General features: G+C 40.2%; 8 protein-coding genes and 1 long non-coding RNA gene across 17 annotated transcripts in view; 5 read left to right on the top strand and 4 right to left on the bottom strand.

The window, feature by feature from the left end:
• Positions 1–16,498, top strand: part of arid1b (AT-rich interactive domain 1B) — a 174,424-nt gene extending 157,926 nt beyond the window's left edge. For 3 of the 5 annotated variants that reach the window (XM_065966073.1, XM_065966074.1, XM_065966076.1), the window contains 11 exons: positions 1,727–1,921; positions 2,633–2,848; positions 3,412–3,634; positions 7,738–7,879; positions 9,292–9,461; positions 10,311–10,443; positions 10,615–10,734; positions 10,896–10,971; positions 11,782–12,511; positions 12,869–12,999; positions 13,323–16,498. In XM_065966073.1, coding sequence (XP_065822145.1) covers positions 1,727–1,921; positions 2,633–2,848; positions 3,412–3,634; positions 7,738–7,879; positions 9,292–9,461; positions 10,311–10,443; positions 10,615–10,734; positions 10,896–10,971; positions 11,782–12,511; positions 12,869–12,999; positions 13,323–15,146 — 3,960 coding nt within the window. In that variant the 3' untranslated portion in view covers positions 15,147–16,498. The remainder of the gene's footprint in view (positions 1–1,726; positions 1,922–2,632; positions 2,849–3,411; positions 3,635–7,737; positions 7,880–9,291; positions 9,462–10,310; positions 10,444–10,614; positions 10,735–10,895; positions 10,972–11,781; positions 12,512–12,868; positions 13,000–13,322) is intronic. The other 2 variants (XM_065966075.1, XM_065966077.1) reach the window with 1 other exon arrangement.
• Positions 16,499–22,873: 6,375 nt separating this feature from the next.
• On the top strand, positions 22,874–66,204 carry LOC109981297 (palmitoyltransferase ZDHHC14). 4 transcript variants are annotated; one of them, XM_065966158.1, is made up of 11 exons: positions 22,874–23,472; positions 23,910–24,205; positions 36,731–36,891; positions 48,455–48,607; positions 53,019–53,156; positions 54,503–54,551; positions 56,265–56,367; positions 56,793–56,902; positions 59,542–59,647; positions 64,352–64,374; positions 65,089–65,274. In XM_065966158.1, exons 2-11 carry the CDS (start codon positions 23,964–23,966, stop codon positions 65,138–65,140), a joined length of 1,137 nt encoding a protein of 378 aa, XP_065822230.1. In that variant the 5' UTR covers positions 22,874–23,472; positions 23,910–23,963; the 3' UTR covers positions 65,141–65,274. The 4 variants fall into 4 exon arrangements, with proteins under 4 accessions (XP_065822230.1, XP_020485676.1, XP_020485675.1 ...); XM_020630020.3 differs by lacking the exon at positions 64,352–64,374 and having other exon boundaries at positions 22,880–23,346; positions 65,044–66,204; XM_020630019.3 differs by lacking the exon at positions 64,352–64,374 and having other exon boundaries at positions 22,881–23,472; positions 65,044–66,204.
• Positions 66,205–67,288: 1,084 nt separating this feature from the next.
• lgals8b (galectin 8b) lies at positions 67,289–72,766 on the bottom strand. Of its 2 annotated transcripts, none has more exons than XM_065966159.1 (8): positions 72,582–72,766; positions 72,197–72,285; positions 71,483–71,729; positions 71,289–71,408; positions 71,154–71,180; positions 68,965–69,053; positions 68,656–68,821; positions 67,289–68,493 (listed from the first exon to the last, which is right to left on the bottom strand). In XM_065966159.1, the coding sequence occupies exons 1-8, from the start codon at positions 72,618–72,620 to the stop codon at positions 68,344–68,346; spliced, it is 927 nt and encodes a 308-aa protein (XP_065822231.1). In that variant the 5' UTR covers positions 72,621–72,766; the 3' UTR covers positions 67,289–68,343. The 2 variants fall into 2 exon arrangements, with proteins under 2 accessions (XP_065822231.1, XP_020485774.2); XM_020630118.3 differs by having other exon boundaries at positions 71,519–71,729; positions 72,582–72,764.
• A 1,049-nt stretch (positions 72,767–73,815) lies between these two features.
• On the top strand, positions 73,816–75,542 carry LOC110005703 (interferon alpha-inducible protein 27-like protein 2A). Its single transcript, XM_020660983.3, has 4 exons — positions 73,816–73,945; positions 74,097–74,126; positions 74,273–74,434; positions 74,804–75,542. The coding sequence occupies exons 1-4, from the start codon at positions 73,936–73,938 to the stop codon at positions 74,893–74,895; spliced, it is 294 nt and encodes a 97-aa protein (XP_020516639.1). The 5' UTR covers positions 73,816–73,935; the 3' UTR covers positions 74,896–75,542.
• Positions 75,543–75,618: 76 nt separating this feature from the next.
• Positions 75,619–77,163, top strand: LOC110005704 (interferon alpha-inducible protein 27-like protein 2A). The gene is made up of 4 exons (XM_020660984.3): positions 75,619–75,768; positions 75,876–75,905; positions 76,356–76,517; positions 76,698–77,163. Exons 1-4 carry the CDS (start codon positions 75,759–75,761, stop codon positions 76,781–76,783), a joined length of 288 nt encoding a protein of 95 aa, XP_020516640.2. The 5' UTR covers positions 75,619–75,758; the 3' UTR covers positions 76,784–77,163.
• Positions 77,164–80,900: 3,737 nt separating this feature from the next.
• LOC109981378 (interferon alpha-inducible protein 27-like protein 2A) lies at positions 80,901–82,196 on the top strand. The gene is made up of 4 exons (XM_020630131.3): positions 80,901–81,022; positions 81,184–81,213; positions 81,360–81,521; positions 81,981–82,196. The coding sequence occupies exons 1-4, from the start codon at positions 80,944–80,946 to the stop codon at positions 82,064–82,066; spliced, it is 357 nt and encodes a 118-aa protein (XP_020485787.2). The 5' UTR covers positions 80,901–80,943; the 3' UTR covers positions 82,067–82,196.
• Positions 82,197–84,818: 2,622 nt separating this feature from the next.
• On the bottom strand, positions 84,819–86,822 carry LOC114917397 (uncharacterized). Its single transcript, XR_010669109.1, has 3 exons — positions 85,884–86,822; positions 85,639–85,791; positions 84,819–85,308 (listed from the first exon to the last, which is right to left on the bottom strand). It is a non-coding gene; the product is annotated as an uncharacterized lncRNA (long non-coding RNA).
• Positions 86,823–91,044: 4,222 nt separating this feature from the next.
• LOC109981390 (cytosolic 5'-nucleotidase 1A) lies at positions 91,045–98,921 on the bottom strand. Its single transcript, XM_020630147.3, has 6 exons — positions 98,404–98,921; positions 97,188–97,355; positions 96,818–96,947; positions 93,631–93,753; positions 93,352–93,536; positions 91,045–92,546 (listed from the first exon to the last, which is right to left on the bottom strand). The coding sequence occupies exons 1-6, from the start codon at positions 98,515–98,517 to the stop codon at positions 92,175–92,177; spliced, it is 1,092 nt and encodes a 363-aa protein (XP_020485803.2). The 5' UTR covers positions 98,518–98,921; the 3' UTR covers positions 91,045–92,174.
• Positions 98,922–108,970: 10,049 nt separating this feature from the next.
• Positions 108,971–112,596, bottom strand: LOC109981255 (protein L-Myc-1b-like). Its single transcript, XM_065966591.1, has 3 exons — positions 112,289–112,596; positions 111,191–111,805; positions 108,971–110,445 (listed from the first exon to the last, which is right to left on the bottom strand). Exons 2-3 carry the CDS (start codon positions 111,735–111,737, stop codon positions 109,829–109,831), a joined length of 1,164 nt encoding a protein of 387 aa, XP_065822663.1. The 5' UTR covers positions 111,738–111,805; positions 112,289–112,596; the 3' UTR covers positions 108,971–109,828.
• Positions 112,597–118,380: the final 5,784 nt, after the last annotated feature.

Raw genomic sequence — 118,380 nt, forward strand, 5'->3', positions numbered from 1 at the left:
AATGTACACACATTCTGTTACAACACAGAAATATAATGCATTCACACACACAAACACACATACACACTGCATACACAATCATATTTATTATATTAAACATACAGACAAGAAACCTCACAGTGGCCTTCCCAGACACACATACATATACACCATCCTTCCCTCAAACACTGCGTCCTTAGTGCCTCCACACAAACACACACCAAAACACCCACACCCATGGCGCGCACACACACACACACACACACACACACACACACACACACACACACACACACACACACACACACACAAACATCCCAATACACAATGCTGACTTCTCATTTTGCCCTACAATTGCAGCTCGGCTTGGCTCAGCTCAGCAATAACAGAAGTCTGCTCTTTGCTCTTTTCTACCCCCTCCCCTTGTTCCTTGTTTTGCTTAACAACCTCGCTTCGAAACACACACACGCACAGACACACACTAAACACAAAAGTGCACAAACATGCACACATGCCTTCTTCACATCCACTACACATCTTTTCCCTCCAAATCCCTGTCTTTTCTTTTGCTGATTACAGTGGTAGGGCGTTTTGAATTATTTAAGGCAGTCAGAGCAGCCAGAAAGACCCCCATTGCTCCCAAAAGAGATGATCTGTCTGCCGAAGGAGAGAGAGAGAGACGGGAAAAGAGAGAGAGGGAGAAAGATAAGGTTTTGCTGACATGAGCATTTTGCACACAGACCAGAAGCACTTGTCAAGCTGTTGTTCCCTCTTTCCTCGTCTCACACATACACACATGCAGTAGACACAGAGACACACACACACTAATGTCAGCTACGTGACATTATTTTCACAAAGTGGAGATTGTAGGAAGATTTGCACACACACAAGTACATAGAATAAAATTATATATTGTATAGTAATCAGCATGCAACTACATTTGCATGTAAGAACACAATAGCAATAAAATATACAAAGTATCACACACACACACACACACACTCACTCACTTAATTCCTACTCTTAAGTACATTTTCTATGAACTTGTATCTACTGTGGCTATAACTCTACAACACTACAAACAGAAAAAGTGTCCTTTTTTTCCTCTACATTTATTTGGCAGCTTCAGTTAGTCATTGTTGTACAGGTTTTAGTAACAGTTACATAGTATGATCAACAAATAATTCATGATGCCTTACTTTGCACTAAGCAGAAGAAAAAGAACTTAAATTAAACCTTAACCTTAAATTAGAGTTTTGTAGTAAATGCCCCAATAAAGTGCAATTTTGTATTGAAATACTCAAGTGGAGTAGCTGTACCTCCTAAATGTATTAAACACAGTCCATGATGTATTTGTGTATGTATGGTGTGGGGGCGGCTGTGGCTCAGCTGGTAGAGTCGGTCCTCTCTCAACCCAAAGGGCGGGGGTTCAATCCCCAGCTTCTGCAGCCTCAAGTCCGATGTGTCAAGTCCAAGACACTTTACCCCAAGACACCTCGTCAGCTGTGCATGAATGTGTAAGAATGGGGTTAATGATGGCTACTTGCCATCAGTGTGTGAATGGGTAGGTGTGACATGCCGTGTAAAAGCACTTTGAGTAGTTAGAAGACTAGAACAGTGATATACAAGCTCAAGTCCATTTACCATTAATTTTATATACCTCTGTATCTATATATTTGCATTGGGGTTGCATGTTTCTAGAGAAGTTAAAGTGCCCTCTTCCCTCTGTCTCTCTCTCTCTCGTCAGCAGCTACAGGACAGCTACAGCAACAATAACAGCAGTGGCTCCCAGCAGTGCGTGTCCCAGCCGGCCACGCCAGGAGGTGCCCTGCCCGTGCCCTCCCCCCTCTCACCCAGCCCTGCCAGCCTGTCCTCCTACCACGGAGACGACAGTGACAGCATCAGCAGTCCCCCCTGGCCCCTCAAGACCCCCTCCAGTCCTGTAAGAGAACTCGAAACACTGTGGTTCCTTATGGATGTGTGCATTTACTGAATTAGAACATGAAGAACAGCAAATCATAGACTAGAACAAATCAAGTAACTTTTCTGTTGTTGTAATAGAGCTCTTGGGTTGATTTGTTAATTTACCACTTCAGAATTATCTTGTTATTTATTAAAAAGCTGGTTCTTAGACCAAAGAAGTCTCTCTAAACCTGGAAAGCAGCCAGACATAGGAATAAACTTTGTCCACCTGTTTGAACTTGAAGGAGATTATGGTTCTGTAAATAAACTTGGATTAGACACAGACTGCAGAATGAACAAAAAGCACCATAAAAATGTCTACCTTTGTTTGGTCATTCAGCCAAGGACATACTTCAGAAATCAAAAATAATGGATAAAACTTCAACGATCCCTGTGGGATGACTGGATCGTTCTAAGAAAAAACAGCGAGAAAAAGAAATATAGAATAGATTGTACATTGTACATGAAATTTTGGTTTATAATGTGAATAAATTCCCCAGTTAGCGTTTGTCATTTCCACACATGACAAGTACCGGGTGATGTCATATCAAGGGTTGACATAGACAGTTCAATCATTGTGCTTACATTCATATAGTTCAAAGCATAACATTTATTAATACACAAAAAAAGATTATAAATAGTTTTAATAAGACACATTTTATCCTCTTTTTTTCCGCTCTTCATTCACCAGAAAGCCAACCCTAACTCCTCCTCCATCAGTGGGGAGCGAATCACACGGCTGTATGAGTTTGGTGTGGAACCAGAGAGGCGGGTCTGGGTGGAGCGATACCTCACCTTTATGGAGGAGAGGGGCACACCTGTCGCCCAGCTCCCTATTGTGGGCAAGAAGCCACTGGACCTCTGGAAGCTCTACATCACAGTTCGGGAGATAGGAGGCCTCGCCATGGTAATGTATAAAAACCACAGTTACAGTCACACGCTTTAACTCAGAGGCTTAATGCATCCATGTGCATGAGCTTTTAATGTTCTCCAGCAATGTGCATTGAAACATTCTGACTCAAGAGAAAGAGATGCATGAAATCAATCTTGGCTAAAATAGATTTTATCTACGCTTGTGAGTGTGCACGATGGCTGCGTCACTGTGTCAGTCAGTTGTGCACCTCCTCCCAAATTAACGCACCACGGATGCAATTGGCAGTATTTACGGTACATGAACAGTAGGAGCAGTGTGTGAGTGGAGGGGATGTGACAGGGCAGCAGGTACACCAATGGCAGAAGGTGTTGGGGACAGACTGATAGAGTAAATCAGCAATTTTCCACATTTGTATGATGTGTAACATGCCAGTCAAACTTACAGAAGTTGATGAGGAAAACTGCAAAGCTTAACCGAAAAAAAAGTTAGGGAGTGTTACGTCCTACTACAGAGAATTGTTCAGAATTGTATTGCGGTCAGTGGTCCTCATTTGACTTATAAATATCTTGTCATTCCCTGGACCCTCAACCTCTCAGGTAAACAAGAACAAAAAGTGGCGCGAGCTGTCCGGCACCCTGAATGTGGGAACATCCAGCAGCTCGGCCAGCGCACTCAAGAAGCAGTACATCCAGTATCTGTTTGCCTACGAGTGTAAGATGGAGAGAGGAGAGGAGCCGCCTGCAGACAGCAGCAGCAGCAGCAGCAGCATGGCTGGAGGGGACAGCAGGAAGCAGGTCAAGATCCAGCCACCCTCACCCGGTAAGTCTTGATAAAACATCCCTACCTTGCTTTTTTTTTTTTTTTAACCACGACACCCTCACATCTGTCTGCAGCCAAACAACAGGTGGTGCAGATCCAACTGCAGGTGTGAGGGATCATCAGAGAAACACTGATCTGTATCCTAGACGTTGTACTGTACAATGTCACCACACTATAGAGAGCTGAGTAAGAAACCAAGTGAAGGTAGCGGCCATGCTAGGATAATAGACGGCCAAAAACCTGCAGAATTATTAGCAGCATGTGTAGTGTCACAGAAAGATCCATTAGCTGGTTGTGTATGTTTTCCCTGTGTAGGTTTTTATTAGTGGATGAGGTTGCAGCATATAAGCTATGGGTTTAGTTGAACAAAGGAGTAAAAAGGTGATGTAAGAAGTCAGAGCTATGTTATGATAGCTGATGTGCACATCAGGGGAATCACAGTGAAAACACAGTATTATAGTGATTCAATGGCAGAAAAAACATTCTTGTGTAACATTGCAAAGACACTTCCCCGAGAAGTCGGCCTCCAATATGGCCACCAGATAATACATTAAAGCACCAACAGTGAACTTGTGATTTTATAAGTGATGGGAGAAAAACAATTCCTTCCTCTCTATGCCTCATTTGCTTATTTCGAAGATAATTTAAACATTGCACTTAGTTTAAGATCAGACAGTGTAAAATTAACAACATAGCACAAATCTAGCAAGTTAAAGGGCAGAACAATGACACGGTTGGTGCTTCTGTTTGTGTACGTTACCTGTTCACACTGTGTGTCTGCTCACAATTATGACGTTAAGGATCAGAGGAGTAGAGAGAAAGAGTCAGAGCGATATAGAGCAGTAAGGTCCCGTCTCTAATTTGCAGCTGAGATGAGAAAAGTGACCCTGGCTTTTAAATAGAACATCAGAGCACTTCACCTGCCTGAGACGCTGCAGATTGCTTTTCCCACTGGGTGGGAAAGATCATCTGCCGTCATTTGCATACACACACACATATGCACATACATGGAGTATATATGATCCCTATACACACACACATCATCATTAAAGTGTACGTGTTTCCTGTTGCTCATAACACTTTATAATTCAGCCCGCACTCCTCTCCTCGAGGGGATCTTACCATGTTATCATTTTTGTTCACATCAGCTGATGAGATGGTTGCACACACAGTCTGAGATTTCCACATTATGAAATATGTAAAGGTCAGTTCTCCCGGGGTTTGGACCACCTTTTAGATATGCAGCTTTTAACTGTTAAGTGCTCATAACCGCAACACTTAACCAAAGTAATATCTACTGCATATTTTTTATATGACTTGCATATAAAAGAAAATGTGGTTCTATTTCCAGTTGAGCATCTACAGCTCGTGCTATTAAACAGATTCCATGTTGGACAAGACCAAAAGAAAGCTTCTTCTATTAAATATTCAACAAATGAGGTCATGTATTTAAAACTGACATGTTTTATGTTTTCCGGTTTAATACAGGGAACATGCTTTAACAAGTTTAGCAGGAGAGAAAACAAAATATTATTACAGGATTTGATTCTTAACATGTCAAGAATACCTTAGTGCTAACATTTTAATTTCTCCACCACAAATATAGTGAAGATTTGAGTACTTCTATATAAGATAATTTAATAAACATTATTGAAGAACAAAACATAAAAACACATCATCACTTTTGGGAAACTTCATTTTTCGAATTAATCTTCTGCTTGAATGTTTTAATATCAAATGTCATTAATGATGAGGAATCAAAGGAAATCAGAGGAAAGAGTGAATTACTGGTGAGAAGTTGTAACATTTAAATCATAAGAAAAAAACATTCAAACCTTTTTATGTCGAACATTTCAGCTGCTGTCGCTCTCAGTTTTACCTTCAAATCAAGTGGTAAAGATAATTTGCCTGATAATTATACACTTTGTTTAGAGTGTGTATAATTGTCTGAGAGCTCTTTTCTTGCTCCAAATGAAACTTGGCTTGTTCCCAGACATCAGCAATTACTCTGAATGTAATCATAAGCAATATATTTAATATGGGAAGTTACAAAAAATAAGACCAAAGAAGAAAACGATTGCAGGATAAAAAGAGGATACGGACACTACATATAAAAAAATCACTCAAATGTATCCATAACTTAACAACAGGAAATGACAATTTCTTGTTGTTAAGTTATGGATATATTCGAGTCAAACACATTTATGGTAATTTCTGATGTAAAATATCTGAAAACTTGTAGTTCAAAAGGTCCAATGTGTTTACTCTTTATACATCTGTCTTGGTCTAGTATCAACGCTTCCCTGATCCAGAGTGCCCCACTGACTCCCAGCCAGCCTATATATAGACTGACAGTCCAATGATGTCACTGCGAGAGCTTGTCCAGCGGGCTGCTGGGGGTGGTGGGGTGCAGTGTTTGTGTGGATGTGGAGGTGGAGTGGTGGTGGGGATGTGTGGAGTGATTAATGAGGACTGGAATGTAGAACGTAAACAAACGCGACCTCGTCGTCACCTTTCATTCACAAAACCGGCTCAGCTGACTGACTTTTTTTTCAACCCCCCTTAACCACTCACCACCAACCCCTCTGTATTATGTCACCCACTGACACACATAGACTTTCCTGCACACACACACACACACACACACACACACACACATTAAACGTCATACACACACTCACACTTTTTCCCCCTCATCGCCTGCTCTGTCATTCTTTTCTCCCTCTAAATGTGGAGCAGAGGCCACTTGAGTTCAAGCTTTCCTTCACCTCCCCTCCATCTTCGTCCCCCCCCCCCACCCCTCAGTATTATTTCTGTCTGCCAGCTCTTGAGGAATGGCGAACCTCTTAACCTTGTCTACACCGACCATTGTTTGCACTTTTCCATGTACGTGTGCATGTGAGTGTATGTGTGTGTGTGTGCACGTTCATGTTTATCTGAAGCAGGATATCCCAGAATGTGACAGAGGATCCCTAATGCTCGCTGCTCCTTCTTTGCCCTCTCTTCTACCTCTGCTCTGTTTCATGGGATGATCACCTCTCCTTTTCTCTCTCTCTCTCTCTCTCTCTCGCTCTCTCTCCCCATCTCCTATGATGTAGAGGCTATCATTGAATAATTCAGATTTAACATTCATTTTTAAAGCTTCGTTTTTTTCTCCCCAGTGGAAACGTGCAGTGCAGGCGAAGGCCAAAAAGAAAGTCTTCTTACGCTAAACGCTTATTATTAAGATACTGTCATATTCTCTTTCTCCCAGTCTTGTTTTCTTTAAACCTGCTTCTGGGAATTTCTATCCCTTGGTTTTATCTGGTTGGGGGTTCTTCATGTGTGTGGCTGTTGTAGCTCGGATGTCTTATATTTTCATCTGAAGTAAGAAATATACAGAATTGTGTAGTCATAACTAGAGAGCACACTGGCCCAATTTCAACCCCAGATTTTGTCTCTGTGTGAGGAGAAGGTCACAAGAACACGCTTTCTCGGGCTCACTCGTATTAAAATGATGTTTGCAGAAGTATTAGCTTAATATTAATTTAATTAATTTGATTTTCTTCCTGTTCGCTTGCTGTAGATATTTTCTTCTGATTAAAAAAAAAACATGTCAAAAATTCTGACATCTATGCACCCAGCTCAGCCTTCCAAATAACCCCTCACCACGTCATTGGAAAACAGATGAAAGCCAGCCACCTTCAAACAGTTGCTAAATACAGATCTGCTGTGACCGCCTATATGGGCAATCCCCTTTGGGAAATCCTTACCTACTCTTTGCCGTGTCCTTTCCTCCTGCCTCCTTCCCTTTTTCCTTTTCCTCGTAAAGCAGCCACCTCGGCTATCATCTTCTCCGCCCTCATGTTGGCTGTTTGCTGAAGCTCAGTTCTCATGTAGGGCATCACAGTCAGTGCTTTGGCCTTAAGTCCAAAGTTATCTCTCTAACACAGCACCTTGCTGCAGCAGAAAGCCTGCTATGGCCAGTCAAGCTCAATCCAGCATCAAGAACGTCTTTGAAGCTTCTTGGGGGGGGGGGGGGGGGGGGGGTGGCTGCAGTTTTGACTGAATTTTCTAAAACATCTAGCTAAAGAAATAACCATGAGGATGCTTTTGTTTTTCAGCTAATTCAGGCGGCTCCCTCCAAGGCCCTCAGACACCTCAGTCCTCTGGCAGCAGCTCTACAGCAGAGGCAGCAGGGGATCTGAAACCCCCCACACCTGCCACCACCCCTCTGGGACAGGTTACAGCCCTGCCCCCCAACAGGTAACACACCGACAGAATACAGTACTAACACTACTACAGTTATGGTACGATCTAATCCACAAAGCTGCTCTTAATACTGCTGTAACCGAGACTTGCTTTAAAACTCTTACTGCTTCTATTACATTACACTGTGATATCCCCATCATTCAGCAAAACATGCTCCTTTTGTATAAACAAGGATTATGTGTTGTTGTTTGTACAGATCTAAATTGTGAACATTGCCTCAATTTAAAAAAAAAAGTATTGTTTAGGAGGGATATACCTAAAGGCAAAGATGATATAGTTATTATAGCATTATACATAAAACTGTTTTCAAGTGATTTAGCTGAGATTACAAAAAAAAAGCTGTTAATTGTGTGTTGCTCTATGCATGATGTTTTAAAGCCGTTATTTTTTTCATGCCTTTTATCCCTACTGATTTGTTGTTGTTTTATAAAAAGGTTTGAGCATCTTTGTTTGTGCAGCGAGGGATAGTGCACACAATTCTCTGTTTGCTTTGCTTGTGATAATATGAGGGAGCAGTTTAATGTGCTCTAGCAAGTGTTGTTTCTCCACTAACAGGTTTTATTCTGTGTCATGTGAACAAGAAAGAAACTAAACACAGTTACCCCACCCTGGACTAGGTGTTGCTACTTTCCTTTTTTAATGGTATACTAAAGTAAGATGTCTATTTAATGCAGCTTATTACATTGTACTCCCCTATACATACTTTGTTATTTTGGTTCAAGGTTTACATATGAACAACTGTATATTATCTGTTTATACATTATGGGACTTTATGACATAACATATTCTATTACGCTTCTTAATTATTATTTTTTTAAGATTTATTTTTGGGCTATTTACGCCTTTATTCTACAGATAAGACAGTGGATCGAGTCAGAGACTCGGGTGAGAGAGAGTGGGGGATGACATGCTGGGAGGGAGCCACAGGTTGGATTTTGAACCCGGGCTCCCCGCTCTCGAGGGCTGGGCCTCTGTACATGGGGCGCAGTTACTAACCACTAGGCAACCGGCGCCCCCGCTTCTTAACATTTTTAAGCTACATCTTAGTTTGCTGCATATAGAAATTAATCTGTAATAATAAAATCATATTAATCACACTGTCCGGCCTCTTTCTGCAAAAGAAGTACTGTTAAGTACTTTTTTATGCAAAATGTCTTATTACCTTTTTTGAAATGAAATTTTAAAAACACAGGTATTTCATTTTAGAGTAAAACTTGTCTCATTAAAACAATTCAAATACATTTCCAGATTATTATAAAGAGAATAAATTAAATACATTTTCCCAGCATTTTCTCAGTGTGTTCAGTCCTTTTCTCACACAGCTTCCACTGTCTCCCCTCTCTCTCTCTCTCTCTCTCTCTCCTCACTCTCTCTCTCCTTCCTTCTTTCTTCCTCACCTTGTCCAGGAGCAGTGTGAGTGTTCAGGACCCCTTCTCAGAGGTGAGCGACCCTGCCTTCCAGAAGCGTGCTACCTCTCTGCCCCCCTCAGCTCCCTACCAGCAGGGCCTCAGCATGCCTGACATGATGATGAGAATGCAGTACGACAGCAAGGATCCCTTCGCTGGGATGAGGAAGAGTGAGTGAAGCACAAGCTGTGACAACCTTTTACCCAACACTGAGCCCTTCCACTTGTCTCCACATTTTCACAGAACATATCGAGACTGTTTGCAGTAAATTCTAAGAACCAAATGTATCAATTACTTGTATTTTCATTTAAACTTACACAGATCCTCTACACTAAGATAATCATATGTAATGCTGTATAATAATAATGCATTGCTCTTTGTCAAAATGACTCATGTTTCCCCAAAGTCATTTGTCTTTCATCTGTCTCGTTGGCCTAATTCATTGTCTAGTCACCATGTTGTCTCAGATCAGGACAGATGTGTGTTTTAATATCAGAGCTATGAAAGAGATGAGAACTGATTGTTACACCACACGTCCCTTTATGGAAAACACAGCAGCTCGTCTGATCTTTTTCTAGCTTAGCCTTCGTCTCATCCTAACTTTGTTCAGCCTTTTCATCCTCCTCGTTTCCAACCTTTCATCCTTTCCATCCCGCTGAGAAGCACCTGTTTTGACCAACTCATGTGGTTTAGTTTTCAGAACAAACAGGAGTTTTAGAAAGGATAGCGGCTCCTCTGAAGACTGAGGAGAATGGAGTCTGAATGAATAATCTGCTCGATGTTGGCTGCATAACAACAGTTGCAGCCTCAGAACAATAGGTTTAAACACTGAGCGTGGTGAATATTCTTAGAGGAAGGCTGCCACCTGGTGGCAACTTCAGCCTCTGCTGTTTATTTGAGTTAGTCTTCCATTTTTTAATTTAAACATGGGGTTTGTTTCCATTTTGTCTAGGTTGTGTAGATTCTCTTACTTAAAAAAAATCACCAGAGATTTTTCAATCTTATTCTCTACCTCACAGTGGCAGGAGCTGATCCCTACATACCCGGTCAGATGCCCGGCAGTGGTATGCAGGAAATGTATGGTCGACCTCCACCAGCCTTGAGCATGAGCCAACGCTCTCAGTACCCCTACGGGCCAGGCTACGACCGGAGGTAGGCGAACAACTAAACGGAAGAGGGTGCTAAACCCATATGTTGTCTTTGTGATTTCATTTAATATCATAATGTAGTTTTGTATCACAGAGAGAATATTTACCAGTCGTGTTTGAGATAAATACTACAAATGTGTACAATAGAAGTATTTTCCCTTTGTTTGATTCTTAGGCCGGACCATGTGATGGGCATGGAGGGGAGTATGGGTCCCCCTGGCAGTCAGAACAACATGGGACCATCTAACAGTGAGGGCAGTATGTACTCTCCCAGCAGATACCCTTCCCAGCAAAGGTCAGCATCCTTGTTGTGTGTGTGTTTGTGTGTTTGTGGTATATCACACTACTGCTTAAACAAAAACATATTTTAAATATTAGCAGATGTATTTGTGTGACTTTGCTGATAATTTTTAAACAAGTGAGTGATACAATCCTCTTCCCTCTGTCGTGTTTCAGACATGATGGCTACAGTCAGCAGTTTCCTGCCATGCCATACGGGATGCACCCAACAGGGATGTACCCACAGCAACAGGTGAGAGAGAGCTTGTTCCTTTATATTGAGCAGAGTTTTACAGTGTACACTGGGACTTTGTGTTTTAAATGAAAATCTTTATAAACAGCCAAGCAAGACAAGAGGTTGGATTCATTTTGATTGGGAAATGTCCAATGAGTGCCTCGGTTTAATGTATAGTTAATCTACTATATGAATACATCTATTTCCTCATATAATACATTTAAGTCCATTTAAGTCCAAAGGAGGATGCTGTGTTTTTGTTTAGCCACCTTCTTACTCTCTGTTTGCCTTTCAGATAGAAATGTTTGACTTTTTGGCACCATTTTTCTAAAGATTATTTGGGGGTTTGATGCCTTTATTCAGAGGGAAGGAACGTTTGTAGAGTAGGAAACTGGAATGAGAGAGTGGGGGATGACATGCCACAAAGTGCCAAGAGTCAGAGTTGTTTATTTGTTTGGATCTCCATTAGCTGTACCCGAGAGCTCAGCTATTCTTCCTGGTGTCCACATGAACTGAACAGTTGAACACATGGGGCGCACATTACTGCTAGCCTATAAGCACACCATGAATCTTCTTCATTTTAGCAGATTAGCTGTGTTTTGGGTTTTTGTTATCTGTACATACATACATGCATTAACCCATTTTTTTAAAAATTCCTAACACTAACACTTTAGTACTTTGGGCTACACAAATTGGGTTATGGCTATTGTTAATAATATTTTTAACTTCTGTAAAATGTCAGAAGTAGTGGAATGAGGAGAAGGGATGTGCAAAGTGTGTTTCCTAATGGAAAATCTAGACTAAATTTTGACACCTTTGCTTCTTCAGGGCTACAAGAGACCCATGGACGGCATGTACGGCCCCCCACCCAAGAGGCATGAGAGCGACATGTACGCCATGCAGTATGCCAACCAGCAGCCGGACATGTATAACCACTACGGCGGGGGGTACTCTGAACACAGACCCCTCCAGGGACAGTTCCCCTTCCCTTATACCCGTGACCGCATGGCCCCCTCTGGTCAGAGCCAGCACAGTATGATGGGCGGGGGGCCCACTCCAAACCATGCTTCAGATGGCCCCAACATGTGGCCCTCCAGGACAGACCTTGGCTATCCCTACCCCAACAGACAGGGCCCCCCCTCACAAATGCCACCATATGGCTCAATCAGCAGAGATGAAATTGACGGACGGCCCGGGCAGGAGCCGTGGCACCGTCAGTCTCCCTACATTTCATCATCAGGTGGGATGCCACCCCTGTCTTCACGCCAACCATCTCCTTATTCCAACTCTTCAGCCATGGCCAACCACCTGCCCAGAGCCCCCAGCCCAGGGGCCTTCCAGCGCTCCATGGACTCTCGAATGTCGCCCAGCAAAGCAGCGTTTATGTCGCCCATGAAGATGCACAAGCCAGGGATGAGCATGATGGGCCCTCAGGTTGGTGGGCCCCTCGGTCAGTTTCCTCCAAATCTGAGGCGGGACCTCAACTACCCACCAGGATCTGTGGAGTCCACCATGCTGACCCTGAAGCCCAAACGCAAGATCAGCTCCAAGGACACTGGTGAGATAGAGTCCCATGTTGTCTTCTATTCATGTTTTGATTGGATCGTGTGTTGGTTGAGTCTCTGAATCTCTTTGGATAGAGTTTATAATGTTTAATTTTTGACAAGTCGCCACAATTTTGGCAATAAGCCTGAAAAATGTAACAATTTTAGTATCTTCATTCATTAAAAAAAAAACATTTCAAAGCTAAACAAGAATTTATGGAAGAGCTAGCAAAACCATGTGGTTCATTTTTTTTCTCCAAATGACCTGACACTGATCTACTCTGTGTAGCAACCCTTTCATCATTTAAACAATGTCTGATCACCATTTTTTTTTCTTCCTGGCTCCAAAAATCCCGCTGTTTTAATCCCAGGAACGCCTGAGGCCTGGCGCGTAATGATGTCTCTGAAGTCAGGCCTGCTGGCAGAGAGCACATGGGCTCTAGACACCATCAACATCCTGCTGTACGACGACAACACGGTGGCCTCTTTTAACCTCTCCCAGGTAAAACCAGAATCACCACTGCTAAGAAACAAAAGGCTTCATGTAGCCTGCTAACACATGCTGACAGGGTGACATACAATATGTCTCTTTAAACCTGATTTTGTAGATTTTCTCCTGTTGTAAGGATCCATAGAGGAGGACATATTCAGAGAGCCATTATGCCAGCCTGTCGCTTTAAAGTGGTTAAATGGATTCCAGATATCATAACAACTTAAAAAGTTATTGAAAGTAATTATTGGCTTGAAATCAACATCTCAGACTGGTTGGGAACAAGTTTGAATTTCTTTTGATTAGATTATCATGGTTTTGTCTTGTCTGAACAGTTGCCTGGATTCCTTGAGCTGATTGTCGAGTATTTCCGTCGTTGCCTGATCGAGATCTTCGGCATCCTAGAAGAGTTCGAGGTAGGGGCCGTGGCTCAGAAGCCTATATTGGAGCCTGCTGGTGACCAGAAAGAAGAAGCCATCCCTGTCCTGGACACAGACTCTACTGTCCATCCTGAACCTAAATCTCCACATGCACCAGAGACGCAAGTGGAGCAAGCAGGAGGCGTCATGGAGGAAGCGTTACAGGTCACTGCAGAGCCAGAGTCGGCTGAGGTGAAAGCTGAGAAGGAGGAGTCTGAGGTGAGTGTAAAGAAGGACACCCATGAAGAGGACAGAGAGGAAGAGGGAAAAGAAGAAGAGACTGAAAAAGCATCCGAGAGCAAAAAGGAGTGTGTAGACCAGCCTGTTTCAGAGCTAGAACCCAAACCTAAACAAGCCAGTAAATACGATAAGCTACCAATCAAGATTGTCCACAAAGAGGACCTTCTTCAGGACAGGACAGAGCACTTAGGCTACGTCACTGAGTTCACCAGTGGGTTGCTTCACTGGCAGGCAGGTGGAGGCGATTCCACCGCACACATTCAGACACTGTTTGAGCCCCGGAGTGATCCCCCTGCTACAGCGGAGAGCAAGACGAGCAAAGACAAGAACGAGGAAAACATGGGGGACGATGGAAATAAACAACCTTTGAAACATATCACAGCTACCATCGATGATGTTCTCTGTGCACGGGTGGACGCTCTTTCTTACTCCCACCCTGCGCGCTCCTTGCCATCTTACCCCTTTAGGGTGCATTCAGACGGAGAGAAAGACCACATCACCCTGCTGGAGGATGAGCCTCGCTGCCTAGACGAGGCTCCGCTCTCCACGACCTCAGCCTGGCAGGAGTCTCTGGCCAAGCGTTGCCTCTGCGTCTCCAACATAGTCCGGAGCCTCTCCTTTATCCCGGGGAATGACTCTCAAATGTCGGGCCACCCGGCTATGGTTCTCCTTCTTGGCAGGCTGCTCCTGCTGCACCACCAGCATCCAGAGAGGAACAGGTTGCCTCCAACCTACCAGAGAGATGAGCATCAGGAGCAGGGTCTGTCCAGCAGCAAAGAGGAGTGGTGGTGGGAGTGTCTGAGTCTGCTCAGGGAGAACGCCATGGTCACTCTGGCCAACATCTCCGGCCAGCTGGATCTCTCCTCCTACCCCGACACTATCTGCCTTCCAATCTTGGACGGCCTCCTCCACTGGATGGTGTGCCCTTCAGCAGAAGCCCAGGACCCCTTCCCCTCAGCAGCTCCCCACTCTCAGCTCACGCCCCAGAGGTTAGTGCTCGAGTGCCTCTGCAAGCTGAGCATTCAGGGCGGCAATGTCGACCTCCTGCTGGCCACCCCGCCTTTCAGCCGGCAAGAGAAACTCTTCACCGTCTTGATCCGCTACGTTGGTCAGAGGAAGGCGCAGGTGTACAGGGAGATGGCCGTGGCCGTCCTCGCCCACCTGGCTCAAGGAGAACCCACAGCTGCACGTGCCATAGCCATGCAGAAAGGCAGTGTTGGTAATTTGGTAGGCTTCTTGGAGGATGGCGTTAGCATGGCGCAGTACCAACAGAACACTCACAGCCTGCTGCACATGGGGCACCCGCCTATGGACCCACCTAGCATAAACATGATGTGCAGAGCAGCTAAAGGCCTGTTAGCCATGGCTACGGTGGAGGAGAACAAGACAGAGTTTGTGCTGTATGAAAGCAGATTATTAGACATCTCCATCTCCTCGGTGCTCAACACAGGAGTGGGGTCTATAATTTGCCAAGTTCTCTTTCACTTAGGGAAATCATGACAAAAGGAGAGGCAGGACTCGCATGACGGACCCTAAGTTGGACAAAATAATTTTGTTTTCTATTTTTATTTATCAAAACGACAGAAAATGTTTGTTTTTTAAAGAAATATCCACATAAACAAAATATCTCTATATATGTATAGCTTCGGGGCCCTGTTAAAAAAATAAGTGGCTTTGGGATTTGAAAGCTCATTTTAATACAAATATTTAATACCTGCTGGTGTTGGATTGCTATGTTTGATATTTCGTTTAGCGTTTGTTTTCGTTCGGTTACTTTTTCAGCCAAAGCTGCCACCAGATTTTGGTGCTGAATTACGTGGTTCTTTTTGAGTCGACGAGTCATTGAGATGTTTTTCAGTTTTATAAATGCTAATATACTCATCAACATTTTGTTAACGGAGAGTATTTATTTAAAATGTGACACTGTACAGTAGTTTGAACTTTTTGCCAACACTCATGGGGGAAAAAACACTGACTTTTTAAAATTGTAATGTATATGTTTCCATTGCTGGAAGATAATTTGTGCAATAGGACTAGAGCAAGTTGTCCCTTTCCGATAACAACAAGGAGATGTAAATGTTTAAGGACACCTGCAGTGTGTGCTTAAGGCCATGAGGAGGCAGCATTGCACCAGCCAATCAACATGAGAGGAGCGGGTCTGTCTAAAAAAAGTACCTAATTTATCAGTCATAGCCTCAACAACGTTCACAGATGGACTTTGTGTTTGCTAAACACTTGTGTTATGTCTGTATTTTTTCATCACTCTGTATATAAATGGTACAATGGACGCATATGATGCTTTCAGTCTCAATCAAGCATAACAAGAGATGGGACTTTGTGACTATAACAAATGCTTTTATTGTTGGTAAAATTTGTTATTGTTATTATACATATTTTGTTAATGGGGTCAAATATTTGAACATTGCAGATGTACCTGATGTTTCAATGTATAAATTCCTGTATGCATTGTATTATAGCTGAGAAAACAATCGCTTTGGTAATCAAATGTGGAAGTGCCAGGGTGAGAGGATACGTAGGTGAGGTTACTTAAGAAAAAACTGAACACATTTCTGTTTGTTACTGTCCTCCATTCATGTCAAAGGGCATATTTTTGAATCTAGATAATGCTCTAAAAGAAACGTGTGAAAAGAACTTTCAAAATGTCCTGAAAGCTCATTGTAAAATTTGCCTTTTTTTCGTATGACTCCATGTCTCTCTTTTATTCAGTAAACACATTTATACTCTGTGCTGCACATGTCACAAATAAATGTATGATCAACATTGTTAAGCATCGGCGACGTTGCATTATGTCCAGACAATCTTAGGCCAATAAAACAAACATCAACTGCTGACACGGACTGCCCTTTATTGATTTCATCCAAAATAATTGAATCACAGCCATAAGTGACTCCTCCAGTCGCCAGAGAACACATAGAGGAGACCTGGTGAAAGTGTTTGCTTTGCTTCAAGTGTTGAGGCATGAAGGTAAAGCTAATCAAGTACTCGTCATTTACAATAATATTATTACTTCAAAGGTCTCTGATGTACATATAAAATGTTCCCCAACCATAAAGCTGATTTCTATTTACCAGTGCAGAAAATCAGCAGGTAGCACAGAAGTACTTTAAACCATGTACATCATTTTAATTGTTAGGTATGGATGAAACATTTTGAAATTGGAACCTTTGAAAATGTTCGATAATTTTATAGTATTGTAAAAAAATATATATTCCATAAGTTATACTTTTGTCAGAATTATTTGGACCTGTAAGAGGGTTGACTATGAGTTACAACTAAAAGCTCCTGAAGCTCATGACCTTTGTATGGGGTCATTTAGGATAGACAGTCCATCTGACTCTTGCTCTTTTTTGAGCTTCATGTGATGAGTTTGTGTTATCATTGAGGTGCTGACAAAGGCTGAGTTGTTTGCTTTTAGGATTATAAAGGGTTATCACAAAAATGCTCTGATAATGTCGGCTACATAATCAAACCTTAGTAGTAAGCAATCTTACCCCTCTGTGAGCCTGAGCAGAAAGCAACAGTCTGATGCTTTGCAGAGAAAATACTGAATTGTTTACAATCATAGATAGGCCACTCAGTTTGTTAATGTATATCTTAGTCACTGAATATTCAGTTCAAAGTATCTGTTGATATAAAAAAAAACTCTGTCACAACAATCATTTGAGGAACCAAACTGATTTATAGCCTCTTTACATCTTATTTTCTCAGTGAACTTCTCCTGTTTGGTAGAGCCTCCACCCACTTTTCTAAAAAGAACCACCCTCTTTTGTCTTCTTAAGCCTACAGTATCATATATACTCAAATGACCCTTAGAGCTGTTAAAAATAGAATGAAAAAGGCAGATTGAAACTGTATGCCAGTTTTATTTAATTATAGGCCTAATTCTTAGTTAATACCTTGGAAAACAGAGTAGGCTATATGAGTTAACAAATGTAATGATTCATAAAGCTTGAGAAAATGTCCTCCTTTTTAACTCTAAAATCCCTTTACACACTTCTGGTCAAGCATTGTATTGGAACAACAGGTATTGAAAACTCTGTGATAAAAACAATATGCCATGGGCTGTTTTTGGCCATAACATCTTTTGAGGGAAAAAAAATAGATAAACAAAAAAGAAACAAAAAACAATTAAACCATCATAAACTTATTAAACCAGTCTTGGTTTGTCATTCGTGCACATAAAGTGTATACACCAAAATAAGTACCATTTTATCAATTCATAAGAAATTATATCTCAAGACACTTTACAAAAAGAGCAGGTGTAGACCTTACTATTATATTAGTTACAAAGACCCAACATTAATCAATCATGAGCACCATACTTAGCAACATTTAACAAAACTGTTGAGGAAAATCGTCCTGCTAACAGGCAGAAACCTCAAGCAGAACCAGACTCATGTTTCACAGCCATCTGCCAAAACTGTGTTGGGCTTGGAAAGTGGGATGGAGGGAAATTAAGAAAGAAAGAGATGGATTAAGACAAACAAAGCAAATATAATACAACAATGAATCAAACAGATGTATAGATACTGGGCCAGTATTAGTATTTGTAGTATTAGCAGTAACAACAAAGTATGATAAACTGATCAGTCTAATATTAACATTAGCAACTATTATGCCAACTAATTAGTGTCATCTGGCTTCGTTGGTATAATTGTGTATCATCTGCATAACAATGAAATGTATGGAGTGCATCCTCATGATATTAGAGGAAGCATAGGTCATAGATGAAAAGAATTGGTCCAAGCACAGAACCTTGTGGAACTCCATGGTTAACCTTGGTGTGCATAGAGGACTTATCATTAACATCACAGTCTATGGTACAAACTGAGACAGGTTTAATGAATAAAGATTCCAACCAATTTAAAGCGGCCAAGTAATTTTTAAAAGGTATCTAGGATTGTTTTTATTTTCTTTGCTTAGCAAACAGAAGTAGGGAGCGTGAACGTGTTGTAGGGCCTTCTTATATTTATTATGACTATCTTGCCAAAGTAAACGACATTCTTCCATTCTGATGGAGCGCCACATTCTTCAGGGACGTTTTAGAGGGGCAGTTGAATCAAGAGTTACTCTCAGTGAATCTACAGCACTATCAACAGACTTGTCCAGCTGAGAGGGACTAATGTTCATATAAGAGATGATGATGCTGAAAGAAAAGTAGCTGGAATTGCTTCCTTAAATTTAGCTACAGCACTATCAGACGACCCTTTAGGCAGCACGTTGCTGTTAAGCAGAGTTAAGTCTGATAGGAGAAGGTCAAATATTACTAAGAAATGATCTGATAAGAAAGAGGATTTTTTCAAAAAGACTGTTAAGTTTTTAGTCTTGCTAGAACAAGGTCCAGGGTGTGGTTAAAACAATGAGTAGGTTTGTTTACATTGGAGCCATTGGAGTCAAATAAAGACATGAAAGCTATGCTAAGGCTATCAATGTCCACATGAATATTAATGACACCTATGGTTACATCTGTGCTAAGGACTAAATCAAAAAAAATTTATATTTACTCTGCAAATTCAGATAGAAAATGTCAATTATATATTATTTGTGACATGCAATGGTCAAACCGTATAATCTAAACCTGAATTTAAATTAAAAGATGATATTCTGGAACTTTAAAGTACATAACAGTAAATTAAAACATACCTTCCCTCTGCATATTATTTTCAGTTATGCATCAATAGTCTACTAAGTGTGTTAGATTTTTGTTTGGCCCCATTGAAACTTTTTACAAGGTCTGTGTCGGTCATATCTTTTTTGTTAAACACATTTCCATGTTACTAATCCTTTAACTTTCCCAAATATCAATCATGCATCAGAACAAGATAGAGACAGGGACTCAAAAGCAGACTCAAACGTGGCTGAGTTCAGAAAAAGGCAGAGTTTAATTACAGTCCAGGTCGGTATACAGGAAGGTAAATCTTCAAGGCAAACAAATCGAAAGGGAGCAGGCAAAAGGAAAAACGGCAAGGCAGGCACGGTCAAAATCACTATAAGGCTACTAGGAAAAATGCTGGAACAAGATGACACACAGGAACACACTATGAACTGGCAACATGATGGAGGAAACACAGGGATATATACACACAGACAATCAGGGGATAACGAGACACAGGTGAGCACAATCAGGGCAGGAAAACATGAGGAGCAGGATCTGAAAGACAGAGACAAGGATAAGTACAAAATAAAACAGGAACGGACAATAATACTAAATAAATGAGTAAAAAACAAAACATGACACTAGGTAACTTTACGGATCCTGTCATCATGATAATAATATAATGAGATACCAAGGCGTCATACGCATTTCACATTTTGTTCTTGAGATGCTCATCATTATTTCTCTTATTTTAATTACAGATGAATGTTTGAAAGGCACATGGGTCTGTCTCTTTATGGAAACATACAAAAGTAAACATATATCTAAAAGAAGATGCAGACTGTAGTCTACTTACTTTAATGTTTGATAGCATCTGTTTCTAAGGAAGACATTTTGAATAAAGACACAACTGTTGTCATAACACACCGGAGGCCACATACTGAGAGCATCTATTACTGTTCATTTACTTTCTGTTCTTTATTTCATCTTTTTTTAAATACAATCCTCAATTATTATTTTTTTCAAGAATTGTTAATTCCTCTTTTGCCGGAATTTGACGTCTTTCTCTGTCTCCTTTTCTCTGCCAGGGGAAGTGTGAACATAATGTCTAATCCTATTTAAGGCTGCCTTCAATAACAGATGACAATAAAGGCAACATAAAGATTGAGTTTGAAAGAATGATTGGCTGCAGAAAGGTACAGTCACTCCTTTTCTTTGTCATATCTGACACCTTAGAACAATTTATAGTAGGCTTGAGAGTCTGGGTAGCACCCTGATTAGTTTCTGTTTCTATGTTGCAGTATTGTTGTTAAATGCACCTGCGCAGAACACCAGAGCCTACATACCTGAGTGTTTTCCCTTTCAGACAGTTAAGTTCAGACGAAAAGTGGGTTGCTGTACTTTTTGGGTTATGAAGGATGCGTTTCACGTAGGCAGCCAACCGTAAGAGAAAAACCTCCCACACTCCTGTGCCTCTGAGAAGCTGAGTCATCGAGCTCTGACAGGATGGATGTGGTGGCTGAGTGGAAGCCAGGCCCATCATTGGCTCTCTGTAGCCCAGGTACGCCTTCCTGCTGCCTCTCACTGTTAACGTAGGTAAATGAATGGTTGTAGGTGAAAACAAAAATGAGTGCTGTGACCTTTTCCCGAGGATGTGTTAAAATGTGTGTGAGGTAGCTGCGATGTGTAACTAAATAAGCATCAATTAAACCAATACAGGCTGCATTAGACACTTGATATGGCTGTGTTGTTCCATCCTGTGCAGCTTTTCTAAATGAAACAATATTTCCTGAATGAATGCTGTGAGTCATGCTCAGTGTTGTTGTTGGACTCAGACACAAAGGCTCTATCATGTCTGCCCATTTCCCAATGCAAACACTGCCTTAGCTGTATGTCATCACATTGCTTACATTGCTCCAACACTCAAGGAATCTAACTGGCAGGTTTGCAGTTCATTAGCAACCATGAAAATATCCACAGCTTCCCAACAGATTTAGTGAAACATGTCCCTCGATAGCTTCACATCCTGGCCAATCATGCTCTCACAATGTTTGTAGATGCTGTAACAGGGCAAAGTCAAAGTCCTCTGCATGACCACTTTCTTTGAAATGCTTTGGCTTCAGCCGCTCTTCCTATGATGTGATGTAGTATGTGTGAGCTAGAGTTGATGTTTTCATTTCCATTCAGTTAAGTTAGCTTCATATTCAAATGTAGACTTTCATATATAACAAATGCATTGGCAAAGCATAAAAGTGAAGTGAAGATAAATGTTCCCCTCTCTGCATGAAGTTTGATTCAGAACAATTAAGCCCTCTCACGTTTCATGAAATGCAGCCAGACTTCTTTTCAGAGCAAGTGGATAATTGCACGACTGTGGGAGTGAATGAGCCAAACTGCTCGGGAGACTTCAGAGCTAAGATGAGGGTGTGTGTGTGTGTGCATATGGGTGCAAACTATGTGTGTGTGTGCATGTCAGTGCCTAGGCTGTGTGCGTGTAGGTGTTAAGAGGAGGACAGATGACAAAGGAACTGTAGGCCGATGATGAAATCATCTACTTGTGCAGGCTGAACAGGAAATTGCATCATAACAGAACTTTTTTATTGGTATTAGTGAGAGATGGGCATGCTACGTCTGTTCAGTAGAAATAAGGTTAATATGGAGAATAATGCCCCCATTTGTTGAATGATTTATAGCATCACCTTCCTGTTTCCTGTTGATTCATGCAGTAATTATACTTTCAGTTGAGCCTGTAGTGCAGAGAACATTACTGATTTTTTTCTACATTTGAGAAGAGGACATTAAAGGAGCATGAAATGGTCAATTATCTTTCCCTCTTTCAGAGACTTTCCTGTCTGGAGGGAAAGTGTATCAGCTCCTCACAAGAACATCATATTTTAAGTTTATACACCAAAGTCCAAATGAGCATACTTCTTTTTTAGCCTTTTTAGATTATTTTTTTTTTAGCCATTTTATCTTTACTTGATAGGAAAGCTGAACAGATAGGAAATGTGGGGAAAAGAGAATGTGTTAAATTCGGCCAGGATTGGTATCAAACCCTTAGGACAAGGTAGACGTACTCTCTGCCATGTGAGCTGCTGAAGTCAAACACATTTAAAGGAGTTAAGATACAGATCCTACCTCATAAACATACATTAAATAATACAATAAGGGGTACAAAATAAGTAGTAGATACATAATTTCCACTACAGGCAGTAAATTACTTTCTGTTACACAGTTGGCCTATGAGATAGCCATCACATGGCCCTTTTGGTTCCCCATTTCGACTTGATTAAAGAGAAAAAACTATATATATAAAAAAAACAAGTGTTTAGGCTCAGTAAAGGGGGGGGGTGATTTAAGTCTCTCAATGTATTTTATTTTATTTTAAATAGAGTATTGCCAATCAGAGTATTTAGCCTGTAGACCTATTGGCAGCTGGCTTTTAGCTTCAAATTCATTATTAATTGGTTTATGAATGTCAGCTAAACAATAATATTGGTGCTTATCTCCGACCCGGGCCCCCTTCCTGTACCCGCCCGTGCGTGTAGGGAACCCCTATCGGACGCTCGGAGGTCCCTGGGCCGCTGTTTGGGAACCCCTCTAACAGCCCGTCCTCCCTCTGCACCTCTCCGGTAGTGACTTCAGCCCTGGATTGGAGGGGGAGGAGCAGGCGGGGAGGCTCTTGCTCTGCTCCCATGTTGATGTTTTCTTGTTTTGCGAGGGTGGCAGCTCGGTGTGTTAGACAGGGACACGATGTGCACGGAGGAGTTCAGACTGGCCTGTCTGCACGCTTCTTGGGGGAGAGCTGCAACTTTTTTTTTTTTTTTTTTTTTTTCCCTCTGAAAACGCGACTGAATGGTGAAGATTTTTTTTATATATTTGTCGCCGTCTGTTCCTGTGAAACCCTCGGACATATGTGCTGTGCGGTCCCGCTCGACTCGTGTTGTGTGCGCACAGACTCGTAGTGTCTCTCTTGAGGATGCTGGAGCTCGTCTGAGAGCAGCCCATCGTGTGGTCTTCCTCTGGATACCCCTTCCCCTTTTTTTTTTGTAAACCAAGTTCATCAGATACTAAGGGCTTCATGTAAGTCACATTAACTTCTAAAATGGTGTTGTTCGCTTTGTCGTCGGTTCGAAACAAACCTGGATAAGGAAAGGAGAAGCTACGTGACAACACCCCGACACGACGACCAGCGTTACTTTGCTTTCGGTAAGGCAGGAACAAAAAAAAAAAAAAAAAAAAAAACCGTGCAAACATTAAGTTACCAGTCATTTCTCCAACTTGCTTAGCCATGTTAGCATTAGCAGCAATTTCGATTCAGCTGCTGTAAAATGCTAACCAGGTTCCTGGCTAACAAAGGCGCTATTTACGTCAAGCTAAAAAGGTATGTGAGCTTCAAGTGAAGTTATTTGGCCAAGTTGGTTCGCGTAAGCTTCGCCAACATGCCGGGCTTTAGTTGTAGCTTTCCTGTGTCCACAGTGGGTGAAGTAAGTTCTGATTTCAACAAGCTACTTCAATGCAATGCTAGATATTAATGACATTAATGACAGGAAGTGTTGTCTGGCACTTCACAAACTTCTTGCCAGGCCTTTTTTTTTTTTTTTTTTTTTTCATGTAAAGACTGAAATGGTTCATTCTGTTCACAGAGGCTCAGCTGCCCTGGGATTTATTCCGCTGTGGAGATTTTTCAGCAGCCATTGATGCATCTCGGGGTGTCTGAGTCCATGAGAGAGTGCGAGTACAGTCAAATAAGCACTCGCAGCTCAACACCAATGGAGACCCCTTACAAGAAAAAGACCCAAAAGAAGAGGAAGTGGGAGTCCTTCCCAGGTCGAAATAAATTTTACTGCGATGGGAGGATTATGATGGCCAAGCAGACAGGGGTTTTCTACCTCACCCTGGTCCTCATTCTAGTGACTTGTGGACTTTTCTTCACCTTTGAGTAAGTATTTGTGGAAGTATGTAGCCTACTCTTTAATTGTGCTCAAATCTGCTATTTACTTTTGCACACTGACATTGTGGATTAGGGATTTCATTTCATGAGCTCAGCTGTAAGAGAGAGAGAGAGAAAAAAAAAAGTTTAGATATAGGTCAGTTATGTCACTGGCATGGCTGAGTTTATTTCCTATGATTTCCTCTTTGCTCAGTAAAACTGGTTGGGGGATTAGTCAGAGGCTTCTCTGTTTTAGGAATGCAGAAGACATAAAACATAAAGGTAAACTACTCAGTGGATGAGTTACAAAGGTGCGGATTCCCACCTTACATTTGTTTATGGCTCATACATGCCCTTGTATGATGTTAAAAGTGGGACTTTAGGCTTTTGTACAATATTCAACATTGCTGTTTTTTTGTATTCTGGCCTTGTTGTTCAGAGTATCCTCCAGCTAAAGGGCTTGTCCTACCCAAATGGGCAAACATTAACTTAACTGAAGTATCCTCAAGCAGGATACTGAATCCTACCCTGTTGCAGGGTTGTTGTCCAGGAGGAATGGGATTTTATGTATGGAGTGTGTAATTCAACCTGTATAACGTCAACATGCTAACTAAGCAGAGAGTCGACTTACAGTTTTTGTTTCTTATCCGTCTCAATCAGTTTCCAAGAAACCAAATCCCCAACTATAGTTCTGTTAAGCAATCTCCTTAGTTGTCAAATATGCCTCACAATTCTGACTGAAGGACTTTCAGATTGGGCTTCAGTGTCAGCGTGCCAATGTGTGCCACTTACAGTCCCTTAATCACAGCCCAAAACTCCCAAAGGAGCCCTCTGTCTTTGTCCCACTGGTAGAAAAACCTGTAATCAACAGGCAGAATGTAGTACTTTACCACACTGTCTGATCCAACCCCTCATCCATACCTCATCCTAGCACAGCTGGGTCTGAAGTGCAAGATACAGCATGTAGACACACACACACACACACACACACACACACTGACCTGAGTGCTGGGGTGTACAACCAGTGAGAGAGAGTGATTACTCAGCAGTAATAAGGAGAGAGTTAATGCACTGGCATCTATCATCTTAGAAACCCCATCTTTGCTAGATAAGATTCCTGCTCCATCTTGAGATTTGTTGCTCAATCGGGCGGTCTTTATCAGGCTGAAGTGCTTTAGGGCCAGAGACCGCTTCATAAGCAAAATATGTGCTGTGGTTGATGGCTGTTGTTCGGTGTCTGGTTTGTAGAGACAACCCATGCCTAATGATCTTGGGGTTAATCAGAAGATGGAATAATTACTGTCAACAATTTTAGTCCACTTACCATTTTAGATACTTATTGAATAAGCATCACAAACTCTCTCTGTCTCTTTTTTTAGAGTGTGAGATATTCTGATTAGTCTTTATTATACCCTACAAAGCTAATTTCTTTTAGGCCTGTTGGTCTTACAAAATACGCTTTCAGAGATGAGGGGAAATTTCTTCAATCAAATAATTTACCAGTTTAATAAAAAATAATTCGTAGATAAATAATAAATTGAGATATGAATTAGTTACATGCTGTATGTTAAATTGTTTTTTTTTTTTGTCCTATTCCAAACCAGTTCCAGTTTGTGTTATTTGTGTTGTAAGTCATTCACTGGTACAATGATCTGTTCGCAGTGACCTCTGGACCACTTCATCTTTCAATACATTCACACGACAGCACATGCAGATACAGACCTATAACCCATGAGCAAAGGGCAGAATGCTAGAGGGAGGGCATTGCAGGATCAAACTTCTAAAGTCTTTACTAAAAGAACGGTTGAAAAGATGACCGTAACAGGAGGGGAAACATACTGCAGTGTCCATTTGAACCTGGACCCCCATGGAGGATGCCAGATGCTTCCTGATGATACCTTTCTCTCCTCATATAACTTCATTTCCTACACCCAGACCAGTCAGTGGAGCCCAATGTGCTGTCCTCTGTTTGTTGTGACTACAGGGGACATTTTTCAGGAGCACGATGCAACCACAAAGCCACATTTCAGCTTAGATCTGTCCTCCCTGTTCAACTGTCCGTGTCCCCAGGCTGGCCGAGTCCTCCTCCTGGCTCCCCTTTCACCCCTCCCCACTCCTCTCAGCTGAAAGCATACATTTATCGGACAGGGTGATAGTCAGCAGACCTGCACACTGCCTTCTGTTGTCATTAACTGTAATGCGTTTCGATTAGATGTGTTTTTCTAACCCCACAGTCGGTTGTCAGCATAGTGAAGCACAGCTCTTCATTCAGTTTGCAAGGGATCCTTCTGTTGAATTGCCTCTCTATCCTGTTATAGTCCTTAAATGAGGCTGTGCTATGAAGACACCTGGTCCATTTCTATTTAAAGAATACGTTCTGATCTGTGAAATCCAGACAGAGTCAACAGATGGCGAGTATTTAAGGAAAGAGACATGCACACGACGTTTACCGGAGGTTTCTCTACATCTCTATTTTTCTTTTTGCTTGTTTTCTCTGACTGTCAGAGGGGTGCTCAGCCATGCACAATAAACTCTGTTAGTGACCCGCAGACTTTGCTCTGTTTATTATTGTGTAGCTGGCTCCCTGCAGACGTCCATGTGTGTTGCTTTTGCACATGTTGCCTTATCTCCCTTATGTGTCATGAAAGTCAAGTCAGGCAGATGTTTGGAGTGGTGCTTTGTTTTGCTGTGTGATTTAATGTGGAAATTGAACTAAAGAACCACACTATTGGTCAAAGTAAAGGCTTTACACTCTGAATTAGTAGTTTTGAGGTTTATTGAAGGATGGTTGTAAGGCTAAGATTTAATGGCTGCTTGTGTATTGCGCTTCATGTTCACATACACTTGCATGTATGGATGGCAGCAAGGTGCTTGCCTGGCTGTCAGAAGACAATCTTGGTTTAATTTTTTTCTCAAGCTCATTTTGATATGAGCGCAGAAGGATCTGGGGATGCAGTCACCAAACTTGTGCTTATTGCACAACCAACTACTTCTGTGCCATGACTTTGTTTTGTTTTTTTGGGATGTAACAATAGACTTGAAGAAGTCTGGCCTCTTGACAAACACTAAAAGGGAATCTGTAGAGCAGTGGTTCTCAACTAGTGGGTTGGGACCCAAAAGTGGGTCGTGGAGCTGTTTTCAGTGGGTCAGGACTCGGGGTGTGTGCCTGGAAAAGTTGCATCAAAAAGTCTGATGTGCTTTCCAAACATGTTTGTTATTATTATTTCTGCCACATGTTTGTAATGTCTGAGGTCCAAACTGCACAATTTACAGTCAAATCAATTCCTATTGGTTAAAAAATATCACAAATGTAAGGCAGGATTTTTTGTGAGGGAGTTTGTGGTGGATCCTGAGGCTACACCAGTTGGAAACCACTGCCTTAGAGCACATGGTTAATTTGACAACTACAGAAGTTGAGTAGTCTTTCTTGTTGATGAGGTTTTCTCCCTGCTTTGAGCTGGTAGGCACAGCGTTCACATGCATTCACATGCCAACTTATTCAGCAACAGTTTGTGTGACGTGGTGATGGGTGGATTGCATCGATACCACTGTGGTTAGGTTGAACAGGGTCATTAAATGCCAGTGCAGCAGAAACTATCATTGCGTCTCCCTGTTAAATGATACACATGTACCTTTATGCACCATGCACAGCAATGTCACTTCATTTATAATTTCAGACATGCTGACAGATTAAGTCAATATCTAATGTTCAAAAATGAAAAGTGTTTTCTGCAGTCAGTCGAGGTTAACACAAGTGAAATATTTTGGAGTGAAACAGTGGCCTTCTTTATATCCTGAGCTTCATCAGAGCAGATGTTGTTTTGAATGCTTTAAGTTTATCAGTTCTTTCTGAAGATTTTCTTCTGTCCTGTCAACTAAAAACAGGTTAAAACTGTTTTTAGTTTTACTGCTTTAATGCCCCATGATATTTGCTGCAGCGTCATCACTGCACATATGGGCACATTGACAGCAGCTGTAAACATCTTCTCTGATTTTTTAAAAAAGAAAATAGGTGAATTTAACATTCATACCACACAATATAGAAATCAGCTGCAAAGCTTGCATCGCTCTACATCATTTATAATAATTTAATGATGATTTGGCCTTGTGTTTTAAAAGATTGCATCCTCTAAAACCTCGGTACAGTATAAATACAAAGACTGGCAGATAATATAGATTTAAAAGTCAGCTTAGAAGCTCTTAATAAAATTGAATAAAAACATTGATGTGCTTAAGTGGAGAACTGAAGACCATTCGGCTCATACTCAACATTGAGGACTCAGACTTTGGGGACTCAACTTGGTCTTGACTCAGATTCTTTCTTGGTGACTCAAACTCAACTTGGACTGGGGGTGTGGTGACTCGCCTACAACACTGGTGTGTGAGAACGTGACAGAGAGCAACGTAGTGAGCACAACCTGACATGCCACATAACCACACATTGCTTGTTATTACGTTTGTTCAATTCATTTTGACATTGATTTTTAAACTTATTTTTTATGTTTACACAACATTTCAGAGAATTTATGGTCATGAACATTTTCCTCTAAGACATGGAATGTAATGGCAAAGATGTGTATGAACCCTGCCCTCTCCTACATCTCTTTGAGATCACCCTTATAAATAAAAAAAAAGAACCCAGAAGGCTTTATATCATATTAGCCCTGCATGATAAAATTGAGGGCTCTGACAAAAGAAGGAGAGGTGTTTGGGTAAAAATGGTTTAACCTGGGTCAACATTTGCCAAAGTGGCATAGGAGTGCTTTTGCTCTGCTGCATGTTTGGTCCTATTGGTTTTGTGTTGTCAGTTGCTAGATGTTGCTAGATTTCAAATTTCCATACATTTGGTTTTACAGAGCTCTGTGTACTTTGAGCAACTGTTACCTGCTGAGTGTTTGCATACAGTAAGAAGAACTAATAAGAGGAACTGTTAACTTACTGACATGTCGGACGTTTGAGTTAATGTAAGCTATGTTTGTAACTTGCAGCTCTCTACTTTGTGAGACAGAAATAACTTCTACCATTCCTTTTGCTTCAACAATGCTACTTGTAAAACTGAACTGAAAAACTGATCTTACACTGATGACATTGTGCTTACTGTTCACATGTTGCTGTGCAGAAATGCTCATGTTCTTCTTTAAGAAACTCTAAAGCCCAGGTTTGTACAGTTGGTATAGGCCAAGCCTGATTCAGTGATACAACAATATAGTCTTTGATTTTAGTGTCCTGATCATTTAATCGTATCAAATGTATGTCATTGAAAAGGTCTGTTAAGGTACCATTCATATATGGTGCTTGTTGGAAGCAATAGACTGCGTGGCAGTGTTAATCATCACATCAGATCATATCGTTCAGATATTTTTTGTGTCCTCAGATTGGATTTGAGTTGCTTGGTATGAATGTTCAGAAGATGTGTGCTTTGATTCATAGTGATCTTTGACATAACCATATTTAATGATTGCGAGGGCGTTGCAAAATATGAGGCGTACTGTTTTTAATCGCCTATGGGGATAATCTTTCTTTGTTGTCTTCTTTTCTAATTTTAGAGCACACTATGTCGACTTTTCCCTCACTCGCTGTTTCTGAGACTTGCCGTCTGCCGACTTCTCTGAGTGTTTTTGTTCATTTGCAGTGCCTGGTCTGAAAAAGCATTTGATTGGCTGTGTAGTACCATGTCTGATGATGGCTACGTGTAAAGGCAAGATAAGAAGCACTTTTTGTACTTCAGTTAAGACACATTAACTTGACTTGTATCTTCTGCCTGAGGGCAGGAGTTTCAACAGGAGAGCCCTCTGGTCCTCCTTCGTGCAGCTGGGAACCACGCTGCCACACACTATGTGAGCACATTCTCAATGGCGCAGGGATAGAAATTGACACAGTGCTTCTCTGCAGGTAGGAAAGGCGTTTTGAGCTTTTCTGATCACCGAGCTGGTGATCCAGGAAAGCTCCTTACTCACCATCAGACCTACGATCTTGAAGCTGGTAGAGCTAGGACAGTAGATAGAATTGCAAGTCAGCAACAGAGAGAGTTGAGAATGATGTGCGGGAAACAAGGGACAGATTGGATTTTAACCCGGGCTCCCCGCTTCGAGGGCTACACCCTCTTTACATGGGCATGCGCCCTAACCACTCGGCCATGGGTTCCCCTTAGCTCATGTTTAATGAAGTGGCACATTAAGCACACTGTTGATGGACAAGTAGGCCGAGGTCAACTTCCTCAGAAGGGTTCATGTTTTTTTTTCTCTTCCTTGTGGATAGAAAACCCTTTGACCCCATTAAAAAAAAAACATAATGAACACACTGTCATTGTATTTCTGTAACACTCAGAGAATACATGTGCTCTCTGGTCCTTTCAGCAAAGAATTCCATCTTTAGGCTGTGTAGTTGGTACTAATTGAATGCAGTGAAAGGGTGACTCTTTCTTCCTTTGACAACATTAGTTCTGCACATTATTCCAGAAGAATAGTAAATATGTATGCTGCATGTCCAGGCAAACTAAGAATTCAGCTTTTGTGTCATAAGGCAAACTGTTGCAACAGAGTCTTTGTCCACATCATTTGAACAGTCACACCCATGGTGGATGTTTCCCAACACAAGAATTGCACATTAAATTCCTCTCAAACCAGGTTGTCAAAGAAGGATTTATATTTGTGGTGTGCTATTCTTGATTTAGCCTCACTGGCTAAAAAAACAAGTTCACATACAAAAATATAACATAACATGCTATGAATATGCTACACAAATTTTAGCACATTTAATGGACTTGAGTTTATATATATTTTAGACATTCTATTTTGTAGTCTTTTGTCCTCTAAAGGAAGAAGTAGGCAGGATTGCAGCTGCAGATTATGTGTGTATGCGAGGATGGATGACCAATGTCTGACAGGCCTTTTTTTGCACATCACAGAATATTGATGGCCTTTAAAGATGTGTATTGCTGAAGAGGTAAAGAGAGGCTGCAGTTTATCTCAGGTGACACTGAAAGGACAGCCAGTGAGGAGGGTCCAGTAAAGCCAGCTTCACATGGTTACATCAAGCAGAGATGAAAGTACCCAGAGCTTAACTGCCGGCTGAGTTTTAAAAACCTGGTTGGCATTATAAGAGGATTTAATGGGAAATGTGATAACGGTAATCTGGATTGGATTAATGTTGAGATTAGTGCACCCTTTGGGAGGCAAATGAGAAAGAATACCTCGGGAGACCCCATTGAAGTAGAAAGATTACCTTTGAGATTCTGTGGAAATATAGTCACATGCCCGACTACCACACATATGACAAATGCTGTAAAGCAGAGCCTTAAAATGAATCATCCAAATAACAGTGCCAGTAAATGTGTTAATTCATCATTTGTTTCTGCTAGTTATGTGAGACAAAAAGCTGTCATAAAAAAAAGTAATTTGGGCTTATTTCAGTGATTTTAAATTCAAGAGATATGCAAAAAATATCAGTATACCATCACTATCAGTTTATTATACTTTAATATAGGCTCTCCTAATATTTTCTGCAAGACTAGAATTTATAACAAGGGGAGTTTCCACTACAGTGAAGGCAGTAGGAAGAAGGCATTGTTCTTTACGTCACACAGCCAATGTTCACAGACTTGTGTACAGGATAGACTGGCTGACTTCAGTCTGGAGTCTAGACTCCGCCCAGTTTACTGTCTACATTTGTCATGAGTGTCTTATGATGAGTTTCAGCTTGTTTGTAGTAAATGGGGGAAGAGACTAGACTGCCTGTTTAGTTCACTGTGACCAACACTTCATCGCATTAACAAGAACTGAGTGATGCCAAATTGTGGACTGACTTTTGCTGAATAATTATACTATCCTAATATGTTATTATCTACTATATATAATCAGTGGCGGGTGGGGGTGGGGGGCTACGAGATGAGACTGGATTAAAACGTTAGAGGTGGGCTATCAGACATTCAAAATCCATCATATATTCCTCTCTGTGTGTGTTAGTCTGTCAAAATATAAGCATGAGTAAGGACAGATGTGTGTGTATGCTGAAGTCAGAGCAGGAGGAATAATTGTGTGTCAGTAAGAGATGAGGAGCCGACGCCACAACGAGTCTTAAGGAGTCTTAACGAGCTAACCGTAGCGACCAAACAAAGCGGCGAGTGACTCGCTCTTAGAAGTCTAAGGCTTCTCTTTATGAAGATATAAAGTGTAAGATAAGTTGAATCTATAGCTTTTCAAGGGTGTTAGTAGTAAAACTACTCTTACCACACTGTGAGAGTAATATGATAAGTAAGCGCTTCACAAAAAATATAGAAAATGAAAAGGGAGGCAAATGAAACTGCAGATATATCGCACTATCACAAAATACAGGATTTAAAAGACAAATACAACTGAAGACAAAATCATGAATTCAGTATCCTGCTACAACTGAAAGTCCTTCATTCAAAGTATATCAGTACTGTCATCAGTATGATCTTACCGTCTGGAAGTGAGTAAAGCAAAAATCTTTTACGTACATTGTAGAGCATATATTTGTATATTTTTAAGTGTTAGTCCAAGGACTTTTAAAGCTTTTTGTTTTCATAAAGCCTGTCAACATTAAGTTTGTCGTTTCATTTAAAAAAATATTTATAATTACATATAATTTTAACAGCTCAGGGATGTTCAAGTAACTCCACGTCGTTGAACGTGCCTCCGTTTCAAAGCAATATACGAGCATTAGCAGAATGTCTGTCTATGTAAAGTCTGTCATGAAATTTGTCTCATACATTTACACATCTTTCATGTCATGCCTTTATTTTTGCAACAAAAATTGAAGAGTCCTAATTATGCCTTCAGTAGGTCTCATGAAGCAGGACATGAAGTTAAAAGGACACTGTTGTTTACAAGATATCCTAGATGGCGAGCGAAGCAGAAGTTGATGACAGTATAATGTTTTTGCCTTTATGTGGTAAATGGACTTGGACTTGTATAGTGCTTTTCTAGTTGTCTTTCTACTCAAATCTGCTTTTACAACACATGTAATATTCACCCAGTCACACCACATTCACATACTGATGCAGAGGCTGCTACATAAAGTGCCCAACTGCCCATCAGTACTATTCCATTCACATGCAATTCACACGCCGCTGGCAGAGCAGCACGATCAGTTTGGGGTCGGTGTCTTCAACATGTGACTGCAGGAGTTGGGGGTCGACCCTCTGGCTGAGAGACAACTGACTCTACCACAGAGCCATTGTTGCCCCTCTATCAATGCTTCATGTTGTTGGACTATTATCAACAGTATCACCCAAGAGAGCGTAGAAGAACCCACTGGCAGGCAGAGAAGAGTATGAAGATATGTCATTAAGTGCACAGTGATTCAAGTCACAGACTTGTTGCGTGATATAAAAAAGAAATGCTTTCTCACTCAGTACGTGTACATTTTAACTGTTGAATTGAGCCCTGGGTATAATGACCTTGCCTTGACACCCTTTTGATGCAGTCAGATGAAACTCCAGCTAGCTGTCAGCTATCAGTGTAATAAAATGCTATTCAGATGTATTTTGAAATCAGGAGAGACATGCTGCAAACATGGGCATTGCGTAAAATACAAAATGACACAGCAATTATGTTTGCCATTTAAATATGCTTTAGGTTTGTATGCTGAGGGTAGAGTTCTTCCAAGTCTACATAAAATTACTTGTCCGAGACAACAAAGCTGTTCCAAAATGAATAAAAACATTGATACGTCTTCCACCTTGGGACTCACTCAAATTCCCCCATGGTCAGCACCTGACGAAGCTGTATCTTTATAACAAACCCCACCATAATTCAGTCATCAGCCACATGGTTTGTTGAGACGTTTACAGCTATTGTAATTGAATGTCACCATGCCGTCTGTATCTTGTGTGAAGGTCTTTGTTTCTTTTCTTCTTTTTTTTTTCCTTCCTACAGCTCACTCCTGTGGCTGTTTCCAGGGTAACCACATTCCCTTTCAAATTGTACCATGTCTGACATTGGATGCTGTCCGTCGCCATGGCAACAAAGCCCCCAAAGTCCCAGTTAAATATAAGATTTGGTTTCAGACCAGTGTTTCTCACAGAATTATGCTTTACCTGTGGGGTGGGGTACCCTTCTTATATTAGGTTAGGTTATTTTTTAATATTAGAATATAAATCCATTGGGCTTTATTCCCTAACTTGTTTTTGTTTTTGTCACAAATGACTTTTATCTGCTCGTCCTACTTTCCTTCCACTATCAACATACACACTCACACACAAATACACAGTACACACACACTCACACACTCATACCCAAGTGCAGGACAGAATCGGCAGTCAGCAGCTGCAGAAAAATATTAACTCCAGCAATCGGCCCATCTATTAAAACGTTCAATGTTTTTCGATAGCACTGCGAACCCGAACTGCCCCCGCACAACTATTTGAAAATGGCAGACAAGTAGTTGTTTGATAGCGGTTAGCAAACAGTTACGAGCATATTACTGGAATGTGGTGTGAATACAGACATGTGTGATTGTCTTTTATCTCCACTTAGACATATTTGTTCATGTGACTGCATGCATCGAACCGTGAAGCCTGTAACGTAATTGTTCGAGACAAAGATAAAAAACTGTTCCAGGCCTACATCTCAGCACAGACTCAATAGTCAGAAATCTGATTCAATGCTTTATTTGTTTTTCTCTATGGCAGTTGAAGCAAACTTGTTTGAACTGAATGTTTCATCTTGTTAAACCTAGACACCCAAACACTTCTTGTCATGAGTGATAAAAAACGTTATTAAATAACAGTGTACCACTTGGTTGTGGTATCATCATGTTTGCTGTGTGGTATGCAGTGTTATATAAATGAGGAAAAAATAGCAATGGGTTTGTGCAACTGTTAAACCCACAATGTTTGCAGTAATAGTATTTTGACAGGCAGGTCCAACAGAGCTGCTTTATATTTAAACAAAGACAAGCAGATTTGAAAGATAAGAAACAGAGAGCTGGTCTGCAGTTCTGCCTCAACCCGAGATGGGAATATGAAATGCATTGGATTACAATTTCATGAAAATGTACTTGAGGATTATTCTCCACCTGGCCTAGTTTAGTAGACTTGGGCTGGGGAGCAACCTCAAAGAAATAAAAAAATGTATGCCCTCTTAGCAAGTGTCTGACATGTATTGTGTATGTTTCACACTGACACAGTCAGAGTCCAGTACAACAACCTCTGGCACACCAGGCAAGTTTTTAACTGGAGTAATGTTTGTGCTGCATAGTGTTGTCCTGCCTGAAGCCCCATGCTGATGTCCCAGACATCCCAGTGTTTTCTGCTTAGTTCACTCTCACTCCAGATGTAGGGTAGCAGCAGGACTGGCTAGTGTCCACTCAACTTGGAAAATGACTTGAGTCGTAGACCGTGTGTTTCTCACAGCGTAAACACTCTGTTGAAACAGCACGAGCATTGTATGTTTTGGAGTTGTTTCAGAATCGGTTGTTTGGGTGAATAATTAATGCCAGCGTATCTTAAAATCCCAGTAATTAGGGCTTTCATTGGTTGGCTGACCTCTTTCACTTAGCTGAAGGATATGCATCTCCAGCAGTTCAGGTGAAAGCAGGAAGTGTGTGCAGACGATGCTAGAATTCCATTTAGCACAGATCAGCAAATCTAATGGTCTGGGTCCATATTTACATCCTCCCTATCCACTGTCTTTGATGGAATCCAACATGGCGAGCCTAAATATAGCTGGCATGGTTTTCCGGAATAACTGTTGTTGGCACAAATCTGCGGATGTAACTGCCCTCCTAAAGTGCTACCATCTGAAGGCTGCTGTGATACTGTGATGGGTTGACAAAAGACATTCTAACACTTTCATATAGAACAATCATGCTCAATTTTTAAAGAGGGGCTTTTTTGACCTTCAATGTATTTGAACCCTAATAGAGTGTGCCCCCCAAGTACCAATAAAGCAGTGCATAAAATAAATGATCACCAAACTTTCCCCCTGAAAAAGTTTACTGGGGACTGCTGGTGTAAACAATTAATATTTCCTTTCCTCAAAAATATGTTTAAAATAGAATTTGATCTGGATTGATTGTCACTTTACCAATAATGATCAATACTTGAAGATGCTGCAGCCTGTGTCCTGCCCCTTTCGTTTTAATGTGATTACTGTAATAACAAACTGCACCATTGAACAGTGGGATTAATGGGATTATTCCAGATTGTCTCATTAGAGCAGATTACAATGCCCGGGATATGTCTTCCTGTTTGTTAAGAGTTTACATCCACCTATTGTCTATCACTGTTGAGCAGTAAGTCACAGGTATTAACACCTCTTGATCTGAATGGCTAGCAGAGTTCAGTTTGGTGTCACAAACTATGTGTTGTGTACAAATGTTTGCACTAAAATGAGCGGGTATATTAAGAGAGTAAAACGCCTGCACCTCGGGCCGTATGCTGATATATTTAGACTCTGGCTGAACTTTTAGGTTTTACTTCAGTTTAACTCAAACTGGTCAGGCAGAATCACGTGTCTCTTGTTCTCTATTTGCTAATTTTCTTTCTCTCCCCATTTCTTCCATTCCCAGTTGTCCGTTCCTAGCTCTGCAGTTGACCCCAGTTATCCCAGTCATAGGAGGTGTGCTGTTTCTCTTTGTATTGGGGACCCTCCTGAGAACCAGCTTCAGTGACCCAGGAGTGCTGCCTAGGGCCACCCCAGATGAAGCAGCTGACCTCGAGAGGCAAATAGGTAAGACGCTGATTGAATTATTAAAGACTTGAGAAAAAGAAAGATGGACATGAAAACCCCATTAGTGAGGTTTGTTTCTTTACAACAGCCTGAGCACTTCACAACCTCTTTTGCATACTACTTAATGTATTTTATATGTCAGACTATTCCTCTTGTTTTAAGACCATGGTTACATCATTTTTTATGGTACCGTATTTTTATTGGAGTTAAGTAAGACTTTGAGTTGATTCTATATACTGTATATACAGTACATTATAGGAAGCAATTGAGAATGAGAAATTACTTTTCATCCAAAAAAGGATATTCATTGTCATATAAGTTTCTATAAACCTTCCTAATATTAGATTTGACTCTGGCATAGTTAAGCTCTGGTATTTATTTTGAAAATGATGCAGTGAACTTTGTGGCCAATCACTGGAGAATGTTTGCACAGCCACATAGCTGTCAATCCAAAGTAGATTAGACGCATCCACACAGTCTTCCAAACTGATCTGGTTTTCTAACAGCTATGAAGTATAATCAGTCGGATTGACAGTATGTAGATTCTGAAAGGACCTCTCAACTTTGATAGCACACATGCCAAATTTTAAGAGTCCTTAAGAAAAAAAGGACATTGGACTTAATGAAGGCCCATATTATCACTCAGTCTGACTCTTATGTCTGCATGGTTTTAATCCACAGTAGCCAACGTGTGCCTTTACAAAGTGTCAGACTATCTGTCTGATGTGTCTGTAGTTTGTCAGCTTTAGAGGCTACCTGCATTTAGGCTAAATTATGTATTTGTGCAGTTTGACGAAAAGGCTTTGACTTGTTTATTTAGCTCTTTGTTCTCAAGGGCCCTACATCTGATGTATTACCTGATCAGAAATTTGATCTGGATTAGGTCCCAGTCTAATTTGCGAGACTAATTTGGTGCATTAGGGATTCACTTGAAAAGGTTTAACTGAATTACCCGCGACAATGCTGAAAAATGTAGCCAGAAACAGCCGAGACTACATTTTGTGATGTGAAATCAGTGTGTTCTTGAGACTCATTGTCTGTTTATCATTGCTGAAAATCAGTACAGGTGGAGAAATTAATAATTTATTTTAAAAGTGTGTCTATGTGAGAAACACAATATCTGGATGCAGCTGTTGCAGATTGATTTCATTATGAACATAGTTGCATGGCAAGGCAAAAATAGAGAGATAGAAGTTGACAAGTAACCATCTACTATTCTTTTGAAAAACACTGTACACTATATTTGGGAAAGCTTATGGAAATGGACATGCTACAGAGTAAAAAGTAATCTAAGCTTGTGATTCTCCCAAATGTATTTGCATTAATTCATAAAGAAAAGCCATTAAAGTAGTGCTCTCTAACTTGTGAATGTGAAATGTTGTGAGGTATGAAAGCAGAGAAAAAGTATTGCCTCTGAATCCAAAGGAATGCTCCCACTTCTTGGATGCAACCATCAGCTTTAATAGAAGATGCTTAAAGTTAGTGATGGGAAAAGCAGTTCTTTCCAGTGTACCGAATCAGTTCAGTAAAGTGATTCGTTCACCGAATCGTTCACCGAATCGTTCACCGAATCGTTCAGTACTTCTCTGCAGCTCTGCCTGCGTATCAGAATTTGATAATGGCCAAACGTTTAGTTCTGCTCGCGATCGTACTGAGAACGGGCGGTGGTGAATAAAAAGCCAATGAGCTGAGAATTTAGTTGGATAAAGCTACAGTTTGCAAACTGAAAGCTGCTAAAACAATCACATATATTTTCCCCGACCGTTCTGTTCAGTACGTTCAGTGAACGAATCACTCACTGAGCATGAGAACAACATACTAGTACAATGAACAAGAGCCCTGGTCTCAATTCTGTCGATGTCGAGGAAGCACAGCACTAAATATTTTAATAACAATTAGGCTGGGTGTCACAAGAATGTATGTGCCTGTTAAAGCAGCTTTCAGTTTGCAAACGTTATCGTTATCATTTTGAACGAATCGTTCACGAACGACACATCACTACTCAAAGTGTTAAAGTTGAGTCAAGAGTGCAGTCAGCACAATGGAGCCTCATTGTCAGTTGACATTCAAGGGCCCTTTTGACTGGAATGTGCACTGATGTTAGTTTAGGTTCTGCAGAAGATTCAGGACTGAATGGCCGGTCTCCAAAAGTGTTTCACTTCCCTGAAGCCAAATGAATCATCAACACTTAAATCAATGGTTTAGCTTTTTATACCCTCTTTTATAAACCTCACTTCTAAGTTTCTGTCCTTTTTATTTGTTATGTGAAACTTCTATTTTCCAGAGACAGTCCTTTCCATGCTTCTGGCCACTGGGGCCTTATTAAACAAACTCCAGACTGGCTTAATTAATCTCATTAGGAGACTTAAAAGCTTTAGGACAGAAGGTAGTAGAGTACAGAGAGCTTGGAGTAGTGGGCTGAAACAGTGTTGTGCAAAAGTACCATGTCATATGGGCAAACATTTTTTCAGTGGATAATCAAATAAAAGGCTGAAAATACGAACAATGTTGACCCAAATACCAAAACCCACTTAGCCATCATCTCATTTGACTTTTGTGCTGTGCATTAGGACTGGAAATGCACAGAGCTTTATTTTAACTTAAAACATTTTTTCACAGAAAACTGTTGTCATGTAGTTGGTTACATATATAGCTCAATCTTTGTGGACAGTCGGTTAAGTGAAATGGAATAAAAAGCCAACTTATTTTTGTAATTTAGCTGTGATTAGTGACTCCCTTGTAAATCGTTGTCCAACTTCGGCCACAACCATCTCTTCTGGATCTTCTTGTGCAGTGCAACGACTTGTGCAGTGTGGTTTTGTTATGTTTTAACCATAGCGTGGCAGCTTGACATCCAATTCTTTAGTAGCACATCTGTTAACGCTTAGCCTGATCATCTAACCACATATCAGACCCCAACATCAACCAGCCTAACGATATCCTGTACTTCTTCCTGTTTTTCTCAGTCCACTTGTCCTCTCTCATTTCACATTGTCGAAGTCAGTAATTTAAAAATACATATTTTTGTTACTTTTTAATAGTGGACATCTGCCCACTTTAAATCTTAGTTTATTCATTATGTTTGTTTTTACATTCTTCCTATTTGTATTTCTGCCGTTCTCTTCTTGACTAGTTCCTAGCAGTTTTCTTCCTGTTTTCTTCCAACTGTGCAGATCCTGATAAGAAGAAAGCAGCTGACACGCTTAGGAAGAGTAGCTAACTTTTCCATATCAGAACTGCAATAATTTAATGGCTCTTAGCACTTCAGGCTTTCTTAAACTCATGTTGATCTGCTGCTTCCTTAGATTTGTAATTGCACAGCCTTTATTCTTTCCACTTCCTTAACAGTTTTTTGTTTTACTGGATTACTAGCGTCGTATTAGTATTGCAAATGACTAATTTTTCATCTTCCATATATCGTGTAGGTTTTTGTTATGCATACATGAATCTGTCTTAGGAAAACCAAAAATCACTGACTCCAGCCACCAGCAGCCCTTTGCAAGTAGTTTTTCATTTCACCAGCTGCCTCGTAAATAAATAATGATGTTTTGAAGTCAAAGTGCTACAAGAGTCAAGTTCAACATCCCATCTATTGATCTGTTGACATAACAATAGAGGACCTATTGTCTGCAAAATATGTGCTCCCTGCACTTGAGCTGAAACAGCTGATAGAGAGGTCTCTGCTGTCATCATCTTGAACTAAAATCTCTGCCGTCTGCAAAATGTGTGTGAAAGGAGGTTGAAGTGAGTTGCCTGAAGTCTATATTACATCAGACAAAATAAAATATGGCATGTTTATAGCAGTAAAAATATACATGAGAAATGTGTGACAGATTATTATCTCTGTGGTATCTTCATCCTCGGTATCTTGTCACTATAACTTGATCTACAAAAGCAGTGGAAATACTCTGTACATGTATAAAGCTTCAGCTGAGGTAGCACGTTTTGTTTTTCTCTGCTTGAAATGGACACAAGACTTGATTTCTCCTCAGTGTGTTGTGTTTGATGTCTATCATGTCTGCCTGCCTGCCCAATATGTCAGGACTAAACAGGCTGGCATCAGTTCAGCCACCACAAGCCAAATCTGAAAGACTCTGATACATTAATCAGAGGGCTGGCCAGAGCTGCCTGTTACCTTGTTCCCTTCCTTCCACCAAATATGGTCCAAGCTAGCCGGAGAATGCCAGGGCAACCACACTTCATTTTCCAAAGCTGCTGGCCAGACTCAAGGCCAGCAGAAAAATAGATTTTGGAAGGCTTAGAGCTTGTGCTGCTGGAGGAAAGCAGGGCACATCAGAAGAGGATGCAATGACATTTAGGCTTTTCATGACTGCAGGGAAGTCGATATGGCTGTTTGAAGGTGGGGACAGTGCTTTCAACTACATCTTTTTTTTTTTTTTTTTTTAAATATGTATTCGTCTGTGTTCCCTGAGGCCACTTACCTAAATAGAAGCTGATGCCTTTTAAGTAAAGTAAACAATAAGTCAATTAATAATGTCATAATTTTATTAAAATGTTGGCATTGTAGTGGTAGGATTCACTTCACATGGTTTTATACCTTGCAAAAAAGAACTTACCTTGAATGTTTTATGAATGTGTTGTGCCTTGATGCCAGGTGTGGGAACCACTGTTTTTATTTATTTTTTGCTTTGTGTTCAGCAACTTACTACCATGAGTGGTACACCCTGACTCTTTCCACTCTACCGAAGCATTTAATGTCATAAACAGGAAGTTGTGCAAAAGCCTGACACCCTGTTGCTGATTAAATTTGCCTGGTTGTTTATCTCTGTATGTCAGCCCTGTGATTGACTGATGACCCGCCCAGGTTGTACCCCAGCTCTTGCCAAATGTCAGCTGTGATTGGCTCCAGCCACGTGTGACTATAGACGGTATATATAATGAATGCATGGATAGTACATGTCTCGCATCAAAAATCAAAGTGGAACTGCAAAGTCATTTTTTTTGGCATCAATATAAGATTCAGATTTTTCAATGCATATGCTTTTTTGCCTTACTCTCCTTTGCCACCTATAAGCCCCTTTTGACTTATTTACTTTACCGCCCCCCTAATATAATGGTAGGGGAAACACACAACAAAGCATTTCCACTGTGTCATTCGATTTTCTTTTTATCGCTTTATCCATATAGTTCTTATTTGTGAACTTGCGCACTCATTAAATTAGTTTCTGTTTGCAAAATATGTGAAAATGTTTCGTTGGTACCACTTTTTTGTGTCCTTGCCAGTTGCAGTTCAGGTGGCAAACTCGAACACAATGGCCATCACCAGATAGAGCCATTCTGTAGGATCAGAGTTTATTTAATCCCATTAGATAAAGTATCTCTCCGGGTAGTGATAAAACACTGTTAACAAGCTCTTGAGATTTGAACACCTTGTAGTCCTGTTTGAAGTGTTTACTGGGCCTTGGACTGGAGGAAACTGTAAGACTTTACAATTAATATGTTGTACGTATTTTGACCTTCTGTCGGCCTTCAACTCTAGAAATGAAAAAAGTGAAATAAATCAGCGTGTAGAAAGAGACCGCTGACTCTTCAGATTGATCCTGAGATACCCTCTCAGTGACCGGGTATATCAGCAGCATGGTCTGTTTACCCCATGTTGAAGAATATTTTGCCCTTGCCATGACAATTTACTGCATGTCTGTCTGGTTGACTTAGTACTGACATCCTTCGTCTCCTTGTAGTGTAGAATGAAATAATACCTTGTTTTGAATGACAGTCCATTCATAATTCATGCTGGTACTTTAACAGATAATGTGACTCTCTTCCTCCCTCCTCTCCCTTCCCAGTGTAACAGCCTGGGTCACATTTTTGTCTGACTTCATTGTAGCTGGCTGAATATTAAGTAATGGGTGTGCAGCCGGCAGAAATAGGCTCTATTACTAAGCTACTTGACATCTTAACTTCTACATTTGGGGATTGCTTGTACATAGACCAAAGCCTATCCTCTCTTGTTATGTCTGACAAAGGGGGCATGTGAGCAAGACGATGAGGAAGAGTTTAACCTGACAGAGACCGACAGTAACTGTTTGGAAGCAGTGTGATAATATAGTTTAATATTGCAGTAACAATATAGTATAAACAAAGAGTGTTTATTAGCTACAACTGCATTTCCACAGTTATCATCTGCTGTCCTTCATTTTTAATCCTTGTGTCCTTGATCCAAAATAGATTCAGAAAGCATTTCTTTTCACCAATTGGCACCAATTAATGTCAGGGTATATGAAGGCTAGCTTGAGCTTCATCTGATTGCATCAAATTGATTTGAAAACATGGTCAACAAATAATCCAGACCTCCATCAAACAGGTAGAAGGTGTTCAGCTGAGTGCAAAAGTCAGTATTTATTGCAATTAAAAAAAAAACTTATGTTTATTGCCAATGCTCACATCATGATAATAATTGAATATAGATTAATTGCATAGCCCCATTGTCTTTTGTTGCTGAACTGATTTTTTTTCTTCAAACTTCCATCAGGATTATGTAATGTAGTCCCTTTTCACACAGCCTGTTCAAGACAGAGCTGTTCCCCCTCTGTCATGCATCACATTCTGTGCAAAAAGATACTGATGCGGAATAGTGGGCAAAGTTATTCGGTCATTAAGCCAGCAGAGAACAATATAAAAGTACAGAACAGAGATGAAATGATGTCAACCGAGGCCGAGCTTGCAAGTCAGAGCAGTGTGATGTGTGTGTGTGTGTTACATTTGTGCTGTTTGTTTATGTTTCAGACTTATTTTTCTCACCCAACACCATAACGCTCTGTAACATCACACACTGGGACCCTATAAGTATAAGTATAAAGGTGTCCTATTTACGGAGATTAATTGCAGCACTGTTGTGGAATCACTGTAAAAAGTGGTATAGTCATCATCGGTTCATCTTCATCCTTTGCATCTTAAAGCTTCTAGCTCGATCTAACCTTACTGTCATTTTGACCATGTGTGCTGTAAAGGGTTAATTTGCACTCTTTGAAGTACCTTGGCCATAATAACTTCCTTTTCTTTTCCTTCTCTCAGTTTTTCTTCATTCGCCAGACTCACAGGGTCATGGATATGAAAAAGACAAATAAAAAATTGATAGATCCATAGATTATAGTCCTGCGGTAGTAGAAGGAACAGAGCTGTCACTGGAGAGATGTTTGATGGGACACATGAGAAAAGACAAAAAGAGAGAATGTAAACATACTTGTTAAGCAATCAGACCTACCTGGATTAACCCACTTAATAACACACATCTGTTTTCTTAATGCTCTTCAATGTATTTAAGGCAGGGAGGCTACATTAAGGTATAACTGTCTTTAAGCATTTTTCTCTTTGTCTTTTTCCTTCCTTCTTGTCTCTCTGTGACACTCTTTAGATTTGGTTATCCAGTCAGGAGTACGAGGTGAAGCAGCAGCTGTGCTTTCCTTCTCTGCACTCTGGTGCTGACATATTTTAGCCTCGTCCAAATCTGGCAGTGCCTTGAGTTGTCATTTTTCCAAATGTGTTTCAAATGTCACATTTCTGTATCCAGACTATTGAACTGATCCTCATGGTCTTGGCCGTGGTGTTCGTCAGTTCAGCACCGAGTGCCAAAGTCTGACACAGAGGACACTTCGCCTGAGATTTAGCTCTTGCTTTGGATGAGAACAGTGAAGAGAAGTACAGCTATACTAATTCAAACAGAATCAAAAGCGTGGTTAGATGTACGAATTAATGGTTTTATAAAGATTTCATATTTCTCGTGAATTAAGTAAGGATTAGAATTCCATTTAAGTTTTTTGCTTCACACCAAAATGATGCTTTCTGATCATCATTTACTATTTGGGTTACATTACGGTCCTTTTACATGCACTTCATAGTGTGGCTAAGAAATATGATAATTCTGTACATACATATGTATCGGAAACGGATTGGAACTGGAAATAAAGTGGATCGGTGCATCTCTTATTTATTTGTTTAAAAGTCAGTGGTGGCTGATTGAAATGGTGTGCCAGAAACATACTTAGTTGATTAAAAGGCAGATCTATGTATTTGACTTAAAAGGAACAGTCCCAAAATCAAATCTACAAGTTGATTTATTAGTAGGAATATTTTCCAAGCATGTACGACTAGAAGAATTTTCCAACTGTTTGTTTGCACACACTATCAGCAGATACTTGGGCTGCTCTCTGCTTCTGTGGCCATTTCAAAAATGTATTCTCAACACAGACGCAAACAAATGAAAATCATGCTGAAACTGCAACCGATCAGAAATTCCAAACACTGGCACAGCCTTTAATGGTATCCATTTAGCTTTGCATTCTTTAAAATCCCCCGCAGAATATGTTCAGGAGATCAGAATGAAAAGAACAGTCTGCAATGTCAGTTTTGTGCCACATCTCTTAATAGTCTTTAAATAGATTTGACTACAAAAATGATCTCTCTTCTGTTTAAACTTTAAGCATGCCAAGAAAAGCTGCACATGCCACAGAATAAATTAAATTATCTGTTTTAGGAATTAAATCCCATGCTGTGAATTCTCATAGTAACCATAATTAACTCCATATTGAATGACTTCCTCAAATGTAATGATGTGATATACACCTGGTTCAACATGCTCAAACTACAATATGTCTGACTCTTTATCTTCGTCAGTCAGCTGTAGGCTGACAGGAAATGTGGGGAGAGAGGTTGGGGGATGACATCCACCAATCAGTGATAGAGGTGAACCTACGACCAAACTGTACACCCTGCACTCTGGGTTTCCTGCTACCAACTGAGCTATACCAGTGACCTTCTGTTAAATATTCTTAACAAGGAAAAAACACTTATTTGAAACTTAATTTAGTGAATTATTTAATGTTTTTTATAGTTACATTATTTTCTTTGTAGCTGTTTTGTTGACTTGACTTCTACATGTTAGTCATCATCATTGTACTCTAGTTCGCCTCCATCTGTCAAGGTAAATGCTGCATTTTTCTCTCCTTCACATGCACAGCATGATGGCAATTAGTTTCCATTTATACCTCACCAGGCAACACCTAGCACAATTTGGCTGACATTGAAACTTGTTTGTTTAGCTCTGTGTGTAAGGTTGTATGTGTGTGTGTGTGGTGTATACATATTCTGTTTCGTCATTTCCCAATCTACTTGCCTTACAGTTTAGCTGTAGGTTGTTAGGCCTGGCCATGATGAAATGCTGAGCTTCGTCTGCCTGGATGGCAGTGTATAAATGTCCATGTGAGGCAGGAAAGCTACTTTGACATCCCCGCTCAACTGCTACTATACTGCAGGCATCTGTGAACAAGTGTAGGTGATGGTCTATTTTAATTTACCGTACATGATTACATGGAGAAACACTGGTTTCAGTGTGGGTGTTTCCCCAGGTTTATATGTTGGGGATGGTGGGGTGCTGCTGAAATAAAACAAGTGCACATAAATTCTATGAATAAAGTATTTTATGCCTTTCTTTTGGGGTGGTAGGAGGTCACATTTGTGGTGGTGGGCCAACACAAATGAATGTAGGAATGTAGGGGAAACCCTGAGTGTAGAATTTCTGAGGCTGGGCTGCAAGAAGATTACTTTTGAAGCTTTTGTTCATTTTTGTGATAACTGGAAACAGCAGAAAAGCATTCTCTTTGCTTTCGAACAATTTAAAGTCTCAAACTTTAAACTTCTCTCGCTCTTAAAAAAACACTTATCAATGCAAGGTAGGTACATTGTATTCTCGTGCCACACATCAGCTGTATTCATAATGCTTTCTTTATTTTCTTTAGTTGCTGCTCTGCATGTTGCTTAAGACACTCTGAGAAACCATACACAACAATAAGAACGTCTGCAATATGTCAGGCGACACAATCAAGGCAAAAAGAAAATGGAAACATGTTGATTCACTTCTAATGTAATCTCTTAGGCCAGAGTGTGCGTGTCTGTGTTAATTTCCTTGCAATGCTTGGGTCCAACTGGAAACTAACAATGAAATTAAATTCATAATGAATTTTAAGTACATTTCATTATTGATATTAATTGTATCTTTGTCGTCCAAATTGTTCTCTAACTGTCTGCTCAAATATTGTCTCTGTCTCAGTGAAGTGTGCTGTGAGGGCAGAGGAGCAGAGGGAGTGTAGAGGAGAGCGCTCTGGTATTGATCACGATAGAGACCAATGAAACAATGGAACAAAACATTTCCTCTGCTCTTCTTCAGAAATGTCAAACACCCACACAAGCCACTCAGTCCCTATACAGTCCCAATACATACTCACACATAGCACTCTGGTTGCAACGCTACAGGCTGCTGCGTAAATGATCTCAGAATTATCTTCCTACACACAATATCTCACTCTCTCGGGGTGTGTGAGAGTGCTCATAGCAGGCAGAGTATTAATGGGATCCAGGCTCTACCTTTTATGGATAGAGAATCCCTATCATTGCTCTCATCTGCACCATTTAGCCTGTGATCGTAGATGTCTTAACCAAAAACCATTCAGAGCACTTTGCCATGATTTTCTTTTTTGTATGATCAAAGTGTTAAGTGGAAGTTATATTACTAACACTATTGTTCTACTACTACTACTACTAATACTACTACTAAGTAGTTCTACTCTAAGTCCCTGTAACAGTTGTCTTCATGTGACTCAGAAAAGAAAGGTGGCTAGTTGTAGGGTTACATTTGGTTCTGGTTGGGAAGTTTGATGTCACACAGCAGCCCGATCTGTAGCTCATTCAGAAAGCTAACATGGAAGGGCTGATCAAACATAATGTGCTCTGTGGGCTGTGTGAGTTCGAGACTCTTAAGCTGTTCTCATATAAAAACATGTACTTTTAAAATGGCCAAATATTGTAGAGATAACTAAAGGTTTTATATCACAAAAGCCTTCTTGAGATTCATCCATTTAAGACAACTAAACCAGACATAGTCAACACATTGCTCCTGGACAATAATGTGTGAATACTGTTTTTATCTCACAAATAAAGAAATATGTATTTGTATTATCTCAAGTGGTTCATTTTCACAATGTATTCAACTGTACAAAAAACCTTTACAGATTGTTAGATTTTGTCTTGGTGTGAAAGGCAGCGTGGCATTAATTCAAGTGAAACTGCTTTACTAAAGAAAACTGGCTAAATATTAGTAAGCTTAGCATTTATATAGTTTGCTACTCTCGGTTGTTCGGGTTGCGTTGGTACAATACTTTTTTGACTGAGGATGAGTTAAAAGAAAAAAAATAAGTAAAAATGTATAACTTATAGCATGCCTGCAGTTTTTAGAGACAATACATTTAAAGCAATGTGTTTGTCAAAGTTTGTCCTGACAGTTATTAAATGTATGCATTCAAGTCATGTATACCATTTATCCTAACTTGTTTTCTGTTTTAGCTAGAACAGATATCAACATATTGAGTGGCTTATTGTGCATTGTGAATCCCATCAGGATGTTTGTTCCTATTCCTAGCACACTAGTAATGAACATTGAAGTAAATCAGGCCTTAGTGGAACTTGGACAAAACACTGTGTCATTGTAAAGATTTAAAAGTCTTTTAATTTTGATTCCTGTTTCTCTTTCCCTCTTTAATGGTGTCTTTAGATGTTGCCAATGGCAGCACAGGCTACAGGCCTCCTCCCAGAACTAAAGAGGTGGCCATCAACGGCCAGACAGTCAAGCTGAAGTATTGCTTCACCTGCAAGATCTTCAGACCGCCTCGTGCCTCCCACTGCAGCCTCTGTGACAACTGTGTGGGTGAGTGAGAATCAATTCTTCCTGGTTGTATTTTTGGCCTCAACTTCTAATTTTAACTACATTTATTTATAGACATAAGAACAAGGAACACAAACACCCAAGACCAAAACCAACTTGTCTTCACCCAGTTTGTTTAATTTTTGCACGTCATACCTCACTTTAGTCTTTTGGCCTTTCTGAGAAAATCATCTTTACGACGTTAATTTAATTTTTTAGAAGGTTGATTCACAATGACATAATTGTTTATTATCTAAGAATCATGAAATATATTTGGGTATCAATAAAGACTGACTGTTAAGGAGTCTTCATTATTGTATCAGTATCAATGACAATTAACTTTCCCCATCTGAAGTTAGGTATATACTTTATATCTCTTCCAAACAGCTGTATTATACTGTATTATATATTGCTAGGGAAACAAACAATTATGTCCTCCAAGCAACCGTTTATTCAAGTTTCTGAGAAAAATCTAACCTTTCTTTTTCTTGACATTTCATTTGAACGCAGCATGATGACGTTTTATTTACTTTTGCCTAATTGTCATTTTAAGGACCCGACCTTGAACACATCATAATGTAACATTTAGTCACCACTTTTGGTTAGGTAACCAGCTGTTATCTTGCCAATTTCAGAATGGATTACTATTATTATTATTTTTTTTTTACTAACGGGACTGGCTACAAAATTTGCATCCACGGCTGCTTTGGTTGTAGGAGGAGGATGCCTGTTTCTGCAGCAGCAGTTTATTCAACCTGAAGACCGTGTAAGGTGCTGAATATTGGTTGCTGATGTGCTTGTTAGCTGGCAATTCAATTGTATTCAAAAACGTTATTAAAGGATCAATGTATGTTTGAGCAGCAGTGATTTGATTTGAAAGCTGTGACTTGACACGAGATATAACGTTACAGGGCCTTGAAATTGTATTGCAGTATCGATAAGCTCAAACGTTAATGATTTTCAGTTTATGAAAAACAAAACAGGTTTCAATCCCCACTTACATTAGCACACAGAACTCAGATAAATAGTACAAACCTGTTTAAAGGAGACTACAAGCCAAGTTCTATGTTTACTTTATGATGTCTACCTACAGGGGAAATACAGCACACATGCCTCCAGGAGTTACATCCACACTGAGGGGAAAGGGGGGATGGTTACACTGAGAAAAAACAACAACAACAAAGAAGCAGCATTATGGTTGAGTTTTGCTCTTACCAACAACATTCACCGTCCCTTGAGTTAAAACCGAATGCACAGCGAGGCAATTACTGATGGATAGAGTAAGAGAGATACAGAGACATTCAGGCCTCATCTGGGTTTTTATGCCGCTCACTCATCAAAGACAACTCCATCTTTGAAAGTGTATTTCTTTTGTCGGAAGTGGGGCCGACTGAAACCCTCTGAGACAAAGATTTGAAAGTGGTAAACAGAGGGAAAAGATGAGGAAGTGTTAATCAGATGTGGCAGATGCCTGCAGGCAGAAAAGAAGACAGACTGGCAGCCAAACAGAAGGATGGAATGGCAGTCATTTCTTTCACGAAAAAAAAGCTGTGTTTTTAAAAGCACAAAGGTGGACTCTGTGTTTTTTTTAATTGGATTGTTAAAGTTTGAAATGAAAAGGGTGAGGCTGATTTTTTTTTAAAATTAAATTCAGTTCAATAGGTATCCTGCCTCAAACCAAACCGGAATAAATAAATGGGTGATAGATTTGAACCAGTACTATTATAGGGGATGCTTTGATGGCCGTCCAAATACAGACACAGAGCATTGTAGTATATCCAGTACTTATTTTGAAGGTGGGTCTGGATCATCATTGTAAGCCACAGATGGGTGGGAAAAAATTAGAAACATGTACTGTTCTGTTCGCACAGCAGGTGGAATAAATTATGAACTCCAGTTATAGATGTCAGTTAGAACTTGTGTCTCCTTTACAAATAAATACTTTCATTTCTGTTCTCAAAGCTCCAGGACTCCATCCAGTGAGGCTCCATATCCCCTTAAAGAAATCCTTGGTCAGTCGGTACAGAGTTAATCATGAGGTTTCAAGTGTAGAAATTAAGATGCAGGGAATTACAATATATCCTGAAGAAAAGGTTCAATATTTACATTAAAAATTTATACTCAAGATTTTCTCTGGCCTTTTTCACATCGGCTTTGAAAAAATGATACAGTTGCCTTTCCTGTCTCTACTTCTGATGCTGTAAATGCCAGAGGGGCTAACAAGCTCTTAAATAAGTCAGCAGTCAAAACGGATAGGGCCTCCCTGGTGGACACAGAGCCATATTGTGGAGTCACTATTTAAAAAGGGGTTATTCCTCTGGGTGTGATAAGAGACGCTTATAAGGGCGTAGAATTATGATACGTACACATAAACTCAGAGACTGCTTCTATTTGTCTTCCTGTTGTCTCTTTCTTTTTACTTTTACTATACAGTTTCTGTACAGATTCATTTTTGGTGTAGTGCAAGAGGTTGTGTCTTTATGATTAATTATTCCAGATGATTTTATTTTTGCAGCTCAGATTTCTGATGATGTGCTATTATCTGTACATGACGTTGACATTTTTAAGACCCTCTTGAGGTAAAGCAATTGTTATGTAGGGCAACAATAAAACATGCATGAGATGAATAATAGATACATGAGAATACATTTGACAAATACATCATTCAGTGTCGAGTTGGGGTTTCAAGCTTTTGGTTTTAAACATCATAGGATGGATCATGACGCTACTGAGCAGTTAGCTTCCACCTGTGATATGCAGATGTTTCAGTCATAATGGGGTTAAATTGTGGCAACAAGTTTGGAAATATTGTCAAAGTCATGCCATCAAGCTTTCTGAATTGAATTGAAATTGAATAGTGTGCACCCATCCATACATTGTAACATTAAGATGTTACATCTGACCAGAGGCTGTGTTTCCTTTGACCAGGCATTGATTAAAGAAGACAAAGGCAGGTCAATTCACCTCACTAAACAAATGATTGCTCTGATTAATTAGTTGAATTGATCCCACTGTGCACAGCAAGTCGTCCACACTCGAATACAGGACTGTGGGATTAGGGCTGATTAAATAACCTCATTAACAAGGAGCCCACGACTCTTTATGTAATCAGTAAAAAGATACGTTTACCGGGGCACAGTGTCTTTTGATTAGAATACCACTGAGTCGTTTTCATCAGAAAGCATTTCATATTAAAAATTAAGTAGTTAATCACTTCCACATTTCATTCAGATATGTTTTAAGTCTATCTTGATTTCAATTGTTTGAGTTATGTTTTACAACACTGATATTCAGTTAAATGAGGCTCCTCTGTGCAACACAATCACACTTTGTTCAGTAGCACAATCTGTACTCAAAATGTCTGACAAACTTGTGTCAGTGTTTACATGTAGGTAAACCTCTCTTGGTCTGTACTGCATAAAGTCTTAGGAAGGAGAATGGCAGTCAAGACCACACTTAACACTTTTCTTCCACTCTCTTTTTATCAGTTCCCCAAACATCTTCAAATATTCTTAAATAAAGACTTACTCCAGCACTTTATCTGTTGACCCAGATAAGAGCTTTTTTCACCCTCTCAACCTTGCACACTTCCCTTTTCCCCCAATTCCCCATAGCTCCAAATTTGCAGAGTTTACATGCGCTGAAGATACCTTGTTTTGTTTTTGTTTTTTTATAGTTCAGTTTTTGTTTTTTTTATACTTGGTCATCAAGATTATCTACAGATGCATTTGAGGACACCTGATCCCTAAAACATGTGTACATAGTATACAGGCGGGATTAATATCGCTGTGCGCTAGCAATCTGGGAATCAATCAGCTATTCTCTGACAATGATAAGCTTCTGGGAACATTGGTCAACTTCTTGGTATTCCCAGTGCAGCCAGCAGTTAGCCATAAATGATTCTCCGCCGAAAACCTCCTTTTACATGCGCTGCATTGATTACATCCAGTTAGCAACTTAAGAAGTGTGACAGATCAAAATATTAAATCAAAAGAGAGGCAAAATTCACCTCCAGTTTTGCCTTGAGGGTTGTTAGCTGCTTTTTCATGTAGAGATACGTTTTAAAGATTAATTAATTGTCGTCAGATTAGCACCAATGGGAGATCACACATCATAATGGGGGATTGTGTTCAGACTGCTTTAGCTCTCCTCAAGGACTGTTTTTCCTTCATACGCCAAAGCCTGCTGATACGTTATTGATCAATAGTACTTGGACTACAAATGTACTACAACCAGAGACCATCCAAACACTTCCCAGACTAAAATCCAGACAGGAGTAGAGAATCTACATTTTTAAGTAGAACCTGAATGGAAATGACTTTTGCAGCAGCGTAGGAGGTTAAAGAAAAGATATTCATGTTTCCAAAAAAGTATAATCTTTTAACTCTGCCTCTGTCTCTTTCTGTGTGTGCAGAACGTTTTGACCACCACTGTCCCTGGGTGGGAAACTGCGTGGGAAGAAGGAACTACCGTTTCTTCTACATGTTCATCCTCTCCCTCTCCTTCCTCACCATCTTCATCTTTGCCTTCGTCATCACACACATCATTTTACGTAAGAAACTGAGGGTTGGGAAAAGGGACATGTACTGAGGTACACACACACACACACACACACACACACACACACACACACACACTCCTCCTGGCTGTGTTATTGGTATGTTTCGAGCCAGCAGGTTGTAAGTGGGCGTTGTGAAAAGCTGCAGCATTTTGGCTTGTTACCATCTTTCCAGCTGGGAGCCGGCGGTGGACTGTTGGGCTCCCCATCAGTGGGTGTGCTTGTGTGTAAGGTTGTGTCCACATAAAGGACATAGAGTGGATCAGTGTTGCACTGAGAGAAAAGTGTGGGCAACAAAAAGTGCTACAAAAGTGTAGCACTGAATAATAACATTTTAATGTTTTTTTGTTTTTTTTCAACAAGCCTGTTCTCACTTTGATTGTAACCACAACTCTGTGTTGAGTCTCATGCTGTCAGATTTGGCGAAACAGCACCACTGCAGGTGGAATTTTAGTCTCAAAATTGGCCTCAAATGTAATTGGAGAACATCCAAGTGGTTTCATAATTTGGCCATGTTTCAGGATTACAGTAGAAACCCAGCAAATCTATGAAAACTCAACTCCACAATACTTCAAATCAAAGGTAGTTGCAGTCATCCAGGTGCTGAAATCACACCTTTATGTTACATAATTTCATTATTATGTTAATTATAAACCAACAAAACATATCTTTGCACCTTCTGATTCATTTGTTGAATTATGACAGGTGTTATTAAAATAAGTAGATGATCAATGTGGTTTGTGTCCAACAAACATATAACACTATATTATATTTGGTCTTCAAGTATTTAAATTGAAAAACTGATTCATGTAGGCTCAGTCTGCTGAGCTAACTTCATCTTTCATGGCACTCAGCACTTTAACCAATAAAGGGTCTGCCTTAGGGCTATGCATTGGCAAATATGTAGTCATGCTGATCGTGATACTGTACGCTATATATATAGCGTACAGTATCACGTGATATTTTTTAACTAAATGTTCATAAATGTATAAAAAAAACACAAATATTTCAGTTCAGATCGGGTTATTTAATGTAGTTCAATCAGTGGGATCCGAGTTGATTTTTAATCTAGGAGCACTATTTTGTGTTCACAATAAACATGTGCATAAACAAGTTCAAAATAAAATCTATGCATTCAAACTGAATGAAATGAATTATATGATGTATCAATGCTTTCTTACGCCCTTGTCTCTCACAGGTAATGGCTTTATAGAGTGTAGTACCTTTTCTCTAGTACAAGTCCCCAGTCAGGGAGTGTTTAATGTTGTTGTGATTCATTGTGTGCATTAAATGCTAAATGCAGCCGTACACTGTCTGACTAATACTGTCTTCTTTTACAGGCTCCCATCAACACGGGTTCCTCAGCGCACTAAAAGACAGTCCTGCCAGATATCCTTTTACTCACATCGACCTTTTGGCTTTTTTTGTGAAATATGTGTATCTTAAATGAGAATGATTCTACTGTCTCTAACACGTTCTCCATATTGTTCTAAGTTCATTCATCAGGCTCATAAGTTAGAGTAAATTATATTAAAACTTGTTCCACACTAACTTGCCCAACCAGGGTCCATGTAGTTCATTATGTAGGTCAGAATTTATTACCATGACATGCCTCCTCAAAGCGTTTCCATCCAATGCTCCTGTCATTTTCTGCACTTCTAGTCCTTGCACAACTGGTGTGTGTCTGATTAGTCCTGTTCCATCAGGCTAACGCAGCACGCAAGGCAACTTCTCAATCTGTCTCTGTCGATTGATTCAGTTCCTCTTTAATTTCATCTGGCTCTTACTTGGCTCCCTCTACAGAGATGTTGTGTGAGTGAGATTCGACGTCGAGCATGGATCTGTCCGTTTGTCTGATAGATGCCAAGTGTGTGCAAGAAGTCTTAAGATGCAGCTGTTAGAAATACCCTGTAAGACAGCTTATTGTCTTGACACAACATCAGTATTAATCATGTAGACTGTTGTCAGTCCAAGCAAGTCAAATGTTTTAATTTGATATTGCAGTAAAAGGAAGTTTGACACAGTTTGTCCTTCGCTCTAAGCAGTAAATCCAGGCAGGAAAGACGGAAGGAGCTGATGTCAGAATTTAAATTTATCACCTCCTCGACAGACTTTTTTGAGAAGATACTGAAATGACCTTTTTTGACCTTTTATGCAAAACCTCCTGACAATGACAGCCAATGTTCTCGAAGAAAAAAATGTGTAAATAATAATAGTTGTAAATAAAACAGGCATCTGATCATTTTTAGAATTGACACAACCTTTTCAGTGATGAAATCTTAATGGTACCCAATGCTACTTACTGCTAACAAATTTCAGTTGAGAGCACCGGGCTATGACACTGTCCCTCGCTCTCTGCCCTTCTCTTTATGGCCGAGTACGATAACTGTTTCTCTGGCAGAGAAATGCCAAGCCAAGCTGATAACGGCCTGTGTCCTACAGGACTTTAATAAAGGGGAATTGCAGTCGATAGTATTAAAGCAGTCCTTTGTACTAGCTGAATGATGACATGTTTTGTCCTTACTGAAGAGGAGGAGAGAAGACACAGAGAGACACAGAAGAGTAAAGGGAATGGGATGGCATTTAGATGTTTTTATTTTTTTACAGCACAGTTTACAGAAAGATTCATGGTTTTTAACCAAGTAATATTTGACTGACCCTCCAACTCATTTGTTTTTTTCTTCAATAAGCCCTCAGCGATGTATCTGTGCTATATAGTGCATTTGTTGTCTTATTTAATGAACAAGAAATTCTCTTTGAGACTGTTCCCTACGATTCAGTTCTGAGTCTCTCAGGCAGAACAATGCTGTAGGACAGTGTGTGTGCTTTTGTGCTTTATGTGGAGCAGAGAAAATGAGCAGTGCTCTGCATTGCCAGCCAAATTAACTGGTAACTAGGACCTATTGGCAAGCAGTGGACAGGCCTGAGGCTGTAGGTCAATATGCTAGCTGAGCTTGCACCATTTGTTTGTCCGTTGGAGCTCTGTATGGGTCAATGTCTGTATATTGGTTTTCACATTTTTTGTCTGTTTTATTAATTGAAGAATAGATCAATTTAAACCTGTACCAAAAAATACAGAAATTATTCCTTGACTTGTGTCACTGTGATGGAGGTGGTGGTGTGTTTCTTTTCTGTATGGTCAATAGTGGGCCTATCAGGCTTCCATACTTACCTAATCAGCTCAAACCAGACGACCAATGAAGATGTGAGTATAAATAAACACTTCATATCAGTATGAATTTGAATGTTTTTTTTTGTTGATCATTTGAACCCTGTGCTGGATTCAGAATACCTGACTTTTCAGTGCGGATAATAAGTATCATCTGTTTTTTTGTGGCAACGGTTAAAAGTCGTGGTCTTCTTTTAAGCTACAATTTTGTAACCTAAAACAACATTTTTATATATTTTGTAAAATTGAAAAAGAAGAAGAAAATATTTCTAAACTGAGAATCACTTGTGTGATATGTCATGAGGAAATAAATCAAAAATGTTAGCATAAGGAAATCAACAGGACAAACTATATAATACATTTTATTTCTACAAAGAAAGTATTCAAAGGGATTTAAGCATGTTGGTCTCTGTCTCTGTGTTTTTTGCCAAAACGTGTTGATGTTGTGTGGTCTTTTCTAGATAAAAGGGTCCTGGTCTTCTAAAAGAGGGAAAGACAACTATAACCCGTACAGCCATGGCAATATATTCACCAACTGCTGTGCGGCGCTGTGTGGACCCCTTCCACCGAGGTATGTGAAAAGAATGTTTTTATGAATGATTTATTCCCAGATGCCTGGCTGAGGACATTTAACCCAGTTCATTAACAGTTTTAGAGAATTCATTCTGAAGCTTTTCATGTAAAGAGACCCCCCCCACACACACACACACACACACACACACACACACACACACACACACACACACACGCACACACAATATAACATTTAGTCTGAAATAGATCTGTCCTTTAGGCGAGGAGCTGCAGTGAACGGAGCCTGCTTGCTGCCTTCTCTCTATACTCGTCTTCTAAGAAACCGCTGGAGTGGAAAGGATTTTAACAAAATCTGAGATCAGAGTCAGCTTCATATGCTAGATTTCTACCTTGAGCTGTTCATGTGATCAAACTGAAAGATAACCCCACTGTCACATCTACTTTTAATGTCCATGTGACTTTTATGTCAGTACCAGTGTTTCCTGCCAGCTACTTAAATGAAGATAATTATAATTATATATTTTAAGATATATTTTGGGGGCTTTTTGTGCCTTTTTTGGAGAGACAGGACAGTGGACAGAGCCGCAAATCAGGGAAAGAGAGTAGGGAATGACATGCGGGAAAGGAGCCACAGGTGGGATTCGAACCCGGTCCGCCCGCTTGGAGGACCATGGCTTCCATACATGGGGCGGGCGCACTAAGCACTGCACCACTGCACCACCCCAACTTAAAATTATTTTAACCAGAAGTTCCCTTAACTCATCCATGAAACTGCAGCTCTTACTTCCTCTCATTAAACACCTCCTTTTTTCTTTCGTCATGGTTAGAAATGTGTTCATGCTGGAGCCAGATTCCTACTATCTGCTCTTATCTTAACCAACCACTTAGATGATATAACCCTCTCTGTGACGAGGTAAGACGTCACGCATCTCTTAGCCTTCAGAACTTTGAGCCTTAAGCTTTACCTTTTGCTTTGCACTTATTTCACCACAAGTATGAACAAAAAGATAGAGACACATACAGACTATATTTGAGCACATGCATGCAGTGCCATCTAAAGGTAGATCAACAAATGAAACAAAAAAAAAAATGATGTGGGCTTTGATCACTATTCTGTCCATGCATGTGGCCTTGAAAGCCATAAGTCACCGATTATGATTGCAGTGGGTGGCAAAGGAGAGTCCTCAGTGAACAGTTGGCTGCCATCTGGGCATGTTTGTGTGTATTTGTGGCCAATCACTGGCATTGTTAAGCTAAGTCTACCATTAAAATAAAGGATTGTTTCACCTCAGCCTCAAACTATGCATGCAATGCTCCCTCTCACAAACAAACATGCACAGAGACAAAAGCCTCTTGCATTTCATTCCCTGCTGAGACACTGACTCACATTTTCTAATGCATCATCCTTTTTTTTATGTTCTTTTCCTCCAAGCCGCATTTGCAGACGTTCCGGTATGCATTACCAGCAACCCAAGCTGATGCTGGAGGTTCCTGCAGTTTTATTTGGGATTCTAGCAAACCATTTCCACCTGAATCCAGCTCAGTCTAGCTGGAACACACTGTCAACACACTCTGCATTAAATGATTACAATGCTTGCCCTGTTGAACAACACAGCTGTGTGTTTATGTGTGTGGTGGAGACTGCTCTGTGTCAGCTATACCTCTATCTGACAGATAAATAATCATTTGCACATACAGCTGGTCTATGACCTCACATGTGCACATACATAACAAGAGTTCAGCAGGTTGTCGTCTAACCAGCTGTGTCAGAGTTCGCCCATATTTACGACGGGACAGAAACAATGATTGACTCTAGTGCTTCATTAGAGGAGCTCTCAGATTTATTAAGCAGAGATGACTTTCCACGGTTGTGTGACCGTGAGAGAGTGTTTAGAAGATTTGGGTGTAAAGACTCAGATGTTGAGGCGTGTACACAGTAATACAGCACACATGCTTTAACACACTGTTGTCTCATCAGCAGAGTGTAACCACTGACACACAAGGTCATTCGTAGATTCAGCTTCAGTCAGTCAAAGTGTCTGACTGTTTCATTTGTACATCTGCATGTTTAAGCTTTCAGTGCGCTGAACAATCAATTTGATTAAACTGCTGGACTGTATTTAATCTGTTCTTGTTCATGCCATTTGTTTAATTATATTTGTGAGTGAGTGGCTCAGTGGTGGAGTTTTTTTTTTTTAACCTTTATTTTACCAGGTAGTCTCATTGAGATTTTGTTATCTCTTCTTCAAGAGAGACCTGGGTACATCAGTGGCAATAAAACCAAAAAAACATCGAAGTACAGACATCAAAACACAAAGTAGATGCATGGCCAGCACACACAACAACATCATACAAACACATTCAAGCCAAGTGTCCAATGCAGGGCTATTAACATAGACATCCCTTAATCTGAAGGTTGGCAGTTCAATCCCAGTTCCTACAGTCCATATGTTACAGTGTCCTTGGGCAAGACACATACTGTATGTGTGTCCATAGAATAAGTTCATACTGATGTGTGCTTTACATAGCATCCTCTTCCTTCAGTGTGCACATGTGTGTGAAAGGGAGATGTTGAATGTATTCTAAAAGTGTTGTGAGTCTTCAGAAGACTAGAAAAGAACTGTGTATGTGCAGTCCATTTACCATTTTCCTCTTTCTTTTTTTCTCTCTGGTTAGTCTCATCGACAGGCGGGGCTACATCCAATCAGATACACCGCAGCTGGCACCACCGACCAATGGCATCACTATGTACGGTGCCACACAGTCACAGCAGAGCCACATGGTAAGACCCTTGCATGCCTTTTTAAGATACCACCATCAGGTTAATACCTTTTATGAACGTAAATAATTGTTAATTATCATAAGTAGTGGTAGACCAGTAGGTCAGGTTCTGGATGGACAAACACAGTTTCAGTAGAAGGCTGTTTAACATGAGGTGTGCTGGTTCTGCTTGAGGAGACTATAAACATCTTAGCTGGTTTTATTAGGTGTCTGAATGTTTCTTATTGTAGTTGTAAACATCAGCCATTCACCATTGGTTTAATCACAGGTCTGTATAACTTGGGCAAGGCAGGGAGGGCAAAGGCTAGATGTGGTCAAAGAACAGCTGTACTTAATTCTTTGTGACTCTGTTTCATGTTTTGGCTTAGAAAAGGACAAATGTTGAACCCCTCTATTTAACTTACCCAGTTCGGTTCTGTCATCCTATTAGACTGAAACTGATGAAATGCTCAAGACTGCATAGAGCGTGCTAGTGAAGTTATCAATATTTTATGTGTAGCCCCATGTTGCCAGTAAATTAGGTCAATAGTACAAGGAAGGTCCCTGTGTGTGTGTGTGTGTGTGCGTGCGTGTGTGTGTGTCCTGAAATCACTGAGCTTACATAAATGTTCTCTCTTATTTCAGTCATACCCCTTTCTTTAGTTTTGCTCATTAATCAAGCACTGTATTTCAGATTGAGGGCCCAGTTGTGCATATAAATTCATATGAATCAGAATTCATGAAATCTGTTTTTTTAAACTGATCTTTTTCTGACAAGATTCAATTATTATTTTGACAGAACTGACCCAAATGATTGGCAAATATTTAATTCCTGTCTGAGATATTCTCATTAATTTTGCCGTATACACTACTCGTAATATTATATTGAGTAAAAGAATCAACAAAGGCAAGCTTATTTAGATTTCCATTCTCATTCTGATAGCACTCATTCATGATAATGAAAGTCCTCTAAATTATGACTGAAGAGTATAGCAATACACCAGTCAACACCAAGTCACTTGAGCTTTTCATCGAGATAAACAGATGAAGTCTCAGCATCTAGGCCTGGATCAACCCTGGAGGTAAACACACTCACAAGTTTAGCACTGACAGTTTTGATGTGACCAGCTCCTCTCCCGAGTACATAAACAACGGCTTTCTTTTTCCGACTGAGAGAAGCAGAGCGTACGTTTGTCAGAGCAGCAGTATTCTCTGGTCGTCGCCCTTATTTCACAACATTCTCCATTCGACTCCACTTTGGAGAGCCCAGAAAATCCTCGATAATCTACCTGGATTTTTTTTTTTTTATAAGAAGAAGAAGATATCCTCCATTAATCCCTCGAGGGGAAATTTCATTTTCCACTCTGTTGTTGAGAAATTCTATACACACATGCACAATCAGGATCCTATATACATGAATTAATGGAGAGATGTCAGAGTGAGGGGATGCACCTCGGCAATGCTCAGGATGGAAACTGGCACCTCTCTAGCTACCAGACCAATTTCCTGATATTGTCAGCACCGGGACTTGAACTGGTGACTCTCCGGTTCCACACTCATTCATTACTTTTAGGCAACCCTTTATGTTGTTTACGTCTTTCTGTGGCCACTGTCTAGTGGTGCAGAGTTTAAATTCACTCAGTCAAAAGAGTTTGTGGCCATTATGACCAGCTTGTCCTGACTCAGTGTCTTGATTTTTAACCCTTTTTTAATTTACCTTTACTGCAAAAGTTTAGCAACTCATCAGCTAAATTAAGAAATGTGTTTTCAGAACCCTTTTTTTTTTCTTAACAATGGGTTATCAATTTTTCCACCCAAGAAACATAAGAGCAGGAACCATACAAGTATAACATATGTGTATTAGACCTTCTTGTTGCTGAAAGTAGATTTGTTGTTTGTTGTTTGGCAGTCTTGGAGAGAATAGCTGGTCCCAAGACGAGGACATTGTAGTGAGCTCACCAACCAGTTTCCCTCTGGGGCCTGAATAGAAGCAACAAGTCCTCTGTTGTTCAGTGTTCCCGTTAGCATCACACATTACATGCTAGATTTAAGGCCTATTCACTCACATCCACTAAAGGTCTTTTACTGGTGCCCTCCCTGCGTTCCACAGTCATCCTGTTGTTCTCGTTTAAACTCGATGTCACCCTGTCACTTCTCATTGAGACGTTGAACAGGAATGTGATCTGTCTTCAGGTCCTGAATGTGTGGACTGCCTGAGTGGAGGCTGAGAGCTGTAGGAACATTCCCTCACGTTAGCACATTCAGAAATAACTGCCATCTGTTTTCCATAGTGATCGGGATGAGCAGCTTAAGCTGTCCTATTGTGCCCGCTGGTGGACATTTATCTGTAACCTCATTCAGTCAGCTTCTTACTTCATATATTTATTGTATGTATTAAAGCTATATAATTATGTATTCAATCTAAACCATATATGATAAGTATTACTCATCAAGACAAACAAGTCCTAGGATTTGACTAAACATTTGAAAACATGGCCATTGCTCCAGGATGATGTTTAGGCTGGCTGTATTTTTTTTTTATAGAGCTAAGCTAAAAACAACAACAGAGTTTGCATTTGTTCAACAGAAGCCCGATTATTTCTCTGATAGGTGCTTTAGTGTGTGATACAGCTTTGGTCCACAGACTGGTATGTTGAAGTCATTACACCTCAATAACATTCAACCTTTATTTGGGATTTGATTTTTCAGAGGAAAGAAGTGTTAGGGCACCTTTAACTGGGTCTGTGGGCTTCACTCCCATTGAGAAGAAATAAAAGACTGAAGTGAGATGAACAGACTGAGAATGTTTTCTTATTTGACCAAAAAGTTCTTGATTTGGTTTAATTTTGTGGACATAATATGCTGTTCAAAAAGACCAAAACACCCTCAATACAGTGAATATTAAAGCTATTTTTATACCCACAAAGACTGCTACTTCATCTACCACAATGTCATTATCCATACAGTGATGAGACACTAATAACCATTGATCATTTTCAACTCTCTGCATAAACAATGCTAAACCATGTTTATTTATTCTCTTAGAGATTCATGCGAACAACACGTAAACCTTGTTGATTCTGCATATTAATGATAAAACAAAGAACAGAAAGGCCTTTCTTGTACTTAGTGGATTTTGCTCAGGGCCCGTTCATCCAAATATACACCTTTTAATCAAGTAGCACATTTGTACAATGTTTGTTGTCACCTCCTCTGTCCCGGCAGATAGTAGTGTGATGTCAGAAATAACTCCAGACTGCTGCAGTCTCCTAACCTGATTCAGCTTTCTAGTCTTTAAACTTGTTAAAAGGTTGAACATGTATGCTGGCAGATGTCACATCATATTTCTTTGATTTGTTTCTCTTGAATTTGACTGAATAATTACTTTATATATAAAATCATAAAATGACTTGATATAAATCGCTGACTGGTAAATCAGTGTACAATGTTGCACAAACTGACGTATGAATGTGTGATTGGGAATGAATGGGATCAGTTGATACTAATGGACACTTTACATAGCAGCCTCTGCCACTGTGTGAATGTGTAGGTGTGACCTGTGGTGTAGAAGTGCTTAGAGTAGTCAGAAACTAGAACGGTTCTGTACAAGCTTGAGTCCATTTACCAAAAAGCATTGAGTCCCTGCAGACGTCTTAAAGAAGAACATTCATTTTTGCAGCTTTGAAAAGAAAAAATGATTCATGTGATTATCAAAGCGGTTGGCAATTATTTTTCAATCAATTTACCAAATTTTAGTTGACTTACGTTCTGTTCTTCAGAAAAGACCTTTTGGTAAACTACTGTTTTTCTGTTCCTGAACAAATTAGTGTTAGAACGTTAATGTAGGATTTCTTTATTTAGGAAATACAGTTATGTCTTTCTTCTTGTATCCCCATTGCATATTGCTTTCTGCTTTCCAAGCTGAGTCTCTCAGCATTCTATGGTCATATTGTTCTTTGTGGTTCTGTGTGTGTGTCTACTTCGGGGGATGGATGTGGCTGAGTTAGTCTGCCTATGAATCTTTATAAAACACGGGCTTCAATAACCGAGACCTGAATGCTCTGAGACCGAGACAAGACCAAGACATACAGGGGTCGAGGCCGAGTCAATACCAAGACCATAAATATCAATGAAAAATCATCATCTTGTGTTTAGGGGGCGTCAATCATTTAGACTGTAACACCGGAAAGGTTGCAGCCGTAACCGGGGGGGCAAACCAAACTACAAATGAATTGAAGTGATTTGTTTTAGAAAGTGGTGTTTTTCCTTCTAATCATAGTAAGGACATGAGAAAGAAGCCCATTAGTGGCGGTCTTGATTTTAAATATGGACTCCGTCCAAATGCCTGCGATTCCGAGACGAGACTGAGACCTTTAAAAAAGTGGGCTCTAGACCGGTCTTAAGACAAAGACCAATCTCGAGTACCACAACACTAGGCTTCAAAATAGAACATGACAAAGAACTGCATAACCTGTTTCACTGCAGTCCCTTTCATTAAATGTCTCACACGATTGATGACGTAGCAACATGGCTGTGAGTGAGGTTTGTCATTTCAGTCCAATAAGCACAGTTCAGGTCAGTCTTCTCAATCACCTAAAGAGAGGACAAGCTCATTCAGGTGATAAGTCACCGATAAGAAGACTGATAATTCCTAGAATCACATCTTTTCTCATGCCAAAGGTGGCTCAACTCCTGTTTAAACCACATGTGTAATCTGCTCTTTTAGGTCAGTGAGATTGAGACAGAAAGGTGAGATGTCAGGTGACATTTTTGCGCCTCAAACTTTGCGTGAGTCAGACTCTTTGTGTTGGTTTGTGATGGAGGGAGGCATTTGATGAATTTTCTTATTTCTTTCCGAGGCTTTTCAACTCCTGTCATCTGTGTGGTTTGTCATGTCTTATACACGAGTGGTTGGTGGTGATGAAGGGCTAATGGAGCTAAAGCTAATCTCCCTGAAGCTAATGTATGGTATTGATGATATTCCTAACCCAGTTTTCTGCTCCAGTTTTACATTTGGGATTTCCACATTAAAGCAAGGCTGTACTGATCAATAGGCCATGAGCACGACCTTTTAGCCTCGTGTTTTTAACTCTGACCTGGGCCCTATTTTCACTGGGGTGGAAGAACAATCTGGTGCTGGTTCTGTGTGTGGCTCTGCATTTTAACAAGGGTACTAACATATTTGTTCTTTCTTTTTCTTCCCCTTATCAAATCACTGATCCCCCCCCCTCTGCTGTCTGTCCACATATTGTTTTTCTTGATCCTGTGTGGCGTTTCTCCTCTATTCCTCCATCTAATTTTCAACTCTGCCTCACTCCTCTTCTATTTCCGTCCTTCACCTCCTGCATTTTCTTTATCTCTGTGACTTTTGCATCCACTACTGTTCTCTATCTCCTGCTTCCTGCCGCTTTCTCTCAGTGTGACCAAGACCAGTGCATTCAGAGCACCAAATTCGTTTTACAGGCCGCCGCCACACCTCTCCTCCAGCAGCAGAGCAGTGAGCCCGTCATCCTGACCACTTCCCCTGAAAATGGAGGAGCTCTAACTGGCCGCACGTCCCTCACCCTTGGTGGCCCGTGCACATCACTCCCTCTCGGCCAGCCCACCCCTCCAACGTCCACTCCCAGCCTAAGCCTTCACGAGGCCACTGACATGATGCAGATCCATGGACACGGCCACACGCTTAACCACAGCCACCCACTGCAGGAGCCCGGAGCCCACCACCACTTTCTCACTCCAGAGGAGGTGCCCTCGCCACCAGGTATGCTTCCCTGCGGAAGCCCACTTGGTCACAGCCACACGGTGCAGACTGGCTTTTACAACCCCGCCAGTCAGGACTCCCTACACGAGGACTCTGTCCGAGGACTGGTTAAGCTCAGCTCTGTTTGACAGTGGGACCCCCAGAACACATGCATCTGTGAAAACTTCTCTGTGCCACTTTTGTGCCAGCTCGCTCTCACCCTGAATTACTTTACCTTTGTCTCCTCTGCAGGACTAGAGAACTGAAAAAGGCTGTGGTTTAAATTCAGCTGCTAGAAACTAAGAGGAATTTAACTGAACTGGAGTGAAACCTGTTGTCCTCAGCCAATGGTCTTGCCAAACCACTTTGGAAATGACAGAGATGTATTTCTGGTATGATGGCCTGTATTAAAGCTCAGACATGCCCTTTTTTAATTCAAGGGAAGCATAATCTGTTTGCTCCAGGAAACATGATGGTGAGTTTCTTCATCAAAGTGGCATATGTCTGTGAGCCATGTCAAGCAAAAAAAAAAAACACGTTTTGACAGTACTTGACAATTTTGGGGAAAAATGAATTTCTGTCAATGAATCAAAGGTCCAGCAGGTTTTTTTGTACAACCAACTCTAGCCTTTTTGCCTGTTGCTGATTGGACAGCATATTTTGCCTTTTTTTGTTTTTTTTCTCTTCGATGTTCTCAGCAGTGCAATGGTTGATGTCATAATGTTGCATATCATCCTGCTTTTTCTATGTTGAAAATATAAGAGACTGTTGTACTGAACCATGGTAATTACAAATTGTATTTCCTGTGGATATTAATAAAACACCAACTTTTTATCAGATACGATAGCATTAGACTTCAGGTCAAGAGGGAGAATCATGTGTTCAAAAATACTTCCTTAAAAGTTTATCTTGTGACAGATGACTGAGGCCAGTAGGCTTAAAGGTCCCATATTATGCTTTTTCTGGTTTTATATGCTCTTTTAGTGTGTTTTCCAAGTGTCCTGTGCATGTTTAGGCACAATCTATGTTCACAATCAGTAAATGAAAACAGACACTTTTTTCGAACTTCAGCTATTGTGAACGTACAGAAGTAGGTACATAGATTAAATATACGAACCCCAAAAAGGGCAGAATATGGGCTCTTTAAATCAGAGAGTACAAACATGCTCGCCTGAATGCTGCTGAAAACTTCTGGATTTCAAACAAGGTAAGCCTTTATTTTATAAAGTCTCTCAGTCATCCTGACAGAAGTCCTGGTTAGGCCTCGAACAAAAACGAGCTGTGCAGACATTAGAAAGTTTCTATTAATCGTTATTAAAGGTAGTTTATGGTATGAACAGAGAATCACATTTTTGAAGCTATCAGAGAAGGTGTCTGGCTGGGGAAAAGTTGTCACACAGTATAAGCTCTCTTCTTCCACCCTGTGCCTGAGCAGGAGTACTGCAGTTAAATTAAAAACAGGAAAACACAAGTTACACTACAAAGAACAAACAGATCACTTGTAAAATACACAATACACTGTGACTCTTCTAAAATGTAACTCAGATATGACTACACTTAATGTGAGCTGGTTTTTGTGTGTGAAGAACTTGAACAGATTACTGAGACTCTGCCGTTCAGAGAGCAGAGCATTGTGTAACCCATTCTTTTGGTTTTACAGCCAGCAACTTTCCTGTTCAAATGAGCTCTGCCTGCTATCATTGATCGTGTTTCCAAAACTCATACGGTCTTATTTCAGTCTAAAAACATTTAAATGTGCTAAAAGATTAACATCAAGCTATGTGGAAGTTAGTCACATCTTATTCCTGATGTTGCGTTTGGTCTGCTAGGTGTGTAAATGAACCACTCCTTGAGTCATACGTACAAACGTTTATGTAAAATGAATAATAGAGCATCATGTCACATGAAAAAGTGGAAACAAAATGATAATAACATATTTATTAGTTAATAAATCATTTATGATACATAAGGAACATTTTTCATACATATCTTACAACAATTACAACAAACATTGTCAAAGGAAAATAAATACCAGTATTCATTTTTTTTTTTTTCAGGATGTTTTTTTTGTTAAATATTTGGAGCAGAATTGATCATTGCAGCGCAGAGTGGGAGCGTAGGTTAACAAGTGATGGTCACAGATGCAGGCATGTACAATAGTCTAAGACTTGCGTAAAGATTGCAAAAATGTTTCTGAATATTCATATATTGAGCTGACCCTGTACTGCGCAGTGCTCGACCTCTGCTGCACTGTTACTTGTTCAGTGGATTTAAATGGCGAGTGCATGAACACACTTTGATGTGTTTCAGAACCCTCAGGATTATGACCTTTTAAAGTACAATGAGTTCAAGAGTAAAGAATGAAACAAAGAAATTGAAGCGTGCCATTAGAAGACACGTCCTATTTACTTGAGAAAAAAATGCTCTGAAGCATTTTAGATTTTCTGTACAAGAAACACATGTTCAGTGGGCCTCTGAAAGAATGGAGCCCTTCAGTATCATTCATTGTCTGTAATCAATGTCCATATTGGCATTTAAACAAAGCCAGTACTTGAGAGTGCTTTTTCATATTTACACACATGTCCTGTTTTGAATATACAGTGCACTAAGGGAACATCACAGCAGAGATGCACTAAAGACAGAATAAGAAACAAACTAAGGCAAACCTAAGCTGTAGCTGTAAACAGTCATGGTGGCTAACACCCCGATGCTCCAGAGCAGCTAACTCTCATGCACCAGTCGACACAGACCATAAACACTCGGTAGTCAGGCCTGTTCATTGTCCTTGTTTGCTAACAATGCTAGACTAGCTTAAAATCAAAGATCTATGGTTGATGCAAGACAACCCTTTCCTGAGGTTGCACGGGGTTTGCTGTTTTCAGCGTCCTCTGTCTTGGTCATTGCGGCTAAGTTGATTTAGCGTCGAAAAACCACAACGCAGCAGCGTCTGCTACGCTGTGTTTTTAGCAGGCCTACAGTCACCACAGCTTCACATCTGTGAGCTCTAGGTCTCCCATGATCTCCAACTGGTCAATGCTGCTCAGGTCCTGCACCCGATGTCTGAACTCAAACAAGTGAGAGCCGTTCACTGCCAGTTTGAACTGATGAGGCTGACAGAGGATGAGAATCTGACGACATCAACACAGAGTAATAATCAATCATCTCAAAGCAAACAGACATATTAAGAAACAGTTCACATTCTGCACATCTAATGTGATAAAAGTCTAATACACTTGCAGCAGGCAGCAAAAGCCCTTCAAAATAGAAGTTAAGGTGTTGCCAGCTCCTACCTCAAAGTATTCCCCTGATGAGAAGGGAAAGAAGGGCAGCTCACGCTCCTCTTGACCCCAGGCTTCACTCAGGTACGAGTTCCTGATAAACATGCCAGACTTCATGCGGGGATTCAGATGGAGGGCGATGTTCTCCGTCTTCCTGGTGCGGAGGTTCACTGTAAAACTGGAGGAAACGCAGATTAAAAGGTCAGTCCATTCAAATCAGAAATCTTATTTGTTACAAAGAAATGTGCTGTATGTAAGCAGATCAAACAAGTCAGTCAGACATGCCTGTTCTGTGCTGTGACGAGGTGTAGTTCACTTTACCTGTGAGGGTACATGCAGACCTGCCCTTTGATTGTTATATGCTGTCCAGGGCTCATCCCTTTTAGTATACTGCCTTTGTAAGGTAGGCTCTGAAATGGATACATTTCATTAATTATTGATATGCGGACACTTTTTAGACCAACTGATTAGCAAAGCAATAAAAATGAGTGGATCAAATTCTATGATAATGTCCTTTCAATAATTAGTTTGTCTCTCTCAATCCAACAACGTAAACCAAGACAGGTTCATGTCACAAGCATAAACACCAACAACCCTAGACTGTGTCAAAGAAATGGATGTAGGATTTTTGATTTTAAATGAGAACCCACTGCTCTAAACCTGAATCATTAAGCCTTTAGGCTATTACTAGTCCATTATTGGGCCAAAAGGGGGGAACTGCATTGATTGTAAAACATGTTTAGTTTATGTTTCAGTTTATCTTCTCAATGAGTGGTTTAAGGACTTCTTGACTACAGCAGTTTTTTTAAAAGTTTCATCACATTTAGAGTAAAGCCAGGTATGCCGTAGGGTGTCACCATCTATGATTGACAGGCTGCTACCACTGGGACCTGTCAACCAGGCTAGAGACATAGCAGTGTGGCTCAAACCTGTCCACCAGGTATGTTATCATCTGGCTCCAAAAAATAAACCAATAACACGTTAAAGATATTGAACATTATTTCATAAACCAATAAGTAACATGGCTACATCCATTTCTTGTATTCAGTCAATGCAAGGAACACAGGCCCATGTGAACAATCATGCTGATGTTGAATGAATCCCCTGTATAGTGATCCATATCTTATTGCCTGTCAAGTATAGATTCATCCAACATGACCGTATGCATTCACATTTACTTACATTTGACTGTGTGTTAGTGTGAACTGTGTACATATGTGTGTGAGAAGTGAATCCAATCAAAACATATTTAGTGGTTAAATTGTAACCAGCTATTAGTTTGGTTTGTCCAGAACAGTTAACAGTGCCAAGAAAAAGAAAGAGAACCCTTCTGACTAACCGACAAATATCAGTCAATCACCCAATAAAAATCATTCTAATGTACGTTAATGCACAATTGTACTCAAATAATCAAGTTACACATTGGCATATTTATTAAAGTTATCAGAAAATACATTTGATAGGTCTAATGTAATTGATAGCGGAAAGGCATTTGCTGCTGAAATAATGCCCCTCAACACTGTGAAAATGAAGAGTAAAAAACAGCCTGGACACAGTAAAAAAAGTAATTCTTCACAGGGACTAGGGCTGATTCTGGCTTCAGATCACCTTAGATTTTGAGATGGAAAAAAACTCCTTCAATCAATGAACAGAAAAGTCAAAGAGATTAGTGGAGAGGTGACCTAAATACAATAAACATTTAGTGTAGATCACTGCTGTTAAATAAGGTTTAATTGAAAGGAAGAATGTGCGACTTTTTGATCCAGTAGATGTCGCCCTTGAGCATCAGCTTGAAATCAAAACTAACTTCTGTAAGTGGACACCTCCACCACGTTGAATCCTCCACTCTCCTACAGCGACACATCTCAAACCCTCTCCCCTCGCGTTTGCAAAAAAGGAGTTATCAAATTTGAACTCACCATAATCAAGCACTAAGCGCAAGAGGCTGACTCAATTGTCCTCGTCTCCAGCTGCTTCTTTTCTCTAGTCCCTCACTTAAACAGCTTTTCTACGCAAAGGGACGAGCAGGCCGTCCGTCCCGTCCGTGTAAACCCGACAACATCACAGGCTCGCATGTCACACTCATTGTAGACAGTGAAGACTCAGAGAGATATTTTCAGAGGGTATACTTGATTTCTGCTACATTTATGTGTATATAATGTCACACATCCTTTAAGAACTTCAGCCTGACTTTCAGCAATTACTTTAATAAATGCGTCGCTTAGTTAATATTTCAGGTGGATGTTAAGGTTCTATTATTGTGAATTTCAAGAAAACTCAGCTGGTTTGTAAACAATCCCTCCTGGATGACTTTGTTTTAGCCATGCTGGTGTGTTTCCTGATCTCGTAAACCACAAAGCAAACCAGAAATCCAAAAACACAGTGGGACGATGGCGAAACAAACAAAGAAATCATTGAGGAGCTGTGATCCAGTTTTAGTGGCATCACATGATACTGGGCACATTTAGGCACAGAGGGTTTGTGTGTATGATTCAAATGGAAAAACTCACCAAGTCACCTGATTCTGAATATATCGCCTAAAAAAGGGGAAAAAAGGACAAATTTAGAGATGAAAGATATTTTCATTAAATCAGTTAAACGTGTTAGGATTAAATGAAGTAAACAAGAGATTTGAGTCTACATACTGAGGTTGGGATGTAGCCAATAGCGTGCACTGTGACATTCCCAGAAATAGAAAAGGTGTCGACCCTGTTTAGTGGGATTTTGTGCTTGTATTGCAGCAGGTGAGCACCATTTACTGCCACCTGAGGGAAAAGGGAAGTCATTTTATTGCCTTATTTTATAGAAATCACACTGCTATGCACATGTACTGTCTTACTGGTGCCTCTATCTTCACCAGCTTGTATAACTCAACCTTGAAGACGCCTTCGTGCACCAGGATGATAGTCTCAAAGGGGGCTCCACGTTTGAAGGGCAGCTGATGGAGCGTCTCCTCTTTGCCCCAGCTCTCGTGCTTCAGGGAGTTACAAACCACACAGGGCGAGCCTTTGAAGCGAGGGCTGAAGTGGAAGGCGACGTCAGAGCGCGGCTTGGTGCTGCAGCCACTTGACAAGTCGATCTGAAACCTCAAGAGAGAACGCACACCGTGGCGGGATAACCAGGCAAAGTGGACAAACTGCCCATACCACACAAAGGTCACGTCATGTCAAATAGTCGGCATATCTCAAGCACGATATCACCAGCGCCAGGGGTGAGTTGATTCATAAAGGCCCTGTATCCAATTATTGTTGTTTGAAGAAAAAGAAAAAGAGTGAACTAAAGAATCCACAAAAATGTTCAGGGACTAAATCTTGTGCTCAAACCGAGAATTTGCAAAGTTTCTTTAGGCATCACACTAACCTAACCTCTGATCTGCTGAGCGGAAATTAGTCTAAACAGATCTTGACGCTAATATAATTACAAATTCCTATAAAATCTGTGTAACCGATAGGGAAAAAAAAGAGATGAAGTTCCTCCACATGCTACACATGGGCTCTATATTCAAGTGTAAGATTGGCACATCCTCACACAGTGTTGCTCAATAACAACTTACCTGTCAGCATCTGGGGGCACAGTGCCTTGGATGATGATGATCTCCCCAGGGTGCAGGCCACCAGGAATGGGCCCTGTGTATGGGACCACCTGAGGTAGAGTTGCCATTAAAGCACTTTATACACCTGCACTGACAACACCTGGAGACATGCTATCTAAACGCCTCTGTGTTTCATTTGCGCTACAATAGGCTAAACACTGACCAGCATGATTAACTAACGCTGTGTGTGCAGGCCGTTTCAAGACAACTGCTTGAAATCACAGCATTAACCACGACCACCTTTAGTTTTTAGCTGTGTTGCGGGCTATAACTGGGTCTGTGGATCACTGCATGGTGGAATCAAAGGGTTGATTTAGAGCAACATAAAAAATGATAAGCCTCTTACCGGATTCAGCACAGTGTGTTTCGCATTTGCCACAGACATCGGGCTCGTTGTGTCAGTCTACAACATGTAGCTGTGATGAAAGACAACGGAGTCTGCGGTAAATCTGACCGGTTAGTAAAAAATCCTGCACTACGCAGGGTTGAAGGCAACGAGCACCGTCTCTCCATCAGAACACAGAACAGCGTGCGCATGCGCAGATTCAACCACGTGATCAAGTCCGCTGAAAGGCTGAACACTAAAAATCCACTCCATTTTTGTTCAATTACTTTATAAACTAATTAATTGTGACTTCTTTTTCAGTGTTATTATTTAGTGCTTAAACAGTGATAAGCCCTTTTTTCCTCAAAAATGAATAAATACTTTAATGTACCATCTTCTCTCAGACTATAGCCAACAAAGAACTGTTGGGAATAATGTGATTCTTATATTTAATACCGATACTCATTAAAATAAATTATATTTCAGGAAGTGGGTAAGACAAATGCGTGAAAAGTTCAACAACAACAATAACAATACTAATAATTATAGTTAATAATGATTGATAATCGTAAATGCATATTAGATTTTCAAATGTTACTGAACTTTACTGTTGGTGGTTGTTGTAAAATACAAATAATGAGATTTATGGGATTATTGAGAATAGAATAGATGTTTATTGCCATTTGCACAGGTACAGGACAGTACAGGTACATTGGAATTCTTGTGCGTTTCTCCCTGAGTCAGCTTCTACAAAAACAAGGTAAAATTATATATAAAACAGACTAGCATTGTAAGAAAAAAATAAAAATAAACAAGTTGTAGTAACAACTAAGTGATTTAAAATAAACTGTACAGAAGTTATACACTGTATTAAAGCAAAGATATAATACAAAAAAAATAACAAGGGGAACACTGTACAATGAAATGAAAATATAAATACGTTTTCTTATTGCACTTATTATCTCTTATTGCACCTGAGGTTATTGCACACATATTTTTCACATCATATAATTGCACTGTTTTTTTGTTGTTGTTTTTAGGTTCATATTGCTGTTGTGGTAGCGGGAGATGCTCTCTGGCCTGTGATGTCGCAGGTTATAGCCCGAGTTCTTCCCCCTGAGATATGCTCTATTGTGATAACGACTCTAGCCTCAAACACAAGTCTGTTCAATTTTAATTGTCGATTTACTTCGTGTCCTGTGACAAATGAGAGCCGGACCGGACGAGAAAATGTATTCCGAGTTTTTTGCGCTCTCCGGGCCACCGTACTATCTTTATAAGCGGAAGTGACTCTCTGGCGTCATCTTCTGTTCGGCCTTCAGAGAAACGCAGGCAACACCCAACTTAGCTAAAGACTCGTCGACTTTAATGACAAATGGCTGTTGGTGGGTATAAACGTTTATTTGAATCGTATAAATACGGAAATGGTGGGCTAATTCATAAATTCTTAAGAAATAAAGCAAAAAAGTAGGCATAAAGCCAGGTCTGGGCGTAGGCTACTTTCGGTTAATTCCTTTTTCTCCTTTTGTGTTCAAGGAACTATTGTCGCTGTTGGAGCAGGAGCAGGTCAGATTATGAAAACCTTTGACTTTTATTCTCCCCTTTTAAAAAAATAATAATAATCTAAAAGAAGAGCAATTTAAATATGGACCCACACAGTCGTGATAAAACACTTTTTTCCCTCCCTCTGCTCGGTTCGTGTCCGTGGATAGTGGGTGCTGTGGTCCTGGTTCCGCTTGCTCTCGGTGCTGCAGGTTTCACCTCAGCTGGGGTAGCTGCAGGCTCCGTTGCTGCCAAAATGATGGCGACCACTGCAGTGGCTAACGGAGGAGGGGTGGCAGCAGGAAGTCTGGTGGCTGTTTTGCAGTCAGCAGGTAAGAAAGTGGTGGACAATAAACTCCTGATGGAAGCGTGTGGTGTTGGACTCATTGGGTGTTTGTTATTGAAGGGCAATACAGTCAAATGTGCATGACCGTCAACATAGAAGATGTTGTTGAACACAATTTGTCTGGAACTGAAAGTGAAACATCAATATTTTCACACAAAAAAAAAAAACTCTTAAGCCATTGTAGATCCTTTTATAGAGTTTTTCTTAAGAAGTAGTGTGGCGCTTCAGTAATGACTGTTTACAGTAGCCTACTGTGAGGAATACAGTTCCTATTCTTGATGTATTCATTTGGCTTGACAACACAGCTGTGCCTGTTCTTGCTGCTCAGTAATAAACCTGTGCGATCTTCCTGTAGGTGCAGCAGGCCTTTCTGGAGTTGCCTCTGCAGCTGTGGCCACCGCTGGAGGAGCTGTGGGCTGGCTGGGTAGCTTAATTAGAAAACCATGAAAATACTTGATGAATCTTTACTTTTAAAATGGTCCATTTTGTCAGCTTAATTGCCAAACAGCACTTTTGCAATTGTATACATGCAGTGAAATAGTGTGATTTGTTATTAAAGTGTTGTTTATTTAGTCTTTTTTGTATGTTTTCTACTGTGTGCATTTGATTCCAGACTGCCAGACTCTTAAAGACTTTATTCTTCTTTCCAACACGACTATGTTTGACAAATCAGTTTGTTGTTGCCTGGGCTGACAATGTGAATTGTTAAGTAATGAAACTTTACAATCCATGTCAAATTCTTAATTAAATTAAGAGAAACGTGAAGAAACTTGTGACATGCCACTGGATTCTCAAATCTTGAGGGGCAAAGTGCAGATTTATTTAAATGTTCACCTTTTCTTCTACCTTCACATTTTGCAGTTCATGATCATAAAAGGGGAATACTTTCCACATGGTAGCTCAGATACAGCATGCAGGAATGAGTACTGTGTAAAGATCTCATTTCATAATAATGTTACTCCTAATCTTAAATGTTGGTGATCGCCACCACAATCCAGGGCTGATGCAGTCTTCTCGTTTTGCATCATCACAGATGGAAGTTTGTCCTGAATGCAGGTTTAAAGGAGCAGTCAGAATTAAACTGGTTTAAAGATTTATGTCTCTTGTGTTTTTCTCCAATTTTCTAACTTTCATGATTCAGCACCTCAGAAATGTTTCGTGTTATTTTGGGGGAAGTGGCTCCATGACACGGTGTCTTGGTCACACAGACACAAACGAAACTTACTGCAGTTTCATTTCTCCGGAAATACAGCAACAGCTGCGTAGGTAAATCTCTGCTCCGTTCAAATCTCATCAGAAAGAAGCAAGTCATGGACCCATGTGAGTATCACTGAACGCTATAATAACCATATAACCAGAGCTAACACCTTCCATAAAACATTATGATCTGTAAGATGTGACCAAGCTTTTCATATCTCGTCTTGCAGTTTCAGCTTTGGCCGCTGTGGCAGGAGGAGGTAAGACCTTAGTTGAACTCCTTTGTTTACTATCTTAACCTTTTTATATGCTAAACGATACATGATCTACGACGGGAGTATTAACATCTTAAATACATTAAGTGTTCTATGATGATGATCCAAAAATATGTAGTTTCATATCTGCAGAAGTAAAGCCCAAACACAACTAATCGGATGTTTTTTTTATTATTATTATTATTATTACAGAAACACGAAGTAGCCTATAACAAGATGCTCCACGTTTGTCATTTTCCAACATTTTCTTTAATTCTTGTAACTTTCACGACATGAATCTCGTAATTTAACGACTTTAATCTCGACATTTTTTTTTTTTTTTTCTTTAACGTGGCCCTAATCCTCCGTCGTAATGATCACTTTTAAAGCTCCCTAACAACTGATGACATTGTGAACAAAGTTCCCCCCCCCTGCTTGGTTCTTGTCCCTGTGCAGTAGTCGCTGTGGTCGCAGCTCCTGTAGCTCTCGGAGCCGCAGGTTTCACCTCTGCAGGGATCGTTGCAGGCTCAATCGGAGCTAAAATGATGTCGGCTGCTGCGATCGCTAACGGAGGAGGGGTGGCAGCAGGAAGTGTGGTGGCAGGCCTGCAGTCAGCAGGCAAGAGGCTGCTCAAAATTACCACAAATATTTTGAAGTCATTGTTATTTGCTTTTTGCATATTGTGCTAATAATGCAATGTTTATGGAGAATATAATGACACAGTGTTTGAAAGGCGTCTAAAAAGCTGATTTTTCTGCAGCACAGTAACTGAACATTTCCTGTGTAATCTCGTCATAGGTGCAGCAGGCCTGTCAGGAGCTGCCTCTGCAGCTGCGGCCACTGTTGGAGGAGCTGTAGCCTCAGTGGCAAGAGCCATCTTCTGAGGTGATTACAAGACTCATCTACAGCGTTTAGCTTTTTGCAAAGGTCATGGAAAATGTTTTAGTTTACTTACCAAACAGCTCTTTTCTAACGTTGGACATTAGGCCAAACGTGTTTGTTACATGCTGAGCAATGACTGATAGCCTTTTGGTTCAATGTTAAGACAATTCAGTTGTTCCTTGTGTAGAAGTTGCTTGATGTTATATTTGCATGCATGTTATAGTACTGCTGAAGCTGTGTAATGTTACTTGACCAGATTGTTAATCAATGTGCTTTATGTGAAAAGTGATCCTCAAGGTGGCGCCGGAGGAAAAGCTTCCAATCTTTGTTTTGGAACTTTCTATGATTAATAAAAAATCCAGTAGGCCTAGTTGTTGACCTATTTCACTGTGGCCTGTGTCTTTTTTTTGTAGTTTGTAGAGGCCACATGCAGCCATATTGCTGATTATTGAATGTGTTCACCTTCCGTCCTAACATAAGAGTCACTGAGAAGTCAGGATGAACTATCATGTTTTACCTTTACGCAAAATAAAGAGACTGAACTGAGGAGGCTTTGCTGTTCCTGATACCTGTCATACAGCAGGGAAATGGCGCCACCTGCTGCTAGTTTCAAGCTGTTTACTGAGTGAAAGGCAAATTCTTAAATGGAAACGGGACTTGAGGAAAAGTAGAGGCCATACATTTAAGATAATTTTTTCCAATGATGACAAGTAATTTGTGATTGTTTTCCCAAAGTCTCAACTTGTTTATCTCGTGTCCCCAGAGTTGCAAAAGTACAGAGCAATCAGAAATACATTTAACTTTCCTGAATAGTGTTAGTTTGGATAATGACACGGCATGGTCTGGCCTTTCAAAGCGACCAGCCAATTGTTAATCCTGTTATCATGAGAGAGAAAATGAATTCTTTATAATGTCAAAACCAGTGAGAAAAGTGATTCCAGACTTTAAGAAAACTAGAGATTACTGGTTATCACGGGAAAACTGAGTCAATAAAATGTTTGCATGCATGTTGGCTGTATATTAGGTCATGAGATACTCAAATCTAGAAGGAAAAATACGTATTGGAATGAATTTTATTCAATAATGGCAATAAGTACTTGGTGTACATGAACACTGAATGCTTTGGGTTCAGCATGTCGAAACAAAACGACCTAATATAATGTCTAAACATCTCTGTTGTGTAAATACTTAATGCTGGACTGGTCATGTCTTTGACTTTGATAGCAAGAGCCAGAGCTAAACTATTTTTCTCTTTATTCACTGCAACAACAACAAAGAGTATGACATCAATACAGGTTTAAAGAAGCAGTCAGAACTAAACTACTTTAACAACCCTCACATGTTTGTCTTTTGTTTTCTCTCGATGTTCCAATTCTATAATGTCATGAGAAATGTTGTTTGACTGGAATCTTTCAGGGCTGAGCTCAGATTTTAAATGTCCAGTAGTTTCATTTAACATGAAATGATATGTAATTATGGTACTAATTAAACTCATACCACAGATCACAAGATAATTACCCTTGTGACATATGCAGCTCCTTGTTGGAATATTGTGAAAAGTGTTTACTGAAGTCTTGAAGCTTCAGCATGTCACTGTGTACGTAATCATGGTACTAATTAAACTCATGCCACAGATCACAAGATAATTACCCTTGTGACGTATGCAGCTCCTTGTTGGAATATTGTGAAAAGTGTTTACTGAAGTCCTGAAGCTTCAGCACGTCACTGAACCCTTTCCAGATTAACTGACACAGCATTTATTTCCTGTATCTTTAGTAAACCATGTGTTTCTGATGACTACAGAGAACACTCCTCAGCCTCATAGTCAACCACGCATGGCTTTAAGTGAAGTTCAGAATCAACAGTGCAGGCCTGACTGTGTATAAAACTGAACCCAAAAATGGTAAAGGGACTTGAGCTTGTATAGCGCTTTTCAAGTGTTCTGACTACTATAAGCACTTTTACAGCCTAGGTCATCCATACCCATTCACACACGGATGGCAGAGGCTGAATCCGTTTATACACATTCTGCCGACAAAGCAGCTGGATCAACTTTTGGGTTAAGTGTCTTGCTTAAGGACACATTGGACATGTGGGTTCAGGAGCCAGGGATCAAACCCTCAACCTTCTGGTTGAGAGAATGCCGACTGACCCACAGAAAACATGAATTATATATGATTTATTAGTTGGATGAGAAACTTGGTGGTCCCCTTTTTTTCAATTTGAAGTTGGATAACATTTTTCTTCAACAATTTAATGACCATTCTAAAAAATTAAAGTCAACTCAGACTCTTTTTTTTCTTTTCACTTCTGTGTGAAGATCTGAAACAAGTCATAGAAATATCAATTTTATTAATAAAGCACATCATCACAGTTAAGCTCATTGTGCTTTAAATTGAGGTAAAAATACAACATACGACATAAAATTTAGACCAACATGCAAATATTAAGGAGATCACAAAGAGGTCAATATATTTATATATATTTTTAATTTCTATTTTAAGCTTTTCTCACAACACTGTATTTGGCCATTAGATACTAATTTCTTGACTCAAAGTTGCAGGTTTCATTCAGTTTTCAGTCATCCATCTATAAGAGTATATCAACATTTATAATGAACAGTTTCTTCCAAGAAAAAGTCCTACATTACGTAAATGGGATCTTTTACTTATAAATGAATGTTGTACTTTAGTGCTAACATGGATTTGTCTTGCCTTTATTGGAAATGACAATGGATAGAGTAGGAAACCAGGGACAGAGATCGGGTAATGATATACGTGAAAGGAGCCACAGACTGGTGTTGAACCCAGGCCGCCCACCTGGAGGACTATAGCCTCTGTAAATAGGGTGCAACATCACCACTAGGCCATCTGCAAGTTACAGTTTAATAGTAAAAATCCATTGAAGTAGCTTATATGAAAGAAGTCCATCAAAAGCCATGCATTTAGTAGAAAACAGCGTTAGAATCACTGTACACTGTGGTCACCACTATGTGTGAAAGTGTTAAATACATCCTGGATAAAACCACATTGTTACTGCAAGGGTACATTTCCACAGTTCTTTCAAGCTATTACAATATTTCTAACATCAGACTTTCCATTAGTCTTTAAAATGTACAATAACTACAGTGATCATTACGCTAAAGTAAATATTACTTTGGTTGTTATTAAACAAAATACAAAAAGGAAAACCATTACGCCCTCCCCCATCCTCAAGTCCAACTTCGCACATTCAATATAACCATAACCTGTTGGAGCACAGGGTGTTAACGTCAACCAATGAATCTTTATTTGTACAGCACCAAGTCATGATCTCAAGACACTATAAAAAAAGTGTTGGTTACTCATTGTTATATCATCTACAAAGAGCCAACATTAATCCATCATGAGCACAGCACTTTGCAACATTTAGAAAAGTTAGAGTGGCAGGGAAAAACTTCCTTAAGAGGCAGAAACCTCGAGCAGAACCAGAGTCATGATGAACAGCCATCTGCCGAAACTGTGTTGGGCTTGGAAAGTGGGATAGAGGGAGATGTAGAAAGAGAGAGAAGGATCGAGACACACAGAACAACAACAACAACAACAATAATGAATAAGATAGATCTAAAGATACATCAGTTATAATGTTAAAAGTATGTGTAGTTTTGGGAGTAACAACTAAGTATGATCATAAACTGATCAGTCTAATTTTAATGTTAGCAACTGTAGTGATGATGAAACGGGGAGGAACGATTTTTCGTACTTTGGTGATTAGTTAGTGTATTATTAATTTGGAATATGTGTCATTGATAGCACAGAAACCATGGCTTTGGATGGGAAATAAATCCTTAAAACTGCAACCCCTGTCATCTCTTTAGTTTGGGAGTTCTTTAGAATGGGCGGTCAGCCCATTCTAAAGAACCTGAGAAGTTTAATACCTAATGAAGCAAGTGTCAATAAACCAAAGTGGATCCTAATATTTTTTTTTGATAAACACATGTCAAATAAAAACAACTGAATAATATAAAAAGGTGTTTCCCCCTGATAGTTGAGAGAGAATGTGACACTCCTTCACAAATACTCATGACTGACCTCAGAAATGTTTATAACTTGTGTTTGTCTGGATTTATTTATAATATTGACCCAGTGACGCCCTCTTTTCTCTGAGTTTCGTTTCTCCTGAAATGATTCCAAACTCTCTCAGAGTATATATAGCCCTGACTCACTCAGATCTCACCACTCAGGATAACAACATGGGACTATGTGAGTATCATTCCTCCTTTGAATAATGCTGTGAAAATATTAATATGATGGCTTCTTCATGTTCCTCATTAGAATGTAATAATGATAGGGCACTGGCAAATATGTTTGATATAACCAGATGGGCTTTTAACATTGATCCTGGTTTTCATCCTTTCTTTCAGTAACTATCGCTGCTGTAATAGGAGGAGGAGGTAAGCCCTAAGAAACGCTTCATATATCAGCTCTGTTTTCTTTTTACTGATTTGAACTAATTTAATTTTAAAGTCACTCACATAAATGTAGAAGACTCTCATTACAAGACAGGGTTCTCCCCTGCTGTGGTCTTGTCCATGTGTAGCAGGAGCCGTGGTCGCAGCTCCTGTGGTTCTGGGAGTTGTAGGTTTCACTTCAGCTGGGATAGCTGCAGGGTCCTTTGCTGCCCAAATGATGGCAGCAGCTGCCGTCGCTAACGGAGGAGGAGTGGCAGCAGGAGGTCTTGTGGCTGGTTTGCAGGCAGCAGGTAAAAGCCTTTATTTGATTTCAAATGAATTATAATCTGAAGGTTGAAACTCCTGTGTTGGACTGTGATATAATCACAAGGGGATAATGACAGGGACATTATATGTCTTGTATTTTCAAAAGTAGATTAAAATCCCCAAATAAACAATAATATTTGAACTAATATAATAAAATACAACTATCATATAACAAAGCTGTTGATCCTAAGTTCAAGTTTAATGGTTGTTGTGGTATATTGACCACATTAGTTATTTATGAGACACAGTTACGCAGTGAATAACAGAAGCACAACTTGACAAAAGGTGCAATCAGTTCAATAATTTTGAATTACAATCTGTGTTTACAATATAGTCTTAAGGTATTTCTTATAATTACACCACATTATGTTTAATAGGGCTTTGTTCTGTTACCTCCTTTGGATGAGAACAATAATTTCTGAGCTTGTGTGATGTTGCTGTAGGTGCTGCTGGTCTGTCTGGAGCTGCTACAGCTGCTGTGGCAGGCGCTGGGGGAACACTTGCAGGGCTGGCTGCAATCATCATCTGACAACCATGAAGAAAAAAGATGAAGCCACAAAATGTTTGCTATTTTAAATGATAAGCTTAATAAACTAAACTCATCATGTTTCATCTTTCAGACAACTAAAATGTTTGATGCAATAAATCCCTAAAGCCCATATACTGGCTCAGTGCGTCATCTGAATATTTCCTTTGCTGATAATGTCTCACAAAAAGCTTTCAGTAACTAAATCAATGGAAGTGTCCATGTAGTTACTGAACTCTATTGAAAGTAGAACATATTCAGAGACTCTATCTTACAGTCACTTGAGGACTTAAACATAAAAGAAATGTATGGAACGATCAAGTTCACAAAGCTGAGTGGAACAAGTCAGAATCCTATAATCAACTGGTTCATAAATATGAGCAACACTTTTAAATTACACAACATACATGTTGGGTATTCATATTAAATAATACCTCTTTATAGTTGAAGTGTTGGACTTGGACAGACAGCAGCTTTGAAAAGGGCCACATTGGCTGCATCAGTTGTTGGTGGAAAAAAGGCCTGATCAAAGTACATTCAGTAAAAGTGCTTAGCTTATGACAGAAAGGTTAAGTGTCTGAACACATGACAAAAGGTCCTCTTCAGAAACTAAACCCTTTTATAAACAACAGTTTTAATTGCTGTCTTAAAAGCCACCAAGTTCCATTGACAAAAATAGTAATTTCACCTTACAGGAATTGAGATCTGCTTACTGCATCTTTAGGTTTGTTACTCTGTGTAACTGTGTATTCAATAAAAAATAATGTGTTTGATTTTAAATGCCAAAGTCACACACAATACAATCAGACTAAATCACTGAGGCAGTGGTAGACCAGCAATTCAAAAGTCCTTGTGATATAATTTACTGTGTTTGTTTAAAGTCTGGTGGCTTCAGAGAGAGTGTTGTAACCAAAGACATGTAAATAAAGCTGGACGAAGCCTCAATGATGTCACCCATTGGTTTCTAAAGGGCTGTTTTGAAAGCCCATCCATGGGGGTTGCCATATTTGAAATAATGACTACCAAATATTCTGTCAACCTAACGTAAGGCACAGAGCTGGAGCTTCATCACAAACTGCTACAACACAGCCACTTTGAATCACCACACCCCTAATTATGCAAAACTCTTGTCCTTCATAAAGTCAAACTGGGTGTGTTATGAAACCATTCCTCCCCTGTACAGTGTGTGCTGATAAAGACATGAACTAATAAGACCCGGACCAGGCTGTAAACGTGTTAATTACATGCTGTCAAAACAGTCATTTAATATGGGGTGTGTTAAGAACCTCCGAGTCTTTTGGACAGCCTCAAAGGGACACACAATGAACTGTAGTACTTGCAAATTTTGCATTGGCTTCAGGTTGCTGCTCGGTTGTAACAACTTTGTTTTTTCTCAAAAAAAGATCTAACCTCATCAAAAAAGGTCTATCTCTGTAGGAATACTTTATGTTATGTTACCAGGAATTACGACGTAATATGTAGAAACGGCTCATCTACAAAAAACTATGGAAATTCTCCTTTAATGAAACAGGCTTTTCATTTCCAGAGAACATGTTTATCTTGTGTAACTATATGAAATAGATTTGATGAAGCCCTCAGACTAAACTGGTTCATCAGCTTGGAGGCAAACGCTTACATCTCAGAAATGTAAAAAATGTTTTTTTTCAGCTTCTGTATTTGTTGATCAGATGTATTTTGGCTGACTCATTGGGTAAGTAAATTTATTACAAAACCCTAATCACAGAGAGAAGAATTCCTACTGAAACTAGTGTCATTGTTTTTATTATGCACTGACTCTCCACTACAATCATTTAAAAAATAATGAATCCATCTCTGTAACTGTTCGAAAAAGTGAAATGGATTTTAGGCTATATTTTTGACAAGCTAAATGACATGCAGCCAGGCGCGTCTCACCCGTGGGTGTTGTGGGTGTCTTTCACTGAAACGTATTTTCATCCCCCACACTTTTTACCAGTGGAGTCATCGATGAAAACCTATTGGTCAAGTCAGATTTATTAAGTGACAATTAAGCCAATCATAGCTGTTTGGTTACAGTTGAAGCGCGGTAAAGTTACTAAAGTTTAATCCTCCTGTCACTCATCACGAGCTGAGTCAGAGCTCAGAGCTAACAAATGGATACATGCTACATGTAGCATCCTTCTGTAAGAGAGTTAGTCACCCAAACTAATGTTATTTAGATAAATCCACCTCACAAAACAACGTAAGTGTAACATTTTCTGCTCTTGGTTGTTATTTTAGCTGTATTTATTTATTTTTTGTAACTTTGTCTTGTTGTATGATGTTGTCAGCTAACATTAGTTATTGAACATTAAATGAAACAGAATGTGTTGATTTGCTAGAGGATGGTAATATACTAGAATTAGAACACCCGCACTTTTAAAATCGCTGCTCCACCCCTGCATGCAGCAGAATAACTGGCACAACTCAACAATGATTGGATCAACTCTCATGAAATTTACACCAGCTAAGTTATAATAACCTTATTGATTCTTATTTCAGTTTGTGCTGATAAGCTAACATTAGCATGCCAGCTTGACGCTGAATGATAATCATGTAGCCTACATCCCAGATTAGCGTTGTCATGATGAGCATGTTAGCATGTGGAGCACGCAGCAACACTGAACCTAAGTTCAGCCTTAAAGAGCTATTAGCACGTTGTTGAAACTATTTTATTATAATGTTTAGTTCTTTAATGAAATGGTAACAGCTTCTTCAGAAACAACAATCGAAGAGATGGTTTATTTCAGATGCATTTTATTATGGTTAATAAAAGGACAGTTTAAGATGAGAATATTCAAAGAGCACAGAATCATCATTTTTATAGCGTCACATTCACTCAAATGGTGTCAAATCGATCATTTATCAGAGTTACTGAACTTCCTGAGTCAACGCCAGGCAGCATCTTCTGCATTTCTTACACATTGTTTAGCTCATTGTGTTCAGCAACCTCTCATGTTTACCTGAAAGATGCTTTATGCAGAGTGTGTGTGGCAGATGTATGAAAAGTTCATTTAAATAAGATGATTAGATTAATCACAGAAACAGAAACAGTCACCTACATGAATAATTGTGTTATTTAAGAGTACACACAGCCTGTGTCCATGCTGTTTATCTTAAGGTTGAAGTGGTACCATTTTGGTTACAAATGGCTGATAGCATCCATCCCATTGCTCCTCCAACGCTGCCGACAACTCCAGCTGCAGTCGTTGTCAGACCAGTTGCACCTGCAGTGAGATGTCATATAGAGGCATCAGTGTTCATTTCAGAGATATACATTCACTCAGAGTCATTCACTCTTCATTGGATGATTTTGCATTGTATCATTATCTTGAGGCTTATTGTTAACTTTACCTTAACACTTTGCAGGAATATGCAAAAAAAGAAGCTAGTTTGTTCATCATTTCAAAAAGGTTATTTTTGTTTTAAAATATACACGCGCGCGCACACACACACACACACACACACACACACACACACACACACACACACACACACACACACACACACGCACACACACACATACACACACACACATTTGTAAACATTCAGCTTACCTATTGATTGCAAAAATGCAAACAGACTTCCTGATGACACGACTCCCATCCATGACATTATTGAGGCAGCAATGGAGCCTGCTGCTACTCCAGCTTGGGTCCAACCAAGGGTGACCAGCAAAGCAGGTGTGAAGAGCACAGTCACAACTCCTCCTGACAAGAGCAGAAGAAACTGTCTTAAATGAAAAGAGTCAAACAAGAGAATTAACGTTAAATGTCTAAAAGGTGTTTTCCATTTTTCTCACCTGCGCCTATGACGACAGACTTACCTATTAATGAAACATAAAATAAAATTAAGAATCAGTTTCTTCACTCTGAGCTTCCCATGCTGAAAATATTTGCTAACATTTATTTGCTGACTTATCGTTTTTATATATAATAAATTATATTTTCATATCTCCACTCACTCTTAGCCACCTCTCTCAAAGCTATAATACTTTACAGTGAAGCATGTTTGTGGTTGGGGACAGAGTCGTTGCTCTTTAAAATGTTGTAGATAACTCCGTAAAATCTTTAGAAGATAAGTGTCAATGTTTGAGTATAGTTTTTCAAGAGGGAATTTCAGATGTAGAAAAGGCCAAAGACTGCCTGAAGGCTCAAACACAAACAGATAACACCAGTGTCAAGCTGATACCATTTTAAAGAACGTTAAGAAAAAAGTTTTCACTGCTTAAAGGAATGTAGAAGGCATCTGGGAGGGGGATTCTTTTTCTGATGGGGGAAAAACAGACAAAACTGAGGACATCCTCTTTGCCTAAGTTGTGCATTCTGGGTAGGCTATTTCTCTAAGACAGGGGTGCCCAAACAGTCGATCGCGATCGACAGGTAGATCGCTGACTGATTCTCAGTCGATCGCGAGATGTTTAGTCAATATAAAATACAATTGTAAAATAGAAAAGTGATTTCAATTTCATCTCATTGCAATTTTTCCCCACACACGATACCTGTGTGGGGAGCCCAAGTATACTTCCGACCTGTGTGTATTTAATTTTTCATTTATTCATGAAATTGCTGCGTGCATGAGAGAGAGAGCGCGCAAGAGAGAGAGAGTGCAGGCATGCGCAATGACGTGCAGGTAAAACCGTGGGGTAAATGTTTTACCAAAAAGTCATATATAGAAACTATGCTATGAGTATTAAGCGCATTTGATGAAGCTGCAGCTACTTTTCTCTGCTCCTCTCTGCTGTCATGACTGTGAGCATCGCTTGGCACGAGACACACCAATAAACAGCGCAAACGCGCACACACACACACACACACACACGCACACGCACACACTTGCACTGGAGCGCCAGCCACCACGCGAACCTTTTTACTTTTTACTTTTAGTGCTACAGCACACAGTTGATCCGTGATCCGTACGGACCGAGGCGTGAACACACGTGATCCGGTCAAACAGTCGGTTGGACTTTACTCCGTTCACTCTCACCGTGTCTGCAGCTAATTTAACAAAAGCAAAATCATCTCACAGCAGCCTGCTGTAGTCTGTGAACATCTCCACACAGATTAAAGTTGTTTGTTGTAAACTAAATTAAGGGGAAAACATATGTGATATAAATACAAACTTAATACTAAAATGTAGCCTACCCTAAAATAAGAGTTTAAAAAAAAGTATGTCGGTATTGAATTATTTTTTACAGAACTCTCATTTATTATTTTCTGTTTGTTGTGTGAGTATTAAATGCGTTTGTAGGCTGTTGGTAAAGGCTATGGCTCACTATGTGGACTGGTAGATCTCGGCAGACTGGCAACTTTAAAAGTAGATCTTGGTTCAAAAAAGGTTGGGCACCCCTACTGTAATGGAACCAGATGCAGAACAAACTGACAGAAGTCCCCCCTCCCAGTTAACCCCTGGATCAAACAACTGCTCACAGCTTAACAACATCCTGTAGGTTTAACACTGACCAGGAACCAGGACATTTCCTTTTGACTCTTGTGTTTACATTATTAGACTGTAAATTACGATTGAGTTCTCAGACATTTCGTCTCTGAATAAGGAACAAACACTTCCACAGATAACTTGCATCCTGGGAGAGAGCCTCAAGATGAGGTACGGAAGAGGATTAGGACCACTGATTAGGACTTTCTTTTTTTAGTTCTGACTTTAATCTCAGAATTCTGAGATTAAAGTCAGAATCCTAAAAAAAAATAAAAAAAATAAAAAAAAAGTGAGACATCGTTTTAACCAGTTGATTCTGAAAGTATTAATAGTATCTGCAAAATCTAGGACTTCTAGGCCACCTTCTGCTTTACTGTTAGAAAGTTCCACTTTTATGTGGTTCGTTCTTCCATATAAAATCTAGAAAACTCCTGACTGAGATGGAGCTTCGTGTTAGTTCAGGCAGGCCACGGAGTCATGCTCTGTTATCGTGCCAGAGTTTCGGTAACAGCTGATCTCACGCAGCAGCATCAGCTGATGGCCAGCGGATTTGCTTCAAAGCGTCTTATTGGCCAAATAGTAAATATGAAGCCTTATTTAAACTGCTCTAGCCTGCCTATTTTTGATGCTCCCTCTGCAAGCTGCATTTGCAAGCTCCGTGACAAACGCCAAAGCCGTCGGTGCACACTCTTCTTCTTACTCCTTATGTCGCTAGTGATGGCTGATGGCTTTGTTGAAGCTTCAACACTCGATTAACAAAAAATGGTTCATTACTCGAGGCTTTCAGTGACACAGTGCTCGAGTAGACCATCTAGTGGTCAATAAAATGAAGTGCAACCGAGATGTGTTATTTACTACAGTCTATTATTCATTGGTTCATGGATTGTTTGGGATTTGATCCGCTATGCACATTCCTGTTCGACTGCACTAAATGGTTGTATGGTTTCAAGCTGACACAATAAAATATAAAATAAAAATGAACTCATGTTGAAGACAATGTTTCTGATTTGGCACGTCTGATTGTAGCAGCCTATAGCTTTTTTTACACTTAGCCTGACATTTTGTGCTATGAATCATATCCTTCTATCCTAAAACAAGTCTAAATAGCCCATAGCTTAGAAATTGTTGAATAGTGAGTGTTCAGTAGGCTCCATGTAAAATGTGATTCTCGTTTGAAATGTTTAAATGATGAGCTATAACTCTCGGCAAAGCCAGGAATCGAACCCTCGCTGCATTATAGAAAGCCACTGGTTTTCACTATGGTTTATTCCCGTTGTTTCACTTTTTTGACTATGGCTACTACACTCCATGATACTTCATCAACTCCCACCAATTTGCATGTTACAGCGCTTACATCAACTGTTTTCCTTTTCTCATAGTATCATGGTTTAATGTTATAGATTCTGAATGCACCACTGTCAAACCAAATCTCTGTCAGTCTCTATTTACTTCGAAAGGTCAACTCAGCTCTCCCTACTAGCCGACACAGCTAAACCAGTAACAGGGGCCCTTTCCAAACAGCCACAGTTCAGTAGGCAGTACGTACTTCTCAGGAGGGAGTTTCAATAGACTGAACTTTCGTGGTCATTCAGTATGCATTTTTTGGGTCTACCTCAGTATACTGAACATTTCAGTATGGATACTAACTTCCGGGTTTCATGCAGTATGGATCGGATGCATCCTTTCAGGAAATGAATTGTATTTTACCCACAATGCTGTGCGAAATTAAACTTAAATCATTACTTCACGTGCACCTCCAAATCAAAACAAACCAGCATGAATTAATTGAGTACATTTTTAATCTAGAGTTAAAGTCCCGACTGAAATCACTACTTTTAATTAATAACTCAAAAATGTAACAAATGTCTGCATTATTATAAAACCTTTCTCCCTCTATTTAAATAATGATTTCACTATTTAAATGTGTCTTTATTGGTTTATTTTACTTTATATTCTGTATATTACTGTCTTTCATTTGTACTTTCCTTTGTGAACTGTATGTTATTTAGTTATTTAATCCGTCTTTTACTTGTGATATATATATATATATATATATATTTGTGACATCCTGACCACAGATGTATATTTATCAGATTAAAGAGAGCATGGCATAACGTAGCAGACTCTCTGATCTGTATGGAAAGTCAGCAGCAGATGAACAACAGGTATAGAACTAGATCAGTCACAGTAACAACACATGCACACAGAACAATTCACAAATACATTTTAGGATTTCTATGTTAATGTGTGCTTGAGACCAAAACTGTTTTCTGTAGCTCTGCAGTAAAAAGGGTCATTTTGACATGCAGCCTAATGGGGATTTGTTTTAAGTTTTGGAGCCAGCCTCTAGTGGACACTCAGGGAACTAAAGCTCAGTCGGGACCACTTTGTCAAAACTTTGATTTAATTATTTAGATTTGGTGGTACGGCTCTGTGAGGGATCTCCCTGCCGTTCCACGTGCTTACTTGGAAAGCTTTGGGCAGGAACAGCACACATTACTGCCCTTCCTGTGCATACAAGGAAAGCTATAAGGCAGGGAGATCAGCAGCAAACCCCCAAAACAACCATACCAGGCAAACCTCCCTGGCATTCCAAGGACTATGGAAGAGCCAGCAGGAGCAGATGAAGTACAAGTTAAAGTGAAAGAAAAACATGAGTGTTTGCTAACTACATTCGGGAAAGCCTAAAGAGTTAATGGAACCAATCATATGCTGAAACAGTTATTTAAAGCGCACTCAGCTTTTTGAGCATCTAAAATAGCTTGAGACTCGGGGTGGAGATAACGTTTAATGATGACCAACAGCCCATAACTTTGAGTGTCGACACAGGTGCTTTGTATGAAGTGGTTCTACTGGTTCTATTCGAATGGAGTGACAGACGAGGACAGTTAATGATGAATGGACTTAAGCTTGCAAAGTGCTTTTCTTCACACATTGCTGGCCGAGGCTGCAATGTGAAGTGTCCATCAGTATTAACTAATCCCATTACACACCATTCAAACGCAGCAGCTAGAGCAACTTGGGGTTCAGTGTCTTGCCCAAGGACACTTCAACATGTGCCTGAAGGAATGACTTCCATTTTAAAGGACTTTCGAAGTCCTTTAAAATGGAAACTTTTTTTGACTTATTGTAATTTGTTATGTTTTGCCATTAACAACTTTCTCTCAAACAGAGTTAAAAAATACTTAAGATGTTATCCAAGGACGCTTCAACATGTGCCTGAAGTTTGACACCAAGTCAAACTTGACTGTTAAGTTTGATTTGGTGTTTGCCAATCAAGGTAAATGTCTTCCCATCAGGGGGAGGAATTTACCTTGACTTTTACCTTGACCAGACAATTATGGCCTGGCTTTTTTAAATTTTCATTTGAGAAAGACTTGGCCAGTCGCTCTGGTATCTTAGTACCTTGCACAAATTATTTGCTCCTGCTATTCATTAAAATTCTTGACTGGTAAAAAAGATAAACCTCTTTTAAATTTGGCAAAGAAATGAAAACAAATTTGGTAGAGGAAAAAAGGGAAAGAGACTTGTTTTAAAGCAGCCATCTTTACTTCAGTCTGGAAACAGAAAAATTTGATTGCATAACAGTCCACGGTGCTCTTTTTGCCCAGAATTAGCCAGATTCCAAATGTGAGCAAATAATTCAAACTTGCCTCACACTCACACACAATCAACAACAGGAAAGCAACAATAATGAGCCAACTCATTTCAAAATAAACACACAGGCAACGACAAGTGAGACAGCAAACTTTTGGCACTTCAGCAACAAGAAGCAGAAATTAATTTTTAACACACTAAAAACATTAATATATAAATAATTTGTAGTACATAATAGTAACATCATACATTTTAAAGTAAATATAAATTCAATTATATTACTATTTTACCAATTGAGCTATCTTAAAATACATTCATATACATCAGTGCAACAACTACATTTACAACATAAATTTGCCAACAACATGCAAGACTGACAAAGTAGTTCATAACTAGCAAGTAAAAGGCACCAGTTTCAAATAGTCACAGATAAGCAGTAAAGTGATCACAGTTATGAATCTGAATAAAAAGTGATGCCTTCAGTTGATCTGTGTGACTTCTCATACGCTAACCCAGACTTCCAGACTTTGACTACTGATTTCCTCGGTAACTTGCCCATTTGAATTGATATCATATTGTATTTTTCCAGGGAATATGGCAAAATGGTCCAATTAGAATATGAAAATTTTCAAACTGGCAACACAAACATGTTCTACCTAATTCCAATAAAAGAGCTTTCAAGTCCAGAAGAAAGCTTTAGTAAACGTTTTCTAAAGTATAAGTGAAGTCATGGTTAGAACTTAGTAGGTGTTTTAAAATGGTTTAGAATTGGATGTTTTGAGCTTTATGAACTGATAAAGAAACAAAACATGTATAAAACACCCCTCTCAACTCAAATATCATTAATCGGCAGAAAGAATTAATATACAGTTAAAGTGACATCACATGGCTATAATATCATATAGGCCTAAACGTATTGCATCACTTGGGGTTTTCTTACTTTTCAACCCATGTCAGGACACTTTTATGGTTTGAAATACTCTTCTTATATCCTCTGCTGCTAAAAGCCAGAATGAAATGTCCCTTTGGGCTCCTGTACTTCTGCACAGACACATCCAGTCTATTTGGTTTCTGAAGACGTCTCTCTGTCTTTAATTCCTGTCTTGGTGATTCTCTGAGCTATCCCATAGGGCACGTGGCATGCTACTGTCCCCATTTCTGCAGCACCCTCCACATGAAACATCTGGTCATCAAAAAAAATGTGCGGCCTGATCTTCTCAAGCATGGGGCCTTTGGGTGCCCCTGCCAGAAACAGAGCCTCGTCAATTTCCAGACCCCAAGAGCGCAGAGTTTTTAGGGCTCTGGTACCAGAACTGGCTGCGCTGCGAGCTGTCACCAAGTAGGTCCGGATAGGGCAGTCCATGCGCTGGCCTTTGCCATAAAACTTTTTTTGCAGCTTTCCCAAAGCCTCCAAGAATCCTTTCAGTGGTCCCTGCAGAAAGTAGAGCAAGAAAATTAGCTCACAATCTCCAAATCTTAATTTATATAAGGTTCATTGGTTATAAAATCTACATAAATATATGAATCTCCTTACAAAGTTAATGATAAACTGTGCTTTAAATACAGAGTTTGCAGCTGCTTTTTTTTATAGTTAGTAGATGTGGAGGAAAATATAGATACCGTTATTTGGCCAAAGAATAGTTTGACAGAGGGATAAAAGAAGAAGAAGACAGCGGGATAATGTGTAAAAGTTTTCCTGCTCAATAATGTGATGTTTTTGGCATTTTAGGTATGCTTATTTCCTGTTTTGATTTTTAATTTTTTTCTTTAGTTTTACATACTGTATTAATCCCTTAGGGAAATTCTGGTTTACACTTTATTGAGAAACACACATGCACAAACAGGACCTGTGGACATGCATTGGTGGAGAGATGTCTCAGGAAGTGACCTGGCGCCTCTCCAGCAACCAGACCACTTCAATATTTTTGTCCGCACCAGGACTTGAATGGCTACCCTCCCGTTTCCAACCCAAGTCCCCACAGACTGAGCTACTGTCGTCCCAAGTTGAAGTTGTCTGGTCAGTATTTCTTGGCTGGTCACTTTTTGAAGTAAATATCAACATGTGTGCCCCATTTACAAGTGACCTTTGGGCTACAATTTTGTCATATTTAATGCTAAATGATGGTCAAAAAAAATCAAAAATCAAAACTAAGTTGTAGCACACCAGAACTCCAACTTGGGTTTTGAATGGATCCTAAATGCACTGAAGTCATGATGTCACTGTGTGTACACTGTACATGGTCAAGAGGCTTGTTCTCGTGCGCTTTCTCGTGCTCGAAGAACTTGTCCAGTCCATGGGCTTTGTAAATTCGCTCCGACTCATCAGAGAAGAGGACGGCATCTCCATCGAAGGCAACACGCAGCTGAGTCTCTGACACTTCTGTGATCTTCTCCTGGGTGAACATGGTGGCTGCTGCAATACCTGCATGTAGCATTACAAATCAAGTTTTTGTATGTTCATTATACATAACAGTAGCATTTTTAGACTAGTGCAACATCTTCTTAGTACCATGTACCTTCCTCCAGAGCTTCTCGAACCTTGATTGGATCAGCAGACAGGTAAAGGTTAGTGTGGTAGGCCTTTAAATATCCTATTGGACTGTTTCCGCCTGTCATGCAGAAACGCTCGATGAACAACTCTGCAAAGAGGAGAATTACAAAGTTTAGAGTATCATGAAATTGAAATGTGTCAATACTGCCTCTTCGTGGATTGTGGCTGTATAGGAGATATATCAAGAAAAAGGAAGTGAAAAACCCCCAGAGTGTCATGAAAGAAAATAGCCTGAGATCTTGGCTCAGTCAGTGCAGATTTTTCCACTTGGTTTCCCTACATCAGTGGGCGCTTGGTGTTAGACTGCCAAACCCCCTGCAAGGAGAAAAAAACGCAGATCCCCAACTCCCACCCCTTTTTCCCTGGGGTCATATGTGGTGTGTTGACCATGAGAAAGATCCCACTATTTACAACTGTGAGTCCCTTTTATGATTAAAAAAAAGACCCTGATTTTTATCATACCAGGATAACACAAGTCGCTGAAGTATTTAATTGATCTCTATTTGAAAAATATTTGGACTCTATTTAACAGCATCTTTTCGGATATTGTTTTCAAACAAATAGTTCAATTCTAGATGTTTTGTCGTTGTCTTTTAAAAATAGATTCTGTGTCATTGTGTGTCCTTGACATGATAAAGATAAACTTCTCCCGCATGCCCTCCCTCCTCCCCCCTTGTCAATACTAATATTAAATAGCTTCTAGACAATTACATTTTTCTTTGTAATTCTTCCTATTATGAAACACAAGAAGTATTTTGTGATATTTAAGTGGATTGTATGTACATGTTATTATTTTATTGTCTGTGTGACCTTTGGCACTTTCCTGGGAAGGACACTGGGTCACAAGGTCTCACAGTGCGGGAGTGGAGAGGACCAGCTGTGAGGACCAGAGCAGCTACAATCCACACAGTGACGGCACATTGCTTGATTCAAGACCACCCACAGTGAATGAGTGAGTGTCTCATTCTAGGGAAGTGAAGTAGGTCTTGCTAATTTTTTTCAGGAGAAAACCCAAATTCTTTCAAGTCTGTGCTACATCAACAATTAAATGTTCAATAAATTAGACTAACTGAACTGTGCCAACAAACCCCATGAAACGACCAAAATAATGCTGAGAACTGTCAACCACCCCAAGACCTTTCATTACTACTGAAGATGTAGGCCTAGGTCAATAATATATATGATCAGTCTTTTCATATCTTTGCATTTACCTCGGATCTCGGAGTTGGGAGTGACGTCACACCCGAGTTACCTGAGTTCCAGCTACAAATTGGTGACAAGTCGAATAAGTAACATGGACGTACCTTTGTTTTGTTAGCTAATACCTGTCGATAACAAACCCATTATGTGATAGTTTGTGCGCAAAAATAATGTGGCAACATGTCCTCAGATAGAACTTGCACAATACTATACTATCGGTGTGATTGATTTAATTACATAAAAAGAGGACTATTATGCTAAACACAATAGGTACATCTTAAACGTTATTGTTTGTGCATGTAGCAGCCATGTTGGATTTTAACTTGAGCTGCTGAAGGTTCTCCGAGTTCCCAAGTCAGAATTCCAACTTCAGGGGCATTCCTGATGAAGTTTTAGACCGGCAACTCTGAATGTCTGACTTCTGAGATCAAATGGAACTCACCTACTAAATACTTCTGTTTACTTCCTATATAGAGTCTCTTGCTATTATCCACCTTTCCACTAGATGCCCTTCTACTTTCTCCCCAGTTACACACCTGTTACCAGTTATAATCTGGCATGAGGTAACCCCCACATGCTCACCTGTGTCCATTCAGCCACCAGCTTCTCTCATTCTATGCTGAACCTTTCCATTGGTTAGTCAGCACCCTTGTTGTGCTTTGCTGCTTTCTTGTTTTGTATTTTCTCTTTGCTGTTGGACCAATAAAGTTTGGTGGTACCACTTTCAACGATGCTTTAATATTTCATAAATGCTCTAAAAAGTTTTTTTGAAAGAGCAGGGGCTGCAGCTGAAAGAACAAGCCTAAAACTGCCATACACACAACATAAGAATATAGGCTAAATCTGAGCAACAGGTTAAATGAATACCCCATCAATGCCCTAGTTCACCTCCATTTGAACATTTACAGTCTGTGGTTATTTGCCAGCTATCTAGCTGAGGCTATATTGCTTTTGGCCTGTATAATGTTTTTAGTTTATTAAGTCCCTAACTTGTGTTTTTTTCCATCTAGATGGTAATTTTTGGAAATATACATATTTAGACACTTTTTAATGCTGTAACGTTTCCTCTACTATGACCTGCCATAGCTGTTTATTTATTGACTGCTCTTTTTGGAAGTGCTTGTGGCGACCAAATATTGACTAAAGAAGGTTTTTTTTTTTTTTACTTGTGATCTATCATGTTTCTGTTATTGATCATGTTTAAGCCTTTGGGCTTTAAGTTGGATTCACAACTTTTCTGTTTATTTATTCTGATCTGATCTGATGAAGGTGGTTGGTTGCAGACTTGCAGCAACTCCCTATTCAAGATGTATAATTTAAAAACATCATTAATGGATATCTATTCACATTTTCATAATTCCAGACTCTGAAGTATGAAATGTACTTTAGCAGAACTTTTTTTTAAATCAGTCAAACCATCTGAAAATGAAGCCATTGACTTGATTGCCAAGAGTGTTGAATGCTGCAGATGATGCAAGCAGCTCGATAGCTTAGCCTATAGCACAAAGTCTGGAATAAAGGTCAAACAGCTAGCTACGCTATATTCAAGTGCAATAAAGTTTGCCAATGAGCCCATGAAGCTCACTTATTGACACGATAAACAATGATGAAGTAAACATCATGAGTTGCATGGGTTTTTCTAATCGTGCTCTTAGCAGGTTAGAATATAAGCACATTTTCCAAATTGTAGAACTACTACTACTTAATTTCTTTAAAGACATTTAGAAATTACAAATCTTTTGAAATGTCGACTTTTCATTAGCCAACATTTGTTTCAAATGATTTATCTTACTTGAGACGTTTAACATTTTTTCACCTTATAGTTTTTGTTATTGGTGAAATTTGCTGATGCTCTTATTTTAAGAAGATTTAGCAGCGTGGGCTAAAGGCTACACCAGACAAAGTGTGTTACACAAACAAGCCGTTGTCTTTAGTGTGTTTCAGTTACTCACGGTGATGATTGATGGTATTGATGAGTCTTAGGCCGACATATGCGTGGTTGTTGGTCATGAGCACGACATCAAAAAGCTCCTCGCTTTCAGGGTAAAGCTCCCTCAGCTGAGTGTTCACAGCCTCCAGAGCCTGGCAACACGACAAACAATGGTTTTATGTTAAAAACGAAGAAACGAAACAAAATCACTGCAGTGGGGCTGGAAGCATGCGTTTGTGTGTGTGTTTAAGTGCGTAGGTGTTTAAACCTTATTACTCATTCACCGCCTCCAGAGACACGACCCAACATATAACACAAGACATTTCTCTGCAGTGAGGTTGATGTAGTGGGTGTGCTTGTTTCTCTACCTCTTCCCTGACTCTGACTCTGACCTTGACAAAGGAGAAGGCAGGTCCTGGGCTGAAAGGCTGCGTTTCATGCTCCACCTGATACTTGATGTACTCCTCCATGCCTTGTTGCTCGTAGATCTGTTGCTCCTTGTCCATGTTGAAGAGTACCCGTGCAGACACAGCGATGGTGATGGCATTTTCTGGCTTTGGCTGCAGGACAGAGTTCAGACATTCTTATATTACACACACACACACACACACACACACTGTCATATTATTGGAATTGGGGGAGCTGATGTTTTTTTTTTGTTGTTTAAGTAAAAAGTAATGACATTTTTTTCATATTTGCTGCCTCCAGCAATTCCAAGTAAAAAATAAATGATTCAAAGGCTTTATTGCCTCTGCCTGGTATACAACGGAGTGTGAACAGGATGACAGAACAGAAGTGACAGTGATATGAAATACTTTCCTCTGCAGGACTCTGATAGTGCAAACACACATACCAGACCATGTTAACTCTTTGGAGACAAGGGCAACAGCACAGAAGACAAGCCACAGTGTATGAAAAGAACTATGTTTTGACTGATCACTTTGTTAATCTTTAGAAATTCCAATTATTTTTACTATGTTGAATGGTAGACTACTTAAAATAGATACTCCAAACATTGTACTTTCCAAGATTGCACACAAATAAATCTGTGAAAATGTAAGTTATTTCAGCCTGACACCTGGAAAACTAAGATGTGCTGGGTTAAAAAAAAGTCTTCCCTAAATAAACTTTATAAAACAAACAATTGTATTCATCAAAAACCTATGACTGAGACATCTCTGTACATCTTGCAAGTTTCCAGTGCTAAACTTGTGGTAAAGTTTTTGTATTTTGCTGCACACTTTCCGAGTAAGGAAATCAACACGAGCTGATTTACAGAACACCCTGCATCTGATCAGAAACAAGAAATGAAACAATGAAACCTCAGAGAGCCTCTGTATCCTGTTTCAGCTGACCTCAACTCGGTTTAACTTCAATTTCATCGAGGCTTCAAATGCAGCACTTGCCAGTACGCATGGTGTCAACCCTCCTGTTGTTTTTGACCAGCTCTAGACTTTGATCAAGTTTAGCAGTCTCTTATTTAATCATGTCACATCAGCCACAGTAAAACTAACAAGCCTCCAGTGAGCTAACAAGTAACAGCAACATAGTTCAGCTTATAGAAACTTGCAACCGATGCTGCATAAGGAAGGCTGTATCGATACTCACTGGTTTAGGTTTCCTGGTGGGGGTGGAGGGTTTTAAAACCACACTATCCTCCAAGTGGGTTCGGTTGTCCTGTCCACTGACGGTCAGAGTTTGACCGTTGTTAAGACTCATCATATACTCTTCGACTCACTCTTCTCTTGTTTCCCACAGGTCCACACTGAGTCCTAGTGTCCCTCCCCCTGGATCGCTCTCTTTTCTAGTTTCTTTCTCTTTGGCTGGAGTCCCTAGAAAAACTCCTTACTCACTCTCTCTTGCACATTCACAATTTAAAATTCAGCCCTGGTACACTCAGGAGATGAGATCAGACTGAATGCAGCAGCAGAGCCATTCTGATGAATGCAGGGAAAGCAGAGGAGTGAGATGTCTCACAATGAGAGAGATTCTGCTAGATTTAGCATCCTCTTATCTCCAGCATCATTCATGTTATAGTCCTTCTTCTTCCTCTTCTTCGTCTTCTTCTCTTCTCTTCTTGTCCTTTCCTGCGTGTTCCTCACACACACACACACTGCTGACTTCAAGCCATTTTGCATCCTCCCCCTTTTAACCCTTTTTCTGCAGCTCCAGCAGCAGCCGAGCGTGTGATTTAATGTTTGTGACATGTGGCTGATGCACCATATTTTATGTTTTGTCAAAGCTCTTGAGTGTCTCTTATTGCTCATAATCAATTCATGCTGCAATTCTTCTTATAGAGAGGTGGAGTCTTAACAAAGAGGTAAAACTATTTTCTACATGACTTTAATAGATCACTTAAATGGAGGTTGGTTACTATTCTTATTTTGTATACTGGTATTATTAGCAGATCAGGGTATTGTGTCTCTATGTGTTCTTGTCTCTCACTTGAATGCTTTCATTTCATTTCCCTGCTCAGCAGTGTGGGAAATGAGGTCCATCCTCGGTCATTTATCCCCTTCTGTGCACCTGATGATAATTTCTTCCCATGTAAACCCCTGCAGGATCTTCGCATGGATTGAATTACGGAGCAGCAGTCCCAGTTGCCAGGCAACGGCAAGGGAGTCAGACAGGCAGGCAGATCTACAATCTGATTGGCTGTCGGGACACCAGACTGCATATATAGCCCTCCAAATATGGCATCGATGAGAAACAGGCTTCTGATGCAGGAAGGAAAGATGAAAGTAGCTTTGATGAGCAAACACAAGCGAGGAATAGAATTAGCTTTGCTTTTATCCAAACAAACAGGCAGCTTAGTTACTACAGATGTTTTCTGGGAAGAAGATACTGAGCAGACATTCATGCAGGGACTTAAGGAACAAAAGGATAACTGCTTCTATGAGGGTCATCATCTTAGCTAAAGCTAGCAAATACTGACCTGTTGTGTATATGGTGAATAGATTGCTCACGCCATTGATGACCAACAGAATTGGTGAATTAAAAAGAAAATGTAATTAAGAAATGTAATTTTTTATAATGTATCAAATAACTTAACACCAGGGTTCCATTTGATCTATTTGATACTACTCGAGGCAACATATATCACACCAACATTTATAACTGACAAAATAATGTGTCTGGATGTACGACACACGCTCCTGCAGGGTCTCCAGGGACCAGGCGCAAAGAGCTTTTATCGATTGAACTGAGGACAGCTAAGGATCGTGTGTCTTTTATTGTCTGAAACCTGAGGAACTGTAGATGCACACAATCTTTTTTTCCCTTTCCACCCTTTGTATTAAATTCTGCATATCTGACAGAGAAATAAATTCAACGTGCACACCTGTAAGTGTGTTTGAACTAGTATATAGGCCTACCTGTATGTAAAAAAAAATAGCACAAAGCTGAAACCTGTTGACTTTTAATTTTGATACTTACTTCAGTCAAGAATAACATTTTCCATTTCAGTTTTGCATCTTGTAGCCTACTCTTTCATTTAAAAGTGCAGCACTCATTTATTGTATTTCAAGCTTTCTGCCACTAGAGGGTAGCAGAGGGTTGTTTAGCTTCTCAGCCTTCTGGTGAATACTTTACAGCCTTATTCATCCTCAGTTGTTGAGACAAAGAGGATATGAAAGAGAAACTGTTTGCTATTGAGGAAACCAGATTGACCAGAAGACGTGAGTTGTTTTGTTTTTGTTTCTTGATATGGAAGTTTTGTGGCTCTAAGTGGTCTCTCTATAGGGACTTGCAATGTTTGAGGACCTGAATTGTAATTATGACCAAAAATGTAAAGTTTTAGTAGAATATTAAATGTTCCAAGGTTTTGGATCGATGATGGATTATGAAAAGCTTATGTAGCTTCCAAAATCCCCCATCAATAACATTATTAAAATGTGTCTCATGGGGGGAAGAAAAGGCAAAAATGTGTACATTATTTTTACATGATCAATGATACTTGTAGGCCTTCTGTTTATGATTTTTTTTTAAAAAAGCCTGTATCATCTGCACTCTCCTCTGCCTTTGTATGTCTCCCAGCCTCTCTGAGCTCTGAGGGGGTTAACAGGACATGGAGACAGTTGGGCCGCACCCACTGAGCTGATTTGAATAACGCTGGCGTTTGGCGCGAGGCTCAGAGGAGCCAGCCTTTCTTCATACCGGCTGTGACACCACTCCCCTCCCCTTCACTCCCCGCCCTGTGCACCCTGGAGTGGCGGGAAATGCTGGAGAGAAAGACGCACTCAATCAGAGGGAAAGAAGGAGAAAGGGACTGCACTGAACTGAGCTTTTGCACATCTAGTCTGTTCTTGCTGTCCCTGGGTTGCCTTGGGAACCTGTTAGATACAAAATGTACCTTGAGAGAGAGAGAACAGAGAGAAAGAAAAGAGGAGGAAGAAGAAGAAACACACCCCCTCTCTGTTTTGGCGCGAGACGGATAGAGAGATAATGCTCTCTCAGTGGTAGACTGTGGGTGGAGACAAAAGCAGGCTGAGTGTTGTGGGCAAGAACAAAGAGGGTAACAGCCTGGACTACCCCCCACCCTCCTACCTCTTATCCGACCCCACCCCCCACACACACACACACAGCCTGAAGGCTCCAGGCAAGCCTGATGATCATTATAACGTTAATCAGTCCTTCAAAGCAACCTCTCTGGTATGTCTGGCACCACCAGATTCTTTGTTCTAAATGTCTTAGTTTTTTTATTTATTGAAATCTTCCTTTTTTTAACTGCTTTAAAACCAACTACCCAACACACACGTACACATGTGTGAATATTACACACAAGTCAAGGCCCTATTCCTTTCTTGCTGAGATAGGAACTGGCGTGAAGGTTATCTGCTGAAGCTGCATCACAGACCATCCACGGCACCCGCCTCTCTCAAGTGACTTTATTGAGTTAGTTGTAATTGGATTCCAGAGAGGCAGCCCACACCCCTAAATATATGACTTTAGCAAGTGTGTGGCAGCTGACTAAGCACCAGCATCATTTCATCTGGCAAAAATCTACCTATCAGAGAGAGAGAGAGAGAGAGCAGAGCAGAGCAGAGCAGTGGTTCCTCTCATTTCCTGCCTCCAGTGGGTTCAACACAAAAACAGGAAGTGTGTGTGCTGCCTGTGTGTGTTTCCTACTCTTCTCTCTTTCTCTCTTGACGGCTCACAAACACAACACACAGGCCTGTGGAGGGGAAGAGGAAAGCAGGTCACTGAGGGTTACATTAGCTCCACAGTGGTGGTCACTCAGGCCCTGACCACAACAGCAGTCACATTCAGATGTAGACTGAAAAGAAGGAATTGTAACCTTGCAGGAGGAACAGAGACGACTATACACAATACATTCAGTAACTGATAGGAGACAACAATCTGATAACACACATACAAAGAGAGCGTGTGTGTGTTTGTGGACCTACATTTTAAGCATTGTAATGTACATTTATGCAAATACGCCCTCCATACATTCTTTGGTAATTGGTCATTAAGTTGGCTTTGTGTATGTGTGGGGTGTTGGTGGTGTGTGTGTGTGTGGGGGGGGGGGGACAAAGAGAACAAGCACTGAGTAGAGATCTAGTTGGGGGTTTGGCAGTGGGGGGACTGTTAGGTCTGCAGGGGGTTAAAGGGGACGGGGGAGGGGTTAAGACCCTTTCTGAGTAGCTTGAGAGGGGGAGGGGGAGGGGGAGGGAGGGCACGATGGCGCTGAATGGGGCTGAATTCAAAAGATGCAGCAAGTGTCCCAACTTCAACCGAAGCAACTTTACACCGCGGAGCCAAACAATGGAACATCTGCTGGCTGCCAGAGAGAGTAGCAGAGGCTCTGATTTAAATTGCTGCTCTGTTGACAAAATGAAGCTACAAACAGTAGCAACAGGTTCAAACACTTATCTGAGGAGTTTTGTGCGTGTGTGAGAACAACACTGGTGTGCCATTTTATACAGCTAGGGGCTAGGAGTAAACTGACTTTTCCTGCCTCTGTGTCCCATCTCACTGACTTTGTATCTTCCTTTAACTTTCTTTTGGCAATCTCTCAGGTTTTTGTTGATCATTGCTGTGGCTGCCTGCTGCAGCTGACCAGCATGGCTACCTCCATTACCATAATTATTAGCCACCGTATTAGTATTATGGTTGTTATGCTAATTTCAGTCCTATAGGCTATATTGGGTTTTTTTTAAGCCTGATTATTCTTTCTTTCTTTCTTTCTTTCTTTCTTTCTTTCTTTCTTTCTTTCTTTCTTTCTTTCAGATGGCTGTTCACAAATGGGTCTGGTTTCTGTTTGAGGTTCCTGCCTGTTTAAAAAAAATATCCATGCCAATGTTGTATAGTGCTTGCTCAGTGCTTGCTCATTGGTGGATTAATGGTAAACTTTAACATTACCGCCTGGTCCTGCTCTATATGTTTATGTGTATGTCAGAAGTTATAATTTAGCACTACAAAAAAATAATTGCACTGCTGATTGATTTGAAAGCTTTTAAATAGTTCATTAACTAGCATCTAAATTTAGCACCAATGGCACCATATTTTGGTTCCAGAAGTCCATATGGGACTCTTATCAATTAATACGCTAGCTGGGTTACTCCACAGCCATTGTGTCATAAAAAATAAGATAAAAATATATATTTTTTAAATGCAATTTTCGGACACCTAAATGGGCCCATTCATTTGATCCTGCATACATTTTGCCATTTTTGGGGCAGTTACCAAACTGAAAACAAACCATTGACATGTCATACTCTGTTGTGAAGTGAATGAAAGGAAACATGATTGACTTTCTTTTATTTACACATTTAGCAGACTTGGTGTAACATTATGAATAATCAGGACTTGTGACCGTGTCCATCGGAAGAATGTAAGAAAGTCCTACATTTACTATCCTTGTCCCCTTCTTTACGGCCAGAAACCCGAGAGGGTTCATTCAGACGAGCCAAGGTAACTATATCAGTATAAATATATCACTATAACAATGTCAGTGTGCAAAGAAGAAACCAGGTTCAACATCATAAGCCTTGTATAAAGTAAAAAGCAGAACAGTGCAGTGTCTCTCCCATTCATTGTTTGTGAATGTGTGCATTGGGAGGGGTGGTTGGGAGTGAGTTTCCAGGGTAAGTGTAGTACAGCAGTTGTCACAGTTGCACCCCCACACACACCAACCCCCCACGCCCTGCTTATCCATTAACCGGCACCATAGTTACATCATCAGGGCCAATGCTCCAGTGACCACAGACCCTATAGGAGCAGGTTACTTGTGTTTGTGTCTCTAGACTCTTAACAGTCACTTTGTCATTTTTAATTGCCTCACACAATAATTGCCCACTGTGTCACCGTCAGCTCATGCACAGTATTGGCCATGCTTGTGTTTTTGTTTACATCAGCTGTTGGGCTGTCTGTCCGCTGGGTGATTGTGTCATAAGCTCGGGTCAGAGAGTTTAGTGCACGCCACTGACAGCACACGCTGCGTGATGCTCCGAGGACCTTTTGATGGGTTCATTATAATCAGAGCTGTGGTGTGTTTTGGTCCAGATGGCAGCAGTGTTTACACTAACGGGATTAGGATTAGCTCCAGATTAGACAGGCGAGTTGAAAGGCCTGCTCCTCTGACACGACACGACCGCCTGGCCCCACGCTTACCATCCCAAATTTATCTCAGATAATGCAAACTCACAAGGATGAAGAGGGGAAATAAGGTGCTCGTGGGAATGGGTGTAAACAAAACAATGCTTTTTTTTTTTTTTTTTTTGCTGCACAACAGGTGCTGAACAGGAAGTCCTCACACCTTGAGTGTTAATTTGGGTTTAAAGGCAGACCAATTTGTTTGGCTGGCAGAAGTTTTGAGCAAAACACATGTTTGACACCAGTCAGCTGCTCCCAGATGTATTGATGTATCCAGAGAGAGAGAAACATATTCAGACTGTTCCTGAATCATCGCTGTTATGTAACACTGGCCTTCAGATGGGGAGGGGAAGTATCAGAGAGAGAGAGAGAGAGAGAGAGAATCTGAGCTTAGAAGACTGACCTAGATCAGCAAATTGTGGCAATAAGTACCTGAGGGGAGGGCATGAACCAGCAGACGGTTTCTGAGGGGGGAGGCTGACAGGCTGGGGGGATGGGGGAATGGGGGAATGGGGGACAACAGGAAAACAGCGAGTTAAAGAATGTGATCTTTTGCATGCCAGGGTATTCGTGTGGTGTTTTAGTGGCAGCCTCAATAGGATCACATGGACAGTAGCGGCTGCAGCCTGGGCTGAGTCCCAGTGACACAACCAGGCTGGAATGTGGGTCAGTAGGCAGAGCGATGAAGGGCTGCAACCAAGGAGAGAGCATTTGATTTGTATTCATGTGTGTGTGTGCGTGCATGTGTCTGTGCACAGAAATATGCGTGTATCTGCGTCTCTTCCCGCTTGTGTTTTCAAGATTTTCTTTGACCGTCAGCCCCTTTAAAAAATAAGGAAGGGTGTATTCTGAGTGTTGAGTAAGAAAGGCATGAGTCCACTTTTCCTCTCTACAGCTGACAATTCCCTCTGAGCCTGTAACCATCTGAAAGCTCCAAGAGGAAGATTTCTCACACAGGAGGTCATAAGGTTATCCTAAGATAAGATTATTTCTCTTCCCCCCTTATTATTATTGTTATTTTGCCCACATGTAGGTCAGACATAAGCAGCCAGTTCAACCATGCTCCTAGAATCACAAACCAGTGCTTTGTGTTTATGGTCCGTTTCCTCCTTGGCCCCGCTGTGTAAACATGCAATGTATACACGCCATACAAACTAGACCAGTCAGGACTCAACCAGTTAATATGGTGGAAACATTGCTCAATGTGTCTGTGTGATTTTTTCTCTCTTCTAAAGTGCAGAGTAAAGAGATTCATCACTGCAAACAGCAAGGGGATCTTAACAGTTGCAAAAGTGTATCCTCCCACGGACGAACTTTACATGTTGCTCAATAAAAAAGTTTGCTCGGGGAACTCGCAGTTATCACACACATTTTTCGAACCACACATTCACAATCCATGGTGGTTTGATAAGCAAGAATTACCAGAGTGACATGTTTAACTGGTTGTGTTTTTTGTCAGGGAGACCTGCCAAAGATAAGACATGCTCGTCTGCTTCTTTTGTTGTCTGTCTGCGCAGAATTTCAGGTAAGGCTGATTTTCTGCGGTGAATGAGTTTTGTGTGGAAAAAAATGTGCACAAAAAGCATAATCAACACACTCCCTCTCTGGCCATAGGAATGTTTAAGAGTGATATTTGATATAAACTGTACAACTATCTTATAAAGTTAAAAAAAAAATAAAAAAATGGCGCTATTATTCAATCTGTTATACAAATTTGAATCAAATGTTTAGCCTTTTAATCTGCAATTTTACGCCTGAAGTATTTCCCAGGCTAATGCTGCATGCTTCGTTTCATCTGGTTAAGATTAAGCTATTAGAGAGTATTCTTACAGGCTTGTAAATGCCATCACATCCTCCCTAGCTCCCCAGCAAAGTAGTTTATATGATCAAAAAGAACCACCAGATTTATGAGATGGATATTTGCTTCAGTTTGTCTGAAGAGTTTGTATAAATCACAGCCCGTCTGCACTCCACCCAACCAAATCATCAATTCTCCACAGTCCCACCCTGATGGCACGCATCACACACTTCTGTGTGACCACCAGTGAGGTTGTCGCCTGCTTCTTAGCACCCTGGGAATATACAGACACAGCCATTTGTCTTACATACACATTATGTTTAGTATATGGGACACCAACAAGTTGCAGCTGTTGAGGCCTAAAAGGCTTATTTTTAATAGCAGGAAATAGATGCAGCCCTGCAGATGTGAGAGAATAAAACACATATGGGGTAAAAGAAGACAGCTTCAGTATGCACATGTGCTTATGAAAGCGTTCACACATGGTAACGTAGAACTTTGTCAGCATGGGCGTTGCATGAACCTTCAAAGTAGAAAATCTGGTTTGGCCAGTTAACCGTCAGAGCAGAGCATCAAACCGGGAAAAAAAAGATCCTCTTACTTCACCCCTTTCAAGAAAAACCCTGAAATAAAGAAGCCCCACAACCACTCAATGTTTATTGTTGGCTTAAGCACTTTTTTTTTTTAAATGAGTGACAATATAAGAAAAAGCCTTCATAAACATCTGAAGTACTCTCATTTGCATCCCCAGAGTAACGCTGTGGACTTAATCATTTGCATGATGGTGTTTGATAGTTGTAACGGCCTAAACTGAAACCCTGTAACAGTTCAATTTTACTGAAAAAATCTTCGTTCGGCACTCATTATTAAAGTAGATTTTCTGCTCTTCGGACAAACTACAGATGCATTTTGTGGCAAGGTGTTAGCAGGTTATGTGTTTAATCTCAAACCTGATATCTGATTTCTGCTTTCACTTCCTGATTTAAAATAAAGCACAAGCAGCACCACAGCTGCACCTGATTCAATCTTACGTGTTTTTTGCCGTTTACTCACTCCCTTCGGTTATTATTTATGTTCGCAAACGTATTATTTGTGTTCCCAGGAAGTATAAGGACTTCAAACAAAGTTCTGCAGAAATACTGGAGATCTCTTAATTAAACTTAAGAAAATCAATATTGTTGCAGGGTTGCTATGATCTGTTGTAAGTGTATGAGGTCAATTCTCTTCCTCCGGGGACCAGATGCTGATTCTGTCAAGGAAATGTTCACCTGTGGCAAAAGTCCTCCCCCAGGGATGAAAAATGGGCCCCTGAGAGAGTGAACAGGCAGGCAGGTGAAACAGCAACAAGCCTTAACAAAAGGAGCAGTGAGGTGTGAGACGGTTGGACTTAGGGTGTGCCGGGCTCGTCTGTCAGGCTGTACTTGAACCAAATGGTTGTTTGAGTTTTGAGTTATACAAACGACTGGAGCTCAAACCACACTTATCCAGACTTGCAGAGACTCGTATGATAGGTCATTGTTAGGGCAGGAGCTTTGCCTCTCATTTAAGGAAATATAGATATCAGGGACGTTAGTACATGTTAGGCATTAAGATCAGTTTAGACAGGACCTAAGAGCTGCTTAAATGCTGTCTCATTGTGCCAGATGAATGCCTGCTTGGATCAAATGTTACTTTTTTTCAGGCTAGTTAATGATTGGTAATTTTAACCCACAGAGAGTACTCTCCGATTTTCACTCACTCTATTATTACCCTTAACCCCTGCTAAATCTGGGACAGGATGCGCACACAACTGCCTTCCAGCAAATCCTGAAATTATTAGCCAATGTTGACTCAGAGTAAAAGTAAACATAGTGTAAGTGGGAAGGAAACCCTTATTTCCCTTAGGTTACCTCAAAGAGTTGCAACCAATTGCTAAACTAGATTATTTAACACCTAATAAACACTGTCCTGCTATTAAAAATAAAAAACAATAATTAAATCTGTTCTAGATCTCTTGGTGGGGCTATATCTTTTTTTAGAAAAAGCAGCTGCATCTAAGGAGTCTGACTGTACCAGCAATTACACGGGCCCCAACGCAGCAGAATGTATAACAAAGTATGTCGCGTAACAAATACAGGGACCATAAAGTTGCACAAGAGGGTAGTGTTATCCATTAATGAAGAGATCAGAGAGATTTTCATTGGTTCAATTTACAGTCTGTTTTACAGCCACTTGGATAACTGCATACCTGTGTGAAGAGCCGCACTGCATCCAAGTAGCCAATAACATAACCAGGGTCTCCAAACCCATGGGACTGTTCTAAAGATACCAAACGTATGGAAGTGTGCAAGTGTGTGTGTGTAACCTAGTTCAGAGCACATCAGGTGCCCAGCATGCAGCAACCACTGCAGAGGGGAGGATCTACAACAGTATCACACACTCTTCAAGGGCAAGTCTCAAGGACAAACAGTCTAACCTTGTTTGGACCAGCAGCTGGTGCGCTAAAGAGCCCTTCTATGTAAGACAGGCACCAAGAGTGAGGATTTTTTTTATGATCTGTTTGAGGAAAAATTTAATCAGTGTTGTTTCTGTTTCAAAGTTTGAAGGATTCACTTTTGTGCAAAGTGTCTCTAACTAAAGAATGTCATAATTGTGTTCTTGGATGAGCACAATACACATTTAGATGGCAAGGTCAAAAGGTCAAGAGATATTTGGTATTCAATATAAAGAAGATTGCAGTCGTTTTCCCCAATGAAATGTACTGCCTTGTGTTATAGGCAAATAAATCAAACAGAGGTCAGGTTTTTTATGCAAATTCTGTATAAAAATTTAATTTTGCTGTCCATGTTAGCATGCTTTAAAAAAAAAAAAAATCGACCCAAATCAGGAGAAGCATTGAAATCACAAAGTGACGTGTGTGTATATAAAGTACAGCAGTGCTACTTATTATTTTTTTTTGCCCATTTTTTCAGTTTTCTTAACAAAATAGAGGTTTCCTTGATGCCTGATGGCATGTCATAAAGAGGAGCAAAGCTCATTGACAACTCTTGATTTCATCTCCTTCACCAGGAGGGATAAGCTATTATTTACAGAACAATTTGTACATCCAACATTCAGTCATTCAAGCCAAACACACCAAGAACTGACTCCATCACTCATTATGTACACAAAGGCATTCTCACTTCACTCCATTAAAAGTGTGCAATGATCAAACTTAAGACATCCTTAACAGCTTTCTCTCACTCTCTCTCTCACACACACACACACACACACAATGCTACAAAATGTTCACTATCACACAAGTTAACTATTAACAGCTTTTTTTCTTATTTCCCCATCACATCACACCAGGAAATATTTTAACTATAAAATCAATAGCATTACCCCTGCTCATAACTAAAAAAAAGAAATGTGCAAAGTAAATATGGAATCAGCACACAAACTCCTTCTCTCCACATCAGGTTCATTGGCAGTCAATTGATAGGAAGACCACACCTATAAGAATCCATTCCAGACAAAACACACAGCTGTTTACATGAGGCATGATGTTATTTAAAAACAAACTGAAAGCTTCAGAACTCTAGAGTAAAGTTTCTGACTGAGAATGAGGCAGTTCATTAAAAAAAATCAAATAAAAAAAAAAAAAATCACTCAATTGTCTCATGAGCGCTTCAGTTCAGATAATTTCCGGAGAAGCTGCTGCTGTCGAGATTTGAGGCGTTTCTTCTCCTGGAGCTGTCGTTTCTCTTTGCTGTGAAGATCAACAAGGTACTCTGTCGCGTGGGTCAGGATGGCTACCTTAGGGGTTTTCGCCGACTCCAAACCCGGGATCTGATCCCGCAGGGCGAGGAAACGGGACCGCAGATCATTCCTCCTCTTTCTTTCGAGGAAGTTGTGGTTCTTCCTGCGGTCAGTGTCCTCTGTGTCCGAGCTTTGTGGGGACTCTGAGGGGGACGTGGGCTGGGAGACACAAGGCGAAGAACCTGCTTTCTGACTGGATGCTGTGCAGGTGCGCTTGCTCTGAGGCTCTTCTTCATACTCATCTTCCTCCTCCTCATCATCATCATCGTCGTCCTCCTCGTCCTCGTCATCATGCTCTGGCTCGCTATCTGGTGAACGGGCGGCGTAGTTGTGCTGCTGCCGGTGGACAGACATGTGGAAGCGTTTGGGGCAGGGGTCTGCGCGGACAGTGATGGTCACAGGTTTTCTGACGTTCACAAGCCGCACCCTGCTCTGCTTGCTCTCCACGGTGACTACATCGATCTCCTCTTCATCATCTGAGATCACACAGGAAACAACTCGTCAATACAGAGAAAAAAAAAGATTTGGAAGTTAATGTTTCAGGATAGTGTGTTAGGAAAACGTCTAAAACTCCTGCCTCAAAACAGCAATAAAGTTGAACCCAAATTTGACCATAGCGACTTTAAGGAAACGCATTCCATGGTCAGGCATGCAAATCAACATTCCGCTATCTCAAGGGGAACATGCATGAGCTGAGGTGTTAACAGCAGTGGTCATTCATGCCAAAGCTTTCAGGAATTTAGACTTAGTCACTGAGCAGTGACCATTCATCAGCTATTTAAATGAGCAGATCTGCTGGCAGGGAGTATCACTAATTCTGGACATGTGAGACAAGAGATACCGTCACAGTGTGTCTGTGTGTAGTAGTAGTAATCAATCATCAGCGCTCGGTCACCCCGCCCCTCTGCCGCACTCTGATTCTAATGCAGAACCAGTGGCAGGTATTGAAAGTGGGGGAAATTCAAGCAAAAGTCACGGGGGCGCGGTTTTTAAAAGATAGCGCTAGTGTTCAGAGCGAGCATGTGGCGCATTGTCATAGTGAGTGTAAAGAAATCTGGATTAAAGGTGACTGGCTGTTGTACTTGATAACCCCTCTGCACCACAGACCACAGTTATGCAACAGCAGCCCAGCTTTCCAAATTACGCATTGTTAGAGGGCAATATAATCCGGAGGCAATGGGGGGGGGCAGGGTGGGGCACTTCAGAGCATGATGTGCTTACCGGAGGAATCGGAGCGGGACTCGGAGCCAGACGACGCCGGCTTCCTGCAGCTGTTGGTCGGGAAGGTGAGAATAGCTGCGGGGTCGACGCAGTCTGTCGCCGCTGTGGGGAGCGCGCCGCCGGGGGAGACGCACTGCGCTTTGCTCGGTCTCACGGAGATCTGCGCCACTGGGGAGACACCGGTCTGCGCCGCAGTTGGCAACACCTTCCCGCTGACCTTCTCCAGCTGCTTACTGGCGGAAAAACTACTCCACATGCAGTCCTGAATGATGATGGAGCTGAGATTTCCGAAGAGCTCCCCGGTGTCCGGGATGAACTGTCCCTCGCACTCCTCGTCCTGACCCAGGACTTTGGACAGCCAGTTGAGCTTGTCCCCCGGTGAGAGGTGCAGAGCAGCTCCGCTCAGAGTCCGGGTGGGGGACATGGGAGGGGTGGGCAGCAACTCGAACTTTTTCCATATGTCCTCGCTTGGTGCGGTCGACTTGTAAAAATCCTCCTCTGTGTCGAAATCGTCAAGAAAATAGTGCTGGTAACAGTCGAACTCCATGTTCCCAGTTCTTTTTGGTTTTCTTCTTCTCAGATGTTATCAAAAGATCCACTCTGCAGATCGTCAACCTTGGAGAAAATATAACAGTGATTAGCTGTGACACTAAAACATGTTACTTTAGGATAGCCTTGAAGTTTCCTTCAAATTCACAATGATCACATCTATCCCGACAGCCTACTTTCTCCAACTGGGACCACATCAATAATTCATCAGGGATCTTGCGGATGCGCTTTTTGCAGTGATAGACTCAAACTGTCCTGAAACACAAGGTTACTACATCATCTACACATAACTAAGTATTTGTTATAATTCAGAGCCAGCTTTAATGGATGGATAAGGGGGGGGGACTTTGTGTTCAAGGACTTCCTGCGCAACAGTAGGCCTACCTAATGTTTGAGCCTGTCCCCTATTTCCTGAATGTAGGCAGTGCTTTGTTCCAAGCAGCAGTCATGTGGAGGAAAGAGGGGGCCCGGCATCATACGCGGCCCTCTTTTTTTTTCTCATTTTCAAACTTTCACAGTAAAATCAAGTTTGCACACATAACTACTCACCAGCTCTCCCAGAAAATCCCAAAGTGAATTCACGGCATGGGAAAAAAAAAAACACCCTCCGCAAAACCGAGAAGCAAAACCTGGCGCACAGAGATCACAAAGATAAAAAAAAGAAAAAGAAAAAAAGCTTTCCGAGTTTGTCTACAGAGCTGGGTTCTTTGGACGCTGGTTATCCTTCTGTTTAAGTTAGAGGTTTAAAAAAAACATAAACACAAAAGCCGGTGGCTCAAGCTGCAGGAACAAGGTCCGCCCCACAATGTGTAATAGAAGCCACACAGTGCGTTTTTCGCGCCAGTGAAATATCCTGTTATAAGGCGATAAAAAAGTGCAGGGAGGAGCCTCGCAAATATCTGCAGTAGATCCGGGTAAGCCCCTCCGTTTTGCACGAGGGGAGGAGGGAGGCGATAAGCCCCGCCCCGTCTACAGCTCCAATTACGGTCACAGTGACTGACAGAGTTCATCACTGCTATTTGTTAATGTGTTGTACTAGAAGGACATAAAGATGTTTGTGCTACTGTAATTTCCCGAGAGTTGATATGCTTAAGGTTTACCAGACTCTCATGATATAGCCTAATTAGTCATCAAAAACGACACTTCCATAATTTTATTATCAATAAATCAATCATTATTTATAGAGCCAATTCATAACAAGTGTTATCTCGAGACACTTTACAAAAGAGCATATTGGATAATATGCAGGAAGGATGGTGAATGGTTTAGTTTGAAAATTATGCAGCAACCATTAGTCAAATATTTATTTGGTAGGCTTATGAAGACTATCCTATCTTACTACAGCGTCTCAAATGTGATGATTTGCCAATTTTCTTTGTCTTGTTCAGAATAACTTAATATTTGTAACATTGATTGAATGGACAAAACAAGAAAAAAGTATTTTTGCTAAGGCTTCTTGATATTGTGATCAACACATTTTACTATTACACAATATGAGAAATGAGATAATAATCAGCCCTCCCAATAAACTCTTAATAAAATATAATAAAGTGTATATATATATATATATATATATATATATAAGTTGGTTAAAGCTACTAAAACTATATTTTTATCCATGAAAAAATAGCATTGATTGTAGTACAAAATGGAAAAGATACGAAACTAAACTTTTAAAGGCAGGTAAAATGAACCTCAGGTTTGTTTGTGTAAACATCATACTTTGTAGATTTTACTATAATAACATAATGCATTTGACACAGTCATCATGCCCAGTCTAAAGTCTTCATTGTTGTCTGTGTCCTTAAGCCTGACACAAAGCGGACACGTCTGGACCTTGACGCCAAACTTCAGATTTAAAATGATCCTCCTTAATCCATCTGAAATCAGCAGAGATCAGGAGTCTAATTGGCCTCCAAACTGATCTGTTAAAAACACTTGCTCCTGTTTTTAGGTTGTGTCTGCCAGAAAGTAAGCTCTATGTGAGCTTAGCTAATGAAGCTGTTTCTTTAGTCTGTTGATTATCACTGCTAAGAAGCTGCAGGCACATCAGATGGCACACAGATACCAATTTCAATAAGATGTGTTGTGGTGTGAAAAGTTGTTGATTTGCAGCAGCAGTTACTTATTTGTGTAACAAAAGAAATTCAATGCAGAACATCCTCGACTTCCATGTCAGCATCTTCACTCAAAGTTTCGATTATAGCCAAGATTTTAGTTTTATCCCTGAATACAAACCTTTTCCACAGTGCAGGGTGGAGTGCATCTTGAGCACAAAAGAGCACAAGGACTACACAAACATTGGGCTGCTGAAGCGTCTGCAGGTGGTGTGAACGAGAGGACACTCCTTTACAGTGAGAGCGAGCTCCTTCAGAAACAAACAAGTTAATATCTTATACAAACACTTTTAGATTTGGTCTCAATCCTTGTTTACAGCTCTACCAGAGAAGAAGAAGACCACTGCTTCTAAAAACTCAATGACCTAAAACATTCAATTCATATTCATATTTTAACACTAACCAGGATATCACCATATTGAACCAGGCAATGATTAAGTAGACACATCATTTCTCTATTTGTCGTCTAGCGTGAACAAATGCTTTGTGAACAAAAGGTCAAAGATCTCCAACGTCTCATGACCAAACAACGCCAGGTCAAAATCATACCCCACCCCTGACCTCGACCTCGTCCCGTCGAACATATTGATCCATTTGGTCGTCTGCGTGCACGTCTTCTTAATTAAGCATCTCAGTGGATGATCCGACAACCTGCAGTAGCTTAGGTCCCTTTCAGGCCGAGTTGGTGGCACTTATTAGTGCCGAACATCTGCTTGTCAGCGTCCGGCCGCAGGTCAAACACGTTTCCCTCAGTGTGTGGCATCTTTAACTGTGGCATTGGTGAATGTGGTAAGAGGATCAATCATTATCTTATCAAACATTAACTACAAAACATCATTTAGACCCATACGGTGACTCTATGTCCTGCTAAAGGCCCAAACTACAGAGATTCTTTTAAAACAGTGAATGGAATTAAGCCTCTAATTTCACCGATGTCTGATACTTTTTGAGTCAACAGTTGACACCGACAGACAAATGAAGTGACTATTCAGAACTCAAAATCCTATTTGACCAGAAAAAGTCCCACCACAATTGGCTCACACTGTCTTTCAAAGTTTAGATGATATTGTAGGTGTTCCTGTTTCCATACATGCTGGCTTTAAAGTTGAGATCTAAACTTAGTCTTGACCCTTTAAATAAACACTTTACAAAACAGCCTCAAAGTTAAGACACATTCAGCAGCTGTTTTAGGATTTTTCTGTAAATATGAAAGATCACTCCAAGTTAAGTTTACCTTGCTTTCAATTGAAATGTAAAATGAGTACTTGATGATTAACCTTCTACTTGATTTACATTTTCATAGCCAAGACGTTGGCCTTACTTTTGACCTACATGGCAGTGATGTTGTTCTTTGTTTGGCCAGATAATTTCACCTTTTATTTTGGTTACACACTCACGGTCACTTCTTCACAGACGTTGTCTTCTGTCTTACTCTACATGCATGAAGTGAGCACAAAAGTAACGGGGGAAATCATTTATAATTGAGGTAGGTGTGGGACATCATGACATCTGACATCATAGCTGGGCATTCCTCTTGCAGCTTGTTAGTGTTGTATTTTGTTGTTGTTGTAATAATGCCTGAAAGTTAACTAATACAATATCTCTTGTGGAAAAATGAATTTGTAATCATTTTGTTAGTTAAACACAACATGTAAAATGACCATGTATACATTATCTTGTGCCATAAATTCATGTTGGGTAACGTTTTGTTCTGTATCTGAAATAAGACGGACTTTTTCCAAAATAGAGATTCCGCACATATGTGAACTTTGAGTTGTTTGTCCTCAAAGCAATGAGCATAGCCTGTAGAGCTTCAACTCCACATCCTATAATTACATAGCGAAACCAGCCTTCAATCTGCTATGTTGGGAATATTTTATCCCTGCCAAAGAGAAGAAAGAAAAAACTCTGGTCCTATAAAATGCAGATGAGGCCCTCCTCCTCCTTCCTTCTTCTCCTTCATTTAAACTTATTCCTCGGCAGGGACTTTGTCGGGTAACAATGCTTAACACCAACAATAGCCTGCTCCCCAAGTCATCTCCCAGCTTAACTTCAAGTACCCGCCATTGTCTTTTATGGTCATTGTAGCATATGTGTGAGGATGCTAAGGGACTGTGGGAAGGTGGGGGTCGGGATCCACCTCTGCAGAGTCCTCAAGTTGTCTGAAACACCCACTCATCCACCTCAACAATATTCCCCACAATGCAATTCTGGAATCTGGACCCTTTTTCTGGGCCTGTCTGTAGAATTGTCCTCATGTGCTACACAAGGGTTCCTCCTCTTTTTTCCCCACGACCCCAGTGGCACAGGAACCGACTAACCCTGACCCCTGACCCCTGCCCCTGCCCCGACCATCAAAAAAACAAAACAAAACAAAACATAGTAGCAGGTTAAGAAGTGGGACCAGTGACCCTAAGCTCAGAGAAAAGACTTCATAAATAATTCACACAAGTGTTATTGCTCCCTTGGGATGTAAAACCCCATATTCTGACGCTCCCCACTAGAATACCACGAGAGTGTGATCAGGGAGAAGCCAAAGCTTTACCTGCAAACATCTCTTACAAACCACACATCTATATCTGGCAACATCAAGCTTTTACTGTTGATATTATCACTAGTCTTAACATTTCCTCCTCAGCAAAGTGCTGCCTTACTGAGCATGTTTTAAACATGACTACAGTCTGGGCTCTTGACCCAACGTCAGCATTAAATTATAAACAACTGCTCTTAAATTTCCAATGGGAACTTCATGTGAGAGTGTATTATTAATGAAGGACATGCCATAAATATATGTAGTTTCCTACACAGGTGTACTGTTTGCCAAGGAAAGTCTGAACATTACATCCTGTGACTCTGTTACTCAAAGCAAACAGAATAACTTCTCAGAGACATATTTCTACATGAGACAAACAGAGTTTTTACTTTATGTCTGGGGATAAATGGGTTGTAACAGTTTAAAAGCTAGAACCCCAAAAATGCTACTGAGTATAAACATTGGCCCACAGCAGCACATAAGGACTGAATTTGGCTGCCCCCTGCTGTTTACTTTGTGTAAATGTCTGATTATTGCTACACACAAGTTGCTGTACTGGTAGGAGAAGTGTGCAGTTTCTTAGATTAAGTAAAAGTAATAAAACAATGATCATATTAATAAGAAAACAAATTACAAGTTTGCTGTCAAACTCTTTCAGCGGAGTAAGTAGAACAAGCTTTTGCATTCAATATTAAGAGAAATAGAGGACCAAACAGGGTTTGACATTTGATTACTGGACAGGATAATAGATTCTTATATTTTCAAGAAACATTTTAGTCCGGCTCTGCCATCAGTACCTATCACACCTAGACCAGTTCTGGAGATTCATGCAATTAAAATAACTGCAAAGAAGATCAGCATTCAATTAGACTTTCGGTATTCAGTTTGGCTGATTTAAAACGGGTCACAATAGTTTTTCAGTGCAAAACTCATATCTATATCACACTCTCTCTTGATTGACAAGCTGCACATACTGTGACTTAAATCTGTTTCATTGGTTTTGAAATGTTTTTCATAAATGCGCACAGGACTTCTTGAAAGCAGCACTCATACAGAAGGTCTCTAAAAATGATTATTCTATTTAACTAATTCATGATTATTAAACCAGGTAATCCGGACCTGCTAGTCAGGTGTGGATGAAAAGACAAGGTTCCAAGAAGCATATAAAATTAAAACGTGTAATTCATTAAACATTTGGTATACTTTTAAGCACTCAGCGATGTTGATGAAATATTTTAGACGGTTTTAAACAGAATCAAATGTTCTATTTCAGTCTCAGCATCAAAGACGTTTGTAGCAGGACTCAACATTAACTGCCACTCATCTTGTTCAAATATAGTAAGGATGCAGATGAACAAATGTGGCCTTAGCAATGAGACAGAAACACATTTTTATCTTCTTTTACTTTGTAATGTTACATTGCTGTCCAGTAGATGGCGCCATAGTCAACGTTTTAATCTCTGCTGACTGTGAGGTTTCAAAAAGGTTACATTTTTGTTTTCCTCTGTCCAGTGAAAATAAAGAATAAAGTTAGCACTGCATGTGAACTCATTTTAATTGTACTTGAAAACCAGTTATGTTGATTGAGGGTTCAATCCCCAGCTGCAGCAACATGTCTGTTGTGTCCTTGGGCGGGACACACCCTGAATTGCTCCCGCTGCTTCGTCTGTGGCTTATGAATGCAAATGAATGAGATAAATTACTGCTGATGGTCTCACTACATAGCAACTACTGCCATCAGTGTGTGAATGGGTGTGAATTGATAGGCGTGACATGCGGTGTAACAAGCTCTAATCCATTTACCAGTTTCAAAAGAAATGTTGGAACTGACGGTGTGATCTGTGAACCTGTGATGCACTTCCATTAGAGAAAATGTGCTGCAGGGTCATGCAGGCTGCCTCAGAAAAAATGAAACTCAGTTACTACTTTGTTGAAGATTAAGAATTTCCACATGCTCAGAAAAAGACGGCTGTGGCTCAGTCGTTAGAGTT

The sequence above is a fragment of the Labrus bergylta genome, chromosome 18, assembly GCF_963930695.1.
Source record: "Labrus bergylta chromosome 18, fLabBer1.1, whole genome shotgun sequence".
Taxonomy (NCBI): Eukaryota; Metazoa; Chordata; class Actinopteri; order Labriformes; family Labridae; genus Labrus; species Labrus bergylta.

Excerpts from the sequence above, each read along its gene's own strand:
- LOC109981378 (XM_020630131.3), top strand. The coding sequence starts at position 80,944 with ATGATTCCAAACTCTCTCAGAGTATATATAGCCCTGACTCACTCAGAT. Across the intron at positions 81,214-81,359 it reads TGCTGTAATAGGAGGAGGAG|CAGGAGCCGTGGTCGCAGCT; the intron begins GTAAGCCCTAAG and ends GTCCATGTGTAG. Across the intron at positions 81,522-81,980 it reads GGCTGGTTTGCAGGCAGCAG|GTGCTGCTGGTCTGTCTGGA; the intron begins GTAAAAGCCTTT and ends ATGTTGCTGTAG.
- lgals8b (XM_065966159.1), bottom strand. The coding sequence starts at position 72,620 with ATGTCTGTGGCAAATGCGAAACACACTGTGCTGAATCCG. Across the intron at positions 71,730-72,196 it reads GTGCCCCCAGATGCTGACAG|GTTTCAGATCGACTTGTCAA; the intron begins GTAAGTTGTTAT and ends TTCTCTCTTGAG. Across the intron at positions 71,181-71,288 it reads TTGGCTACATCCCAACCTCA|GCGATATATTCAGAATCAGG; the intron begins GTATGTAGACTC and ends CCCCTTTTTTAG.
- LOC109981390 (XM_020630147.3), bottom strand. The coding sequence starts at position 98,517 with ATGATGAGTCTTAACAACGGTCAAACTCTGACCGTCAGTGGACAGGAC. Across the intron at positions 97,356-98,403 it reads CCACCAGGAAACCTAAACCA|CCAAAGCCAGAAAATGCCAT; the intron begins GTGAGTATCGAT and ends TCTGTCCTGCAG. Across the intron at positions 93,537-93,630 it reads TCGAGAAGCTCTGGAGGAAG|GTATTGCAGCAGCCACCATG; the intron begins GTACATGGTACT and ends TGCTACATGCAG.
- LOC110005704 (XM_020660984.3), top strand. Across the intron at positions 75,906-76,355 it reads GGCCGCTGTGGCAGGAGGAG|TAGTCGCTGTGGTCGCAGCT; the intron begins GTAAGACCTTAG and ends GTCCCTGTGCAG. Across the intron at positions 76,518-76,697 it reads GGCAGGCCTGCAGTCAGCAG|GTGCAGCAGGCCTGTCAGGA; the intron begins GCAAGAGGCTGC and ends ATCTCGTCATAG.
- LOC109981255 (XM_065966591.1), bottom strand. The coding sequence starts at position 111,737 with ATGGAGTTCGACTGTTACCAGCACTATTTTCTTGACGATTTCGACACA. Across the intron at positions 110,446-111,190 it reads GTCCCGCTCCGATTCCTCCG|ATGATGAAGAGGAGATCGAT; the intron begins GTAAGCACATCA and ends GTGTGATCTCAG.
- LOC110005703 (XM_020660983.3), top strand. Across the intron at positions 74,127-74,272 it reads CGCTGTTGGAGCAGGAGCAG|TGGGTGCTGTGGTCCTGGTT; the intron begins GTCAGATTATGA and ends GTCCGTGGATAG. Across the intron at positions 74,435-74,803 it reads GGCTGTTTTGCAGTCAGCAG|GTGCAGCAGGCCTTTCTGGA; the intron begins GTAAGAAAGTGG and ends ATCTTCCTGTAG.
- LOC109981297 (XM_020630020.3), top strand. The coding sequence starts at position 23,964 with ATGCATCTCGGGGTGTCTGAGTCCATGAGAGAGTGCGAGTACAGTCAA. Across the intron at positions 56,368-56,792 it reads ACCAGACGACCAATGAAGAT|ATAAAAGGGTCCTGGTCTTC; the intron begins GTGAGTATAAAT and ends GGTCTTTTCTAG. Across the intron at positions 56,903-59,541 it reads TGTGGACCCCTTCCACCGAG|TCTCATCGACAGGCGGGGCT; the intron begins GTATGTGAAAAG and ends CTCTCTGGTTAG.